The sequence below is a fragment of the Thrips palmi genome, unplaced genomic scaffold (assembly GCF_012932325.1).
Source record: "Thrips palmi isolate BJ-2018 unplaced genomic scaffold, TpBJ-2018v1 HiC_scaffold_7, whole genome shotgun sequence".
Lineage (NCBI taxonomy): Eukaryota > Metazoa > Arthropoda > Insecta > Thysanoptera > Thripidae > Thrips > Thrips palmi.
Window position 1 is genome coordinate 6,459,146 of NW_023144634.1, and position 132,272 is coordinate 6,591,417.

At 56.5% G+C, this 132,272-nt stretch overlaps 13 protein-coding genes across 21 annotated transcripts in view; 6 read left to right on the top strand and 7 right to left on the bottom strand.

The window, feature by feature from the left end:
* Positions 1-2,041: 2,041 nt before the first annotated feature.
* Positions 2,042-18,181, top strand: LOC117652251 (phosphatidate phosphatase LPIN3). Of its 5 annotated transcripts, XR_004588145.1 has the most exons (17): positions 2,042-2,723; positions 9,438-9,698; positions 9,796-10,413; positions 10,501-10,694; positions 10,806-10,943; positions 11,450-11,688; positions 12,477-12,659; positions 13,212-13,365; positions 13,448-13,676; positions 13,767-14,038; positions 14,168-14,281; positions 14,377-14,533; positions 14,617-15,005; positions 15,086-15,200; positions 15,275-15,378; positions 16,069-16,358; positions 16,971-17,108. XR_004588145.1 is itself a non-coding variant. In XM_034397007.1 (16 exons), exons 1-16 carry the CDS (start codon positions 2,535-2,537, stop codon positions 17,173-17,175), a joined length of 3,561 nt encoding a protein of 1,186 aa, XP_034252898.1. In that variant the 5' UTR covers positions 2,045-2,534; the 3' UTR covers positions 17,176-18,181. The 5 variants fall into 5 exon arrangements, 4 of the variants coding, with proteins under 4 accessions (XP_034252898.1, XP_034252899.1, XP_034252901.1 ...); XM_034397007.1 differs by lacking the exon at positions 16,069-16,358 and having other exon boundaries at positions 2,045-2,723; positions 16,971-18,181; XM_034397008.1 differs by lacking the exon at positions 16,069-16,358 and having other exon boundaries at positions 2,045-2,723; positions 10,809-10,943; positions 16,971-18,181.
* Positions 18,182-25,840: 7,659 nt separating this feature from the next.
* LOC117652595 lies at positions 25,841-31,840 on the top strand. Of its 2 annotated transcripts, none has more exons than XM_034397632.1 (3): positions 25,841-26,096; positions 30,077-30,248; positions 30,414-31,840. In XM_034397632.1, exons 2-3 carry the CDS (start codon positions 30,084-30,086, stop codon positions 30,699-30,701), a joined length of 453 nt encoding a protein of 150 aa, XP_034253523.1. In that variant the 5' UTR covers positions 25,841-26,096; positions 30,077-30,083; the 3' UTR covers positions 30,702-31,840. The 2 variants fall into 2 exon arrangements, with proteins under 2 accessions (XP_034253523.1, XP_034253522.1); XM_034397631.1 differs by having other exon boundaries at positions 25,842-26,048.
* Positions 31,841-37,386: 5,546 nt separating this feature from the next.
* On the bottom strand, positions 37,387-47,218 carry LOC117652288 (spidroin-2-like). Its single transcript, XM_034397084.1, has 5 exons — positions 47,176-47,218; positions 44,601-44,662; positions 41,044-41,072; positions 38,170-40,975; positions 37,387-38,089 (listed from the first exon to the last, which is right to left on the bottom strand). The coding sequence occupies exons 2-5, from the start codon at positions 44,620-44,622 to the stop codon at positions 37,749-37,751; spliced, it is 3,198 nt and encodes a 1,065-aa protein (XP_034252975.1). The 5' UTR covers positions 44,623-44,662; positions 47,176-47,218; the 3' UTR covers positions 37,387-37,748.
* An 18,736-nt stretch (positions 47,219-65,954) lies between these two features.
* LOC117652260 lies at positions 65,955-69,992 on the bottom strand. Of its 2 annotated transcripts, XM_034397029.1 has the most exons (6): positions 69,842-69,992; positions 68,151-68,229; positions 67,901-68,075; positions 67,393-67,673; positions 66,789-67,323; positions 65,955-66,611 (listed from the first exon to the last, which is right to left on the bottom strand). In XM_034397029.1, exons 2-6 carry the CDS (start codon positions 68,172-68,174, stop codon positions 66,313-66,315), a joined length of 1,314 nt encoding a protein of 437 aa, XP_034252920.1. In that variant the 5' UTR covers positions 68,175-68,229; positions 69,842-69,992; the 3' UTR covers positions 65,955-66,312. The 2 variants fall into 2 exon arrangements, with proteins under 2 accessions (XP_034252920.1, XP_034252919.1); XM_034397028.1 differs by having other exon boundaries at positions 67,901-68,229.
* A 922-nt stretch (positions 69,993-70,914) lies between these two features.
* Positions 70,915-75,813, bottom strand: LOC117652753 (glutenin, high molecular weight subunit DX5-like). The gene is made up of 5 exons (XM_034397845.1): positions 75,678-75,813; positions 73,619-75,141; positions 73,157-73,510; positions 72,394-72,525; positions 70,915-72,318 (listed from the first exon to the last, which is right to left on the bottom strand). The coding sequence occupies exons 1-5, from the start codon at positions 75,811-75,813 to the stop codon at positions 71,239-71,241; spliced, it is 3,225 nt and encodes a 1,074-aa protein (XP_034253736.1). The 3' UTR covers positions 70,915-71,238.
* Positions 75,814-86,795: 10,982 nt separating this feature from the next.
* On the bottom strand, positions 86,796-90,896 carry LOC117652521 (E3 UFM1-protein ligase 1 homolog). 2 transcript variants are annotated; one of them, XM_034397485.1, is made up of 13 exons: positions 90,733-90,896; positions 90,334-90,479; positions 89,844-90,085; positions 89,566-89,755; positions 89,343-89,489; positions 89,064-89,239; positions 88,787-88,978; positions 88,554-88,706; positions 88,228-88,457; positions 87,832-88,150; positions 87,573-87,745; positions 87,282-87,493; positions 86,796-87,196 (listed from the first exon to the last, which is right to left on the bottom strand). In XM_034397485.1, the coding sequence occupies exons 1-13, from the start codon at positions 90,810-90,812 to the stop codon at positions 87,057-87,059; spliced, it is 2,400 nt and encodes a 799-aa protein (XP_034253376.1). In that variant the 5' UTR covers positions 90,813-90,896; the 3' UTR covers positions 86,796-87,056. The 2 variants fall into 2 exon arrangements, with proteins under 2 accessions (XP_034253376.1, XP_034253377.1); XM_034397486.1 differs by lacking the exon at positions 90,334-90,479 and having other exon boundaries at positions 90,819-90,846.
* LOC117652522 (TOX high mobility group box family member 3-like) lies at positions 90,883-95,062 on the top strand. Its single transcript, XM_034397488.1, has 4 exons — positions 90,883-91,105; positions 92,297-92,348; positions 93,318-93,597; positions 94,667-95,062. Exons 2-4 carry the CDS (start codon positions 92,297-92,299, stop codon positions 94,764-94,766), a joined length of 432 nt encoding a protein of 143 aa, XP_034253379.1. The 5' UTR covers positions 90,883-91,105; the 3' UTR covers positions 94,767-95,062.
* A 556-nt stretch (positions 95,063-95,618) lies between these two features.
* LOC117652623 (vacuolar protein sorting-associated protein 13A-like) lies at positions 95,619-114,231 on the top strand. The gene is made up of 44 exons (XM_034397680.1): positions 95,619-95,772; positions 97,625-97,801; positions 97,879-97,986; positions 98,175-98,473; positions 98,581-98,786; positions 98,875-99,582; positions 99,660-99,878; positions 99,950-100,062; positions 100,147-100,355; positions 100,433-101,026; positions 101,119-101,254; positions 101,335-101,580; positions 101,670-101,812; positions 102,087-102,426; positions 102,496-102,856; positions 102,927-103,292; positions 103,369-103,732; positions 103,816-104,083; positions 104,167-104,451; positions 104,534-104,707; positions 104,780-104,933; positions 105,021-105,545; positions 105,622-105,721; positions 105,797-105,951; positions 106,041-106,285; positions 106,367-106,643; positions 106,713-106,864; positions 106,942-107,144; positions 107,225-107,342; positions 107,417-107,684; positions 107,757-107,920; positions 108,039-108,515; positions 108,712-108,981; positions 109,063-109,275; positions 109,358-109,708; positions 109,777-110,298; positions 110,384-110,583; positions 110,667-110,862; positions 110,944-111,105; positions 111,187-111,307; positions 111,375-111,498; positions 111,592-111,804; positions 111,881-112,007; positions 112,121-114,231. Exons 2-44 carry the CDS (start codon positions 97,661-97,663, stop codon positions 112,259-112,261), a joined length of 10,758 nt encoding a protein of 3,585 aa, XP_034253571.1. The 5' UTR covers positions 95,619-95,772; positions 97,625-97,660; the 3' UTR covers positions 112,262-114,231.
* Positions 114,232-117,393: 3,162 nt separating this feature from the next.
* LOC117652619 (hrp65 protein-like) lies at positions 117,394-123,589 on the bottom strand. Of its 2 annotated transcripts, none has more exons than XM_034397675.1 (12): positions 123,222-123,589; positions 122,724-122,906; positions 122,489-122,596; positions 122,192-122,410; positions 121,946-122,116; positions 121,716-121,846; positions 121,524-121,632; positions 121,256-121,442; positions 120,982-121,172; positions 120,790-120,871; positions 120,690-120,709; positions 117,394-118,091 (listed from the first exon to the last, which is right to left on the bottom strand). In XM_034397675.1, exons 1-12 carry the CDS (start codon positions 123,447-123,449, stop codon positions 117,918-117,920), a joined length of 1,803 nt encoding a protein of 600 aa, XP_034253566.1. In that variant the 5' UTR covers positions 123,450-123,589; the 3' UTR covers positions 117,394-117,917. The 2 variants fall into 2 exon arrangements, with proteins under 2 accessions (XP_034253566.1, XP_034253565.1); XM_034397674.1 differs by having other exon boundaries at positions 120,790-120,904.
* Positions 123,590-123,619: 30 nt separating this feature from the next.
* LOC117652621 (zinc finger protein 501-like) lies at positions 123,620-125,088 on the top strand. Its single transcript, XM_034397677.1, has one exon. The coding sequence runs from the start codon at positions 124,023-124,025 to the stop codon at positions 125,061-125,063; it is 1,041 nt and encodes a 346-aa protein (XP_034253568.1). The 5' UTR covers positions 123,620-124,022; the 3' UTR covers positions 125,064-125,088.
* A 152-nt stretch (positions 125,089-125,240) lies between these two features.
* LOC117652624 (smad nuclear-interacting protein 1) lies at positions 125,241-127,294 on the bottom strand. The gene is made up of 5 exons (XM_034397681.1): positions 127,130-127,294; positions 126,605-126,830; positions 126,372-126,569; positions 126,150-126,209; positions 125,241-126,062 (listed from the first exon to the last, which is right to left on the bottom strand). Exons 2-5 carry the CDS (start codon positions 126,817-126,819, stop codon positions 125,393-125,395), a joined length of 1,143 nt encoding a protein of 380 aa, XP_034253572.1. The 5' UTR covers positions 126,820-126,830; positions 127,130-127,294; the 3' UTR covers positions 125,241-125,392.
* Positions 127,295-127,500: 206 nt separating this feature from the next.
* LOC117652622 (17-beta-hydroxysteroid dehydrogenase 13-like) lies at positions 127,501-129,873 on the top strand. The gene is made up of 8 exons (XM_034397679.1): positions 127,501-127,654; positions 127,828-127,994; positions 128,082-128,258; positions 128,374-128,526; positions 128,600-128,728; positions 128,799-128,923; positions 129,013-129,138; positions 129,226-129,873. Exons 2-8 carry the CDS (start codon positions 127,851-127,853, stop codon positions 129,290-129,292), a joined length of 921 nt encoding a protein of 306 aa, XP_034253570.1. The 5' UTR covers positions 127,501-127,654; positions 127,828-127,850; the 3' UTR covers positions 129,293-129,873.
* LOC117652620 (melanocortin receptor 5-like) overlaps positions 129,434-132,272 on the bottom strand; it is a 3,459-nt gene continuing 620 nt past the window's right edge. The window contains exons 2-6 of the mRNA XM_034397676.1: positions 132,061-132,248; positions 131,181-131,321; positions 130,951-131,091; positions 130,658-130,862; positions 129,434-130,563 (exon numbers count right to left, since the gene is read on the bottom strand). Coding sequence (XP_034253567.1) covers positions 130,063-130,563; positions 130,658-130,862; positions 130,951-131,091; positions 131,181-131,321; positions 132,061-132,248 — 1,176 coding nt within the window. The 3' untranslated portion in view covers positions 129,434-130,062. The remainder of the gene's footprint in view (positions 130,564-130,657; positions 130,863-130,950; positions 131,092-131,180; positions 131,322-132,060; positions 132,249-132,272) is intronic.

The following is a 132,272-nucleotide window of genomic DNA, read 5'->3' on the forward strand; positions in this document are numbered from 1 at the left end:
TGGCGTGACTCCGATCGCGGCAGGTGATCGCCGTCCGCTGCCTTTCTGCAGTGCAGCTCGCGCAGCTCATGAGGCGCGGCGCGGGGGCGTGACAAGCTGTCAAGCAGCAGCCTCTCGGCTTCTTCTTCTTCGCCGCGCCGCCCCGCTGCCGCGCCGCGCGATAGCCCAGGGTTATCTCTCTCCCGCGGCTACCCGACGCACGCGCCAATCTCGGACCATCGCCGGCACGGCAGCCTGCCATCGCTCGGTCCCTCTCGCACCCCAGCACCCCATGAGTGCGAGAGAGACAGAGAGAATGAGCCTTCGACAGGACACGAGGGCCGAGCCCAAGACCCTCATGACGGCCCCGTGACGCGCGGGCCGCGCGAGCACTCGAGTGTAGTTGCGTGAAGTAGGGGCTCTAATTGGCACCTTGTCTATACCTGGTATCGCATGTCGCCGAGGGGAATCACTACAAACACACCGATACGGCCGGTGGTGCCGTGTTTGTGCCAAAAGTGAGACATTTTTCTGCCTCTGTTCTGTTCTACCACCACCCGACGCACCGCGGTGGCGCGCCACCACCACCGGCCGGCCACGCGCGTCTGAAGGCGCCGGTCAGTCACAGGACCTTGACAAGCGAGGTGTTTACGACGGTGGACCCAGCCCAGGGGCCTAAGAGCAAAACAAACCGGCCAATCGGCCCAAAACGTTTTCGGCAAAATTGGAGAGCGTGGTTGGGCTGGGGTGGTAAAGTCCAAATTCACTTGCAAGTTATAAATTCAGAAAAACTAAAGAAATAAAATTACCATTCAAAATCGAGAAAGGATTCCCGTTCCCATGGCACTGGCGTACAGTCCCTCGGTTTGTTTTCGCTCAAGGCACGGCCTCCCCCCCCCCACTCTATCTACGATCGGCTACTACGGTGGAGTGAATGGTATCTTTCCTACGGCAACTCTTCTCGCGGCAGCCAGGTGTTTTTGTTTTTTGATGCGTCCTTGTTTATTGTCCTGGGAGCGGGCTCGGCGAATTTTCGGTAAACATCTCGTGCGAGCTGCGCGTGGCGAGCTGCCTGCCTGGCGACCGCGATTTCGCACAGTGTTCCTCCACCGCTCTGTCTCTCTCACACTCGTGGGTGCGAGAGAGACAGAGCCTCCTCTTTGCATACACTCCCAATCCATCCAAATTACGCTCATCCACTTGAGGCTTCCCTGTTGCCTCGCATTGCCTTCCCCGCGCATATTTGCGTCGCCAAATCGCCTCCAGCCGACCGCGCAGCACGGCTAAGCACGGCGCAGCGACGAGTGCAAATGGGCCAATTACCTATCCAAATGGCGGCAAAGGGGACGCCCACACTGGCGAATCAAGTTGACACATTTTCTTACTATGTAATCGATCGAGGACCGTTCGAGGCAAGGGTACTCTTCCACCATGGGGTACAAAGGGTGTTCCTCATCCAAAAATAATAAATAAAATGCGGACGGTGGCGAAACAGTCTGAAAAATAATAATCCCATGTACATGGAAGGCGAAATTGTTGCTTTGGAGTTTGGCATTGGACCTCGTGGGCTGTCCCAGCACCACGCAGTAAAGCCCGATGATTTTAAAGATAAGGGATGTTGAAATGTCGAAGTGAAGCAGCGCTTCAGGGAAGTCCTCGGCGAGTTATCGCAGGAAGAAGCGCCCCGAAAAAAAAGAGTCTCGCGCCACGCCGCCGCGGTCTGACGCTGAGGTGCTCGGCTCGAGTGTTTGCGTGCGAAGACGCGAAGGTGTGGCGCTGCGAATAAATAAAATAATCACTTCGATGAAAAATAGTGCGCGGCGCGTGGCGCTGAGAGGAGCGGGGGGGGGGGGGGGCGGCTAAGGCGACACGAGCGCGTGCAGCTTCGCCCGCCGGCCGCTAGATAGCGCCACGGTCGCTGAATCAGCTGACGGCTGCTGGCTGCGCCAGGGCTGCTGCCGAAGAGGTTCCCAGGCCGGCCGCCGTCGCCGTCGGCCCGCCGCGGGGCCCCGAGTGCGAGAGAGACGGGCAGACGGGCCGGCCGACCCACACGCCGACCCCCACTCTGGCCATTGATTTGCTGGCTGCCTGCTCGCAGCGCCCCGCCGCGACGCGAGTCACAGACAAGACAGGCAGGCAGTCAGTTTGCCCGAAGCTCTTGTACCGCTCGGGCGTTCGCGTTCACGTCGGTAGCTGGACACTCAGTGTGTCTTTGTGCCTTGTCTACTCGCCCCACGCCGCAAGCTTGTCACCGTGGGTGTCGTGCTTGAACGCCAAGCTGTGCCTGTGCTCCAGACTCCGCAACGCGACGTTGCCCCTTTGTGATCCAGGCGAACCAGCTTTAAGTTTGTGATTTTTACCTTCAGTGAGGTGTGAACTGAGTGATACCGTCGACGGTGTTGTTGTCTTGGTGACGAACTCGAAGCACCGACTTGCTGAGGGCTTTGCCGTCCTCCTCCAGCGCGTTGGCTGTGCGATGGCCATTCCTAACCTCTCTGTGAGGTTGTAATTTCTTGTGAACAAGTGTACCCGGGTCTCACCCGCTCTAGCTGGCCATGTACAGCATGAACTACATCGGAAAGTTCATCAGCAACTTCCGAGACTTCTACAATGAAATCAACACAGCAACTCTTACGGGTGCCATTGATGTCATCATCGTTGAACAACCTGATGGAACCTTCACCTGCTCTCCATTCCATGTGCGCTTTGGAAAGCTTGGAGTTCTCCGCAGTCGTGAGAAAGTGGTAAGAAAGTTATATTCTGGACTGTACAACATTATCGATAAATCTTTCATGCATTTATTGTCAACTATTTTATTATTTGCATCACCCTGTAACTATTTAGTAACGAAAAATGGCATTTGATGTTACTGTGCTGGTTACAAGTTAAATTTGAGTTAGCATCTATGGGAAGCTGATTTTAATCTTCCTCTGATTTTTGTAATACTTGACGCAATGTCTCAATTAATTTGTTTGTCACACTCCAGACACCTGGATGATGTCAAAGATACGTGTCGTGCAATAAGCATTTTTAGTAGCGGATGCAAATCTAAAGCGTTCAGTCTGGTGCCCAACCAGATCCAACTAAATCCCGTTATCCCTACCTGTCTGCTGTGTGGCTTCAGCAGAAACAATTAGACGAGACTGTACACAGCCAAAATCAATTAAATGCAACTGGCACGGGAAGTCTTCCGCATGAGTTAAACTTTGGCCCAGGTTGAGCCGGCCTGTCTAGCATGGGAATGCCACACGACTCCAATGCCCTGTCATTATCTTTCTCCGAAAAGCTCCGAGACAATGTGAAGCGTTTGCACGGCAGCGCGGCACGGCGGCTACCACGTCGCGGCCACGCGATTCGCGGTCCAACTTGTCTGACAGGATGATGGCGGCCCGGACCAGCCTTCCCGTGCCAAAGTCCAAAGTCCCTGCGTTTGGCTGACTGGGACTGACGCACCGCGGGGCCGCGGGGCCGTGGACGCGGGGACGCTACGCGGATGTTGCTACCGGCCTGACGACCCGTGGGCCGGGCATGGGCCCCCCGATAGTCTGCCAGGGCTTTGACCACCTGGGCATCGTCCGCGTCCTTGCCACGCCACTTTAGATAGCGGAGGTGCTGATAGGACTGGCGGGGCGTTTGGTTGCCCCCGGCTACTGGCGGAGCCGGGGATCGAACCCTGGCCCCTGGCTGCCCCTGGCCCGCCTCGGCTCAGCTCGACTTTTGACCGAAAAGTACCCAACTCAGAACCCCTCCCCTACCGGGCCGCAGTAACCCAGAGCCAGCACCAGCCGGTTGCCGGGTGTTGCCTTGTTGCCAGCATGTCTGCCGTGTTGTACTTGTCCTCCTCCCCGCCGCCACTAACCCCCCTCCTCCCCCCCCCCTCCGCGGCGGCCCGCCTTTGTCAGGTGGAGACTGCTCTCGGTGTGGTACACTTCGGTAAAAAAGTGCGGCACGAAAAAGCGGGGCAACCAGAGCAGGCTGTGAGGTATTTTTAGTCGCTGCCTCGCTAGCTCCTCTCTTCGGTGGCTTTCCTTTCTGGGCGACGGGCCAGTGTACCCACGTATTGCCATTACCAGTGGAGGGTCGCATGAAGCCAGCAGCCAGCATACGGTGTCGCGGCAGGCTGCGGCCGGGCCGTCTTGCCGTCACTCGTCTGGTCCGTCCACCTGTCCGTCCGTTTGTCCGTTAGCGGCCGGTGGGTGACCTGTGACGCGGGGACTCAAGCGGCTCCCGCTGTGCCGCGGCTAGCCGTCGGCTGGCTGTACTGTACCACATAACACGTTGCCGCACTCACGTCACAGCCCGCCATCCCGGCCCGGCTAGGCCCGGCGTTCCCGGTAGGCTTGCTAGGCACCTGGCTGTACAAATAAGAGCCGTCTTTGTCCGCTCCGGGAGAGGGGGGCGGGGCGGGGGCAGTGTTGCAGTGCACAGGTCAGCTGCCCCCGCGGAACATGACCCGTCTCCGCACCCACACACACGACACGCGCGCAATGTAATCTCTTTTCTGCGGGGCCTGCTGCTGCATTCAGGTGGTGTCCGGTCCACAGCGGTCCGGCCGTGCTGGAGTGGGTGCATGGCAGCACGGCAGATGGCAGGCCTAGGCCACCGAGTTCTGAATGCACATGCCACCCGCCTGTGCCCCATTGTGGGTCGGGCGATAATCGCTCCAGCTCGCTCCAGTGAGGCCCGAGCACGAGGCGCCCAGGCGCCCCCATTCCAGCCGCGATCCTGGAACGCTGGAACGCCCTCTGGCAACGCGGTTTCCTTTTGCTCGTTTTTGGCGGCTAGGCGGCACGCTCGCCGCGGCTCCGCGCTCCGCGGCCTGGCCGCGATGCCGCGGGTAATACCTCTGGCGTGCGGGGGGCCTACAGCCGAGCCACTCCGAAGAGGCGGTGGTCGCTGTCTCGCTCGCACCCTTACTGGCGTCACTTGAGTGTGAGAAAGACAAGACTCGATGAGGCGGCAACTTGGTGGTGATTGCTCTTGCTTCCACCTCGCGGTGCCAATGTCGGGGAGGGCAAAGGTGTCCCGCCCCGCCCCGCCCGGCCTTGCTGTTCGTCTCCATCTGGAGCTCCACGATGACCGGTGTGGCGCGGCGGGGCGGGGCGGGGCGGCCCCTTCTCCTACTTGTGCCCCTACTCCGCGCTGCGCGCTGCCTCCTGCAGCAGCGCTGCTGCGGCCTGGCGCTGTTGTAACCCGTGATGCAATTCGTCCACGACGTGGCGGGGCGTGGAGGCGGGGTGGGGCGGGGCGGGCGGGGCGGGGCGGGCTGCATGGCGGGGTCAGGGCGACTTTTGACGGGTTTTGCACGCGATTCCGGAGATGGCGGTGCCGGGGTGGGCGGGGCGGGGCGGGGCGGGGCGGGGCAGCCAGGGGCCAAGGCTGGCGGCGCTGGCGGCGCTGGCGGGAGGGTGTGGTAGGCCGGGGGTGCGGTTTGGAGGTTCGGAACGGTGTTGCTGCTGCGTTGCTACGAGACTATCGATCCAGACGCGCCTCGCCTCGCGCCGCCTCTCCACCGCCACGGCGTGCCACGGCGCTGGCTCGCTGGCCGCGCCCCTCCCCGCCGTCGCACCCGGCCACCCGGGCCAGCGTTGCGCATGCCAGTCATTTGCGACCCCTGTCCGATGCCATTCTCCGTCTCTCTCGCACCCAGCCGCCCCGCGAGTGCGATAGAGACGGCGACGAAAGGACTCTTCGGAGTCCGTCTGCCTTGCCGAGTGGTTCCGAGGGATCATTTTGTAGCTCTGTCTCTATCGCACCCCTGAGGGACGCCTTGTGAGTGTGACAGAGACAGAAAAGGGGGGGGGGGCTTCCCGATGGCGTGCCGGTGGGGCTTACAGAGCGGCAATGCGGTGCGCGATGTTCGCACGCGAGCCCCCAATCCGCACATCCGCGTGCCGAAGCCGAGACCCAGCCCAGAGGCCCAGGGCCCGAGGGGCTCTACTGGGAGCCAGGATCCCCGTGGCGGCCGTGGCGTGGGTGGGGCAGGTCGGCGAACCCACGGGCCTTCAGCACTGCAGCATTCGTACGGCTTACAGTGGACGCCGCGCCGCGGGCAGGCCCCTGCAGGGGCAGGCTGATATGCCAAACGAGTCTGGTCCGACCTCGAGTGTGTCTGGGACTGTTTCGTCGTGGTCTGACGACCCCTGTGTGTTCCTCCACTGCTCCAGCCGCCGTCACTTTCTCTCTTTGCTGTGCCTCCCCAATTTTCTTCTTTTCTCTTTCCCTCCGCAGCCCCCCCCCCTTTCCTCCGCGATTGTTCGCTCTCGCGGTGTGGTGGCCACGCCGCGGACGGACTGTCCCCTCGTGGGCGGAAGGGCAGTCCTGCCTGCCGCGTCGCCGTCTCTCTCGCACTCGCGGGGCGAACCGTCCGGTTGCGAGGGAGACGGAGCGAGCGTTCGGCATCATAGGCGGCGGCCGCCACCTTGAGCCGCAATTATACGAACCTCTTGTGCCCTCCCTAGCGCGCTCGGATTCCGGACAGTGCTGTCTCTCTCTCTCTCGCACTCGTGGGGCGTGCCGGAGGCGTGCGAGGGAGGGAGAGCGACGAAAGCACCACGGCACCGCACAGGGCACCACGCCTTCCAAGGCCCGGCGAGATGCCCCACCAGAGCCAGGCAGCCAGGCCCACCTGGGATGGGAGGGCGCCCCGGCCTCATGGGGCCTCATGGAGTGGGCAGTGCCGTGCCAGGCAGTGCAGTGCGGCACAGCCAGGCACAGCCGTGGGGCAGCCTGCCCGTCCTTGTGCCACTTGCCATGCGGTGCTGTGCCTGCCGCCGTGTCCATGGCAGTCCATGGCGATGGCGTGCCTAGCGGATCCCTTCGCCTGCTCTGCACACTGATTCCGAGAGTCGTCTTCGTCGCTCTGTCTCTGTCGCACCCGCACGGGACGCCCCACGAGTGCGAGAGAGACAGAGCGATTGAGTCGCCGAGCCGGCGCGGCCAATGACAGCCGCCGGCCGTCCGGATGGATTGCTGTCGTCGCTCTGTCTCTCTCGCACCGCTGCGGAGCGCGCCGCGAGTGCGACAGAGACTGCCGCTGTTGGGAATGAGGCTGCCGGCGATTTGCTCCAATCGGTGGCCTTATCTAGGCGACTTTGGGGGCCGCAGTGTCATGTCTCGACGTTTCGTTTCGCAACCCGGTTTCTTCCAGCGGCATTTCGGGAGGCGACCTGGTTTTCTGGTCTTTCGCGCTGTAGTGGTTTTAATGCCGGGGTGACTCCGTTAAAACGCGATGCAAGTGTTGCAGCCGGCCTGTGCCGCTCACCGCGCCGCGCGCCCCGACGTGGACGCTCCAAGCTCGAAGCCGTCTAATTGCATTGGTCAAGGAAAACCGGTCGCGTCTAGCAGGGCGGCGGTAGGCGGCGGGTGGCAGGGCTTCTGGTCGCCCCTCTCTGCGCTCTTTCTCATTTGTTTGCTCTCCCACTCGCGATAAGCGCCTGGCCGCCGTCTGGGAACGTCGCCCACCGCGTGTCGAACAATCCCTGTTTTTCGTTAGGATTCAATAAATAATGTTTCCCAATTTTTTTGGCGCGAGGGTGCCGTACTCCGGCGGGCCCGCCCGCGGGCGGTTTGGCGCGAGTATTCCTGGACACAGTGGCTGCGGGGGACCGGCGGGCCCCGCCACGGGCACACTGTGTGGCACACTGGGGCACACTGGGCACCGCCAAGTGAGCTGAGCCGAGTCAGCTCGGCGAAAGAGGGCCGCCGGTTCGTTCAACCCGCGGGGCACGGCGTGGCGCGGCGTGGCCGCTGCCCTCTTTCGCCTCTATTGCCGATGCGTGGTGACATGCTGACAGTGACGTCACGCTGTTGTGACGGCTGACGCTTGCCGCCGGGGACTGGCGGACTGACCGACCGTCTGGACGACGCATGCCGGAAGACGACTGACTGATTCCGCGCGCAGTCTTCGCCGCTGTCTCTCTCGCACGCCTTGCGGGACGCTGCGGGAGCGCGAGCGAGATAGGCCATGAGCAGGATGGTACGTACGCCGAGTTCCCGGCGTGTGCCGCGAGCGAGTCGAGTCGAGTCGGTACTTGCAGCCGGTGAATCACTCGGCGTCGGGGTTGCCTCGCCTCGCCGCCGGGCCGTGAGTCAGCGACGCCATCTGGCGACGCCGCGGCGCGTCGGCGCCGTCCACACCCCCGTCATGTCCACCCCCGTGCTCCGCGAGTGCGAGAGGGACAGCGACGAAAACGACTCTTTGAAGTCAGTCTGCTGGTGGCGTGGCGGTCCTACCGGGACGCTTGCCGGCTTGACGCTCCCGAGTGCGCCCTTCCCTTTACAGTGTACGCGTGTACCGGCATCACGCAACGGTGGCAACCCTGGCAGGAAGAGCAGGGGCGGCGTCCATGTGTATCCGAACCGAACCCCTTCCCCGCCCCGCCCCCGGGTCAAGACGGTCGCGTGTCCTGCGGGCCTGTACATCCTCGTTCCGGGAGTCGTATGTATTAGTCGCTCTGTCTCGATCGCACCTGTAAGGGACGCCTGCGAGAGAGACAGCGAGGAAAACGACTCTGTCTGGTGGACGGGCAGGGTGGCGGTGTGGCGGCAGGTCCCCGAGGCGCGGTGCGGCGGTGCGGCGGGCGTCGCGGCGGTGACCTTGGCCCTTCCCTTCCCCGCCCGTCTGGATCGCCTGGGTGCAACTGGTGGGGTGTGGAGTGGAGTCTTGGTGGAAGGACGAGGACGAGGATGGGATGGACTTGGAGTCCCCTCCCGCCGCTTTGGCTGGCTGCCGACGCGTCCCTGCCGACGCCGCTGCAGACTGGTTCATAGAGTCGTTTTCGTCGCTCTCGTTTCCATGGTGCGTCCCGTTTGGGTGCGAGGGAGAGAGAGCGAGCGAGTCTCGGAATGAGTCTATACACTGGCGCGCGCTAACGCCGACTCATCCGGCGGGCGGGGGCGGGCCGCGGGCCGCCCTGGGTTCGACTCCCGTCCGTTCCGTTCCGCGCCGCCAGCGCGCGCCGCGTTGGACACGTTGCCAGGAGGCGGTTCGGCTAAATTGCCGGCTGCCCCCAGGACGTGTCGGTGTACTGTATGTCCGCGACCACGCCGACGAGACGTGACGTGCCCTGCCGCTCCGCATGTGCTTCTAATACCAGTCTTTTAATTTGGTTCCGCCCAGTGCAACGCCTGCAACGCCCACCGCGGCGGCGGGCGACGCGCCAAGTGCGGGAAAACGGGCAAAATAGTGGCACTGTCTTTAAATTTGACCGCTGCTCATGTTGGACTATGAACAAGTTTCGGTCACGTCATGGCCCGTCTGGAATCTCCCACAGCGTAAAACGCGAACCTGGCGAAAATAAATAATTCTAGCGTGATTACACAGAGTGAACCAATTAGGCGTGCCAGCGTTTCGCCAGCGTTGGAGTTCCACCTTGCGTGGCATTGGGTTCTCCGTCATTCACGGCATGGAGGGGAAAACTACGCTCTCTCTCACGTTGTTGTCGGTGTGCTTGCAGGTGGACATCGAGGTGAATGGCGAGCCCCTGGACATCCACATGAAGCTGGGCGACTCGGGCGAGGCCTTCTTCGTGGAGGAGGTGTCGTCGGACGAGCTGAGCGACGAGGTGCCGCCGCACCTGGCCTGCTCGCCCATCCCCACGGAGGGGGGCTTCCCCGCCCACTACCACGAAACCACCCTCGACCCGCTCGGCACTCTGGGGCCGCTGGCAGCCCAGCAGCAGACCGAGGAGTGGTCCAGGAGGAGGTGCAACTCTGAGGTAGGCTGGGCAAGCTTGACATTCTTTCGTTTCTGACTTTCTTCTTCTTTTATCAAGTTCTCAGTTTGAATGACCCCTCGCATGTTTTCTCCTGCAGGTTGTGAAGCGTACTCCAAAGGAGGCACCGATCCAGAAGTTTGCACAGGATGACATAGACGAGCACAAACCAAGCAGTGAAATTACATATGATTGGGCTCATGACTACAGCGCGACACCGGAATTTGTTAGTAATGAAGGGTTCTCGAAACTGGCTGCTCCCGCAAGCACCTCAGTAGAAACTCCCACTGCGACACCTGGTTCTGTGGCGAAAACCTTCAAGGCGGAAACTGTCAGCCCATCTGAAAATGGTGAAAGGGCTCGTAAACTCAGCACAGTATCTGCTGAGTTCAGGCCCATCTCTGACAGCTTGCCTAGCGGGTCACCCCCCAGTGGAATTAAATCACAAAGTACCAGTGTAGAAGTTGTAACCACTCCTGAAGATGGTCCTGAGGAAAGTTCCAAGTCTTCTGTTAACAAAAGAAGAAGACGGAAGAGAAGTGTGATGAAGAAGAAGGGTAATGGTGCACCCACACCGCAGCGTAAAAATAGTGAAGCAGGAGAAGCCTCTGATACGAGTGCATCAGTGGTTTGGGAGTCTGCAACTAGTATCTTGTCCTCTGGCAAGCCCAATAGTGAAGTTGCTGTGTTCACCATGGATGATGTTGATGGACTTCAGGTATCTACCATCGATGGTTTCAATTAATTTACGTTGATGCATGTGTTGTACCGGTCAGGTCTAATAACATTTTGTTTCCTGTTGCAGAGAACTTCACTTTCCCCCAGCAGTTCCACTGCTGCTGACACGATATCTATTGACTCACCAACATCTTCTTTAGATCATAACAAGGCTTCAGCAAATTTAGCTGCTGAGATTTCTAGAGACTTATCCAAAGTGCAAAATTCTGCTACAGATTTTCACTTTTTTAGTGACACTGAAACCCTACCGGGAAACAACAGGTATGTTTTCTTTACATTGGGCTTCTTTGGGGTGTGTTGGCTTAGTTTTATGTAACAGAATTTTCTTTTCAAAATCATATTTGTGAGCTGACTGGGTGTGGTGTTTGCTAGCAGGGGATCTGAAACGATTTTAAGTCGCAACCTCCGTTCTGCAAGTGATGGGATCTTGGCCTCCATTCCTGTGACTAAACCAATTAACGTTCCACTTGCTATTCCCGTCCCTGTGTCACCATCTCTACTAAAATTTTTGTAAATAACATTTAACTTATATAAGTACTTGCTTGAGTAGATTTGATTGTTTCTATCGAAACCTCTGTCTTGTTTTCCATTTTTTCCTCTGTTGAGAAGAGAGAAATATGCATTGCATTTGCTACGTGTATAAAATCCAACATATTGCATGACCTGACTTGACCTTTCATCCACTAAATTTATTCTATGATTATTTTATTGAAACAGTCCTATGCATGACTTGTAGGTATTGTTTGAGTACTATTTACCCACTCTGCCTAGGATCTCTAAAGGAATGTATATTAAAGATGTTGAAATGCAGGTGTCTGTAGTGCTTGTCCAACAGCTGTTCAGCTTGTTCAATGCCTTGGAAAATTTCCCCCTTTCTCTGTCTGCCTACCATCAGAATTGTGTGCATGAGTTCTTTGCCTGTGAAACTCCTGAACTGCTCTACAGTAATTTTGTAGTCAATTCTTGGTTTCATTATTTATTTCCATCATTTAACCTGTGCGCCTCTCCATTTGCAGCCCTGACGAAGAGGACTCGAGACCATGCTCACCCATTCAGTCAGACACTGAATTTGAAACCAACAAGAGGCCGGGAGGTGTGAATGCATCAGGTCCGTCTGCAGACTCGGCTTCTGGAGTTCCGCAGTCCTGGAGGTGGGGCGAGCTTCCTTCCCCGCCACCCAAGCAGAGTGGTGCTGGTGCCGACCGCACAGCAAACACCAGCTCCGATGATGAAGTTGCAAAGCAGCAAGATAATGGTGAGTACCTTAAGAAATGAAAATTAGGCTAAGCTACTACTTTAATTGAGAGCTTTGGGTCAGAGAGGTTTCATTTTATGAAGGAGTTGTCCATTCAATGGGTCAAGTTTTCTATGTTGGTTACTAGTGATGGTTCTATCTATTCACTTCGGGAATTGAGAAAATATACTTTTTCATCAAATATTTCATGAGGCAGTCTTAATTAAAGCATGCATTTATGTAATCTGTATGTTTCATGTAGCTGGGCTTCCTAGTTATGATTTTTTTTTAAATATTCGTGTCAATAGTGACTGCTCCTGAATGAATGACCTGTTCCTCATCTAATCATACAATCCCTGTACACAAGTTCCTCCCATCATACTCCCATGATTTTGAGCTATTTGTTCCCAGAGGGTAGTGGCATTTCCTGCTTTGAATCTTACCAAATTGTTTCTTCAAAGCATAAAAGAAATTTCCCCAAAGAATGCTATTATTGCTTTCTGCTTTCAACAACCTCTTAACAAAAATGAAGACAACAAACTGAAAATGCTACTGCCTGTCTGATGGGGAACATGTGGAACACTTTCCTTTGGTCAATTCTGGATTCTGGCTATCTTTACGCCGATTTGATAATGTTTATTTTTAAAATTGGAAACATATAGTAATCTTAAGCTAAGGCTGTTTCTTATCTGTTAAGAATAGTAATTTCTTTGGTGCATCTATGCTAGAGCTAACATTGGCATTCTCTTTCCATTTTCCTAAATTATTTCCTCGACTTGCAATCTTTGATTGTGGGTGACTGGATAAAGCTGCTGCGCAAAAGTCAATGCTGAGTGGAATGTTCAGCTTCATGAAGAAAACTAAGCGCATTCGGCACAATCCTGAGTCTGAGGGAATATATTTGTCCGAGTTGAACGTGGAGGATTTGGATCCTGAAGTGGCTGCCTTGTACTTTCCAACCTCTTATCAACGTCAGGGCTGCCCTGCCCCAGGTAACACATTTTACCTCAGCAATTACTTGGTACTGACCAGGTTGCTGTCACTGGAGTTTTTGACTCTGCTCGAGGATCCTACCTAGTTAGCACATCATTCTTTTGGTGTTGATAAGTTTTGTGTGGCTATTTTCTAGTTACATTTTCCATATTTCTTTTTTTCTGCCTTTCTTCATGCCTGCTTGCGCATGGAGGCTTTAACTTTCCTTGCCTTAGTCTTTTCCTTCCCCTTGTCCAAACCTTTATATGTGTTTAACTTTAGTTGTTTTCTTTGGGTCGATGGTGTGGGGAGGGGTAGATGTGACTTCTACTGTTTATGAAAGAAAAAAAAAACAACATGGTACTGTATTGTTACTGAGCAATTGTTCTTCCCCTTTTTTCTCTTTTGTTTTTTTATTGCTTTGTAGTGTTGTTTAATTTAATATGGTACACACATGGCTTAAAGTATTATTATTATTATTATTATTATTGGTATACAGTCTATCAAATGTAAGATTTTGGGTACCCTTCTGAAGTCTCAATTTGATTTTTATGAAATCTTCTGTCTTATAGGAGAATGTACATCATTGCAAAGGGATGAAGATGCTGAATCTGGCAATGGTCCATCTCTACCTCAATCTCCTCACAGTGTTGAAGGTGCCATTGGGGGTCCTAAGTCTGTTGACAGTGATTTTGAAGACTCCAAACATTCCTTCTTGGATAAGAAGTAAGTTGTTCATTACTCATATATTTTTCTTGCCTTTCTGATAACCTGTGATATTAATAACTGTTTTCTCCTTAATTACCAGTAACTTTGGGGATGTATCATTGTCCCTTTGTGGCAACATTAATTCTCCTAGCAGTTCGATTGCTGAGAAATTCTTGCAAAATCTTGTCACTTTCCAAGACCTCATTAATAATCCGAAAATTTTGGAAGATCCAAATCTTGTGGTGAGATATGATGGTCAATACTACAACATGAAAGCTGCTTCACCTCTAATAGTATCACTAATGGTTTTCCGTCGACCTCTTCCTCAAGTAAGAATTGTCATTCTTCGTATTTTGGCTCGTATTACTTGACATTTACCTACGTGAGTTTTGTAAGCACACTCTCTCTGAATTTTGCAGGATGTTTTAAAATCGTTGACCAATGAGTACATGCCAAACTCTCCTAATAATGTTAATGCTCAACAAGCCAAGCAACCAGAAAATGTTGCTGGAGGTAGAGGATACTCCTCATGGTTTTATTGGCGCCGTAATGAACCAAAGAAAATGGCTTCAGACTCAGCTGTTGGATCCTCATCCAGCTTTGAGAGTGAGCCAGCTAACATGACTGCATCTGCAAGCACCATTTTGGAGATGCCTGACGACACTTACCGTGTAGGAGAAGCCACTGATCGGTATGTGTCAGAAATTTTTATTGCGTAGTTGGTTTACCTTATTAATCAAGTAGCATATTGGTAGTGGTTCGTAAATTAATAAGCTTTCCATTGGGGTACCTTACTAACATTTTAATGTGTCTTGTGAAGCGATGGCCGTCCATTGACTTTGGATATCCCTTCTGCTGGCACTCAAGTTACTCTACCACATGAAGGAACCTCCGCTCAAGACCGGGGATTGCATGGTCTGCGAGATTCAAAAGAGTGAGTTCGCTTACTGTTTTATCTCATTTTCTTGCGATTTGCCTCTAACCTTCACTCAGTCTGTGCAACCTTCTAATCGCAAATAATTTTCTCAGCGCACTTCGCGAAGAAGGCTACAATGGATCAAATTCATCTGACTCAGATGATGCCCAGAGGAACAAAAGTGGAGTGAAAATACCTGTTGAAAGAAGAAGTTATTACCAAGCACCTGAAAAGTACAGGAAAACACTTAGGCTGTCCTCTGAGCAGATTGTAAGTTCTCCATTCTGTAATGTCTGTACTTAGCGAGAACTTCAACATGTTTTGAGTATAACTTCTACTTTTGTTTTCTTTAGGCTCTGCTGAACCTTCAAGAAGGTACAAATGAAGTGGTTTTCAGTGTCACCACAGCGTATCAAGGAACAACGAGATGTAAATGCAACATCTATAAATGGAGATATGATGACAAAATAGTAATTTCTGACATTGATGGCACCATCACTAAGTCTGATGTGTTGGGCCACATTCTTCCTATTGTGGGTAAAGATTGGGCTCAGAGTGGAGTTGCCCAACTGTTCACAAAAATTCAAAACAATGGCTACAGGCTCCTGTACCTGTCAGCTCGAGCTATTGGTCAGGCTCGCGTTACTCGCGAATACCTTCGCTCCATCAAGCAAGACGATCTCTCATTACCTGATGGGCCTCTTCTGCTCAACCCTACAAGCCTAATGAGTGCCCTTCACAGGTATTGTCTCTTTTTTATTTTATGTGGAACTGTTCTCATTCTTATAATCTGAAGCACAATCATATACTTTTTGCTTACAGAGAAGTCATTGAGAGAAAGCCAGAGGAATTCAAGATTTCGTGTCTCAGAGACATTCAAGCCCTATTCCCAAGTCACTGTAAACCATTCTATGCTGGTTATGGTAACAAAATAAATGTAAGTGTGGTAATCAGGTGACTACTTGTTTTTACAGACACAGAATTTTAAGAGATAAATTTTTCTTCGTACAGGATGTTTGGGCGTACAGAGCTGTTGGCATCCCAATATTCCGCATCTTTACTATCAACCACCGAGGGGAACTCAAACACGAGTTGACTCAAACCTTCCAATCATCGTAAGTAGAATCCAAGTTTCTCAATTTTTTAATCTTATTTGCAGATTTTTGTATAGTTCACTTTTTACAACTAATTTGAGGAAGCATGTGTGTGGTGTGTTTCAGTTTTGTCTGCTATTCTAAATATCTTTTACTTGTTTTAAAATTGTCATGCATGGTAGTCATGGTGGAGGAGTAGGTGTGAAGAAGACTAGCTTTGAAGTTAACGCACACAATAATCATCATATTTGATTAACTTCGCTAACTTGAAGGGAAGGAAATCTTCCTTACTGCATGACTCCTTTATAGAAAGTTTTCAATAATCATTGGCTAAATACACTTTTCTTTCTGTTAAGATAATAATACTTGATTTTCTTTTTTTGTCCTTAAATTAATTTTTAGTACATGTTTGTGCTTACATATCAAGCATCTTAATCATTTCATATCAGAGAGACACAAAACTATCACTCAAGTATTGTGCTTCTGCAATCAGTCAGTACTTACTTTTATTCCATTCTTCATTGATGTTAGATCAAATCATTTTCATGTCTTCATTGTGCTGTGCATGCTTTGTGTCAATGGTGGATGTCTTTCATTTTGCCAAGTCTGCTCTACTTTAGACTCTGTTCAGTTTGATTGTACTGTAGATTTGGTGTGTTGTTGATGCAGCTATTTTCTGTAGTCTGAAAGTCTCATTTCTTTTTATTTCAGTTATTCTGGGCAGAGTTGTATAGTCAATGACCTCTTCCCTGTTCTGACGTGTTGAGGAGGAAAAGCAACATCCATCCCAACTCACTTTAGATTAACTTAAAATAAATACAAATATGAAATATTTTTATTTAACATTCTTTGAAAACATGTCAATACTCTGAATATTTGTTCGCAAATCTCTCTTCTGTTATGCATAATGCCTTTTGAAATTGGTTTTAGCTTGTAGATAGTACTGTATTTGGTAGTTGGTATGGATGCATTGCATTACCATCGCAACTCATTTTTACATGGTAAGCACACAGGTGTTAGTGTCAAGTATAGTTTATGGTGTGGGCGGCGATGCTTTGATCAACTTCTTCTATGTTTGTGCTTCATTCTGCTTCACTCTTAACACTCAATATACCATCCTTAAAGTTTTTCCTTAGGTTATCCTGACTGCAAACAATAATTTTTGTGTTTAATCTTCCTTCTCCTCCGTCAGTCTTAATGTGATCCCATTTTTCCACAATTTTTATCACTCCCTACTCCAGCACAACTTGGTGATGTTACACCTGTGACATTTGCAGATAATTTGCTTTATGCTTGGTGGTGGCTTGATTTACTTTATCCTGCACTTTATTTATTATTATAAATTTTCACTTTTGTTTTGTAGCTTATAACCATTTTTTAGGAATGTTTTTGTTAGTGTTTTGATAAGTAATGAATTATAGAAGCTCATTGACTCAAATAAAATGGTAAATCTTATCATTGTTCACTGTTGTTTACGATTCTCTTCTTGGTGACTTGAAAACAAATTTTAGAATGACGAGTTTACGTTATTTGGGGGTACAAAATTGTCTGCCTCTTGTCTGTGTTTTCCTCTTTGTTTGTTAGCTAATTTCTATCCTCTCTTTTTTTTGTAGTTACCTGAATATGAGCTGTATTGTGGACCAGATGTTCCCAGCTCGCATTGAAGACACCTCAGAAGACTACACAAGTTTTGTGTTTTGGCGAGAACCTGTTGAAGATGTTCAAATTGACATTGATAAGACAGCAGCAACAGCTTCCAATTCACCTCCGGCCAAAACTGGGGCTGCCAGTGAGCCATCCAAAAAGGGAGTGAAATGAGCTAAGTTAGCAAAGGGAGAGTGATTTTATTATTTATTCCTTGTTCAATTTTGTCATGACTGGCAAAGTGTGACTGTTCTCTATGTACAAAGTTTTGCCCATATCACCTATACCTGAATGATAAAAGGTATTGAAAGCATTGTATCAAGCAAGGTTTACAGATAAGGGAAGAATTTGAACATGGCTCTTCCACATATTGCCTAATATGTGGTTCAGACATGTCTCTTTCTTGTACTTTATGCTAATTTTTAATTATGTACATATTTTGCATATTGTTGCTCTAAAACTCTCTTGAACCAGTTTTGAAACCATTAAGGAATCCTCACGGTTCGCTTAGGAGATTGGAGTGTTGCCTAGATTTACATTTTATTGTGTTTTAACTATTGGCAACAATATTTTATGCTTGATGAAGATAGGAATTACTTGTAGAAGAAAAGTATTAGGATTGCGAATCAATTTCTGTCAACATGTGTTGACGTGTATCTTTAATCAAATTAAGCGGATCTGTGATGACCGACAGACTGACTACAGTGTGGGAGGGGAGAATGAACGTTGTGCATAAGAGCGTGATTATCTTGTAGCTCTCTTGTAAATGTGTATTTAAGAGTAACCTGTTATTTAAGAATACTTTAGCATTTATTATATCTGTGAAATGTTACCATAGTCAAAAATGATATTGGAGATTACCCTTTACCCCTTTTTCTTTTAATTACTGTATTCCTTCATCAAACAAGGTACAATTATGTGTAAAAGAAAAAAAAATCAGTGGCCAATTACATATTATTTACAGCGTACCTCACTAGACTTTATTTTACTGTATACAAGTAAGAGCTACTCCTAGCTTTTACAATTACCAGTTTTTGAGTGATAATTTTTATTGTGATAATGGGGATTGCACGTGGACTGTGTATGCGGCCGCGCATGTTGATATTTGTAGTTATGCATACTGTAGGTAATCTTGCCTCAGTTATCTGTCCTGTATGTTCAATAAATGTCTCAAAAATTTAATTTTGTTTTCTTTTTCTCCAACAAAAATCCCAACAAAAACACTGACAAAAGTAAGAAGGAAACCGGGGGGCCCTCGCTCCCTTCCAGACGGTAGTGAAGACCGGTGAAGTGAAGACCCCCTGTGGTCGGAAAAAGATACATATGAAATGAACTGGAGTCGATTGCCAGACTCCACAGGCGTGACCTGACACCTACAAGTACGCGGCCGACACTGCTGATGCGAGCAGACGAGTAGAGGGGTTTTATACTATTGCCCAGGGAAGTCCTTGGCGAGGCGTGCGATGAGTTGCCTACCTCCTCGGCGTCGTCGCGCTCTCTGCCTCGGACTCCGTGCCGCGCTGCACGTTGACGTTGACATTGGCGGGGCAATGGCGTTGCCGTGGCAATGCCCTCAGAGGCTGCGCTGTCTCGCTATCTCGCTCGCGCCTCGTCCGCGGCCATTGGGAGCGGCAGAGACGGCCGATGCGCGGTCCAGCTCGCCTCCGCGGCAGGCCCGCGGTTCAAGTTCACCCGCCAGGCCGTCAACCAATGGGCTTGCAGCGCGTGTCGGCGACGTCGGAGAGGAGGAGGGGCGATGCGCGTGGCAGGTCGTGGCGGTGCTTCGGAACGATCCGGATTGAGTGAGTGATTGGAGTCGATCCGGACGTCCGGGTGGCCGCCGCCACGCCGCCACGCCCACCTCGCCGACGACGCCCCCTGCTGGGCCTGCCGCCGGGCCCGCCGGGCGCCGCGCGAAGGAAAACGAAAACAAAGGAACGGTCGGCAGCATTATCATTACAGCGCATTACGGACGAGGAAGGCGTAAGCGCGGCCCGAAAGCCGAACGCCGAACGCCCGGCGCGTCGACAACGACGCCCGACAGGACGCCTTCACGCCAACAAGGGCGCCAGGCTGTCCAGGAAGAAAACGGGCGTACACGCCGCGAATAGAGCCATTCCATTCCAGGGTGCGCGCCGAGGCGGCCGAGGCCGGGACTTCCCCACGCAGTGCTGTGCAGTGTGCCTCCCCCGCGGCCAAGTCGGACCGACCGACGGGCCGACAGGTGCGGCACCGGGCGGGTCCACTTACCGGGACCGATAATTTATCAATCAGGCGCCAGCAGGCCAGCGAGGAGACCTGTCTGTCTGCCTGTCTGCATGTCCGTCTGTCCGTTCGCCGCGGCCCCTACGTTTTACCAATCCTGTTCACTTTTTCGGCCAGGCCTCCCCTTGCTGGACTCGTGGAGTATCTCCAGTGGAGGAGACGCGGTGCGCGGTGCCGTGCCGGTGCCGTGCCGGTGGCTGCAGGTCCATGGAGATGGGCTGCAAACTGGTTTGTGAATGCGGCAATGCGGCCACTCCACTCGGAAGCGCCGCGCCATGCCCTGGCCGTGCCGAGCCGAGTGGCGCGCTCTAGAGACCAGTGATGTAACTACCCCTTCCCCTCCGCCCTCCAGCGATAACGCGTTAAGGCCCTCTGCTAGGGCCCTCTGCCCTCTGCGGAGGGAGTTGGCTGCGAGTTGCAGCCGCGCCGTTGTTTGCGAATAGATCGGTGCTCATTGATTGAGCCACCACCCGACTTGGAAGGAATGGTGCTGTCTCGCTCGCACTCGTGGGGCGCCTGGAAGGGGCGTGAGAGAGGCATAGCGACGAGGCGCTGCGTGGAATCGTGGAATCGCATCACACAGGCCGTCCGAAGTCGGTTTGTGTGCCGCGGAGCGCGGCGTGTGGCCCACTCGGCCACTCGGCCCGCGAACGAGGCCAAAGGCAGCCAAAGGCGACTAATCGACTAATCGAATCGACCAATCGATGTGCCAGTCGAGCAGAGCAGCGGCCACTGCTTCCAGATTCCTGCATATCTTTACAAGAAAACCTGTCGCGTTACCCGTTTCATGTTCAAACCGCACCCGAAACGAAAGCAGGCTGCAGGAAGGGAAGTTTGAGCGGAGCGCCTCGTGCAGCCGGTTATTCTGTCTCGAGGGGTACATCCTGAAGCTGCTCCGAGAACTTGGATCCCGAAAGAAATCGGTGCATGGTGAGACATGAACCCCGCGACCCGCCGCCGAGTGCCACGGCTGGCTATTCGGTCTCCGACACGGGGTACCGGGTCCGGGCCTGCCACGATCCGTGCCTGGCAGGTGATGGACCTGGCAGAAGCCCATTTTCGAAATTTCTATCTCCGTCCCGTCGACGCCGTGTAGCACCAGCACTACACCGTAGAGCAGCACGGCGGCGCCATGGCGGCGCGCGGCGCGTTGAGCCACCGGTCGACCTTGCCTCACCATCCGCCCCCTCCCCCTCCCCCTCCCGCTCTTCCTGCGTCTGGACGGTCTGGACTGCGAGACGCTCTTCCGGACCACGCCGCGCCACTGCTACGTACGTCTGCCCCGCGTTTATTGTTTAACATCCGAGCAAAGTGCTCGCCGGCGCTACCAAATAGATTACGTCGGCGGCCTTTCCATTTCGTGGTGGCGCCTGAATGGGGAGGGTGCAGGCGCAGTGCTAGGAATGAAGCGAATGTGCGAACGGCCGGGAAGAGACGCGAAACGCGCCACTGTAACCGTGGCAACGCGTCCACAGTGGCCGTACGCCCGTGCGCCAGTACCCGGTTTCAACAGAAGACCGCCGCGACTCGGTTCCAAGCGAGTGCGCAAGGCGAAGCAGGCGAAGCGGGTAGAACCGGATCGCGCCTGCAGAACGCAGTGCACTGCCGCCTCCCCCGCCAACCCCGCGACGCCCGCGACGCTGCTAGAGCTGCTGAAAATCCTGAAAAATTGCCGCGAGTCAAGAGTGTTTACGAGTCAAAGACTCGACAGCATGACGCAAACATTGTAACAGCGAATCGCACGGTGCGTTTGGCGGTGTAGTGTGCGTGCGAACGCTTTGCGAACGGCTTGCGAGGCGCTAAGCGGGCAGGCCCCACCGCCTGCCCCATTGGCCCCCTAGGCCCCGCGCGGGGTGGGCGCGTACTTAGCATGCCAATTCGACTGGCTGCGTCCGAGGTCGGTCCACGTCGAGGACCACGTCGAGGTCCACGCGGCCTCTGCGGCGACGCGGCGACACTGTCGGACTCGGCCCGCGGCAAGGACCCCTCGCGGCATTCTCGCACGCATCGGCCTCTCTCAAGGAGACCGCCAACGCCCCCAGAGGCGGCCAAACGAAATTCTCTTGACGCCCCTGCGAGTAGGCAACCGCAGGCGACTTCGACTGAGCTCGGATCCGATCCACTCCTGTCTCAGTTCCATTCATTCGCGCCAGCAGGTCAAGCGAAACTCTCGCCTGGCCGTGCGAAACTTCGACAGGGCCTCCGGCCGTTGTCGCGTGTCGCAGCCAGAGCCAGCTCTTTATGGAAATGGCGCCTCTTCTTCTGTCCTTGTCAGCGTGTTGGCGTCTTCGGCCGCCGACGATGGCGAGGAGAGACAAGGGGAGACGACGCCGCGGCTGCCGGGGCCTGCCGGGGCCTGGCGGAGCCTAGCCGGTGACACATAACAGGCGTGTCCTTCTGCTGCAGAAAACTTGCAGCCTTCCCGCATACCTTCGCCTCATTGGCGAGCCGGGGAGGGGGGGGGGGGCGAGGGGCCGAGGAAGAGCGCATCTGTCTGCGGCTAGCCTAGCCTGGAGTGGCCTGCCAAGCGACACACACACACACACACACACACACACACACACACGCCTACACACACACACACACAGACACACGCACACAGACACACACAAACACACTCACACACGATTCCAGTAGTCTTCGCACGCTGTGAATCCTGTGCCTACTCTGCCAACAGCGAAGCGCGGAGGCACTACTCGCACGGCGAGGCACCGGGCAACGCCAGCTCCTCTCTGTCTCTCTCGCACTCTGGCGGTGTCCCCCAAGGGTGCGAGAGAGACAGACACCAGCCCGCACGACACGTCCCACGTTGTGCAACTTTGTCTACGGCTGCGTCTACGTCTGCCGGAGGTGTGTTTGTGTGCGTGTGTGTGTGTGTGTGTGTGTGTGTGTGTGTGTGTGTGCGGGGGAGCTTTGGCAGCGGCACGGTCTTTGGCACGCCGCGTCGCACCACGGGCCAGGACGGACCTCGGCAACCTGCAAAAAAAAAAAACTAAAATAAAAGGGAGTTAGGTTGCTCGGCGGATCGCGGACCCTTCTAGGCTTTCCTTCTAGGGGCGGCTCACTGGGTCAACCCAGCCCAAGGCGTGCCAGCGGCAGAGCAACAGTGACACATGTTGCGTGCTCCACGACAAGTGGCGTCCAAGGCGGGGCCGGCAGGGCCGGCAGGGCTGCGTCCTAGACACCAACAGCCTCGACAAGGAGGTGCATTCCACTCACTGACTTTTCGGACGGACAATCGCCCCGAGGAAAGCCGCTCGGTCGCCAAGTTAGGTCATTATTGGCAGAGTGAAGCGGCGCTTCTTGCTGCTCGGTGCCTCTCAGTACCTCTCGGTGCTCGTCCTGGAAGGCGGTGGTCTCGTCTCGGAGGCCTCGCCGCGCCCTCCCGCCAGCAGCCCGACGGCAGGAGCCACCAGACTGATTCCGAGAGTCGTTTTCGTCGCCCTGCCTCTCTCCCGCACTCATGGGGTGTCCCGTGCCGTGCAGGTGCGAGAGGGATGGAGCCTCTCGGAATGAGGCTGCGGGCCCGCCAACGGTAGCCAGCGGCAGCCAGCGGCAGACGATGACTCGGCAACACGCTAACAGGCTAATTGCACCCAGTCGCAGGCAGGGCTGTGATCAATGGGAAGGCAGGCGGAAAAGCTGGCAGAAAAGAGCGCCGTATGATACCTACCATCCAAAACAAAAATAAATTTTAAAACAGCAACTTTGATAATTTTTTTTTAGAGGACTCTATTAGTGCCCCAGCGTTTGTCCCGTTAAATGGGCGTCCTTGTGGCGGCCCGGCGGAGTGGCTCACTGCGCGTCCAAAGCCGCAGACGACCCGGCGCGGCCCGGCGCGGCCCGCGGTGGTGCACCAGGTCCTGCACATCCCGCGGCTGGCCTGTCGCTTTCTCCTCGCCGGCGGGGACCTTGTTGTCGTCCACATGCGTATCGCCCGTCAGTCGTTTTCCCCGACCGCTGGTGCACCCGCGTCGGCGACGTCACCGGGGAAGCCCAAGGGTCACTGTGTGACGTGGAGGTGCCAGCGGATCGAGTGGAGGCGTCGACCAGGCGAGGACCACGACGAACGTCACCAGCTCTTGTTAGATATAGCTGCGGGGGCAAATGATTAAACCTTTCCTTCTTTTTGAAAAAAAAAAATAAAAGTAGGCAGTATGGGAAATTGCAGGGCGCGTGTGCAGCGGCCGTGCGTCAGTACGGCGTGACGTCACGCGGCGCGACGCACGCCGCCATGTCGACCCGGATCGCGGTCAACGGGTCAACCTGTCAACAAAGACGATGACGACGAAGACGGCCAGGACGCTTCAATCGGCCGCCTCGCCGCTTCCACAGGTCCGCCGAAACGTCAGAGAGACTTTGGCGCCGGGTCTGAAACGGCCGTCTCTGACTTGGACACTGACACGCGTGGGACTGCACGCGGCACGCAAAGCGGCAGGCTTGCTTCCAGTGTGGTGGCGTCACGCCACGGCCGGAAACGGCAGCGCTAATAAGGAGGAAGTGAACCGCGCGGCAAAATTCGAACTCGTGTTGTTGTTGTCGTCGTCGCGGAGGAGGCTGTGGTTGTTCGCCGTTGTTGTCTTCCGATACATAGGGCAATACACCGCGTCGATTGCGCGCTCGCGATAGCAGTGTGGGGCCAGGACGGGAACAGCAAGGTCGCCGGGGTGTTGACCGGGCACTGTGTTAGTGTGTGTGTGTGCGCGCATGTGCGGCTGTGCGCCTGTGTGCGTGTGTGTGCAGGACGCAGGTGGAACACTTCGCGGAGGAGGCGGCTGTTCTTTGCACCAGGAAGTCCGCAGGAAGACAGACGACGCCGATCTGGGCGCGCCAGTGGCGCGGCAGCAGCAGGAGCAGCCGAACGATGAGCTCATTTTAAAATTAGGGTCCACTGGGGAAAGGGGGAGGGGTAATGGGTCTGGAGCGGCCTGGAGGCGGAAGGGGGAGGGGGGAGGCTTCGATTCCGGGGCCGGGCCGTCCCGTGCCCCCGTCAGCGCGTTTCCGATGGCTTTGTCTCAGGAACAAGAAGCCACAGGAGACTTGAACGCGGGGGACAGGCCGCCAGCCGTCTCTCCCCCGAGGACTTCCCCGCGAGTGCGAGGGAGACAGAGCGAGTCGGCTGGGCCGAGGTGCAGGGCGATGCTGCTCCTTTTTCCAGCGGCCGGACGGGGCTCTTGGCTTGCCATGTTTACAGTGCCCAGGCAAGCCGTCATGTCCTTGCCGCGCTTTGACAGTGGAGCGGCAGAGCGAAGCAAAGCAAAGGGAATACGCAGCGAAATGCGAATGCGAATGCGCGGTGGGGCGATGGAGTGGGCGAGAAACGACTTCCTAGAAAACCGGCGGCAGTGGCCGCAAGCTTACATTTAACGACACATTTGCGGGTGTCCGTGCAGTTTGAACGGCGCCTTCGTCCCTCTCGCACTTGTGCGGAGTTCCGTAAGTGTGCGAGTGAGACAGGCAGGGCGCCGAAACGCTGCGCGGAACCAGCCTGCGTCAGGCCGGCTGGAGCTGGAACATGGACATTACCTCCACATCAACACGCCGCGGGGCGGGCTGTGGGCTGGGAGCGGGGAGGCGAGACTAACCCTTGCAGGTCCACTTTTAATGCGCTTCTTTTATGGACCCATGACATGGTCTAAACAGCGTCGATGATGATGATGGTGATGATGATGACAACGGCAGTGGCGCCACGCTGGCCGGACCGCCCCGCGGCCACGGGACGCGCCCCGACAACGCCGACCACGTGGTGGTGGAGGAGGCCGCCCCCGCCCCGCCGTCTCGCCGCGGAGGGGGGCTTCGCGGGGGGCGGGGCGGGGCGGGGGGGCGGGCGGGGCGGGCGCCGGGGCGCGCCAAGCCCAGCGACCGGCGCCGCGCAGCCCGCGCAGCCAGTCTACTCGCAAAGACGGCGAGCTGCAGCCCGGCCTGCCGCGCGCCCCGCCGGACCCGCCGGACCCGGAGGCGAGGAGGAGGTGAAGCAGGGCCCCTACCAGGCCGCCTGGGGGACGAGGAGGACGGACACGGAAGGCGACGCGACGCGACGCGGCGGTGCGCTCTGCAAGGACGCGCGTCTCGGTGTCTCGGTGCTAGTGAGTCGCAGTGTCGACGTGCAGCCGCGTGCAGCCGGCCGGCGCCGTCCTGGGCGACGCGCTGCGACGTGCGAGCGGGACGGAGAGCGCGACGCGACGCCAATTGGAGTGAGACAGCCGTTGGGGCAGGGCGTGGCGGGGCGGGGCAGGGCGTTGGCCCACGGGGGCATTGCCTCGCGCGGCCTTGACAGCGGGCAAGGCACGGCGAGGCACGCCAAGCCAGCCAAGCACAAGGCGGCGATCCCTGCACCGCCTCCGCACAAGGTCCTTCGCTTTTATTTTCGCCGGGACGACGACGCGGTGCTCCCCCGTCATTGGCCGGCAGGGGCCGGCAGGCACCCCTTCCGCCGCCACGCCCGCCCGCCCCGCCCCGCCCCGCCCTGCGCCCCGGCCGGCCGGGTTCACGACGCGTTCGTGGAAACTATCCTTCGCCCCCTCCAGCTCCCCACCCCCTCCTTCGCGGAGACGCAGACGCCGCAGCCCGGCCCGCCCGGCCCAGCCAGCCTGTATCACACGGTTGACATTGAGCGCGGGCACGGCCACGCGCCACGCGGCCCTGCATATAAAAGTGAAGCGTCCCCTCCAGACCCGCACCAGATTGAATCCCGCCGCCGAGCCGAGCCGAGCCGCGCCGCGCCGTCGAAACCGAAAGTGATCGAGGATTACTCCGCCAGTGCCCTCCGTGTTTAGTGCCCAGTAAGTGGAGGAGCAGGTCCACAGGGTAGCCCGCCCGCCTTCCAGTGTGTGAGTGTGTGTGCGTGCGGCTGTGGTGCCGACACAGTGCCAGTGTGCATCACCAGTGCAGTGAAGAGCCAGTGCAGTTCACCATCACTCATCGCCGCCAAATCTTACATCGTCACCATTGCATCATTTTCATCCCCATCACTTCACCATCATCATCACCCAGTGCAAAGTGCTTCGCGATCGTGGAAGTGATTCTCGACCCCAAAACGGGAAACCTCTGTGGACATTCTGCCGTGGACCACAGCCTTACTGTGATGAGGAAAAGATTGCGCAGTCGTTTCAAGTTTCGAGGCGTGGTGCAACTGGGATGGCTGAGAATTTCGCACCAGAGCTAACGGGCACTAAAATATTTGGAGGCATCGCCTAGTAATGAGAGGGGATTATTGTTTTTATGGTGTGCCTCAATTTCATATTCTTTTGCGTGCGGTGTGCAGTTGTGGCCATTTCCCTCGTGATTGAAACGGATCCATTTTCTGGTCATCTTAAGGCGCCGCCAAGGATTTTTGTTCGGTTTTTGAGGTTAAACAGTTGAGAGAGCACGTCTGCAAACGGCAATCCCTGCGGTTAGCCTTAACGCCACGAAAACGACGCGCGCCTTCCTGAGGATGCCCGCCAAGGACGTGCGGTGCTTAGCCGCGAGTGCCGTGTTAGTGTGAGTGCGCGCGTGCCCAGTGCGCGCCCACTGGCGAGACTGCATTTTTTGCCCAGTTCGTTTGAAAACGTTGACGAGAAAAACTACGGGATTTCAGTTTAGTTTTTTCCTTTGGCACGCTGATATCGGTGATCGCCAAGGCGAAGGATGCACCGGGAGTACGGCGAGGGGTGCATTGGAGCTGGGCTCCCCCCTCCACCCCTCCAGCCTGCAGCACCCCGCGCCCGACCCACCGACCCGCGCCGAGGACGAGTTGTTACTTAACCGGGTACCGGGTACCCGTTTCTCTGGCATCAACAAGGTAGCCGTACTACTCAACCCCCCTCCCCCTCCCGCCAAACTTCGCCTGTTTTTGCCGCTGGCTTTTCGTTAGACTGTGGCCATGAGAATCCCCATGGCCCCCCGTGGGGGTGCGGGGCTCCAGGGCCCCATGGGAGGCGCGGGAATGAGTCATCGCCAGGAAGCGGCAGATACTAATTCATTCTAAAATTTAAAAAAATTAACAATGGAAAACTGTTTTTGTTTTGTTTTAAAACTGTGTTATTGCACTTTTAAAAATGTCCTCGAGTTCTTGGCGAGCGACGCCTCGGAATCAGTCCGCCCGGTCCGCGTCAGGCACTTGTTTTGGCGCTTTGCATGTGCCATTCAGGGAGCGGCGCGGCAGCGTGGTTTCCAGCTGTTTTGTAAGTCGCTCGCGTGCCCGCCGGGCCTGACCAGCGTGGCGGGGCGGGGCGGGGCGGGGCGGGGCGGGGCGGAAGCTGCCCCCGGCCGTCGCGGCCCTCCGTCTGCAAAACGGCGGCTGCCTCGGCGGCACAATTAAGGCCGGGGTGGACAACGAGAGCGTCATCGCCGCGTCGCCAGGGCACGCCAGGGTTGCGTCGACGAGCCGCAAAACGCGGTGGCTTGCGCCGTGGCGCCGACGGCTAAACGAGGGGTGGACAGTTCGACGGCGTGCCGCGTCACGGCGGGGGGCGGGGCGGGGGGCGGGGCGAGTCAGGGCGCGGCGGGGTGGGGCGGGGCGGGGCAGGCCGCGCGGCCCTGGTCCCGGTGACCTTGGTCTCCTTTCCGTCCTTCGAAATGGCCGTGCTCGGCGGGGACGGCGCGGACGGCGGGGACGGTGGGGACACTCTTGGAGTCGCCGCGGCGGCCGCATTCTGCCTCTTGGCCCTCAAGGTTCTCAAGGTTCACCGCGGACTGGCGGAGTGTGTGAGGTGAGGCTAGAGCTTCCTGACCTGCCGTGCCGCACCGTGCCGTGCCGTGCCTCCGCGCTTTCTCTGGTTACAGCACGCCACGCCGTGCCACGCCACGCCGTGTAACGTGCCGGTTCGGCCCCGGCTCGACCAGGGCGTCCAGGGCGGCCAGGACCCCTCCACAGACTCCACGCCGGCCTGCGAGCCTGGCCGGCCCGGCCAAAACGCAGCCAAAGCACTGCTTGTCCCACTCCGTCCCACTCCCACTCACGCATCGCGTCGTGCAGCGCTAGCGGCGGCGTCTCTGTTTCTGTCTCCGTCGCTCTTTTCGTCGGGTTGCGGCGGAGCGGCGCAGCGGCTACCGACGGCACCCTGCCCGGCCGGTCGCGGTCGCCTTCGCGTCGTTCACGTTCTCGAGACTTCGGCGCCGGCGGCTTGAACCGCTCGAAACAGCGCGCCTGCTGGCAGACCTGGCAGGCTGCTTCACCGACCTGCTCGGCTCTACGGAATCGCATCGGCACCGGCTTCGGTCCCGTTTCGGGCAAAAGGACTCCCCCGATTTCCAAACTGCCCAACGCACGCAGTACGCAGGGCTAGGTGCACGGACGCGTGGCGTAACGTTCGATCAATCCATGTTCGAAAAGCCGGTCGGCCTTGACGAACGGTCTGTGTGTGTGTGGTGCGTGTGTGCACACGTGTGTGTTTGTCTGTGTTGGCGGGTCGTGTGTGAGCGTTAAGACCGTTCAAACGTAATACATTGCGTCACTGCGTCGAGCGGATGGCTCCTTAAGCGAGTAAACGTGATAATGACTCACGGACACGCACACACACACACACACACACACACACACACACGCGCGCGCGCGCGCGCGCGCATGACGCGCAACCGCGGCCCGCTGCATGTCGCCGGGTAAAGAAATTCCCCCAGGAAGAGGCTGGTTTTGCCGCTAAACAGAGACCCCCTCGATGAGACGGACTAAGTGGCTGCATTATGACCCCGCTCCAGCCCCGTCGGGCGAGCCTAAGTGTGTGTGTGTGTGTGTGATTGTGTGTGCGCGTGTGTGTGAGTGTGCAAGCGTGCGTGTGGCAAGTGTCCAAGGTGCCCCGCAGGCTGCACCTTGCCATGCCTTGCCGGCTTGCTGACTCAGCACGTTTTAGGGAGCCCCCATGACGGTGCAACGCAGTGATGCGCAGAGCAAAACAAACACACTCACACACACACCACGAGGAGTAACTAGCCACCCGTCTGTGTTTCGGCGCGTCGTCGCCCTGGCTGGCTCGTCCTGCGACCCTCTGCATCCCGACCGCCCTGCCGCCGCCCGGCCCTGAGTGCGGTTCGTCACAGAGTCACAGAGTAATGGCACTTGTCGGTTTGCTCTTTCGCTCTCTCTCTCTTTCGTGGACCCAGGCACCGTGGCGTTAAGGGCGCCGGTCGCGCCGCGTCGCGCCGCGTCGGCCTCTGACACCGACGCCAGCCGGCGGACCGAGTGCGAAGAGGCGCGCGTCTCTCTCGCACGCCTGGGCCGTCCCGTCGGGGTGCGAGAGAGACAGAGCGTTGCCGAATCTAGCTGCAGGCGGATGCGCCGCACGCAAGGCGGCACGGCGAGGCGAGGCGTTGCGGAATGCTGGAATGCAGGGGAGGGGGAGGCGGTACCGACGCGGTACCCGCCGACGCGGTGCCCGCCGACGCGCTGCCCGCCGACAGGTGTCGCAGGGAGCCAGCCGCGCATCGGGCTCGCTGACCGGGCAAAGGTTCCCGCCGGGGCACGCCGGGGCACGCCGGGGCACGCCGGGGAGAGGGGACGGCTCGCCGTCCAGTCGGGTCGCGCTCCTGCCCGACTTACACCGCGGAAAAAACCGCCAATCATGGTTGTTGACAAACAACAACGGTTTGAGGCTTCTCCGCGCGCCGCCAGGCGCATGTGGTCTAGCCCTTAATGGTAATGGTAATGGGAGGCAGACTGTGCTGTCGAGCAGCGGTGTTCGGCGGGCCTGCCTACCCCGCCTCCGTCAGGCGCCTGGGAGGTAGGCTGTGCTGTCGAGCAGCGGTGTTCGGCGGGTCTGCCTACCCCGCCGACGGCAGGCGTTTTCTAACAACTTTTTGAAATAAATGACAACTGCAACCGTGTCCTTCGCAGAGCCACCATGTCTGCCGCCCAGCTGCTCGTCGGCGCCCTCCTGCTCGGAGTGGCGCACGCCCAGTTCCTGCAGGTGTCCTCCGACCCGTCCGTGGCCCTGCAGCCGCCGCCGCTGCACCAGGGAGGCTTTGCCAGCTTCTCGGCCCAGCCCGTCGCCCCCGCCTTCGTCCAGGTAGGGCATCGAGTAAAAAACTGTGAAATGGGGGGGGGGAATAATTTTTGACAGTGTGCTTTGGTATGAGCGTCCTGCTGCTCCGAAACTACACTGTCATTTGGAGCCGTTTGCGCGGGATGGCAAAACAGTGTCGTGACTGATCCGCTTGCCTGCTCGCCGCAGGCCTTGCCGCAGGCCCAGGCGCTGCAGCCGCTGCCCATGCTCCGCCAGATGCAGCAGCAGCAGCCGCTGGCCCACCACTCCGTGGTGAGGAACGCCGAGGAGGAGGCGCGCCTGCCCGACGAGCTGCGCAACAACTTCTACAAGAACCCGCGCATCGCCGAGGGCCTGGCCAAGGAGTCCTGGTTCACGCCCGGCGAGGAGCAGGTCCTGGACCGCGAGGCCGAGAAGATCCCCAGGGAGCAGGTCTTCAAGCTGCTCAAGAACGCCGGCCTGGTGCGCCGCAGGTAGACCACACCCCCCACTTGCCGACGTCCTAGCCGAACCGAGCGAAATACTTCCTTAAAACAGTGCCCTGTTGACGTTGGGACGACCCCGTCAAGCTGGCAACGTTTTGAAAAAATATTTCGAAAGTCATTTGCTGAGATGAATACCTTTCAGTAGTGTTGATGGGAGGAGGAACTCCGCTTTTCGATGTGAACACGCCCCATTATGCTGACTGAAAAAATGCGGAGTGTGTGTGTCAAAATCTCGAGGAAGGTTTACTGACTGTGAAAATCGACTTTGCATAGTTTTAACATTTAAAAGTATGCGAGTTCAAATGCTTCTTTTAGCGTTATTTCGTAAATAATCAAAATTTAGGGCAATTCGTCTTCTTCAGTACAAAGTTTGATTTGTTTTTTAAAAAAATCTGCACTAATTATTTGCCATGTTGGCGTTTATCGATTTTGCTGTTAGTTTCTAGTGTAGAAATCAGATGAAGCCACGCGTTTGAATAGCGCTTGTTTATGAAACACGCTAGAACGACGCGAGGCTTCCCGTCTTTCATAAAGTGCCAATACCAAGTCACGTCGTTAAAGAGCACACCGCTGCTCTTTGGCTGGCCCAATATACCGTTCATGAAAGAGATTTCTAGGTCCAAAACTGCCACCCCCGCCGTGGCCTTGGTTCTCGCAAGTTTCGAGATCTGTCCTGTTTGTGAAAATTTAATGTCTTTTTGTATGTATGTTTTATAAACGTTCGTAGTCCTAAGAGAACGTAAATTTAGTTTGTATTTTTATTGTAATTTTATAAATAGGCATGTACATATAATTTTGCTCATAAATACTGTAATTGTGTACGTGTGTCTGGATGTGTCTGTGTGTGATAGGCCTGTGTGCATGTGTGTGTGCGCGCGCTTTTCGCGAATATTGTATGCCTGATTCTGAAAAATTGTTGAGTAGTGTAAGTGTGACTGATAAAGCGTGTACGTAAGTAATTGTACTTGCAGAATCCCATTGACTCTTGACTCTTTGATTACCATGTTCATACCTCGTTCGCATCAGCGCTCATTGTAAATTAACCAACACAATTCTTCACCCTGTGCCGCAACATTCGAAAAGAAAGGAGAAAGATGAAATTAAAGACTATGAATTTATGGTGTCACTGAATTCGTTTTCTGACGTTTTTTTTTTTCTGAACCCTCTCCCTCCGCAGCCACCCGCTGTAACAATCAGCGACTTGTCCACGGTCCTGGCGTCACTTGGCACACTGTCGAAATGATTTGCCTTGGTCGCGGTTTGACAGTGTTTGACTGTCTCGGCCAGTCTTCGGCCCATTCCACTAGCCTCCTGGAGGACGGCGAGCCCGCCTAGGGGCGCCAGACTGCAGCCGCTCCAGCCGCCAGCGACTAGGGCGTCCAGCCGGCGGCCCGCCGAGCGGTCGGTCTCCTTTCCCAATCGCCAAATAGGAGAAGCTGAGCAGTTATTGCTTCACAGAGGAAGACGTCCAGTAGTCGCCTCTCCCCTTCCCGTCCCCTCCTGCCCCGCGGCGTTTACCGCCGGCGTCGCAAGGCACGCCCGGATTAGCAGAACAACGCGCGGATTATTTTGGCGGAGAGTGAGGACATATTAACACTAAGTCAGTGGCCTCAAGTATTCTCTGACAAAAAGGGAATTGGCAGTCGCCGCCGCCGGGAATCGAACCCTCGTCGCGCGTTGGCGCAGCCTCGGCCAAATCGAGAATGGAGCCGAGGTGGCGCATCGGGACGTGTGTTGCGACACCTCGGCCGGCTCCTCCAATATTCGACGCGATGCGAGGAGAAGAGCTATCGGATCAGACCTCGCCTCGCCGCGCCTCGCCTCGCGGAGAAGGACTTTGACATTTTTCCTTTCACCGGCGCCATGCCTCACCGCAGCGGACTGGTTCCCAGCGGTCGCTCTGTCTCTCTCGCACCCAGACGGCACGCGGTGCGAGTGCGAGAGAGACAGAGCGCGGGTTCGGAATCAGCCATGGAAGATGGCACCGCCACAGCCTTCGGCGGGACAATGTCATTTCGCAATGTAGGCGACAGCGGCGGAGGCTCCAGCATCTCTCCCGCGACACCTTTGTTTGGAAACCTTCGCGAGTGCATGGACCGCCACGGGAATGCCCGACTGCGCGCAGTGTGCCATTCGCCGGGTGCTTTGCAACTCTTCGAGTCGACGCGGCGAATGGGTTGCCGACCTCCACGGCGAAGCAGCATGGTCGGTGGGCAGCCCAACCGACGGCGTCCTGGGGCCGCCCAAGCGAGCCCGCAAGTAAGTTGGGCTGCCTATCCCTCCGATGGCAGGCGGTTCCAAAGCGGTGCGGAACGCAAACTGTTCCCGCCTTTCAATCTCCGCATCAATTGCTTACCGACAGGCGGAAGCCTCTCAGAACTTTCGCCACATGTTTTTACATATATTTCTTTAATAAAAACTCAGGGAGTCATTTATGAAAATCGCGGAAGTCGTATAAACTCTCATTAACAATCAGGACCGAAACAGGCGAGGGGGCCACTGCATGTAAACGCGAGTTCGCTTTTCGGATGGCTATCTGCCGGCGCGGGGACTCGAACCCTCGAACCACTCTGCCGTGCGAATCCCCGCAAAACTGCGCGGTCGGATAACAATATTCCTTTCCCTTTCCGTTGTTGTTTTCTTTTTTTACGAACACTTCGAAACCGGGTGGCTTTTCGGCGCGAGAACTCCCCGACGAAATGGCCGGTCGCGAGAAGCGAGCGCTGTGCGGCAATGGCAGTGTTCACACAATAACCTCGCCGGGCCGGCCGAGCCCAGAGAGCCCTCAGTGGGCCGCTGCTAGAATTCGGGCCGCACCGCGCACCGCGCACACACCGGAGACTTCCGCATTTGGGGCGCCGCGCCGCACCGCACCGCGCAGAACGGCGTGTTTCATTCGGCGAAGCCCAAAGGATTGCGCGGCACTCATTCAAAAACGGAGCTCATTAGTCGTCCATCTGCTCACACCCAGTGGAGCGGGCAAGCGCTGCGCGGAATGTTGAAAGAGCGGGGCGAGAAGGCAGTGCCGGAGTCACCTTCTCAAGTTAGGTTAGGTAAGGTTAGGTTTGGTTACATGATGAATTTGAAAAAAAATCTCATTCAACGAACGTTAATGAAAGCAGATGATCCGTCGCGTTGCACAACTGCTGTGATAGCCGAGAGGTTAGAGACGTGGGATCAAGTTACCGCAGGCGGGGGTTCGAATACCAGCGTCACATACGTTTTTTCGTTACTATCCTAAGGGTGGTGGTTCGAGGCCATCCGAGAGGAGCCGTGTGCAACAGACCCACATGCCGGAGGTTCGACTCCTAACAAATATTTCCATTTAATTTTACTGCCTCACCCAGTGCGGTTGAAACCCGTGAACGTGAGCCCACTCCTTGCATGGGACGTGGTGGTCCAGGGAGTAGAGGCGTCGGTTCCCAATGCTAGGGTCGGCGGTTCGACTCCCCCAACTTCTTGCGAAATTTTGACCGGATCGGTCGAGTCCTGTTGCGTCAAGAACCCACCTCACGCCGGTCCCCTCATCGTGGGCTGTGGTGGCCGAGAGCGTAAAGTCGTGTGATCCCGGTGGCGGAGTCCGGGGATCGAATCCCATCATTTCATTACATTTTTCGACCGCCTTCCTCCCAGTGCAACTCAAACCCGTCGTCCAACACGCTGCCAGACGTACAAGCGTGATAGCGTAGTGGTCAGAGTCACATTCACCTGGCCACTCCGCTGTGGGTGTCTAAAAAGCAATCCGCTTCGGCGGGTTGGCCTCGGCACTGGAGCGATGGAGTATTTGATCCATCAATCCAGACCATCCGGTGTGTGGTTGCGGGTGGTGCCTCCTTGACTCGTCGGGGAGGCGATGATAAGTCCTTTGAAGCTGGCCTAAAACGCTGTATGTTCGGTACGGGAGCGCCGGACAGTGGGGGTACCATGGGGTACACAACCAACCCTACGAAAACAAGAAGCTCCCACCAAACCTCTTCTCTGTCTGAGTCTCTCTCTGTCTCTCTGTCGTCTCACTCTACGTCCCGCCCCTCAAAGAGCTTCGTACTGGGTGCTCTCACCCAGCTGCCTGAGCTTTGGGGTCCTACTGGGTCCCCCGGCGAACGCTTGGGTCGCTGACGGGATTAACCCCAGGTACCTGATAGCACCGGTTCCCATCCCGAACACCGAAGTAAAGCAGGAGGCCTCCCCATTAAGACTGGGGAGGGGGTGTAGAGTTCAAATTTTTTTCTTTTCCCTTTCAAATTTCTCAGTCAATACTCGTTCGGTTTCCTTATACGGGGTAGTATGCGGGCTCATTCCAAAGATAGTAATTAAAATTGTGTATGAAACAAGGTACTTTGGTACTAGCCGTGCCGAGCTGTGGCCTGCAGCGCCCGCCGCCGAGCCCGAGCTGGCCCGAGTGCCCCGGCCCCGGGCCGGGCCGAATCGGGAGGCATTGTTGCGCGATATTCCGCGCCGCGGCAGGCGGGGAGGGATTGTCAATGTTGCGCGCAGGCCGTGGCAGGCCGTCGCGAGCGAGGAGGGGGTGCCATTGTTTAGGCCCGGTGCCGCTGGCGCTGTACCGAGGAGGGATTGTCGAATTCCGCGCAGGATGCGCCTCATTGCCAGCCAGCCAGCCACACGCACCAGCCCGCCCCGGCAGCCAGCCCCGGCATATTGTTTAGGATACGCGCTTCGTTTCTGGACTCGAGAGTAAAAGCACGCTGACACCTTCATGTGTATAGTAGTTTTAAGTATGTTTCAAGTGTGAAGGTACCATCTGCTAAAAAAAATGAGAAAAAAGAAAAACTTTACAGAACTTATTTATCATTCCCTTAAAGGGTAAGGGGCTGACCCTTTCGACCCACCCTTACGCCACCCATCTTCCTATCAAAGTCTCCTCTACATCCTTTCTCTCGCTCTCGTCCTCAAAATTTACGATCCCTTCGGTGCGTCCCCCGTTCCAAGTAATTCTAGAGATCCTCCAACGCGGGGGAACGAAATGACGGGTCAATTCTTCTGCCTGGGACTGACATCGTTAGAAGAAAGTCCGCCTGGCGGCCCGTGGCGGCCCGTGGCCCTGGGAGGCAGGCATGCAGGTTAGGTCGCGTTGCGTTATGGCAGACCATGGCGGACGCCCTGCAGCGCCGCGGCCCGATTCCGAACCACAGGCGTCGCTCTGTCTCTCTCGCACCCGCAGGTGGCGCCGCCCTGGAGCGAGAGAGACGGAGCGAACAGCGTGGAGTCGTCCCGCCGGCGCTGGCTGCAGTGAGTGCCCACAATGCGCAGATACGGTGCCGAGCAGAGGTCAGCGACTCATCGTGGCGTTCTTTTATCTGAAATCACCCGTCATTAAGAGCAATGCTGTCATTTTCATTCGCCGGCCGGACCGCGCCGTGCCGAGCCGCGCCGCGCCCTGTCGGGTCGCGCGCTCCGCGGCCAGACTGCCTTCTTTACGGCTTGCGCTTCTCTGTAGGCCCCGTGGACCTCCCTTGTAACGAATCCCAGGCCCCGAACCATTACCGTGAACCACAATCGGGTCGATGAGAAGAGAGACGTCGGCACTGTTAAACATTGGAAGCTTCGCGAGCTTGCCGAAGAGTCTCCAGAGACTCTGCGTCTCCGTGAAGACGCCTCACTCCAGGTTAGGCTAGGCTAGGTTATGTTGTGTTAGGTTGGGCCAGGCTGGGCCCTTTGAGGCGGGCGTTGTGTCGGTGGACTCGCCGCGACTCGCCGCGATGCGACGCGGTCCACCGAAGGCACGTTTCCCTTTTCAAAGCGTGGCGCTGCACGACGCGGCCGACCCGAGGCGGCAGCACTCTGTCTCTCTCGCCCTCCGGGGGCGTTCCGCGGGGGTGCGAGAGAGACAGACGGAGTGTCTGTTCGGAATCAGCCTCTCAGAGTCAAGGTCGAGGTCGAGCTAGGGGTAACTAGAGGATGAGCTCGTGCATCGTGCGGCCGGGAACGTGTGTGTGTGTGTGTGGTGTGTGTGTGTGTGTGTGTGTGTGTGTGTGTGTGTGTGTGGCAGTGTAGTGCGCTGGAAGCTCATTGCAGTGGCGGCTCGCGCGGCACGCCTCGTGATGGCACGACAAAAACTGAGTGCGTGCGAGTGGAGTGGAGAGGATTGTAAAAGACGTCTATATGACCCTAGCCTCGCTATCGTCGCGGCTAGCCTCGCGTCGGGCCTCGCAACGAGGTGGTGCAGCACGTGGATAGGGCCGCGTTACAGCAATGTCAGTTATGCCAGCGGCAAGCCAGCAAAAAGAAAGGCCCCAGTGAGTGTGTCCCAAAGAGCAACGATAATTGTCGGAAAATGTTGGCGGTGTGGGTGTCTGGGTGTCATTATATTGGCCCGTTGCGGAGCTCGATGTTATGTGCTGGTTGACCCACTCATTGAATGTTACGGCTCGGTGTATTCGCGAAGAGCCACGTTGACCAACTTGCTAAACTAGCTTATCTTTTTATTTACCTCCTGAGTGTCCGCTCGGTACAACTAGCATGAAAAACCAATCACATCCAACTTCACCTATTCTGAAAGTTGTGGGGCACTGCAGGAAAGATCTCTGCTCGCATCAATGGCACCGCTCAGAAATTGTTGATTCTCTTTGTCAGTCGAATTTTTATGATTTGCTGATGTGATTTTCTTTGGAAGCAGGAGCAGGGAAATAAAGTGGTTTTTGAGACAAAGATTTCTCATCAATCATGTGGTATATTTCAAAGTACAGACAGAAGCATAGCACTCACGCAGCCTGATACCGAAATAAATAGTACAAAAATGAATGACAGTGATGAACGGGAGCTATGAGGACATCGTCGTCTTTGAAATTACCCACGCGACTCTCTGCGCCGCCACTTCGGGGAGTGGCTTACTTAAATAACTTATCTTACAAAATGGACTGATGGGACGTATCACAGACACGCCATGGCATGAACCACCCGCTTAAACATGAGATGAAGTGGCAGTAGAATGGTAACGATTGTTGGTGCTGCGGCTGGCGCTGGCGGTCCCAGCGCGGCGCAGCGGACCCTGTTTCTGTTCGCGGCGAACCGTGTTGTCTCCTCAGCCGGCGAGCGGCGGCAGGTACTCTCTGTTGGGCGGCGTGGGCCTGTTGAGGCTGGGCAGGCCGGGCCTGGCGGTGGAGCCGGGGAACGGCGTGGACGACACGAAGGGCGTGTCGGACTCGACGGGGCGCGCCGTGCTGGACGGGAAGCCGGTCGTGGAGCCCTGGAAGCCGAACTGGCCGGGGAAAGCGGACGTCGCCGTGCTGCCCTGCTGGCCCGGGTACGAGGACGTCGCCGTGGAGCCGCTGTAGCCCTGGCCGCCCTGGCCGCCCTGGCCGGCGAAGGCGCTGCTGGACGAGCCGGGGAAGGCGGTGGTGGACCCGAACTGGCCCTGAGATCCTGCAATGAAAAGAAAGGCCAGTGTTAGCGCTTTTCAGAGGCGCGGATTTTCCAGATGTTCACAGTGGAAGGTGCCGTACCTGGGAAGCCAGCAGTGCTAGGGCCTTGCTGACCGGGGAAGGACGAAGAGCCAGAGTAGCCGACAGTGGAGCCAGTCTGCTGTCCAGGGAAGGAGCCAGAGGGACCAGAGGGACCCTGCTGTCCGGAGAAGCTGGGGCCAGAAGGACCCTGCTGGCCAGGGTAGGAAGCGGCAGGACCAGCTGGGCCCTGCTGTCCGGGGAAGGAGGTGGATGGGCCAGACGGGCCTTGCTGGCCAGGGTAGCCGACAGAGGGGCCAGAGGGGCCCTGCTGTCCGGGGAATGAGGCAGATGGGCCAGCGGGTCCTTGCTGTCCAGGGAACGAGGCAGATGGGCCAGCGGGTCCCTGCTGCCCCGAGTAGTAGCTGACGGTAGGACCAGTGGGGCCCTGCTGTCCAGGGAATGAGGCAGATGGGCCAACGGGTCCTTGCTGTCCAGGGAATGAGGCAGATGGGCCAACGGGTCCTTGCTGTCCAGGGAATGAGGCAGATGGGCCAACGGGTCCTTGCTGTCCAGGGAATGAGGCAGATGGGCCAACGGGTCCTTGCTGTCCAGGGAATGAGGCAGATGGGCCAACAGGTCCTTGCTGCCCGGGGAATGAGGCAGAGGGGCCAACAGGTCCTTGCTGTCCGGGGAATGAGGCAGAGGGGCCAACAGGTCCTTGCTGTCCAGGGAAGGAGGCAGATGGGCCAACGGGTCCTTGCTGTCCAGAGTAGCCAACGGAGGGTCCCGAAGGGCCCTGCTGTCCGGGGAAAGAGGCAGAGGGGCCGAAAGAGCCAGGGAAGCCCTGAGGACCGGCCTGGGCCTGGGCGCACGCAGCACAGCCAACGATGTTGTTGGTGAAGACGTCCTTGTTCTTGTAGTAGAGGTCGGGAGCAGTGTTGCAGTCGAACTGGTACCACCACACGCACACCAGGTGCTCCTGGCTGAAGATGGTGCCGTTGGGGCAGAGGAAGTCGTAGGTGCGGTTGTTGTGGCACACGTGGAAGATCTGGCAGCGGGCCTCGACGTCGGCGTAGTAGCCGGGGTACTGCTGCTGGTTGCACTTGAAGCCGGTCTGGACGATCTCGGTGTAGATGGGGTAGTCCCTGTCGGGCTCGCCGGGGATGGCGGAATAGTCACCGCCGGGGTAGGAGCCGTCGTCCTCAGCGCCGCCAGCAGTGCCAGAGGGTCCGGACGAAGGTCCGCGAATGCCGACGCCGCCCTGGCCGCCGAACGCGGTGCTCGGGCCGACGCTTCCACCCTGGCCGCCGAAGGAAGAGCTGGGACCGACATTGCCGCCCTGGCCGCCGAAAGCAGAGCTCGGGCCGACGCCGCCAGCCTGGCCGCCGAACGCGGAGCTGGGACCCTGGTTGCCGCCGAATGATGCAGATGGACCCTGAGGACCCTGGGAACCACCGAAGCTAGCAGAAGGACCAACGGGACCCTGGTTGCCGCCGAAAGAAGCACTGGGACCGACGGGACCCTGGTTGCCACCGAAAGAAGCCGATGGACCCTGAGGACCCTGGGATCCTCCGAAGCTAGCGGTAGGTCCAACAGGACCCTGGTTGCCGCCGAAGGATGCAGATGGACCCTGGGGACCCTGGGAGCCGCCGAAGCTAGCAGAAGGACCAACGGGACCCTGGTTGCCGCCGAAAGAAGCCGAAGGTCCCTGAGGACCCTGAGAACCGCCGAAAGAAGCCGAAGGACCCTGGGGACCCTGGGAGCCGCCGAAGCTAGCAGAGGGACCGACGGGGCCCTGGTTGCCGCCGAACGAAGCGCTGGGTCCGCTGGGGCCCTGGTTGCCGCCGAAGGAAGCCGAGGGACCCTGCGGACCTTGAGAACCACCGAAAGAAGAAGAGGGTCCCTGGGGTCCGCCGAAGGGAGACGAGGTGCTCTGGCCGCCGGCGTAGGGGCCGACGCCACCCTGGTTGTAGCCCTGCTGGCCGGGGAAGCCGGTGGTGCTGCTGAAGCCCTGCTGCCCGGGGAAGGGGGTGGTGGAGCTGAAGCCCTGCTGGCCGGGCCGCGGGGTGGTGGGGAAGCCCACGGACGTGCCGGGGAAGCCGGGCCGCGGGGTGGTGCCGGTGGAGGAGTAGCCGGTCTGGGGGAAGGACTGAGGACTCGCCTGCGTGAAGCCGGTGGAGCCGGCGCCGCTCTGCGGGTAGCCGGACGGGCCGGACGGGCCGGAAGTCACAGGAGAAGCCTGCACGAAACCGGAAGTGCCCGGACGGTAGCCAGAGCCAGCAGGGCCGGACGGCGCCGAGGTAAAGCCGCCGAAGGGAGAGGGGCGCGCGGTGGTGGCGGTGAAGCCGCCCTGGCTGGGGTACTGGTAGCCCGTGACGCCCTGGCCGCCCTGGCCGCCCTGGTAGCCGGTGACGCCCTGGCCGCCCTGGTTGGGAGCCGAGGTCGAGGGGAACTGGTAGCCGCCCTGGCCGCCCTGGGAGCCGGAGGTGTAGCCGCCCTGGCTGGGGGTGGAGGGGAACGAAGAGAAGCCACCGGGAGCGGCGGTCGACGGGAAGCTACCCTGGCCAGAGTAGCCGGGCCCGGCGGTGCTGCCGGTCGGGAAGCCGCCGGAAGTGGACGGGAAGCTGCCACCGCCGGAAGTGGACGGGAAGCTGCCACCGCCGGAAGTGGACGGGAAGCTGCCGCCACCGGAAGTGGACGGGAAGCTGCCGCCACCGGAAGTGGACGGGAACGAGGAGAAGGGCCTGCCGGGCGAGGGCTGGTCGGCGAACGGGGTGGGCGTGGTGAGCCCTGGCCGGGCCGTGGTGGAGCTGCCGGGGCCGAAGTCGGAGCCGCCCGGCCTCGGGTAGTAGTATCCCTCCTGGCCCTGGAACAGAGGACGCCATGAGTAGGGCGAAGTGCGAGTGGGGAGCGTCGGGGTGGACCGCTACTCACCCAAGCGACCGAGCTCAGGGCGAAGAGAACTGGAACACAGAAAGCACGGCATTGGTTAGAGTGGAGAAGCACGCGGGCCTTAGCAAGTACGAAATGCCCTGGCCGGGCGGCCGGGCCGGCCGATCGCGGTGGGATAACGCACATACTTTGCGGTAACACAGCTGGGCGTGCGTTTTGCAGCGCCCGGCCCAGCTCTGCCCGGCCTGGCCCGGCCTGGCCCGGCCCCTGGCCCGCCCACAATCCCCTGGGAGCCCCAGAGTTCCCACCGCGGGCCACGCGCCAGCCGTACCCGCACACGCGTCGGAAACGACACGCGTCGCACACGTCGTGTCGCCTTGCTCGTTCCGAACTAGTCTCTCGCCCGTCCCCGCAGGGGTGCGAGAGAGACGCCTGTTTGGAATGGGACCGCTGGATGGACCGCTGCACGCATGGCGCCTGACGAAAGCCCGCTGCCCCGGGCAACACCGGGCACCGCCGGGCACCAAGGGTGAGACACGCCGCGTCGCGCCGCGTCGCAGACACGCCCCCGCGACGCGACTTGCCGCGACGCGCCGCGACGCCGCAAAGGCCCCCGTGACCCCTGTTGAGTCAGCCAGCGGCCCGCGAGGCGGCGAGGCGCGGCTACGCTAGGGATGCTCATCGTAACGAAGGATCGTGTGGCATGGCAGCCCCGTTTCGCGGCTCGGAGAGAAACAAGAACAAGAACAAAAACAACACAGTGGCGCGGCGTGCGTGCCGTATGCCAGCACGCCGAGCGTCCTTGGGCCGGCCGCCTTGACGCCCTGGACCGTGGACCGACCGTGCACTGGGCCGCGGTCCGGCGTGGGAACGACGAGATGAGTTTTAAGAAGGCTGCGGGGCGGCAGGGCTCCGGCCCCCGGGGCACAGTGGGCCAGAAGACCGTCGCCGGCGGGCAAAGCTCCAGACGCGTTTTGAACTCCAAGTCGCTAAACAGGACTCGAACCGAGCGTGTGACCCCACCGATGGATTCCTCGTTCGGAGGGCAATCCATTGGTGGGGTCACACGTTCGGTTCGAGTCCTATTTAGCGACTCTGGAGCTCAAAACGCGTCCGGGATTTGGACCGCCCTCACCGCCTTCTGGCCCACTGTGCGCCGCGCTGCCGCGCACCGGCGTCGCGCTTGGCGCTGCACCGCGGAAACGGCAGCCTCTCGGCGCCTCCGCGTTTTGCGAAGTCCCCGCCGGACTAATAAAGCCTTTTCCCGGCCACCACACTGACAAGTAAAACGCGCTGTCTGCCTCGCTTCGACGCGTCGAGGACGCGGAGTGACTGACCGCCGCGGTCGAATCCTTCTCGGTGCGAATCGCGCCCTGAATGGCGGTCTCTTCCCATTCAGGCCCGGGGCCGGGGCCCGCCTGGTCTAGTGCAGTCTGTCTTGAGTGCCGTGCGGTGCCGTGCGGCGCCTCGCACGCTGGCGCTACACCCTCGGGCTCGGGGTGCGGGGTGACACCTACACTGCGAGCTGCAGCGGCGGCCTGAAGGCGGTCCAAAGTGGCGTGGACCTTGCTCGGCGGGACGGCAAAGGTCGCGCAGCACTTACCGAAGAGAGTCGTTTTCGTCGCTCTGTCTCTGTCGCACCCAAGGGGCGTCCCTGTAGGTGCGAGCGAAACACAGCGACGAAAACGACTCTCGGAATCAGTCCGCAGGGCGCCGTCACAGTGTCGCCGTGACGAGTCGTTTCCGCGTCCGCCGTCGTCACAGTCACACTCACGTGCGACAGTCAGTCGGTTGCGTCACGCGGCGTAACGATCGTCATACAGGACCCTCAGCAGCAGCCCCCCCCCCCCCCTCGATTCGTTTTCTTCCAGCGCCCACCGCATTGCCTCAGTGACCTCTGAGAACAAGCACGTTAACAACACTTGCCGCTGAATGAGTGAATGCGTGAGCGCGCACGTGTGTGTGAGTGTGTGTGTGCGTAGGTGTGAGGTACCCGCGCCGCGGTACTCCCAGAGAGAGGGCCAGACGGACGGACGGGTGGAGTGACAGACAGACAGTCGGACGGACAGACAGACAGACAGACAGACAGACAGACAGACAGAAGGCAGCCGCTGACCCTGTCCGGCCCGCCTCGCCGCGGCAGACGCGGCGCCGGGAGGGTAGGCAGCCGCGCTAGTTTTACAGTGGGTTGTGGACAGGCAGACAGACGGACGGACAGACAGATGGGCGGAAAGTACACGACTGTCCTACTGATGGGGCGATCAAACTCGATCAATGGAAGTGATTTGATGAAAGGACTCTGATTTAGGACGGCGCTCCCGTTTCAAACACGCGCGCATTAACAACCAAGCCTTAATTAAAAGACGTTTCTGCTGATGAGGCCAACCCGGAGAACTTTATCTTCTTTCTTTCCCCATTGTGTTTTTCTCCCATTTTTTTTTTCGCGCGAAGTGCCATAAACGGCGCGGTGCCAAAGGGGCGCTTTGATGTTCCGCGGCCTCTGTAAGTGGCTCGACACACGCAGTGCAGCGCGGCGAGGTTAAGGCCGGCACTGCGAATCGACAAGAAAGGCGGCAGACTGAGAGGTGCATCGCCGAAGTTGGGTCAACGTCGAACAGTGGGCCAGAAGACTGGTGGAGGCGGACTTAAGTCGAGACGCGTTTTGAGCTCCAGAGTCGCCAAACAGGACTCGAACCGGACGTGTGACCCCACCAACGGATTGCTCTCCGAACGAGGAATCCATTGGTGGGGTCACACATTCGATTCGAGTCCCATTTAGCGACTCTGGAGCTCAAAACGCGTCTAGAGTTTTGTCCGCCTCCACTGGCCTGCTGGCCCTGTGCGTCGGCACCACTTCGGCGCGGTGTAGACTGCCCGCGCGGCGCGGCGTTGCCGAGGGCGTTGCGGGGGAGAGCTCGGCGTCGTAATTTCGAGTAATGCATAGTTTCTTTGTCTGGCGATGACGCGGCCGGCCGAACGGCGGTAATCGCCGAATAAAGTAGAACAAGCAACAAGCGCCAAGCTCCAGAGACGTCTCCGTCGAACGTCACGGTGCACGCGAAAGCGCGCCGCGGTTACACTAGCCAGGACCGCCATCGCAGTTTTTCAAAAACCCACAGGATTTTTTTTCTCAAAGCCCACAGATTTTTTTGCAAAGCCCACAGACTCTTATTTTAAGACTAATTTGCACAGACCACAGACCGGTTTGCAAAGCTCACAGACTAAACTTTTCAAAGCCCACAGACTTATTTCCAAAGCCCACGGACTTTATTTTCACAAAGCTCCAGCCTAACGCGCGAGGCGCGCGTCCTTCCGGCGGCATCACTCGTTGATTATCCTGAGCATCCTCCCGGCCATCGATCGGCCGCTGACGCGAACCGACGCGGAATGGCTAGTTTACGGTGTGGGCACGATGGAGGGCCGTGCGTGGGAGAAGGACGCCACGCAGTCCAAACCGCCAGGCTGGCCTACGCCCCCCGTGATAGAGATCGTGTGTGTGTGCGTGAGGCACGCGCTGCTCGGAGGCAGGCACTTCCAGACTTCAGACCGCGAACAAGAGGACACCAAGTCCGTGCTGCCGGAGTGATTCTTCAACTTACCGAGAGCAGATTTCAGCGCCATCTTGTCGGCGACCCCGGTGGACTTGGACCCACCGACACACCTGTGGCGGCAAAAGAGCGAAAAACACGGTTAGATTAGTCACCAGGCGAGTGCACTTGTTGAGGCCGGTCGGAGTGCGTGGCCTTCGCCGCGCCCCGCCGCACCCCACCCCGCGCCGCCCCTCCGCATCATCGGAAGGTGTGTTCCTTGAGGCGGCTCGATCGGCACGACTGCACTGGACAGCGGCAAAGGCAAAGAAATCGTGAAATTGCCTCTCCTCTTCGCAAGCCCGTTGGCTGCCTCCTGGTTGCCTTTGGCCTCCGACACAGCACGGCGCCGCGTCTCGTCATCAGTGTTACGCTTGTCCGAACAGGGCTTTCGTCGCTCTGTCTCCCTCGCACCCCTACGCAGGGTCCTTGAGTGCGAGAGGGACAGAGCGACGAGGGATCGTCACCGAGTCCACCAGGGTCACTGTCAGAGCGTTACGCCGCGATAGGAGTGCAGGCATTGCTGGCGAAAGTGGGGACTCTGGGGACTGCACTGGGAACGCCTGGCGGGCCTGGCGGGCGTGGCGGGCCGCTAACAGTGCGGGAGGCTCGAACACGCAGCCCGGCCCGTGCCGTGGGAGGGCCACCGTGGCGGCAAGTCGCTACCATTATCACCTGCGCACCGAAGCACCGATCAGCACGCCCAACGCCGCTTTCATCGCGCTGTCTCTCTCGCACTCACGCGGCGCGCCACTGGGGTGCGACAGAGACAGAGCGACGGGACCAGTCTTGGGGATCGCTCGGCCCACGACCACGATTGGAAGCAGGGCACAACGCGAAACTCGGTTTTCGGGGGCCAGTAGTCAACTGCCGGTGGGTGGTCGGGGTGGCGGCTGGAGGGTGGAGGAGGTTACTTCGAGAGGTCACCCCCCCCCCCCCCCCTGCTGTAACTGCAGCCTAATAGCCAGGCGATGGCCTGCACCGCGGCCTGCAGGCCTGCACCTCCGAGACGGACAGCCGGCCGAAGCAACACGTTGCCTCACGCGGCGCTGCTTCACGAAGCGGGGCGGGGGCGGGGCGGGGCGGGGCGGGGCGGGGCGCGCCCGTTCGAACTTTTTGAACGAGAGTGAGGCAGTCGCTCGGACAGTCGCGTCTTACTTCTGCGGTCCGGATTCCGAATCGCGTCGCTCTGTCTCTGTCACACTCGGGGGGCGTGCCCGGCGTGCCGCAGGGGTGCGAGAGAGACGCCCTGCTGGAGAGGGCGTGGCGGCGCCAATATCGGGGCCAGGCCCCGCCGGGCCCCGCCAGGCCGGCCGGCCGGCCAGGGCGCATCATGACATTTGAGACGTCTAAACACGTGGCTCGGTAAGTGGCCAGAGCGTCGCGGCGTTGTTAACGCGATGAAGAAAGGATACGAGTTACTATACAAGATTCGCGAACAAAAAAAAAAACAGGCAGTTACTTTTTGGATGATACGCCTTTCTTCAAAACAGACACAGCCTTAACTGCGAGTCGCTCATATCAGTGTCATGTTACAACGGCGCGCGTCTCGGCAAATAAAAATTTTTTCACACCGCACTAGGAATAGACCGTGCGAAGCGCTTCGGCTCTGCCCCGCGTTGGAGTCTCCGAACGGACGACGTCGGAAGCGAGGCGACGAGAGACGCCGCGGCTCGGCGCACGCCGCCACTTAATTAGTCCATGAACCAGGAAACAAAAATAGTGCGCGCTTGTTTGATTTGATTAGCGGTGGAATTTCGGGAAGCGGCAACCTCGATCCCCGTCGACGCGAGGCGAGGCGAACCGCGCAGGAATTAATTTCAATCGAGAGGTGCGGGTGAGAAAACGCGACGCCTAATCTCGGAATCGCGACAATAAATATTCATGACCCGCCGGCCGCGGGGCGCGAACCGCCGGCCTGGCCGTGCGCGTGCAGTGCGCGACCCGCGAACCTTTTCTGCGGCACGCGAACGCACGCAGCGCAACGCGCGTCGTGGTTGTCAGTTCCAGTTGTTGTCAGAAAAAAATTCTTCTCTTTTTTAGTGATTTTTTTTAGGAGGGCCAGTTTGTTACGGATGTCAGTTCAAAGTCCCGATTTGAGAGAAGCTTTTCGCGTTTTGTTTGTTGAAAGGGTCCTATTTGTATGGAAAAGTCAAGAAGTTTTGACAAGATTGAAATATTGATTATTTTATGAAAGAGCCAAAATGTTGACAAGAACGTTTTTTGAAAAATGGTATTGATCTAGAACAGAGAATTTATAATTTGAACAGTCGATAGGTCAATTTTTATAGCCTACTGACAGAAGTCAACAATTTACATTTGTGTCAAATTTACGAAAGACTAAAATTTATTTGGTATAGTGACAATTTCATTAATTTTTTTTTTGAAAAAGTGAGCGAATTTTGAAACGCAGTTCGATGAGTCATTCTGTCACCAGTGGCGGCGGCGGGGTAGCGGTATCCAAGACGTATCCTCTGGGCGTGGCACACCGTTGCACTTGCACACTTGCACACTGTGGCTGCACTTCACTGCACTTTTGCACTCGCGGCGCACTCGCTTGCACTCTCGCTTGCACTGCCCCGCTTACCTCTGCAGACGCAGACTTGAGAACAATGTTTTGGGTTGGAGCGGTCGAGTCGACTGACTTCCCACCGCGCCGCCCGGCCTTTATATACCTCGCCACGACGGGGACCCCGACGGGGACCCCGCCGCCCCCGAGGCGGCCCCGGGGGCGGCGAGCGGGGCGGCGCGAGGGCTGGCCGGGGGCGTCGCGGGGGCGGCCCGGGGGGATGGCTCCGGGATGGCTCTGGAGGGGCGGACGGAAGGCGCCGCCCCCGCCGGCCTCCGCGGCCTCCGCCGCCCCCGCCCCGCCGCGCGCCAGAAGAGGGGCGGCGGCTGTTGACGTAATAAAGATGAACTCTAGGATTTCTGATTGGTCGCAGAGCGGCGTGCGCGTACGGGGCGGGGAGGGGCGGGGAGGGGGCGGGCGGCCGGGAGGGAGAGGATCTCCATCTGATGCAAGGACGACGTCGACGACGGATGCTGGGCAGGTGGGGGCGTGCTCCGCGTGCACCGCGGCGTACGCGGGCCGGCCGGGAGGGCCGCGACGACGCCGAGCCGCGCAGGGAGGGAGAGGGTGGAGGTCGCCGTGGAGGCGCTGCCGGCTCACTGCGGGCACGCTGTCTCTGTCGCGCGCAGCGACGCGCCGTGGGTGCGAGGGGGACAGAGCGACAACAGCGCCGTTCGGAAGTGGCCGGCTGGCGCAGCGCGGCGGGCGAGGGAGGGAAGGGGGAGGTGACTCTGACTTTGGCCGCCGCCGCCGCGTCGCCGCGTTTTGGAGTTCTGGTCCTTCTGGTCCGGCAGACCTTTGGGCAGCCTGTTGGCGTTTGGCCGTGCCTGGCCGTGCCTGGCCGTGCGCACCGGACCGCTTCTGCGGCGCGGCGTCCGCGGGGCCACGGGTCGCATCTGCCGAGGTGGCCATACTCGGCCCTACTCGGCGCCCGGCCCGGCCTCGTGAACTTGACTTTGCATCGAGTTGTGTGTTTGCGGCCTGTCTGGCCACCGGAGCGCGTCCGCGGTGGACCACCGCGCCACTGCGTGGGCCGTAAGCGCAGTGCAACCTCCCCGCGGCCGTCCCGCACGCCACTGGAGTCCGTTTAGGAATGTACTTCTTCTTTGTGTTGCACCATTTTCCCGCGCTTTTTCGCGCCGTCGCGCGCCGTCGTCGGAGCGGTTCCATCCCTCTCGCACTCACGGGGTGAACCGCGCCGGTGCGAGAGAGACAGAGCGGTGGGTGTGGCGACGCGGCGAGGTGCTCGGCTTCCTCGACGAGTCGATGCCGCTTTCGGACGGTTACGCCGCCCTCGCTACATTAGAGTCCCGGACAGCCCCGGCGCAACAGCACGCCGTCTTTTGTTTGCGTCATTTGTCGATACTGTCCACACTTTGGAAGCTTTTGAATGGCACCCGCCACGCCGCCACACTGCCACGCCGCCACGCCTCGGCCGATAGCGCGGCCTGCAGAGGACCCGGAGGACACGCGCGGCACGGAGAGTCCTGCGGTGTCGTGCCATCCCGCGCCGCGACGCCTCCGAGTCGAGACTCGAAACCTGACCAGATTTCGGTGGAGGGAAAAAAAGCTGGGCTCAAGTACTTGCTGTCAATAATATATTTTGCAAGCAAACAGAAAATTCTCAAAAAACAATTTGTCTGAAAAAAAAATATTGAAATAAATATTTTGGTGTGATCCAGCTTGATCCATGTTGTCCGTGTTACGAATCTGTTCGGTAACTGATGTGCTTGTCCGGGAGTGCACTGGCTTGGGTGCGCGGAGCTGCAGACGGATTCCGAGAGGATTCCATCGCTCCGTCTCTCTCGCACTCACGGGGCGTCACGTGTAGGTGCGAGAGAGACGACTCCCCTAATTAGCGGACATGACGGTTCGGCCATTCGGCCACAGCCCGGGGCGGGATCGCTTCACAACACGTTAATCCGTTGATCCGGCGAGAGAGAGAGAGAGAGAGAGAGAGAGAGAGAGAGAGAGAGAGAGAGAGAGAGAGAGAGAGAGAGAGAGAGAGAGAGAGAGAGAGAGAGAGTTAGAGTCTTCTCCGGGATAAGGCCCTTACTGCTCCCGCAGCAGCCTGGATTCCGAATTAACTGCGCTGTCTGTCTCTCTCGCACGCATGGCGCGTCGCGTGTGGGAGCGAGAGAGACAGAGCAACGCAGGCACTTCTGTTCGGAACCATCAGTCTGTCCAGAGCGAACGGCAGTGTCATGGTGGATGCGTTCCTTTGGACGAGTACGCTGCTCCAGTTGTCGTTACGTGAGGGGCGGGCCAACAACAACAACACAACAACAACAACAGTAGTCCGGAAATGGAGCGCGGGTTGCATACCTCCGGCGCGTGATGTCCGAAGGCGCAAAGAAGCGGCCCTGGCGCAAGTGCTGCTTGATTGGAATAATTTCCGTCAGAAGGACGAACGGACAGAAGGACGCGTCCGTGGACGAACAGACAGGACAGGAGCTTCTCATAGCTGCGCATCCCCAGTCCCCACGCGATCGCGTGACCCAGGCTGTATTCCGAACAGTGCTTTCGTCGCTCTGTCTCTCTCACTCGCATGGGGCGTACCGTAGGGGTGCGAGTGTGGTGGACCTCTGTTCTGGGTGGCGATAGATTGCTCGTTTTCGGTTCGATGGTTCGATCGATGGTTCGATTAGGGTCGCACGGGGACGACCTGACGGACAGACAGCATTTCTAACAAGTGCAAGACTTACGCCTTTTTGTCGCTGCCTTGCGGCCATGCCTCCACCGTTTTGTTCGGTTTGGCCAAAGGCGGGACGCTTCACGACTTGGCCGTTCGTGCAATGCAGCAATGCGGCGAGGCGGCGAGGCGGTCCCATTGAGTGATTCATAATGACCTACTTTGAGCGGGCAGTCATCAGGGTGGTGTCCAGCGGGCTCAACGCGCTTTCTGTCTCGCTCGCACTCGTGGGGCGTGCCGTACGGGTGCGAGAGAGACAGAGCGAGATAGGCTGGGTGCAATGAATGGTGGGGCACCTTCGGGACGCCCCACGGGTGCGAGAGAGACAGAGCGCCATTCATTCCATTGGGCCAATCAGACTGCGAGGGGCCGCCAACTAACATGGGCTGCTGCTTGACCTCCGCGGGGTGCAGGCCGTGCTTGGCGTACTTACAGTGTGCCTCCCCTGCGACGCAACGCCGCGTCGTGTGTCTGCTTCCCATTCAAAGTCCAGCGGCAGGCGTCGGCCTGTCTCTCTCGCACCCATACGGGACGCCCCACGAGTGCGAGAGGATCACACTGCATGGGAGCAACGTCACCACTCCGTTGGGGCGTCCCCGGGCCCTCTTTTTGAACCGAAAGAAAGTTTTCAGTACACGCTGGAGCGTTCGAATGTGGCACAGCGATTTCATTGCAGCGATCAGCACGTGTTCGCCATCTCGTCGACTGGGCGCAGGCACCAGCACACACAGGAACACGCCAACGGAGTGGCGTTGCGTAAAGAGAAACCGTCGGAAGTGACCGAGGGTGACTTCCGACGCCGACCGCAGCATTATCCATCCCGATGATCGGGGGCAGCCGACTGATCCCGAGCAGTCGCTCTGTCTCTGTCGCTCTCGAGGGCGTCTCGCAGGGTGCGAGAGAGACGGCGCGCCACCCTCCCCGACGTCGCGGCGCCACCACACTGGCATTGCAGAGCAGACCGCGGGGTCAAACCGTGAAACCGACCCGCAAGCAGCAACGGTGTCAATGAGCCGTGCGCAGGCCGATTCTGAATACTGCTCTGTCTCTCTCGCTCTCGCACGCCCCCGCGGACCGCCCCATGAGGGCGAGAGAGACAGAGCCACTGTTCGGACGACGGCCCGGCAGATATTCCGCCGCGTTACGACGCTCTTCCACCGTATTTGGCACCACCCGCTGCCAAGGGGCTGCTTCAAAACCACTGCACTGCCAAGAGACACGCATGCAGACGCAATTCCTAAACATTTTCTTTTTGCGATTTCATTGATGGGCGCTTGGCTCAACCCCTTTCCCCGAAAAGTCCAGGGCTGCGAGTCCAGTCCGCGCCTCGCCGCGCTGTGATTGGCTGTGTCGACACGTCCGAATCCGTCACGGCGTCTCCGAGTCCCGCGCCAACAAGTGCCAGTGAGCAGTGCGGCGTCTCCGTCCGTCTCTCTCGCTCGCACGGGGCGCGCCGCGTGCGTCGCGTGGGTGCGAGAGAGACAGAGCGAAGAGGCGCCATCCGATACGGCGCACGGCCGCGAGGGTCGCGGGGTTCAGGGGCTGCCGAACCGAACAACTGGAACTCGAAAAGGATGCATGATTTGCAAAGGCGCGGACGCGCGGGGTGGGGCGGGGAGGTGGGGGAAGAGGGCACGGCATCAGGAGGACGGGCAGGCAGAGAAAAAGGCCCTGACTTGTGTGGTCCCTGCGCTGCCTTCCAGGCAGCTCCAGGCAGTTCCAGGCACAGACCGCTCATTTCGATACTAGTCCTGCAATCCGCTGGGCCGGGCCGCGCCGGGCTGGACCTGCACTGGAGGTCAGATCAGCATGAGACGGACCAGCCTCTAATGGCGCCGAGGTGAAGAAGACCGTCTCGCCGCCAGAGTGCCGCCAGCCGGCGTCCACCCACCACAAAGAGCGGCGCGCCGTCCACTGTCCCGACACCCCACAAGTGCGAGAGAGACAGACCGACGAAAGCGCGCCTAGCCGCTCGGACTCGGCCCGCGTCCAGCCAGCCGGCCCCGCGCGGGGCTCAAGGACGCCCCGGCACCCCGGCCTCGTCCTGTCTCTCTCGCACCGCCGCGGGGCGCCGCGTGAGCGCGAGAGAGACAGCGAGTGTGAGAGAGACGGGCCTGACACACTGCACGAAAGGCACGAAAGCGCGCCGGACGCGTGGACGGGGAAGTGCCTGCAGCGGACTGACTCCGCGCGAGGCCCGTCGCTCTCTCTCTCTCTCTCGCACTCACGGGGCGCCCCGGGTGGGAGCGAGAGAGAGCGACCGACCGCGCGGAACCAGTCGGCCGGCGCCTCCGGACCAAAGGATGCCAAAGGCTTCTGGTCTTCCTCGTCCTGTTCGGGCCTTCCGGGAGCTCGGCCCTCGTCTTGTCCACTGCCGCGTCCTCAGCCCCGGGACTGACACCTGCCCGTCAACGGCCGAGTCGTCGCCCTGAGGCTGCCACACTCAATGCGTTTCGCCCCCAATTTTCAAAGCGGCAACGTTTTCTTCGCCTGGTGGGATCGTAGCCGTTTTCCGCGCCGATCCACTGGGTCAGTGGAGCCGCACCGGGCGCGTTGCTGCGCAACAACACACACCTCATTGACTTGATGGCGGCTCGCCATGAACGGGCGCGAGCGCGCGGCACGCCGTGTTTGGCAGGTGACACGAGATGAGCCCATGGATGATGGCGTTGTTGTGCTGCGGTGGGGCTCTGCCCGGCCCTGCCCAGCCCAGCCCAGCCAGTGTACCCTGCGAGCCACAACCCCATCAGACGGCAGAAAAACAAAAAAAAACAGTTGGAATACGCGGTACTTTTTTCACCGTGATCAAGGAAATTGGAACGGCCTGGACGTCCCAAAGAGAAAGTGAATTTTGCCCGGTCGTCCTCCGGGCGACGACGCGATGACGTTCGCCACGCGTCTTCGGAATTCATTGACATGCAAATGAGGCGCCGAGTCAGGGGCGCGACCCTGCAGGGGCTGCCGCTCTGTCTCTGTCGCGCTCGAGGGGCGGCCGGGGCGGCCCGTCGGGTGCGAGGGAGAAAAACACTCACTTTGACAGGGACGCCGCGCAAGGGTTCGATTAATCGAACGCACGACGGAAGTTGGGCGTTATTCCATCTCGGAGCCCCGACCAGCGGGTAGTAACAATGTGGCCGTTTCGCTGGCCGTGCGAGGCGCGGTGTGCCAACTGCAGTGCCGTCGCGCTGTCGCCCAAAGGCGAGCGGGGAGCAATGAAAGGGAATGAAATGGAATGAAATTCGGCCCGCCGCGCCACTGGGGAGACGAGGTGGCTTCCGTCGGCTGGCTGCGGCAGGCGCGCAAAAAGCCAAACGATGCCAACAACCCAGCGAGCGGCAGCTTCCTGGTAGGGCTGTGCGATATCCACTTCTCGGTATCGCAATACGATATTGACCGCATATCGAACTAAGAGTCGATATACTTCGGACGGGAAAGAGCAGGTCCCGGGTTCGAAACCGCTCAAAGTATTGCCCCTAATTGGCGGCTTTTTTTTTTTTTAAATTTTTTCTTTCATTTTTTTTCACCCGGGAATGATGCATCATTGCCGTGCAGCTGTTCAGTGCTCAAGCTTCCGTCTGAGCTGGTCGTTCCTACGTAGGACGTTTGGCGTCCAGTGGAGCCGCTTCTTCCATGGGCCACGCCACTGGCTGGCCCGGGCCGCCCCCTGCCGGCCCTTTGGGCCCGTTGTCGCCGCGACCCCATCGCGCTTCGTCGCCCCGTCTCTCCCGCACCCGTGGGGCGGCGCGTCGGGGTGCGAGAGAGACACTGCCTTATCGTCGGCCCACTTGGCCCACGCGCGCAGGGCTGCGCAGGGCTCGCTTGGCTCGCTTGGCTCGCTGGTGGGTGTCGAGTGGCGGCCTGTTGCAACGGGATGTGAGATTCGCACCGCGCGGCACCGCCACACTGCAGACTCATTCCGAGAGTCGTCGCTCTGTCCCTCTCGCACTCATGGGGCGCTCCGCATACCTACGAGAGAGACAGAGCGACGAACACCCGGGCTGGACTGTACTCAGGGCAATAAATTTGCCTTACCGGCCGAGCTTCTGTCCGAAACAAGGGCGAGGACGGGGCGGCCGGGGACGGTCGAGGGGCTTAGTCCATCCGTGAAAGAAGACTAGCCATCGACGGTGGCCAGCTTGTCGCGCACGCGCACTGGAAAAACAAAACAATGGACGTTCTCGAAAGAAGCGCTGAAGAGCAATACTTTCCGCTCGCCAAGGTTTTTCGAATTGGGTTGCGCTGAATAGCCTTTTGAGCGAGGGGACCTTAATGCGTGCCGGTGCTGGACGGTGCTGGACATGCGTTGCTCCACGCCGAAAAACAATCCAGCCGCTCGGTGCGACCGGCCACAGCCGCGCGGAGGGGGAGGGGGAGGGGGCTTGTGTGTCCGCGGCGCCACAGTGCCCCAGCTCGCCTCTGGCCTTGGTCCTTGGCGGCGGCGGATTCCCACAGACGCCGCGCCGCCCTGCCCGACAAACGCTGCGGGGAGGGGGGAGGGGGGGGGAGACGACGCCTGCAAACGGTACATCTGCAACTGGGCGCACTTTGGTAAGGGCAGCAAGTTCACTCGCCCTGGGGACCGCCCGGGGCGCCCCTGTTGAAACGGCCACCGTGTCGTTTTAACGGCCAGCACTTCCCTGCCCCGGTAGGCCGTGCTGCAAGCCTGCAAGCCTGCAAGCCCGTTCCAAACGCTTTCGGCGCTCTGTCTCTCCCGCACTCGTAGATAGATGGGACGTTCCGAATGGGTGCGAGGGAGACAGAACGACAGACCTGATCGGACTAACTGGAATGAGGCATATCTCTGTCTCTCTCTCTGTCTCTCTCTCTCTCTCTCTCTCTCTCTCTCTCTCTCTCTCTCTCTCTCTCTCTCTCTCTCTCTCTCTCTCTCACCCCGCGTGACGGGGACGCCCCTCGAGTGCGAGTGAGACAGCGACAGCTGTGGCGAGGCGGGAACGACGCATTGACAAATTTTGGCATCAAGTGTTGCTGCCACTGTGTGCGCTGTGCTCTGGGGGGCTGACCCGGGGGTAGGGTGGTCCAAAAAAAAGTGAACTTGCTCGGATCGTCCAACGCCGCCCGGATTAGGATTCTACATCGAAAAGTATGAAATACGTGTTTTTTCCTTTTTCGAAAAAATGATTTTTAGGACCTCCGCAGAGCGCTTAAAGTTTTTGTCAGTGCTATAAATAGGAAAAAATCGTAACTTGGTCATTTTTTGACCGATTTTCAAAAACGAAACGGGGATTTGTTCGTTTTTGAATGCTTATTACGAAAAAAAATATGCCCAACCCTCATTTTGGTTTGCCTAACTTTCAGGGGCAAAACATGACTAAATTTCGGCCCAAATTGGCAATAGTTTCGGTTTGTAGGCCGCTTCAGCCACTCCAAGTCCACCCTGTCAGCATGGCGGGGTGCCTCCACCACAAGGCAAGCCCCATGAACAGAATTGGGATGCCGGGTGCAATTTGCCTACCTCCCAGGGGCATCAAATTGTGGATTTTTTCGAAAATCTATCAATAGTGATGTCTCTTGGGGCCTCTGGGCACTCAGATGGGCACACTTTCACACGGTTTGATACCCACAATACGTGATATGAACGTTATGGACGTTGCTGACGCGAGGGACCGCAAACCACGCAAGGCCACAAGAAAAGCCATCTAAATGAAGGAATTTTCTGAATTTTTACGTTTTTCTGGTCCTGAAAGGTAGGCATGAGGTCCTCAACAGTCCGTTCCTATTTTTTGTACTTTTTACGTAGTTTGGGTACCGAACCGTGTGAAAGGGTGCCCATGTGAGTGTCCAGAGGCCCCATGAGACATCACTATTGATAGATTTTCGAAAAAAATCCACAATTGATGCCTCTGGGAGGTAGGCAAATTGCACCCGGCATCCCAATCTGTTCATGGGGCTTGCCTTGTGGTGGAGGCACCCCGCCATGCTGACAGGGTGGACTTGGAGTGGCTGAAGCGGCCTACAAACCGAAACTATTGCCAATTTGGGCCGAAATTTAGTCATGTTTTGCCCCTGAAAGTTAGGCAAACCAAAATGAGGGTTGGGCATATTTTTTTTCGTAATAAGCATTCAAAAACGAACAAATCCCCGTTTCGTTTTTGAAAATCGGTCAAAAAATGACCAAGTTACGATTTTTTCCTAATAATAGCACTGTTAAAAACTTTGAGGGCTCTGCGGAGGTCCTAAAAATCATTTTTTCGAAAAAGGAAAAAAACAGTATTTCATATTTTCGATGTAGATTCCAAATCCGAGCGGCGTTGGACGATCCGAGCAACTTCATTTTTTTTTGGACCAACCCTACCGGGGGGCGTTACGAGTGGAGTGGCACATGGCACCCCGTCCCCGCAGCCGCAGCCTCGCAGCCGGTCTGCTTTTAGCTGCTTTTAGCACTCCACGGCAAGGACGGGGCCCGGCACTTTTCCTCTCATTGCATTTTGCCGATCGTTTCCAGATGCCTGTTCGCGTCCACTCGTCACATTTTGGGTCTTGCGTCAAGCTGAGTACGAATTAGCGGAAATAAAAATGAGATAGGACGGCGGTGAAGAGAGCGGCGGATCGGTTTTGCGCAAAACTCCCCACTTGCCCGCATTTTTCCGAGTTTGTTTCACTCCCTGGCCAGCACGAATTCCTAGCCAATCTGGTCACTCCTGTCGTGCGCCACCACTTGCCCCCCCCCCCCCCCGGCGCGTCGCCCTAACTACTCGCGGTGATAAATTGCTTCGCTCGGTGGCTCGTGGCTCGTCAACCGAAAACGCTGCCAGGCGGCAAGGCGGCACGCAGACTTGTTTCTGAGAGTCGCTCTGTCTCTCTCGCACTCAAGGGACGTCCCCAGTGGGTGCGAGAGAGACAGAGCGACGAGGGCCGAAAGGCGGCGGGTGGTTCCGCAGCCATCCTATGCACGGCACTGTTAATGCCGCAGCGCGCCGCGCCGTGCCAGTGTGCCAGTGTTTGCCCAGCAAGGCCGCCGAGGGCAGCGCGGAGCAGCGCGGGTCACTAAGATGGATCCGTCGCAAGGACGCGCGCTGTCTCTCTCGCACTCGCGGGGCGTCCCGCAAGGGGTGCGAGAGAGACGCACCGACAAGCGCGCAGTCGGCCCGCCGAAGGAGCCCGCCGCGCCGGCCGCAGGGCGTGTCCGAAGGCCCGAAGGTCCGAAGGAGCCCGACTGTAATTTTCGTGAACTTTGGCCTCTGATTTTGACGCGATGCTGGTAATGGCGGCGTCGCCCCGGGGCGCCGCGCTGTCTGTCTCTCTCGCACTCGCGCGCCGCGGCCGCTGCGGTGCGAGAGAGACAGAGCGAGCACTTCGGTTACAGTGCCGCGGAGGATCCCCGAATGATGGATCGGTGGGCGTTTTGTCGTGCTTGCAAGGTGCTCTCAGCCGCACTTTGTGTGTTTACGCTGATTAGCATGTCATTGTATTCACGTTCGCTCTCATTTATTTTCAGCCACCGTTTATTTAAACTATTCCAAAAATTTAAAAATTTTTCAATTTTTTTTTTGCTAAGGTAGTTTATAGTCTAATCTTCAGGAACCTTATACATCTTATCATTATTATATCTTTTTTAAAATATATTTCTTGAAGCGTGATCTTGTTTGTTTGTTTTGATAAGGTGAGTTTGTCACTCCTTTGACGAGTGTGCTTCTCGTTACATCAATCCCACCGTGCAGCCCATCCGCTTCGTTCTCCACCCCACCACCTTCCCACCTCCTCAGTGTCACCCCAGCCGTGAGAAAAGTCAAGCTCAAGACCGCATTTTTTTTCGACATTACTTTTACCTTTACCGCCAGATACCCCCCCAGATCCGAGTCAGCAGATAGGCTCTTAAAGTCTCGCATAATTGAATTTAAATGGATCCGTTTTGCAAGGTCCTTTTCTGTTCTTCTGCGCGGCCGCCTGCCTCGGCGCGCCTTTGCGCGCTTTGCGCCTTGATGCGTCGGGGTGCCTGATGACCCGGCCTTGCAGCGATACCCAGAACGCAGTGCCGCGACGCGGTGCGCCGCGGTGCGCGGTGCGGGGCCAAGCACGCCTCCTTGTAAGCGCGCCGCAGCCCCGCCATCCTTCAGCAGTGTAGGCGAGCCCAGCCCGCGTGACTAAACGACGTCTAATTGATAACGGATGGCTCAGGGTGACCAGTAGACTGACTACGAGAGTCGCTTTCGTCGCTCTGTCTCTCTCGCACCCGTAAGGATTGCCCCATGGGTGCGAGAGAGACAGCGACGAAAACGACTCTCGGAATCAGTCTGCAGAGAAAGGGGTTCGCCAACGACGCGCTCCTGAACCGCACCATCGCGATAAAGGTGCAAAAAAAAATTCATCTCGAAATCCAAAACCGCTTCTCGTCGGACACAAGAGTGTGCTTGCTATTCTTTTTGGGCGTGGAAATCGAAAGGAGCGACAAATCTCTGCGCGGCGACAGACGCGGGCACTGCAGTGGGAGGCAGTGGGAGGCTCGGGTCGTGCTCTGAATGTCTGAATGCCCGCGCCGACTTCCCCGGAAGGGAGAGACGTATTTTTGCAGACGCCGCTCTTCTGTCCACACAGGCCGAGCGCAAAGGGAGAGGGGGGGGGAGCGGGGAGGGCAGGTGTCGGCAGTGCAGTGAATAACGTTTCGCGGGTGACGTAAAGGTCAAGAGTACGAAGGACTGCGTCCGTCCGGGGCGCGAGAGCGCGAGCGCGCGATGAGGCGACCGCACGATTTCTCATATTTCGGAGACCGACTTTTTCACTCCGGCGAGACAGCGCGGGGGCGTGTGAAAACTGTGCTAAGAAGCGGCTTCGTTTGACCTGGCGGCTTGACCTCCGTGTCGGAATGTCCCACCCAGTCGCTGTTACTGGCGTCTCGTGAGAGAGAGGGAGGGAGAGTAAAAGTGTTTTGTATCGCGTTTTGAACCGCCGCCTCCTGTGAAGGCGAGGCTGCTCGGGACCTCCCCATCCAGCCGAGCAGACTGATTCCGAAGAGTAGTTAGCGCGTCGCTCCGTCTCTGCCGCACTCGTGGGGCGTCCCGCCGGGGCACAGTGGGCCAGAAGACCGGTGGAGGCGGCCAAAACTCTAGACGCCTTTTGAGCTCCAGAGTCGCTAAATGGGACTCGAACTGAACGTGTGACCCCACCAACGGATTCCTCGTTCGGAGAGCAATCCATTGGTGGGGTCACACGTTCGGTTCGAGTCCCATTTAGCGACTCTAGAGCTCAAAACGCGTCTCGAGTTTTGGCCGCCTCCGTCGGTCTTCTGGCCCACTGTGCGGGGTGCGAGAGAGACGCGGGAGGCCCAATCACGGCCCCGTAAAGGGGGATGGCCGCGTGGCCGCGTGGAGGATGGGGCTGAAAAAAGGCCTGCCTTGCCAAACGCGTCGCCGCGCCACGCGACTGGCGCCTCCCGGTGGGACCATGTGCGGAGGCAGTCCGTAAAGCTGAAACGTCGTTCGGTGCAACGGCGGCGCGGCAGCGCGGCGGAATGGCGCGTGCATTATTATCGGTGATTAGGGCGTTATTAGCGACCGGGCCTTGACACGCCACGCCACGCCGCGCCGCGCGTGGAGCAAGGCACGCGCGGCACGGCGCGGCACGCTGAGGGAGAAACAGTGTGTCCATGCGTCCGCCTCGCCTCTTTCGGCGGTCTGCCCAGACGGCGCCGAAAAGAGTGCCGGCATAAAATCTTTAACGGCGTGCGTGTACACGAGAGTGCGCGTACGCGGCCAGAGTCGGGGAAAAAGCGGCAACAAATGAACCGATGTCGGTCAGGGCGGAAACGCTACACCGACACGTACTGCGGCACCGCGGCACCGCGGCTGTTCTGCTCTCGTCACCTCGGCCTCTGTCTGCGTCTGCGTCGAGTGTTTGCATCCAGAGTGCACGGGGCGACCGCGGCATACCAATGTGAGTGCGTGTTGTCTGCGCGTCGTGTTTGAGGGGTGGGAAAATTTTTACTTTTTTTTTTTGCTCTTTTTGCGAGTGGCTGGGACTGCCCGTCCACCAAAACGCGGTCCAAGAGGAAGCCCTTTGGTCGCAGCCTGCGCCGGTCCAGCGCGCACGGAGGCGGCGCTCTCCAAGGCGCGCCCTGAGAACGGCGGCGGCGTGGCGGTGAACTCAGGTTCAAGGCTGCCCGTCCCGGCCGCTGGGAGGACGAGTCACTGCAGCAGAGCGCCGCCCGCATGCCGGCCCGTTTAAGTGACCTGGTTATGACTTTCGCACTTTCCTTTTCTTTTTTATTTCTTTCAGATTTTTAACTTTTTCTCTCTTTTTTTTCTCCCCCTTGCATCGTGTTTATTATTTTGTGGCGCTGCGCGTAAGGACGGCCGGCAGCAGTAGCGGCCGCGCAAATTACTTTTACGGTGGTGTCGCGTTGTTGTTGCGTTCGCGGCGTTTGTTGTTGTTGATGCGTTATGTTGTTGTTGTTGCCCCGAGTGTCATCATCGCAGGCGTCGCGACGCCGGCCGTCCTTTCGAGAAAATGACCGGGTTGAACGGGATTTGCGCGTGGTCACGCTGAACACCCGCACCGTCTCTCTCGCACTCAGAGGCGTTCCGCGGCGGAGCGAGAGAGACGGCATCGAACTGCAGCGCGGCCGAAAGACGGCGCGGCGACACGGCGGCATGTCCACTCCTTCCTCGACGCGCGGTGATGCGGACTCGGCAAAATCGTCTTCCTTTTTTATCGACGCGAGGCGCGAGGCGCAGGCAAGCAAGGCGCTAGTTTAATTTAAACACCGGCCGGAAGTCAGTGTAGGCAACGCGGCCGCGCTGCACATCCGGCCCGTAACTACATGGTGGTCCAAGGCGCTCTACCGGTTGTCTTGTCTTGGACGCCCACCTCCAGGGCCTTATGAAGCTCGCGTCAAGCACACCGCGAAGATAGTGGTGCGGCCGCCTCGCCGGTCCGCGAGTCAGCGAGTCTGCGTGACAGTGACCTTGGCCCAGACGGCAGGACCGTCTGCCCGCGCGTCGCCGTCGGCCAGTCCACGTCCGGGCATCGCGCGTCGATACTTTGTCCTGTCATCCTTTTCACCGGCCGAGTCCTTCGGAGTCCTTCGCCGCGCCGCGTGTCTAGGGAAGGCTCTGCTCTGCTCTCCAGGTTCGCGATAAGTCCGGCAGGGCACGTCCGCACGCGGGACGAGGCTTGACCTCAAACCGCGCGCCGGGCCGCCGGGACGGATGGAAGTGCGTCCCTGCGAGGTGACTCGCCGCTCGTCCCGGAACACCGCGTCATCGCCGAGCCGGTGTCATCGCCGGCAGTGCAGTGGAAGGGAGGACAGCAAGCCGCCAGTCCAGGATTTTCCGAAGGAGGGGGGGGGTCTTTCTGGGGCCATGTGGTGCTTGCTGCATTGCCAGGTGGCCTATGTAGTTCCCGCGGAGAGGGTTGGAAGGGGTCACCTCTCCCGTAGAGCCACGCGCATGCCGCCGTCAGCGCCTGTGAGGTAGGCCGGCCCGCGCGCCAGGCGTGCGTGTTGGCTCGGCTTGGTTGCCTATCCTTCGATTCGCAGGCGCTCCGCGCCGAAGTCGCCTCCTCGCCGTCGAGCGTGGCCACCACACCGCCATTCCCGACCATGTCTCCGGCTTGCCTTACTCCGTGCCAAAACGAGCCGCGGTCGCAGCCCGGCAAAGAAGATCGTCTCGTCTTCGGTTCACCTTGGGGTCCGGCACTGCACTACGATTCCAAGAGTCGTTTCGCACCTCTAAGGACCACTGTCGGAGTTCAAGAGAGACAGAGCGATAAAAACTCTGGGGATCGGTCCGCTGGGGCACTGTAGAGGAGGATATGCAGCGAGGGTGAGGTCAGAAAATCGTAAAGCCGAGTGCGCGAAGCGACAACGCTTTATTTCACGTCCTTCAGGCATTCTACACTGACGCTCATTACGGCGCCTCGCTCCTTCTCTCTCGCGCCGCGGCGGGACGCCCCGTGAGTGCGAGAGAGAGCGCCGTTTTTCGGAAGCGGCCCCCGAGAGGACCAACCTTGACTCGTCAGGAGAGCGCTCTCCCCTAACGAACTAACGGCGTTTCTACGTGCGCCAGATCGGCCGATTCTCGTCAACAAATCGACGACGGGCGCGACCTCTGTCGCATTAATCAAGCCGGCAGATTATTTTGTAGTCTTTAGGAGGAGAGAGAGAGAGAGAGAGAGAGAGAGAGAGAGAGAGAGAGAGAGAGAGAGAGAGAGAGAGAGAGAGAGAGAGAGAGAAGAGAGAGAGAGAGAGAGAGAGAGAGGCTGCACAGGCGCAGCACAAAGCGTGTCTTCAAGGAGGCAGACGCTCTCTTGGAGGAGCCCGTTGACCGCACGGGCCGGAGTCCGAGTGCTGTTGCCTCTTAGGGGCCCGACCCCACGCGATGCACGCGGGGCACCACCTGCAGTGCAGGCCGCACCAAAACCACGTGAAACAATTGTCGTTCCGTTGCGTAATCTCTCGTGGGCAGCCCGCCTTGGTCCGGCTTGGCCCGCCTTCTGGAGGTAGTTTGCTTGGCATCGTCAAAGGGAATGGATTGGGGATGGATTGTTTCTGTCAAGACGGGGACCGCTCATTTTCAGGCCCGTTCAGTAGTGACGCCGGGGAAGCCCCGTCTCGAGTGACTCAGGACGAATCGCCGCCACACGACCGAGGTGCAACGGCCGACACCAGGGCGTCACGCGCGCGTCGTGACTGGGCCGAACCTCCGAACAGAGTGCGGACGCCGCTCTGTCTCTCTCGCACTCGCAGAGCGACCGAATCAGCCTGACTAGCGTCACCAGGATCAAGGCTCCGAAGGTCCCCAAAGGCGGTGGCGGGGCGCTGCGGGCCGTCGAGTGCTGTTTCTGTTTCCCGAGCGGCTGCATCCTGTTGCTCTGACGAAACGCCATGTGGTGCACTTTGCGGGTCGATGCACTGCGAGCGGGGAAGGCACGCAGAGATCCCCCAGAACAGCGGTGACTCTGCCAGGCGAGTGGTTGTGCGTGGCTACGTACCGCTCTGAATGCAGAGTCCTCCGACGAATGTGGTGTCCAAGAGGAAATGCTCCTGGGCTCAGGAAACGCTTACAGGTGGAAATTCGGCGTCAGCAACACGCAGTGCGACGCAGTGTGTACACTGTACTCCTTGCACTTGTTGGGCGTCCTGTTTGTTCGCGATGACCCTGCCTTGTAATTGGCTGGGACCCCATTTGGGTGCCACGGACACTGCGGTGGCTCGGCTCCGTCATGTCAGTCAGGGCTGCGTTGCCGCGGCTGGCTGGCTGCCTGCCTGCCTGCCTGCCTGACGACGCACTACTCACCGCTCCGGTGGCTTCTCTTCAAGGAGCGGCCGGATGGAAATGTTCACTGCACTGTTTTTCGAGAGCCATTTTCGTCGCGCCGCCTGAAAGGTTGGTCGCAATTTGACCGGCAACCTTTGCGACGCCCCCCGGGCATCCCCTTCCGAGACCTCTCTGGACCCGCCCCTGGACGCAGAGTGCGGGACTCTGTCCGCGCGGTCGGCGAAACTCCCGCGCAATCCCAGACCGGCGGAGCGAAGTGGCTGGCACTCCGCCGAGCTCCTCTTCGGCGGGGTGTTTTGCATTGTTGCAGTTAATTGCGTGCGTCATAGGCAATTGGGTAGCGACGGTGCGTGCTGCCGACCGCTCTGTCTCTCTCGCACCCGCAGGGGCCGCCCCATGAGTGCGAGAGAGACAGAGCGACTCTCGGAATGAGTCTGCAGCGGCCGTGGCCGAGCCGTGTCCAAGCCGTGGCGATGACATGCTCATCCATGAGCAGGCGTGCCCCCACGGCGACACGGCAACCCGCGATGGCCCGGCGATAGGGTGACAGAGCGTCCCTTCCCTTCGCCGCCAAACGCGGCCGAACGCGCCAAGGCCGGCCATGCTGGAGCAAGCCGACGTTTGGCGCCACTTTTGATGCGCTGCGGCCGGCTGCGACGCCATCACCATAATGCGATGACACCCGGAGAAAATTTAGAAGGCTGGGACTAGCATCGCCACAGAACACGGCCAAGTCGATTCCCAAGTCTAGTTAAGTTGATTTTTTTGTCTAGCCAAAGTCATAACAACAAAAAAAGAACTTTTTATTATTTTAATTCGAATGAAACATTTTTTATCAGTGAATAAGAGGTTTTAGATTAGTGTCATCCAAACGTCGATCCCAGTTGTGGTGTCTGCTCCCCTCCCCCTCCTCCCCCTGAGCTCAGTGCGATTTGAGAGGTTGACCGCGACTTGGGCACGTCCTGGGCGTGCTGCCTGCCCCAGCCTGCCCCCGGTCTTGGCGCGGTCTCGGAGGCCCGGCCGAGTGGCCTTCGGTTGCCTGGGTCTGCCTTCGGGACTTCGGGCATGCATACACGCCCACGTAAGGCCGGGCCCAAAACACACGCCACTGCCTCTGTTATTTGGCGGCCTACACTTTGAGAAGGGTGTCAATGCCTAGAGGACGATTACGGAAACCGAGACGAAGGCTGTGTGGAGACGGGCCGTTGCGTTTTCGGAGGTGGACAATCGATACATCGATCCATCGATCCAGGGATGCGACGCTCTGGGGTTCGAGGTTCGAGGGCGACCGATTCCATTGACGACTCCGCGGCACTTGGGCAACATGTAAGCGTCGGTGGTCCAGTTTCGCCACAGCCGAACAATGTGTCAGCCAGCGTAAGCCGCAAAAAGCAATTTTGCCAACGCGACGAGAAAAGGAGGGTCGATGGCCCCACCATGCGGTAGAGAGATTTAAATAAGCGTGCACCCGGTATGGTCTAGTGCACCCGCAGGGTGAGTGCGGACCCTCCGGTTAATACACCCGGAACGCTGCGTATATATACCACCGCGCGAGCAAGCGAAGTCGCCACCGCGAGGGAAGCGGCACGGGGCTCGTTTCGGCTCTGGATTGGGCCTGAGCATTCACTCTTTGACTCAAGTACGTCAAGAAAGAATAAAGTAAAAGAGGTCGACAAAACCCACCGCCGATATATATACTTGCATTACAAGGTAGGTGCACGCACGAGGCCAGCACGTCAGCAGCGCGTCGTCCGGCGTGTACGCCAGCACGCAGCTTAGTCGCACGGTGAGGACGGACCCCTCGCAGGCAGATCGTTGGACACAACGTATATAACCCGCTCCGCGGCAAGCGCAGTCATCACCGCGAGCGAAGGCGGCAGTGCTCGTCGCCGTTCACGGGGGAGGTTTTGGACGCACCCGCCGCTGGGAAGTCCAGCAAGGGGTGGAAATCGGTGGGAGTTTTTTTTCTATGCAGGAACGAGAACAAGCGGGCGATTCAAGCAGAGCATCACTCTGCTGTCGAACCGCCGACCGCGGCGCCCGGCCGCAGAACGGAACGGAGTATCTGCAGCTGCAGCGGCGGCGGCGGCGGCGGACACTTTTCTGCGACTAACCAGCTAACCAGGCCCTTTCCCAGGCCTACTGCCAGCGGCCATCAAGGCCATAGTGCGAGACGGCGAGGCGCGGTGGCACTGTGCTAATTAAGATCATAATTACGATCAGTTTAGGGATCGCGGCTTCGATCTCTTCCGATGATCCTCGCAGCCGGCACTGGTAAACTACTGCAGCAGCAGCAGCCCGCAGGCGAGCGGAAGGACGCCGCTGCTGAGTGAGAGAAAAGTGATTCCGTCGAGGGAAAAAAATCGGCGGCGGATTCATTACCTTCCATTAGCGCTGCTGCGCTGCAAACCTTCGAAACTCTGTTCCCGCTCGCCACGCGGCACGCGGCGCTTCACAGTGGACCAGCGTTTTGAGCTCCAGAGTCGCTCAATGGGACTCGAACCGAACGTGTGACCCCACCAATGGATTGCTCTCCGAACGAGGAATCCATTGGTGGGGTCACACGCTCGGTTCGAGTCCTTTTTAGCGACTCTGGAGCTCAAAACGCGATAGAGTTTTGGTCGCCTGCGCCGGTCTTCTGGCCCACTGTGTGCTTGCGCGGCGCGTCTAGCTGAACAGAAAGAACTGTGTTTTGCTTTGGGGGGTTGCCGGCCTGCCTATCCGGGCCGCATCGCCGCATCGCCATCGCGAGGGGGCGGGCGAGAAAGGCGAAGGGCGAAGATCGCCTTGCATTACGGCGCGATGATTGTGCTTATTTAATGTCAAAAGAGGCCGGCCCCTCTTCGGCCGGCGTCTAAAACGAAATCAGGGGGTGTGGAAAAACCCAATTTGGCATTTATTTGGTCTAGTTTAAGCGTAGAAATGATATCATAGAAAAATATAAATTTCTAGCAAGGTACGTTGAGGTAACTTCGACGTTAACAATCTTCTATAAAGCGAAAAAGACTAAAACAACTAACTTTCATACAACAATGGACCGCCACCCCCAAAGAGAACAGGGCAGTCAACATCAAGTCATTCACAGCCACTTGGCATCAAAATGCGACGAGGCTAAAATCTCATTTTGAACTCGTGTTGACCACGAGTTGTCGTGTTTCTGGGCCACTTTGAGGTTCTTTTCGTTGACATGATGATGGCTTTTCTGTTCTCCCTGAGATGCGCACGGCCTTCTCACAGAGTGCCGTCCTCGGCGTGGTCCTCCACCAGGTGCAGCAGGCGCCGGTGGAACTCTCTGGGGAGCGCCTTGCACATGTGCGCCTGCGTCTCCTCCGAGAAGTAGTCGACGGGCGAGTCGGAGTCGGACGAGGGCACGATGTCCGGGCTGAAGAAGATGGCCGGCAGCATCCACAGGCCGATCCACAGCCCGAACGCCGCCCGCTTGCGCATCTCTTCTTTCAACTGTTCCTCGGAAAATACGTCGTCCTCGTCGTCCGCAGCGCCTCGCCTCAGCGACGGGTCCAGAGGTGCGTCTAGGATGGGTGAAACAATGTCGTAAGTTCTATGAGATGGAAAAGAACCGTGCTGTCGCTACCCCGCGCGCGAGCGGCGTTGGCTTAGCGGACAATGCTGCGCGTGGGGTATTTTCCAGCAGGGCTTTCAGGACCTTATCTCAAATCGACATAAAATGATGCAGTGCAGTCACCCACCTGCAGCGTTGGCGCGGACCAGCTCGCGGACCGTGGCCCGGAGCGTGCGCAGGTAGCGCTGCAGCAGGTCGTCGTGGTGCCGGAGGCGCACGTCCCTCTGCACGCTGGTGTACAAGAAGTGCAGCAGGTCCAGGGCCGGGGACGAGTACCGGATGCCCGCCAGGTCGACGAGCCGCGTCTGGCAGGGCGCGCCGCCCGGGCCGTACTTGAAGAGCAGGTTGTTGGCCCAGCAGTCGCCGTGCGTGAAGACGCCGGGGACGACGTCGCCGTCGGCGGGGGGCGCCACCACGGCGCACATCTCCTGGAACACGCCGGTCCGGGCCGCGCGGGCCTGCAGGCGCTGCGCCAGGTCGGCGCGCCCGGACTGCCGCAGGCTGAGCGCGGCCATGGTGGTGGAGGCCCGCAAGCTGCACGCGAACACGGCCTCTGCCGCGGGGAAAAAGATGAGCTCGCTGGTGTCGGCGCGCAGCTCCAGGAACGTGCGGGCGTCGAGGCGGCGCAGCGCCAGCGAGGCGCCGTGGAAGCGGCCCAGGGCCTGAGGCAGAGGACACGGGGAGGACATGGACGAGCCGAACACCGCGCCCGGAGGCGTCGCGACACCCACCTCCATGATGAGCAGCGCGTGCTGCAAGTCCATGCCCTGCTGCCGCGGCCGCATGGAGTAGCCCAGCGTGGTGAGGTCCTCGAGGATGATGTGGTCGGGCCGGAGGGTCCTGGAGGCGTGCAGGCACCCCGCCAGCGGCAGCGGCAGCCGCGCGCGCTCGCACAGGCTCCGCAGCGTGGGCACCAGCCCGCAGTACGCGTCCGTCTCCTTGGCGAAGGCCGCCAGGCAGCGGAACTGGTCCGTCTGCGGCGTGCGCTTCACGATCATGCTGCGCTGGAACGCTAAACACGGCACGCCGTCGGCACGCCGTCAGGGTGCTGCACGAGGGAAGCGCCCTGACGTCGCCCGGCGGCAAGCAGCAACCAGGCCGCCTCGCCGCCTGAAGGCAGGCAGCCCAACGCGCGCGCCTGGGCGGTGGGGTGCAGCCGTGGCGGCGCAGGCCGTGCTGGCAGTGGTCCAGGTGGGGGAGCTGCCGCCCTGCCGCCGCGCTCTCCGCGTGCAGACTTACCCTCCCCGCTGCCGCGCGTGCCCTGCGCCGTGGTCCTGGTCACGATGCTGGAGAAGTTGTCGCCCACGTTGCAGCCCGGCGCCACCTCGAGGTGGCTCAGCACCAGCCCCGCGTCGCCCTCCGCGGCGCGCAGGGTGGTCTCGTAGAAGGCCAGCTCGTCGTCGTACTCCGCGGCGCCGGCGGCGCGCAGCCCCTTGAGCGTGGGCAGCTGCAGGGCCTGCTTGGAGGGCACCAGCGGCGCCGTCGCGGCCTGGGTCTGCGTCTGGGTCGGCATGTCGAACGCCCGGCCGGTCACTCTGGCAGTCCTTTGGAACTAGGAAAACACGGCTCTGCAACACCCCAAACCAGTAAAGGTTCCACTAGCTTCAAAGTAGAAATTTTTGAAATTCATAAATTTAAAGAAATGTGATGTTCTAAGCGCAGGTTTGAAGCGGAGGAGAGTGGCATCTCCTTTCCTTCTATCCCCACCTCTCTCTGACCTCGGTGGTGCCGGGGGGTGGCCTATCCCCGCACGCACGAGCGCGTTATGGTCACGCCGCAATCAGCGTTAAAAGCCAACAGTCTGTCGGCCACAGTTTCTTCGTCACTCCGTCTCTCTCGCGCGCATGGTGCGGCCCATAGGGGTGCGAGAGAGACAGAGCGAGACTTGGCCACGCCAGCCGTAAAGGAAGCGATCCTTGCGGCGGTTCGCGACGCTGGACGTTGCTGTCGCTGGCCCAGTCAACTCTGCAGGCTGATTCCAAACACAGTCCTTTCATCGCTCTGTCTCTCTCCCGCTCGGGGCGCCCCGGCGGAGTGCGAGAGAGACAGAGCGACGAAATACTGTTCGGAATCTGGCTGGGGCTGCTTCAATGCCGCCACGGACCTCGGATTGCATCACATTCTCCAAATTTCACATCTGGCCGCCCGCCCCGCCCCGCCCTCGGCCGGTGGAGCGTCTTGCCCAATGTGAGCAACTCGGGAACTGGAAGAGTCACTCCGCCGCACCTGTGCAGCACCGGCGGGACGCTAAATGCTATCTGAGTGCGCACTCAAGTTTCATTAGGCAGGTCAAATTGCCGAAAATTGACAACTGGCCCGTAGTGCCGAAGTTCAGCGTTACTGTACCGTCGCAAACAATGGCCATTCAAAAGAGGCTATTGATTTTTTTGGGCTTTTTTTTTTGCTTTGTTTGGTAACGGAGCTTCTGACTTTTCTGTCAAATTTTACCTCCGCTTAATTTTCAACTTATTATCTGCTACAAGAATGCCAACGGCTTCTCCAGGCAATGGAATTTTTCAGCGTTACAGTCGTTGCTAGTTTAACTCTTCCCGGGACCAATGTAGTGTACGGAGCAGGCCCGCGCCAGTCGGTCTCGGCGTGCTTCGCCCGTGCTCTCTCTTTCTCTCTCTTTCTCTCTCACTCGCCAAGCTCAAGGCCGGCGTGCTGCGCCAAGTTGCGCCTCGCGACGCATCCATTGGATGCAGCGGCCGGCCGGCCCCTCGGTGACACAACGGCCGACGCGTTCCAACAGCCGTTTCGTCGCCCTGTCTCTCTCGGGGGCGCCCCGCGAGTGCGAGAGAGACAGGGGGTGAGTCTGCGGCGGGGGCGCGGTCGGGCCTTTGCCTTGGTGCGGCAAGGCGGGCAAGGTCAAGGCGGGCGCCGCACGGGCCGCCCCGTCCCTCTCTCGGGGTGCGCGCGGGGCGCGGCGTGTCTCTGTCTCTCTCACTCGCGGGGTGGGCACGGGGCACGGGGCGCGGGGCGCGGCACTTGGCGCTTCCCCCTGGGCTCCGCAGTCCCAGCATAGTCCTCGCGGCCGGCGGACGCGCGTTGCCAAGCGCGAGAACCACCGTCCTTTTCGGCCATTCGGCCTTTCGGCCGCCTCCTTCATGCACCTTCAGCGGCGTGCTGCGTGGACGTTGCGTCGACACCCTTTTTCGACAAAGTGCCAATAACACTTACCGGGCCGAGGGCTGCGGTGGCGGCGCGGTGGCGATGCACGCGCTGCAGTGGTGCCGACTATATATCGCAGTGGCCGTGGCGACGGCACTGCGATGGCACTGCCATGGCACTGCAGGAGGACAGGACAAGCACCTGTCTCGAGGCTAGCCCACGGGAGCCTCCGCCCCCTCCCCTCTCCTCCCTCCTCCTCCTGCTGCTCCTAGTCTTGGACCCGGGACGCCGCCCGGGACGCCGGTCCCTCTAGATTCGCGCGTCGCGTCATCCGTCATTTGAGCGGTTCGGTTCCCCTCCCGCGGTTTGAACTGGGCGCGCCGCCCAGTGCAGGCGGCCGCGCATGCGCCTACACCAGAAGTCCGCGTCGCGGCGGCCGCGGCCCGCGACTCGGCCGGTCGGCGCGTTGCTCGCTGCTCGGCGCAGAGGGGACCCAGGGGGATGACCGCGGAAGAGGCAGGACCTTGGCGATTACGCTGTGCCGGCCGCCGCGGCCAGGCTGCGCCAAAGAGCCGCGCTGACACCGCGAGTGGCGCCTGGCCATTCGTCTGCCACTCGTTCGCCAGTCTGATTGCTGGAATGCTGGGCGGGGAAATCCCCGCGCAACTGACCGTGACCTTGACTTTGGCGAATTGAGCGGGAAAATTTGAACCAGCTCGCGCGGTTTGTGGGGTGGGACGACGTGGCGCCACGCTTGGGAGTGGGGCGGCAGTGTAGGCTCGCATGAATGGAGAGGGAAACCCTCGGGCAAACCGGTCCCGTTCCCAACACAGCAGCGTCTTCATCTACGCGTTGATCCGACGCACCCATTGACTGGCGAGAAAAATAGTTTGGGGTTACATCATCGCCATCACCGCTTCGCAGGCTTCTGCGGACCTTTAGCGGTTCGATTCGAGTAACCTGGGTGAATTTTAAAATTCTTAAACTGAAAGTCTGTTGTAGTATAATACGTGCGGTTTCGGCCACATATACGCCTTATCTCTTTTTTTCGCGAGTGGCACTGGCATTAGCTAGAGTCATGTTCATGTAACACGTAGTGCCCAAGGTTTCGAAGATAAGGGTGGATTGCATTGATAACAAAGTGCAGTAAGGATCACAGCTTTATTCTAGTTTATTATGGTAACTTGCGTTTGTATGACAAATGAACGACGAATGAACCGCTCAGGCCAGGGGGCCTGACTTAAATGACTCTTGAATAAACGTGATAACGATTTTTACAAAAATATAACTCGATTCTTACGATTAAAGGAAACAACAAACAACAGGAGCCAGCCACAGTATTACTCCCTGCGTGACAACCAATCTTTAACTTAATTTTTGTAACAAAAACATATTGGCACATTTCTATATAAACATTTTCACCCACGTTCCACACTCAAACACACAATTTTGTAATCTATGACAGTCTAGTGGCGCCGCTGTCTTCTCTTGAGGTTCCTGATGCGGACCCCGAAGGGGATGGGCCTGCCGCCGTACCTCGTCAGGTTGATCTGGGCCTCCGTCGTGGACGGGGTGGCCGGGGTGGCCGTCGGGGTGGTGGTCGTCACCGACGCGGCCTGCGAGCTGCTGGGGAGGCCGCCCTGCTCCGCGACGGAGCTCTGCGCGGCCATCTCGGCGCGCACCGTGGTGTCGTACGTCTCCTTGGCGGCCTGCACGTGCGCCAGCAGGATCTCGGAGGCCTTGTTCTCGGTGACGGGGCTGTCGACGGCGTTGCCGAAGGGCGGCGGCGTGGACGGCGACGCCGTGCCGTTGGAGTACGGCCTGTTGGTGGAGATGGAAGAGTACCCGGGCGTCACGGCGTAGCCGAGTGCACCTAGACCCGGCTCCAGACTGTTGCCGCTCGGGGTGTCCAGGAAGGGCGGCAGCAGGTTCACCTCCAGGCCGCCCTCCTGCGGCCGCTGCAGGAACTCGCTCTCGCGGAGGTAGGCCCGCTCGCTGGGGGGCGCGGGGCTGGACGAGGGGCTGGACGAGGGGCTGGACGAGGGCGAGAACGCCGCGTTGAAGGCGGTCACGTCGAAGAAGGCGGGCGCGGGGGTGGCGGAGAAGGGAGTCACCTCGGGGTGGACGTCTTGGCCGAGGTTTTGTTGAGGGGACTGTAGCTGCTGGAACTGCTGCTGAGGCCCTTGCTGGTAGGGGCTGGCCAGGATGGCGACGGGCGTGACGGCGGGCAGGTCGAAGTGCGGCCGCGGCGTGGAGGCGTCGAACCAGGGCGTCGTCTGCTGCGGCAGCGTGAAGGGCCGCGGCGTGGTCAGCGCCCACTCGCTGCCCTGGGACGCCATCACCTCCAGGCTGGCCGCGTTCAGCAGTAGTCGCATGTTCTCGTACAGCGGCTCCAGGGCTTTGGCCTCGCGGGCCGTGGGTTCGATCCCCGCCCCCGGCGCCGGCGTGGAGAGCGCGAGGTTGATCTCGGCGGGGGCGATGGTGGCGAAGATGCCCCCCGGGCGGCGCTGGTACGCGCTGGCGCCCGACGACAGGTCGTTGCGGGGCTGCTGGTCGTCCGCCCGCGGGCTGGGCGTGCTGGGCGTGCTGGGCGTGGTGGCGGCGGGGGCGGGGGCGGGGGCCTCGGGGGCGTCGGGAGCGTCGCAGATGGTGTCGAACCACCAGTCGCACACCAGGAGCTGCTGGTTGAACACGCTGCCCTCCGGACACATGAACGAGCTCTTCAGCCCCGCGTGCTGGCAGATGTGGAACACCTACGCACACAAACAAAGACAGGTTTGCGGTTATTCTGTCGCTCACTCCCAACGGTGACCACGCCACGCGTGGCGGCAGTATGAAAACAGGCGAATGTCGCACACAAATCTTCCCAGCCTCCAGGCGGCGACAACAACTAGGAACAAGACGCGGTCAGGACAAAGGCCTGCCGACCGCCGCCCGCTGCCGCCGGCCGTCCAGGCGATCTGCAACCAGATGACCTTGACGCGCCTGGCGGTGCTGGCGATTCTACGCGGCACTAGACGAGGTGAATGACCAGCGACTCTGCACGCGCTGCGTCACACGAGCAAAACACGGCGCGTCATCACTCAATGCAGTGTACAGTACGACGGACATACCAAGAAAAACGAACAAAACCTCAGTTAAGTGGGCTTGCCCCCCACCCTCCTAGGTGTGAAGCGACTTTACCTGACTAACACGACTGAGATAGCAAACATAGCAGCGTTGGGACCTCTTTTACTTTTCGCCGTGCTCGAGGTGAGTGACGTCAGGGCGTTGCCTGCTGCACGTGCTCCACTTTGGCTATCGCTTCTAGCCTGACTCTACTGAGTAATGTGTGAATAGAATTTTAGAAAAAAAAAACGAAAATGAGTCGAGACGTCGGGTTACCTGGCAGCCGGTCTCCAGGTCGGCGTAGTAGCCCTGCTTCTTGCCCCTGCAGGTGAAGTTGGTCCTGGGGATGCCGCGCTGCAGCTGCGAGCGCACCGAGCTGTGGCCGCGGGGCGCCAGGTCGTTGGAGGAGCCGTCGAAGTGGAAGGCCACGTTGTAGTCGCCCACGCCGGACGGCGAGAACCAGTAGGCGCCCGCCCCGGTCGCCTCGGTCGGCGCCGAGCCAGAGGGCGCGGAGGCCGGCGCGGGGCTCCACGACGGGGAGATGGGCGCGGCGAACGGGGTGGGTGTCGCGGCAGAAGCCTGGAACGACTGCTGGGCGTCGAACCCGCTTTGCTGGAGGATGCCTTGGGGGGCCGCCTCCTGCTGGCCTCGCTGGCCCAGGTCAACTTGGTTGAACGCTGTTAGCCCACGGTTCAGAGGGGTTTGCTGATCCTGGTTGACTTGGTTGAAGGCTGTTCGCTGGACCTGGTTTATTTGATTGAATGCAGGTTGCTGTCCCTGGTTTACTTCGTTGAGTGCAGTTTGCTGCCCTTGGTTCGCACTGCTGAATGTCGTGGCTTGTTGACTTTGTTGCACTTGGTTGTACTGTGGCTGCTGGCCGTGGTTAAATGTTGATGACTGACCTTGGCTAAAAGCTGATGATTGGCCTTGGTGAAATGCTGACTGCTCTCCTTGGTTAAATGTGGGTGCCTGACCTGGGTTAAATGTAGATGATTGGCCTTGGTTAAATGTTGGCGCCTGGACTTGGTTAAATGCTGACTGCTGTCCTTGGTTAAATGTCGGCGCCTGACCTTGGTTAAATGTTGACGCCTGTCCTTGGTTAAATGTTGATGATTGACCTTGGTTAAATGCTGGCGCCTGACCCTGGTTAAAAGGCACCTGGCCCTGGTTGAATTTTGATTGCTGATCTTGGTTGAATACTGGTGCTTGCGCATTATTTTGGTGACCGTGGTCGAATCCTTGTTGCTGGCCGAGGTTGTATGCGGGTTGGTGACCTTGATTAAATGAAGTCTGCTGGCCCTGGTTGGGTCCATTCGCCTGGCCTTGGTAAAATGCTTGTTGCTGGCCTTGACTGAATGCAGGTTGCTGACCCTGGTTGAAGCTTCGCTGCTGGCCTTGACTGAATGCAGGTTGCTGACCCTGGTTGAAGCTTTGCTGCTGACCTTGACTGAATGCAGGTTGCTGACCCTGGTTGAAGCTTTGCTGCTGGCCTTGGTTGAAGGCCGCTTGCTGCTTGTTCTGGCTGAAGTCACCCTGCTTGGCCTGGCCGTTGAAGGTGGCCGCTGCTGGGGCCAGCACCTCCTGGTTGCCCTGGCCGAAACTGGCCTGGCTGGCCGGGCGTGCCGTCGGGCCGTACGCGCTCTGCTGCCGGTTGTCCGTGGCGGCGAACGTCGGGGCGAAGGTCGGGGCGAACGTGGGGCTGGCCGTGGAGGGCTGCCCCGTCTCGTTGTGCTTGCCGAGCGCCACCAAGTTGGCCGGGGTGCTGGCACTGTAAGTGGGGGACTGGCTGCTGAAGGCGCCCTGCGGTATCTGATTGGCGCTGTAGGGGGCTGCCCTCATGGCTGCCTGTCCGTCGAAGGCCTTCTGGGTGGTCTGCGTGTCGCCGCCGTAGCCGTAAGGACCCTGCTGTTGGGGTTGGTGGTGGTTCAAGTGGTAGGGCGCGGCCACCTCGCGCTGGTCGGGCAGGTTTGCCACTACAATGGGCCCGTTGAGGCCGGGCTTGGGGCCGCCGGGGCCCTGGGGCGCGTTGGCGGCCGCGTTGCTGCGGTCGTTGCTCTGGCTGGCGGTGCCGGCGGTGCCCGCCGCCCGGCCTTCACCAAGGCCTTCGGCCCCTTCGGCGCCGCCTCGAAGGCCAAGGACGCTGCCCGGCTGTGCCGTTGGCTCGGCCGCCTGCCGCGCTTGGCCCACATCGCCGAGGACGTGACCGTGGTCGCGCACCGCCTGCCGCTCGCCCGAGCCCTGCAGCTCGCCGCTCGCCGCCTCTGCAACAGTCGAAAGCGGAGTCACCCAACGGGTCAGGCTGTGGTTGTCTCTCTCGCACTCGTGGAGCGCCCCGTGCGCGCGAGAGAGACAGCGACAGCGATGTAACGCTGTCGGAAAGGTCTGCCGAGGGGGCGGATGTCCTGAGCTCAGGGGTGCCGCGGTATCGGTCACGCCGCTCGCGAGGCTGGCTTACAGCAGGAATGGTGTCAACGACCCAAAAAGGGTCCTCGATGCCGTCACCGCGGTGCACCGCCTGGCGACAAGCCGCGGTTCGACCCGAAAAGGGGTCAGTAACCTCGAATCTGCCTATCGCGTTTTGCAATCCAAGTGCGCCGATAACCGAAGACGCAATACTAGGCTGCGCCCGGCTGCGCTGTCATGGGACGATTAAACCTAAGCCGCGTCGAGGCCAAACCTCTTGTAGGTCAAGATGCGCTCGGGCGGCTCGGCCCGGCTCGGCCCGTGCGGCGCAGACAGTGTGGCAGCGCGGCGCGGCGCCGTGGAGGTAGGCCACCCATCCACCACGGCCACTCACCTGTGGTCCGGCTGGGCAGCAGGGCGTTGTTGAAGCTGGACACGGACGGGAAAGCCAGGTCGCCGTCGAGCAGCGGAGGCTGCGGCTGCTGCACCTGACGCGGCTGGTTTTCGTACTGCTGCGGCTGGCTCTTCATGTAGTTCTGCTGATAAATGTAATTTTGCTCCTGTATGGAAAGCTGCTGCTGTTGCTGCTGCTGCTGATTGTGGCCCTGCACCGCGCCGGCACTTTGCGTGGTGGAGGGCGGTGGCGGCGGCGGCGGCGGTGGGGAGGTGCCGGTCGACGGCGGCGGCGGCCGAGGGTTGTAATACAAGTCCCGCTCGCTGGCCCGGACGTCCCTCCTCGAACTGGACGAGCTGTTTGTCCTCGCCTCGGACGCCTACCGGCCGGGGGAAAGTTCGGTTACTGACAGTCGGATTCCGAACGGGCTGTCTCTCTCGCACTCGCGGGGGCGTGCGGAGGGTGCGAGAGAGACGCCGTGCGGTACTTACGGTGGTGCAGGCGCAGGCGGCGAGGAGCAGGGCGATGGCGAGTGTGGCGGGCCTGGGGGCTTCCTGCGGACAAGACAGAAGTTGGTCCTGAGTTGAACTGTTTGACTGGCGGCGGTGGCGGTCGACGGCCACCTTTGGCGGTGGCCTTAGCCGCGCTATCTGGATGCGCCGAGCGCACAGCGCCAAGCGTCAAGCGTGAGGGGTCAGGACCAGGCCAATTATCAGATCAATACCGCCGTGGGACTCACTGGCGCCGCAAAGGTCATCCCGAAGCGCTTCATATTCATCAAACTTAAACTTGGACGCCGCCCCGCTGCCCATGCCGCTGCCCGCCGTCGCGGCGCTGGCCCCGCGGGGTCACTGCCTCCAAGGCAAAGTTCGCGCGGGCCGCGCAAAAAGGCGAATAGGGGGCCGCCGGGGCAACGCCTCGTCGCCGGCCGCGCCCGCCCAGCCGCGGGTAGGCAACACGGGCACATCTACGCCGGCCAAGTCGCAGGCAACTGCAGGCAATGCCAATCTGCGGCCTGGCCATTTCAGTTATTTATCGCCTGATTCGATAACGAGAAAAGCAGAATGCCGCCGCGGGAGCCGTGAGACTGCGGGGCATCCTGCCGCGCGGTGCCGAACACCCTCTCTCTCTCTCTCTCTCGCGCCCTTGCGGGACGCTCCGGGACGCTCCGGGAGAGACAGAGAGACGCAGCGACGGTTTCTTCGGAATAGTCAGTCTGCTGGCGACGAGCGTCGGAGAATTAGCCAAAGTCCGATGGCGCTGCGTCCGGCGGCCACCGCCTGCGGGAGGCACTCCTTGACGGGGCGCGGCGAGCGCAGCGTGGGTCGTGACGCGATAATCAGATCCAGTGCACTGCTCTCCGCGTAACGCCAGTGACGTCCCCGCGGGCCGAGGGGCCTGTCTTTTCGGAGGAAGGTCGCGGCGACGTCCGCGACCCCCCCCCCCCCCCCCCACACACACACCACACACTGCGGCGCGTCTGTCCTCAGGCCACGCATGACACGCCTGGACTGCATTCGCGTCTTTAGTCGCCTTTGGCCTGCGCGATGGTTCCGAACAGTGTGCTTTCATCACTCTGTCTCTCTCACGCCCCGGAGCGTCCCGTAGGGGTGCGACAGAGACAGAGCGACCGTTCGGAATGAGTGTGGTGTGCGCTCCTGGCCTCCATCTCATCTCCATGCGGCCAGGGTCTGCTGCGCGCAGAATGGACCACGCCAGCCTCGCCAGCCTTCGCGTCTTTAAAGAAGCTCGCAGTTCGGCGGGCGTTCGTTGGGTTCGAAAGCGGGCTAAAACTGCCTATTTCGGGGACAAGAAACAAACCCCGTTTTTACAGACTCAGCACCTTAGCACCCCGACAACAAAATCGAGGGTCGTGCTTCGTCGTTCTGTCTCCCTCGCACTCATAGGGCGCCCTATAGAGGAGCGACAGAGACGAGGCCCCGTTTCGGCATCAGCCCCTAGTGCGCGGAAAATGATCCGATTGCTGCGAATCTTGGCAAAGCGCTTCGCCGCGCCGCGCCGCCGAGGCGTTTCCGCTCGTGACCCGCCAGACTCATTACGGGTCGGTCGGACCGAAGAATCCAAACGCGATAGCGACGATAGCGTATCTAGTCCATCACATTCATGCAACGCAACACGCTGCGGAGGCTGCGGCGCACCGTCTCTCTCGCACTCACTCTCGGGGGTGCGAGAGAGACAGACAGAGCGCTCTTCGGAATCAGTCTGCGCAGCCTCCGCGCCGCGCAACGCCGCTGAATACGTTTCCAGGCAACAAACGAACTTCCCCAGCGGCTCACGGAAGCGGGGTGCCCCCCGCCCCGCCCCGCGCCGCCGCGCCCTGCGCCAGATAGAATCTGGGTAAGAACGTGCGAAAAATGCGGCTTGCTTGGTAAACTGCGGCCGCGGCCTGCTGCTTGGTGTGGCTTAATCCGCCCGGCCGGCGGCCCGGTTGCCAGTGGCGTGGCATGGCGCTGCGGTCGGCCCGTTTTGGGAGCCGCGGCCCCACAGTGGAGCCGCGCGGCCTAAGTGGGCGCGGTGACACCCGCGCCGCGTCGGCCCGCTTTCGTCGCTCTGTCTCTCTCGCACCCCTACGGGACGCCCCGCGAGTGCGAGAGAGACACCACGCGTCGTACTGTTCTGAATCAGAGCCGCTGGCGGGCGTTGCCCGAGTGAGTAACCAGAAGGCGCGCGACGTGTGCAACTCGCGGGCGACCGCTCAGTGAGAAATCCCGTCTCGGCCGAAACTCCGACAACTCGTGGAGATCTGCGATACCACGGCAATATTACCGCACAAACGGACCGATTCTCCGCCTGAAACGTCTATTCTGACAAGAATCGACCCTTCCTGCTCCGATACGTGTTCTTGATTGAGCATTATGTTCAAATTATCCCAACACATAAAACGTTCCAATCACAGTTTCACGGAGGAGGTGAGAGTCTCTGGGCGGAGCCGGGAGTGCGAGCGAGAAGCATCGCTAAGGTCACGCCAGGAAAGTGGACACCGCACAGCACCGACTCTACAACACGCGCCACCGGATGGAAAAATAAAAAAGCTTCTTTCATCGCCTCGGAGCACCCCGTCAGTAACGACGGCCACTTGTGCGCGGTGCGCACGTGGGCCGACCGCCTCGCTCTGTCTCTCTCGCTCTCACGGGGCGGAGCGGGGCGTCGTGGGGGCGCGAGAGAGACGGACGCACCCGTGATCGTCACCTCCTTGGCGGGCTAATGACGCGCTAGCTGCCGGAGGGCCTCCTTCTCGTCCTCGCCGAGCGCGACGCCGCGCAGCGCGCAGCGCAGCGAGTAACGGGGAGGCGGCCGTCGCGTTGCCTGCTGCCTCTTTGCCGGTTCGTCCGGAGGTCAGTGAGGCAACGCCGAGGAAACGCGAAACGCGAGTGGAGGCGCCACGCCCCGATCCTCTTCCTCTCCTGTCCCTCGCCCTGGCATCCCGCCCTGGGGTCCCATTGGTCGCCGCCACGGCCGCGGAAGCCGATCCGGTCAACGGCAAAAAAGGGACACATTTTTAAAACAATTCACTTTGACGGACTTGTTTTACGTGCGAGCGCGTTCAGGAACCGTTTCGTCGGCGGGGCTGATAACAGAAACAGAAACAGAGCGAGGCGTTGGCGTCGGCGTTGGCGGATGAGCGATGGCTTGTCTTTCCCACGACGTCGACGTGGGGGGCTGGGACCAGACGGGCTGGGAGCACCGCAACGAGCGGTCGGTCGGCCGCCGCTTCCATCAGGAAATGAGAAAAACGCGCCCGCCGTTCCTACTGCTCAGACGGCTCAGACGGCTCAGACAGTTCGGACGGTTCAAACGCGTCAGCGGCTTTCGGCGGGGCGGGGCGCCGGCGGCGGCGAAATGCAAGCTTGACCGCCGCGCGCTGCGCGCTGCGCCGCCAGAGACCTGAACGCACGACTGGAACGAGGGCCGCCCGCGGCCGGGCTCCAGCCGACTCCAGCCACTCCAGCGCGGCTCCAGGCCCCAGCGCCGAGAGTCCTTCCATGCGAAAAACAGAAACGGACCCCCGCGAGGAGCAGGAGATGAGCAGTATCACTTCTTACGAGTGTCGAAAGGCTTGGAAGGAGGCGGCGTCGCGTGGGACCGGTGTCGCGTCGCCGCGGCAGCCCCGGGTGGGGCGCCACCTCTCTGTCTCTCTCGCTCCGACGGGGCGCCCCGCGAGTGCGACAGAGACAGAGGAGGCGCGAAAGGCCGCCGCGGTGCTAAAAAGGTTTAACCTGAGCGGATAAAAAGATTGGTACACGTACTCGCGCGGCTAGGCGGGGGCAAAATTGCTTCAATTATTTCGGTCAAGTGTCTATTTTCTTTAAAAAGTGAACCAATCTGAAGGACGCGCGGCGGCCGCGCCAGTCTCCCGTCGATTTCGTCGCGTAATTGTTGGTTTCGGACGCGGAGAGGGCAGCCCCACAGGTTTGGCCACACCGACTGCAAGGCCCGCGAGGCCCTGGATGCACCGACCTCAGCCTGGCGGTAGCGCACGGGCCTGGCTGCCTGGCTGCCTGGCTGCCTGGCTGGCTGATTGCCTGGCTGCCTGACTGCCTGGCTGGCGGCAAGCTCGGAAGCAGGCAGAACTTTAATAAGCATCATCTCCAGAGAAGAGAGAGGGAGACAGCCTCAGCCTCCTATCTCTCTCGCTCCTGGCCCGCGGTGAAGACACTGCCGTGAAACGCATTCCGCGTGCCGGCCCGTCGGCGACACGCTGCTTTTTGGGCACGCACCACGACGAGTATCGCCTCGTCGCGCGGCCTGCCTCGCACTCGCGCGCAGGCCAGTGAGGGTGCGAGAGAGACAGAGCGGCAGGCCTCTCCGCGTCATGTCATTACCGTGCGCGTATTCGACGCGCAGGTTGCCCCACCGACCGAGGCACGGTGCGGGCGGGGCGGGGCGTCGGCAGACCGACCCCAAGGGGGCGTCGCTGTCCCCCGGGTTCAGGGCGCCCCGTGTAGGTGTCCGACCGGACTCGCGTTCGCGCGCTTACTTTCCACGCGGCAACAGCCAAGTCCGGCGCGTCCTGGGCGTCGCTCCGCGGCCCGCCGCCCCGCCGTCCCGCGCGGCGTTTGGCGGTTTTACGCGCGTCATCGGAACGCTTCCGCCGTGAGGGAGATCGCCTCGGCAGGCCGCGGCCGAAGGGTCGCTCCGTCTCTCTCGCTCCCACGGGGCGTCCCTCAGGCGTGCGAGAGAGAGGGCACGAAGCCTCCACTGCAGCGCGCCGCCGGCAGCCCAAGCAGGGCACAGTGCAGGGCATAAAGGCGAGGCGGTGCGCCTCCATCGCGGGAGCGGCGATTCCGGGGAATCACTCCGCCTCTCTCGCACCCCTTCGGACATCCCTGTGAGTGCGACGGAGACAGAGCGACGAATCGGCCCGCTGCAGCGCGCTGACCCGCCGGCGAAGGGCCGCCCGGAAGACAAGACCGCCGGGCCGATGCGCCCGATGCCATCACATGATTCACATGTGGCGGTCGAATAGCGAAACCGTCTCCCTCTCTCTCGCTGTGCCGGCGTGCCGCGAGATGGGCATGTTCTAGTGTAGGTGTGTGTTCTAGGCAGAGGGCGGTCCGGGGTCGTCTTTTGTTCGGCGTCAGCGACAGCCTTGGCAGCCTCGCCGCGGGCCCACTGCGGCCCGTCATTACCTGCGCCCGATTCCCTAAACTGCGGTCCGGGCCGGCCGCCGACGCGGTGCTCGACGCGGTGCTCGACGCGGTGCTCGGCGCGCGGGGCACCGGGGTGACGGGGCCACGCCGACGTCGTCCATCGACGCGCCGCGGACGTGACCGCGTCGCACTTCTTCGCAATGATGGCGAGGCTGCGCCCGCCGCGCGCATCTCGCGAGGAGCGAGAGAGACGCCGCGCGCCTTTCTCTCGGCGGCGCGGCGAGTGCGAGCGGGACGGAGAGGGCGACACTTTTTTCCTCTCTTTCTCGCGGCCGACTACACCCAGGGCGCCAGGGCCACGGGGTTGCGGCACAGAGAGCGTCGCGTCCCGAGCGGCCCAGGCCATGCGTGCGCCGGGCGGGGGGAGGGAGAGGGACAGAAAGAGAGAGAGAGAAAGAGGGAGAAAGAAAGAGAGACATATAGAGAGCCAGAGGATGACTGTATCTCGAGGGGCGGAGCGAGCGTGCCCCGATTAATCCCATACCGTTCCACCGACACGCGTGTGTGTGCGTGTGTGTGAGGGAGACGGGGATTGTGCGACACGTGTGTCAGGTACAGGGCATTTCACAATCTAGTTGGGGTGCGCGAGAGGCCGCCATTCCTGCGTGCTCATTCCGAAAAGTCGCTGCTCGGCGAGGGACACCAAAGAGCGCCCGTAGGCAACTTCCTCGGTCGCGCGCAGGCGTGCGTTGCTGTTGCCTACGCTGCAGGCGCTCGACGAGCCAGGCAGACAGACTGACTCTCTTCTTTACAGTGTAAGAGCGCCACGGGGCGCGCCAAATGAAGAGCGGCGTCCATGTGGCCTGCCTCTTTCTCTCTTTCTCCTCGATGCTCGGCACAAGGCGCGAGGCACAAGGCGGTGAGGCGTCCCTGCCCCCACCCTCCGCCGTCTCGTTACAATGAGACCGATGCTGCCATCGAGACCAATACGGCTCCAATAGGGGCAGTGAGAGTACCGAGTCAGCGGCACCATTAACTCCAGAGAGATTTCCCGCGAGGTCTCTTTCAGCGCGGGAAATTTCCCCGACGACGGTTTCACACTTTCTTTCTGCACTCTTCTCTAGACCCCACAGCATTTTTACATCCGAAAACGCGGTGGCAGCGCTGCGAACGGTCTCGACACGCCGCCACACTGCGATAAATCAACTCGACACAAGAAGTGCTATCATTTTACTCTCGCATTCACGCTCACTCACACACTCGCGCACTCGGGGCCCGACACAAAAAACGGGCGCAGCACAGGAGGTCGTCCGCGTCGTGACGGAGGGCGCCTCGCTCCCTGCTCCACTTTTCGGACGCGCTCTCCCGGTGCGCGAGGACGCGGCCGCAGTCACAGCCACGCACCGCGTTTCGGACGCACGGGTTGGTGCGTGTCCGTGTGACAGGGCCGAGCCGCGCGGCACGACGAAAGCACCGTATCGCACGGCAAAGCTCCAAAGCGAAGCTCTCGGCGTGACACCGGGCCATCACGCATGCTAGCTACTGCGAGGGAAGTCCCACATCGCGGTCACTTTTTCCACCGTCGCGTCTCTCTCAGCCCCGATGGACGAAATCGGGACCAATTTAGTTTTCCAGACTTCCTCCAGCTGCGACGAAAGAACTCCGCTATTTTTTTTTCATCCCTTTTCGTTTTGCAGTGTAGGCGAGGCCCGCGTAACCGACCACTGGGCCACGTGCATCCCGAAATTATTAATCGACTGCGCCGCGCCACGCCACGCCGCGCAATGGGCGTCCTGAATGGAGCCGGCCACGCCGCGAACGCCGCGAACGCCGCGAACAACGACGCGTCCTCCCCTTTTTTCCCGTTTTGCTCCGGCAACGAAACGAAACGAAACAAAACACCATTGAGGCCGGCCGGGCTGGCGGGGTGCCTGCCCCTTCCGCGCTTCCGGGAGGCAACATTTTCAAACCATCCGTCGCGCTTCACTTCGGTGTTCTGTTCTCAAGAGCGACGTGAGCGCCGCTCAAAGCTCAATCGCGCACATTTTCGCGGTGGTGTAGCAGCACGCGTTTGCAACATTGTCCGTGTGTGTGTGCGTGTGTGTGAGCGAGGACGGAACCAGTTGCGTCGCGGGGGGAAGGCGCACGGCCATTGTGCGGGGCAGTCTGCCTCGCAGTCCGCTGCCTCGTCACCCCGTCTCTCTCGCACCCGCACGGACCGCCCCACGAAGGGCACGAGTGCGAGAGAGACGGAGCGACGACAGAGCACTGTTCGGAGCCGGCGTGCTGCAGGCAGGGACGCCATGGCATCGCGCTGCTCAAAGGCGGTGACTTTAACCCGCTTCGATTTACGGCCGGAGAGAGAGAGAGACAGGCACACAACCCGGACACGCTGCGGGCCTGCAGGTCTCAGACAGGGGAAGCCCCAGATTCGCCCGGCCGTTAACACAGCACACTCCGGGACGATTATCGGCTCGTCGGTTCGTCAAATTGCCGCTACGATTGTTGCCGCCAATCAACTACTTTTACGTTGTTGTTGTTGTTTTTTTCACTTCGCGAACGGAGCAGGCTGATCCCGAGCAGTGCTTTCGTCGGTCCCGTTTCTTTCGCACTCACGAGGGGGTTCCGCAGCAGTGCGAGAGAGACAGAGCGTTGCAATAAAGAGGCCGCGGTATGAGGAGCGCCCCGAACGGGCGGCCGAATGGAGGATGTTATAACGACGCAGCTTCTCTGCGGCTAGGCAGACCCGCAGCACTCCGAGGTGGGGCGAAGACAAAGGCAGCGGCCAGCCCATTTACGGGAGGGATCACCACGCACGTCGTGACTGACATGTCTTTTAGGCGATTTTTTTTACGCTGCCTCTGCAGTTACATGTTTCGAAAAAAAAATCAGAGAACTCTGCACTTGCGTCTAAACGGCGTGTCGCGAGTCGTGTGGACGTGACAGCGAGAGTGTCCTGCGTCCCACAACAATACGTTACAGGTCGGAGAGCAACGGGGATTGGCAAGGGGCGGGGGGACGCGTCGAGAAGTCGATGTTCGCGATCGAGTCTTGCGGTGGCGCGGCTAGGCGCGGCGTGGTCTGCATGCGTCGCCGCGCCGTCACCGCGCGTCCCCGACAAAGCGGAGCAAGCGGGGCAAGCGGTGCACTCTCCACGGCCCGTGCAGGCCATTCAGGCCCTCACCTCGGAGTCTCCGGGTCGGCCGAGTCGCGGCCACGCGGCCACGCGCGGCCCGGAAGCGATAAAGGACAAGAAGAAGAAGAAGGAGGAGGGCAAAAGGCATGCCGTGCCTTCCATCGCGGTCATCTGTCCCTGGGCTGCCCGTCGTCCTGCATGTCCTGGCACACGGCCTCGTTGGCTGCCGCGCTGCTGTCAGCACGCCGGCGTCCTCATCGATGCCCCGATGCACACGCACACGCACACACACACACCGGTGCCCCCACACACACATACACACACACGACAATACTCGTCTCGAAACTTCCGTCGTCTGGTGATTTCAAAGTCACCGCGGCCACCCTTTTCTACAAATAAAAGTGCCAAGGCGAAAGAAACGGAGCGTTATTTTTGGATGCAGCACGTTGTGTTCCTCAAAACTGTCGATTTTTTTTATGTCGGTAGATGGCAGTAAGACTCTTAAAAAATAATGGAAAACTAAAAAAAAAAAACGCGTGTGGAAAATGAAAATTAAATTGACTGTTACTTTTATTTCCAGGGCGAGATTGGCATCTTCTCGTTGGAGAAAGCCATTTTTTTTCCTATTCGTCCAGTGTAGGAAATTAGCGCGATTTGGTCCCATCCAATCCCCGCGGGGCACTGCGAGGCGCTGCCAGGCGCTGCATGTGGGTGATGTGGGTGCGCACACGAGGCGGCGGCCCCGCGGCCCCGCGGCCTGCGAACTCCACCTCGTCGCTCCGTCTCTCTCGCACCCTTGAGGCGCGGCCCGCGAGTGCGAGAGAGAAGGGAGGCGGCGCGGTGGGACCGCTCCCATCATTCCGCGGTGCGGTGCGGCCCCGCCAGTGGCGGAACTCGCTCCAGCAGCTCCAGGCAGCTCCAGGTAGGCGGGGCGGGAATATGCAACGTAATTTGAATGTTTTCGACTCGTACATGACGTACTCGTGGCTCCACTTCCCGACGTTCCCGACGGCCACACAACAATGCGGCACTGGAGCGGCCCCTGCCGCCGCCCTGCCGCCGGGGCCGCGCCGCGCACGCCGCGCAAGCCGAGTCGCTCTACGGCAATGCATTGATTTTTCGACGGAAGAGAAGACTGAAAGAGAACACAGCGCATTGGCCAACCTCTGCCCTCCACCAGGCCGGCTGGACTAGTTCACGGGGCTGGACTTCCAGAACGAGATCTCCTCGCCCGCGAATCGCGCCACAACGACGAGGACTGTCCCGCGTGCACGCACACTGTCGCGGTGACAGCGTCACTCCAGTCTCCACCCTCTCGCACACGACAGACGCGAATCAGACAGAGAGAGGACACTCTAGGGCGACATCGCGACATGCAAACGAGCGACAGATTCGGAGCACCGCACTTTCCACTTGACAGAGCACCTCGCCTTCAGAGTGTGCTTCGGGCTGAGTGGCAATGTGGCGCACCGAGGGGCGCACCGAGGGGCGTACCGTGGGGCGTACCATGGTGGAGGAGGTCGCTGCACGCGCCGCACCGCGCCGCTGCTGCTCCGGGGATGGCGAGACGTACAGTGGAGGCGCGCGGCGAGCGGCGGCGGCTTTATAGCATTCGGCGAGCCTGCAGGGACGCAAAGGGCGGGCGGGGCGCACCGGGCACCGCACCGGGCACCGCACCAAGACGGGGGAGAGGAAGGAGGGGGCACGCCGACCTCGACCTCACGCTGCCTGGTGCGGCCCTAGAGGACCCGAGGGCCCGCAGGACTACGCGGGACTCGGACCGGCTCGGACACTGCTCCAGGACTACTCAGGGCCGAGCGACGTCCCCGGAGAGGGACTTCCCTCTGTCGCATGCTTCCCCCCTCTCTCTTCCACAGAGCTGGGTCCAGCCACAATCTCCAGTTTCCGTGGCAGTGTTTTGCAAGTGTTTTTAATTATTTTCGTTCGTGTTTGTCTTCCTATTTGCCTGCAGGACGGCGGCGGCGCGGCGCTCCTCGGCTTCTGGTTCCGGCCGGGATGTGGTTCATGATGTCCACTCACTCCCTTCCCCGCAAGTCCGACCGCGGCCGACACTCAGGGCGTGCGCCATGCAGTGGAGGTGTGAGTGGCGCTGAGTTAATCCGAAACAGCCGTTCCGTCTCTCTCGCACCGGCTGGGCGTTCCGTGGGGGTGCGAGAGAGACGGAGCGACGAGGCTTCGTGACGAATTACCGCGGCCAACGAGCCGACCATCGCCACGTCGCCACGCAGGGCCGCAAGCAGGAAGCCGCCGCCGCGGTCATTTGTTTAGAAAAATTTGAAGCTGAGTTGTAGGGGTAGTGTATGTACTGCGAGGTTTTGGATGAGGTGACTTACAGAAAAATATGGAGTATTAAACATTACTTAGTAAGTTTTTTTTTTTTTTTTTTTTAAAGAAAACATTCCCAAGGTTTAACAGGATTTTTTTACCAGAACTTATAACAATAAAACAAAGGTGAAAAATAACAGCCACAAGTTTACACAATATTGGCAGTCTGTTTCACTTGAGAAACAGGGGGGAAAAACCATCAACTGTTGTTGATTTTAGTTTGAATTACCATAACAGAATTAAGTATAAAAGCACAAATGTCTCCACTTAATGAGTTGGCCAAGATTATTCCTTATTTTCCCCCACCTTTTTAAATGAATTCGCTATCTCTTTAATAACAGACATCTTTTCTTGTAGCTGGAATGTAACAGTTTCTTTTGCACTTTCATCAGAATCATCTGTTGACAGAAGTTTCAAAACAAGATCTGTAAAAGAGAGCAAAAACACAATTCAACCAAATTGTAAACAAGGCGAAACAATCAAAGGATGTAGTAGAGTGAGTTTGCTCACCATAATATTCTTGTAAGGTTTTGAAGGTAGGCACTGGCAAATGAGGCTGAAGGAAAGCTAGCAGAATGTTGACATAACGACCAGATGCATGTAACATGTTTTGCGTTACACCTTGACACAGAATTAATGCAGCGATGTGCAATACTTGAGCTGGTTCTTGGGATGTATTCATTTGCTCAAGCAAAGCTTGCCGGTGCCCAAACACCATAACTCTAAATGTGTGAGAACATAAAAACATTAAAAAGGATGCTACAACCTGAATTTACTCTACCATGTGAATTTTGAATTTACCTTTCTTTTTTCTTGTCCGGCTTGCGAACAACAACATCACAAACTTCAGGGCCAAGAGCATAGTCCAATGCGGTGAAAAAGTCATCAAGTGATGAACCAGTTAAAGATTTGTTTAGTTTTTGAATAGCTTCTTTTTCAGATCCTCCAGATTCCTGAGCTACTTTTTGACGAGTCTGAAAGAAAAAGTGTCAGTGTATTCATAGCGGCAAAAAAATTTATTCCACTACAAAGAAATAAAATTGAAAAAGAGTTATCTTACCTCTTGTAGCATTTCTTTTCTGGAGTCCCACTGGAGCATGCGTTCCTGGGCAATGAAGCCAACTATCTCATTGGCAATGTCTGTACCAAATGTTTTTAGAAGATATTTGGAGAGTTGATCATGAGCAGATTCTTTGGCTGGTGGCACCACATCAGTAGAAAATCCTTTAAGACCTCTTTCAAACAATCGGATGTTGGTGATGAGGTTGTTAAGCTTCTCCTGCAGGTCATGGTGTGTCTTTCTGCGGGTGCCAACTTGATTTGACATAGTGCTATCCAACACAGCTTGAGCCACGTCAAGGGCTGTTTTGTTTACGGACCTAGAAAATGGAGAAAGTGTTAAAAGTATACATTCATATGTTTTAAAAAAAAACATCTGATGTGGAATACCACTTACAGGTGCAAATGTTTGGCAATCTCTTCTAACAAAGACACCTTGTCATCTTCATCCAAGCCACGAAAACTCTCTTCCTTTGAAATCACACTGATGATATCATGAATGGTTATAATTTCTAGGTTGGTGGGCTTGCGGCTAGAAATCACTGGAGCTTCATCATCAGAATCTCCACCTCCACGCCCACCACGACCACCCTTCTTCTTAGTTGATTTGGTCTTTGTTTCACGGCCCTGAAAGAGCAATCATGGAAATGCATATCAATAACTTTTATGATTCCTGTGCGGTCTGGCATCATCGTGCCATGACATTAAGAAATTTTACTGTACCTGAGTCCCGCCTCCAACTTTACCTCCTGCAGCCTTCTTCCTTCTCTCATCCCGCTTGTCAACCTTATCTTCTTTTATGTCGTCTTTCTTATTATCCTCTGGGGTTTGGTTTCGATCAATTTGCCATTGTTGGAAGGCTCCAGAAGATACACACTGAAAAATATCACTAAGAATCAGAGAAAACAAGGATAATTATCTCAAAATAAAAAAAATTGCATAGTGCTTGAACTTACTTTTTCTGCTTTTTGTTGCACAATGTCCTTGAGAGGAACCACCAGTTTGTTAAGAAAACTCTCAGTTACTACAACAGTGCTATTGAAGACTTTCACAGACGGCACACTACCGCCAGGTGTTTTAACCGTTTTGAGCACTTCTACTAAGATTTGCTCAGCACATGTGGTATCCAGAGCAGATGGTAAAGTAGGCTGCAATAAATAATTAATGTACACCTGAAATATTGTTCAAAACTAGCAGATTTTCAGCAAGTTTGGCAGGGTTGATGAGACATACCAATATATCAACCCATGTTCCGGTGCTGACAGCCTCTTCAATCGCACCTTTAATTTGCTCTAAAACGGATGGCCCAATAGCAGCACTGTCAAGAAATAAAAGATTCTCACCTGCCAAGTGCTTTTTGACATATGCCTGTCCATCAGATATACCAACCCGCGACATGGCATCATATTCTACAAATGAAGTGGGAATCAGATGTGTGGATTAGAGAATAATTCTAACAACATAAAGAAATTGATCATATGTTCACTAAATGTTACAATGTTTGAGAATTACCTAGGAACCCATTTTGTCTGTAGAATTGGTCAACCCAATCACTTTGGGATTTTGAGTACACTGAGGGCACATACATACTATTGGAGACTTGTTTGCCCGATAATGTTCCTGGCACTTGCTTTGCTTTTGCAAGTTCCTCAAACAGAGCTAAATGGGACACAAAGATAGTTAAGACAAGATAACTACATTAATGTTACGTTGATTACAGTTAGAGAACACTAACAGTAAAACAGTCGGTCTTGCACTCCGCACAGGTTCAGTAATGTGCTCACAGCTGTGGGTTTCATTATTCCAATGATAGCACCACGAATAGTGGCCATGTTCCTGGCAACAAAGGCCTCAGTGAAGAACACATTAGGGTCTCGAGGGTCTTGCTTGGCACGAATAATCTTCCCAAGATTTTCCTGCACCACCTGTCAAATAACCGTCATTTTAAAAAGGGATATCACAAATTAGAAGACTATGCAAGTACAAAGGTGAAAAAACACTTAGTGAAAATACCTTCTGAAGAAACTCATTTGGCAAGTCATACTGTTGTGTTAGGCTATTTGTTGAGACAAATCCTCGCTGAACAAGCAAATCGTTGATTTCTTCAGCTAGCTGAGTGATATATGTTCCATTAATAAGCTGACCAAGAACTACTGTTATATTACGACTCTTCGACTGCAGCTGAGCAGCTTTTTGTGTAATGTGGCTGAGATCAACATTTAGTATCTCGGCCAGGTCAACCAAACTGACCCGACCTGTGAAACACAAGAGACGTTGAATAAATACTTAAGAATTTTAAACAGTCCATCACTTAAAAAACATCACCGTGGACCACCCCTGAAATTCTTCCAAATGATTGGTTCGAGCCAAGGTAATTAGAAGTTCGGATGCTAGAAAACCGAAACGTTTTTCGATGCCACAGGAATCACCGATTACCGATCATAGAAAAGAGTTTGAGGAGTGGTTCATATTACCCGCTTTCACGGTACTAAGAAATCAGTACCTCCATGCACCTCCAGTTCATCTTTTAATTCTGTCAAGAGCTGTTGTGGTGTGACATACTCTTTTCCATCATTTGTGAAAATAATGTCTATTAATTTCATATCCACCAATTTGGTCATTAGTTCGACACAGTTTCGTTCTGACAGTCTGAAATTTGCAAATCAAATCAATTACAGTTCATGTGGCAGCTGAAGTTGTGTAGAAAAGAGAAAAATTACTTTGACATTCAGAACATTATCCTTTCATTTCTAAGTAATCCGCTTCAACTATGGTTTTATGTATTCAAATCAATAGAAGCAGAAAGTTAGAAAAGAGAGGTTATGTAACCTTAAGTCTTAAGTCGTAACTTTCTACGAAGGGAATACTTGTCATATGTCAAAAAATGATAAAATGAAATTACCGTTGAGTTGTGGAGATGAGCTGGGCTCGCTGGAAGCCAGCGGCCAGCCTTTTCACTTCTTCCCATTCAACAGCTGTCATGTTTACCAGGCAAAAGCATACGACGGCAACCAGACGGCAACATCCGCTGAGGGAGATGGAGGGGGGATGGGGGGGATGGGAGGTGCCCCCACCTGCAGCTACCGGCAGCCACCGGCAGCGACAGCAGGCGACAGCTAGAGCGACAGCCAGCGACCGCGAGAGAAAAGTGGGGCTGCCAGTCAGAGAGGCGTTGTTTTACTCTGGTGTTTTACTCTGTTTTACTCTGGTGTTTTACTCTGGTCTTTTACTCTGGTCTTTTACTCTGGTGTTTGCTTGCTGTTTATTCTTGCAAGGTGAGTGTTTCGGTGGCTGTGTTTTGATAGCTGTCGTAGTGGTTTCTGCGTGCGGGGGGTAAGTGGGACTCGAACCGAACGTGTGACCGACCCCATGCTAATAGATTCCTTGCGCGATGACCCTACCGGTTGGGTCATGTTGTGCGGCAGCAGCTCGGGCAGCAGGGCGGGTTTCGAGGGGTTCGTCGCGGCTGGATGTCCGCTGTCCATAGGACGCGCCTGTAGTTGTAGTTGCATTGTAGTGTAGTTGCAGCTGACCATCGATGCGTTTAGCAGTCTTGCGCCTGAGTCCTAGTGCACGGCGGACATGCGGTGTCGAGGGTGATGATGTGCAAGCGAGCAGCCAGCGCGCGGTTGGCTTGTTGACGGGTCATCCGTGGCGCTGGGGCCGGGGTGGGGCCCGCGAGCTTAGCTTCCTAACGGGTGTAGCGTTTCAGTGGCGGCGGGTCTCTGCCGAAAGGAGGGTCTCGAGGAAGGTGGCTGGAAGGAAAGTTTATTGGGTTCAGAGCAAGTATACGTCCGCACGGCTCGAGGGCGGCCTGTCTAGTGGTCTAAGAGAGGGGTCATGACCCCCCCCCTGACCCCTCCCCCTGCGCGTGCCACTGCTTGAGCCCCGCGCGGGCCGCGGGGCTCTGCAATGCCAGTGTGGTGACGCCGCGACGTCGGGGAGGGTGGCGCGCCGTCTCTCTCGCACCCTGCGAGACGCCCTCGAGAGCGACAGAGACAGAGCGACTGCTCGGGATCAGTCGGCTGCCCCCGATCATCGGGATGGATAATGCTGCGGTCGGCGTCGGAAGTCACCCTCGGTCACTTCCGACGGTTTCTCTTTACGCAATGCCACTCCGCTGGCGTGTGCCTGTGTGTGCGGTGTGCCTGCGCCCAGTGGCCCCTGCGCACGCCACTGGGTCAGGTAGGGGTACCATGCGGGACGCCCCATGAGTGCGAGAGAGACAGAGCGACAGCCTGCTATGGGTGCCGCGGTTGACTTGACGACGCCGGGCTGACGGCGTGGTGCCGCGCCGTGGAGATGAAGGGGTTCTGGGGCCTTCATAAGATGGCACCTCCTTTTTAAAATTCCAAATTTGTTTCCTTTGCAGTCGAACTTTATTGATGAACACCCACTATTCTCATTAGTATCATCTGCTTTCGAGTTATAGCGCTAACTTTTTTACGTTTTCATTGTGTTTTCAGATGGAGAGAGAATTATCTTTTTGCGACCACCACCCTCCTTCCGCCCGTGGGCGTAAGTATTATTTTTATTTATTTGCCTATCTATGTGACGGGATATCTCAGGGGCGTGATGGAATCTATGAGAATTTGCAGGTAAGTCAGTAACTGTAATTGTAACTGTAAGTGTAATAGCTATCGTTGCCTCTTCTCCTCCCCCCCCCCCCCCCCCCCCCGGACCGGGGGAGGGGCAACGCGGCACCTCGCCTCTGGAGCTGAGCTCCGATGAGCAGCCGAGCCGAGCAGTTTTGCTTGTTGGGTCTATCGGCTGCAATTTTTGAAAGTCCGTGTTCATGGTGAAATGACAATTTTTACAACACCACGGAACGGCAAACATTTCGGTGTAGGTGTAAAATGCAGTTTTTCCTGCTTCGTAAAAATAATCGCTTAAATTAAAATTTTACATGAATGGATCCAAAATTTTGTCCCGCGTGCATTGGTCATCGTTGCAAACATGTCAAACGACGCGTTGGAAATTTGACTCTCTAGACTAGGCCCAGTGCTATTGCCAGCTATTGCTCTTAGCGACTCGACCTCAATTAATTGGTCTCCTTTGTGTTTCGGACCCCGCGCGATGTGAATGCCGAGCGCCATGTTGGTTCTGCACGCGTTCTTGCAGGTGGCGCCTTGGTTTTCCATTGGTGGGGGTGGGCCATGCGCAGACAGTAGCTCCTGTGGCAGTGCAGCCCTTACACTCTAAATGTTGTACAGTGAAGATTCTCCATATTATGGTGAAAATGTTCCATATTATGGTGGTGCAGCTGACTTCATAATATACCTTTGAGAATTCACTATACCTTATAGATATTTTGACAAATTTCGTTGGTGAAAATCTGCACCATAATATGTTGGTGCAGCCTTTCACCGAAAGACATTTACAGTGTAGTGGCCCCGAAGCGCAATTTTTTTTTCAAGCCGAATGCCTCGGCGGGGCTTACAGCGGTCTGTTCATCGGTCTTTAATTTTTTTTTTTCTGCTTGTTTAGTGCCAGACGCGCCCCCCTCGCCGCCCGCGCAGGTTCTTGAACTGCAGGGGGAGCAAATGCTGCGGCGCCAGCAACTGCAGGGGGAGCAAATGCTGCGGCGCCAGCTACTGCAGGGGGAGCAAATGCTGCGGCGCCAGCAACTGCAGGAGCAACATATGCTGGAGCTCAAGCAACTTCAGGTGCAACATCAGATAGAAGAACACCGGACTCAGTTGAACCTCCTGCACCTGCAACTGCAGCTGCAGGAGCAACAGCTGCAGGAGCAACAGCAGCAATTATGGTAAGTTAGAACTCCTCCACCTCTCTCGGCCATGCGAGACGCCCCGCGAGTGCGACCAGGACGAAAAATGACTCTTCGTCTTCCACTGACTCGCGCAACGCCGCGGACGCGCTCTTTCAACTCGTGGACGCGTTGCTGCGTGCCCCTGCCGCAGGCTGATTCGCTGTCTCTCTCGCACTAATGGAGCGCCTCGTTGGGTTGCGAGAGAGACAAAGCGACGAAACGACTCCGCTGCCGCATGGGCATGTTTCTACGTCTCAGCCTGCAGTGCCTTGATGACTAAGCCAAGTGCAGCAAGCAGCACGTGCTGCGCGTTGTCGTTGTCACTCTGAAGCCGGTCAGCCTCTCTCGCGCTGTCCGAAAGGCTGCTCTCACTGCGAACTGGTGCGGTGCGTCCTAGTGCCTCGGCCGCCGAGAAATGGTTCTACTCTATGCACGGACGGTCTGTCGCGTTGTGCAGTGGTCCAGCAAGTTCAAGACCAGGCGGCGATGCCGTTCCGCACAACGCCAGAGCGCCGCGGGTTGCCTATCCTTCGGTTCGCAGGCGCTTCTGTGCCTGGGCCGCCGCCGCCGAGCCCGGCTGGGCCGTGCTGCGCCGTGTCCGGCCCGGCCGGGGTCCCGCGCGTGCTCTGTGCTCGGTACCGTATGGAAGCAGTTGGCTGTAAATGGTCGTTTTTCGGTAGGAAAGTGGTCTTTGGTCGGAGACAAGTCCGATTTTCAGACGACTTTACTTTGCGACAGCCTACCAGACGGCAGCCGCGCGGGATTCGTCGTCGGATTCGCGTAGCAAAATGCTCTAAAGACGACATCGGGACGAAAGACGAGAGGTGGCCCGCAGCCAGTTCGGCTATGCCCACTACTTGAAAGCTTCAACTCAATTTTAATAGCCTTTTTGTGGATCTTTACACCATCCATTTCTATTGTTAACTTTTACCTGTCTGTTGATCATTATTGTCTAACCAATTTCTAACCAATGTGTTAGGAACAATGTCTTCACTTCCTGTCAGTTCTTTGTTTACTTCTTCCCTGTTCAAAAAGTGCACTTATTAATTTTATTTGTTACTTTTAGGAATGAAAGCACCAGTACCAGCGCCAGCTCCTCATCCTCCACCAGCTCTTCTTCATTAAGTCCAATTGGTCATCAAATCTGTAAGCCAGAAGAGCTGTGAATCTGTGAAACTTAAAATTGTACTGAATGAAAGACCTTTTGTTCCACGCCAGGGGCATGTGCGGTGTGTTGTGTATGTTGGTGTGAAGCGGTCTGTTGGAAAATGCCTGTCTTGGACAGTTAAATATTTTTAAAGTGTGTGTCGCACCTGTACGGATGTTTCTTTCCCTTTGTGTGTGCTCTCATATGGTAACCTTTTACTAAAACATTGAACAATGTCAAAGGCTAACGGTACCCAATATGTAATAGACTTAACTCCCTCATTAAAATGATCTTCTTTCATATTTCGCGACAGCAGTTCCAACTCCCTTATTTTTCCATCTCTCCCCATCGTTCCACGTTCCCACGCGACACCACTCGGCTCTCGACTCCACTCTCAGCTGGCAACTTGTCTCCTCCCAGGACAGAGGTACAGCTGTCATCATGAGTTGAGCGCGAAACCGGAGCCAATAGGGGGCCGTCAGTGCTGAACGGTTGGCTTCACAAGCGGACTCGCAGATTTCATTTCAAAAGGCCAGCCGTCTATCTCGGCGTTTACGCCACACACAGCCAAAAGCCGCCTTTCACCGCCAAAACCTGTCGAAGTTCGTTGTCTAGAACGCCTGGTTGGCCTGAGAAGTGCCAGACGGGTGCACCATGGTGCAGGGGCTCGGTGTGGCGGGCTGTGATGGGCAGGACAGTCGTCACGCGAGGGGTGGCCGCGGAGGGGTGGCCGGGGGTGGGCCGCCCCTCTCGCGCTTGCCGAGCCCGCCGCCAGAGGGCAGGGGCGTAGCAGCGCAGGCTAGAAGGCGGTGCCGCCCGCCCTGCCGCGCTGCTGGGGCTGCTTTGCAGTGTGGCCTACCCCATGCACGGGACGGGATCTGGAACCGCGCAGCGCTGAGTGCGTCCGTATCTGCAGGGGCTTCAGGGGCCATGGGGGCCATGGAGGCCTCGACGACGTTGACGGGGAGCTGCGGGCAGCGCAGCAGCACGCCGCAGCGCACGGGCTCGGCCCTGTCGTGAGATCGGTGAGTAACGATCTCAGGGAACATATGGTCGCGGCAACCCGCCCACCGCTTCGCCCACCCCGCCCAACCCGCGCCGCCCCGCCCCGCCCCGCCCCGCGGGGGCCGTCGCCCGTCACCTGACGTCAGAGACAGCCCGGCAGGACCGGGACAGCCTGTGCACGCCGACACACTCATTGACACACACGAGCGCACACACGCGCGACGGCCTGCGCGGCCAGGGCGACCACAACCCCTTCGCCATCAGCTGATTGCCGGGAGGTTAGGCCGACGGAGTGGCGGTGTGTTGCCTCCACTGTGTCACCGCGCGCGTTCGACGCCGAGGCCAAAGAGGACGCCGTTAAGGTCGGGCAGGACGTGCCCAGGGAGGGTGCCGGCTGTCAGCCTGGCCACACGTTGGCAGTGACAACGCTCGGCATTGACAGGTCAACGTGTTTGCAGGCCGTCCTCCCTTGGACGATCCGCGGGGGCTGCGGAACGGGACGCTGCGGGAGCAGAGATATTTTATGTCCCCAGCGCGCCGTCCGGAGTACACTGATTTTCAGCGCACTGCGCTTTGCACAGCCTAACACTCCGAGCCGTACCGCGACAGCAGTCAGGAGGGTCAAACTTTTGAAGTCTCACGGCTTGGTCGTGCCCGCCGACCCCATCCCGCTGTGTGTCGTCCCGGGAATTCACTTTGACGTGGCGGTGGAGGACGAGAGTCTGGAGGCGGGACACCGCGGCAGGTGGTCCCGTTCCAGTCCCAGGTCCCGGAGCGCGATTGGCTTGACGTTGCGCTGATCTTCCTTCCGGACATTTCGGCTGCGTTACCTCTGCGCGCCTCCCCGCTCCCTACGCCCCCCGCCCCGCTGGGTGCTGCGCCGCTGCGCCGCCGCCGCCGCTGCCGAGGCACGAAGTTTCCCGAACGCATCGATCCACCCTCGGCCGGCGTTCGGCCGTTCGGCCCCGCAGCGCCCCGCCCACGCCGCGCCACGCGCTTCCCCCACCCCCGCCCTGCCTCCGCGCCGCCCGCGCCGCCCGGGCGGAGTGGACTAGGACGGGGTGTTCGTCCGGAGCCCCGTGGGCCACCCCGTGGCTAGCGGCCCGGGCCAGCTGTTCTCAGAGCTCCCCCGTGGCCGATGAGTGGGAGCGGACCCATGGCTGCTCGGGTCGCTGGCCGCCCCAGCCCAGCCCCAGCTCCAGCCCCAGCTCCAGCTCCAGCCCAGCCCCAGCCCAGCCCCAGCTCCAGCCCCAGCTCCAGCCCCGCCCCCGCGCGGCCCGGGCGGTCCAGGGAGACGGCCGCTCGCCCAGTGCTCCCAGCCGACGGTGATGACGTCAACCCCTCCCCCCTTTCCCCCTCCCTCGGTCTCGCTGGAAAATGCGTTGCCAATTGCCCCTCCCCTCTCGCTCTCCAGACTATTGAACGCCCGTTGAACGCGCGAGGCCCGCGCACACTTTTCGAAGCAGATGTTGAACCAACGGGCCTCTCTCTTGCTTTGGACAGCAACAGGTGTCCTTGACAGTGTAGCACAGAGGGCATCGCACCTCGTTGCAGAACAAGAATTATGATCGCTCGGAAACATTTGACTGTTTCCGTACGCACCTCCACTCGCTGAAAGAAAGCGAAAGCGAACTCACAGTGTGATCGCGTATCGCACGCAAAGTAATTGCCATTTCTGGCAGCAATGACATCGTCTTATTCACCAATTAAATTGGCTCCGCGCGTTCCAATTTTCCACGGTGTTTTAACAGTGTAGGGGTCGGGAACGGCCGCGGTCTATGATCCTCGTGACCCCGTGGGGCGGGAAGCCACCACTGGGTCAGGCGGTGCGCAGCGAACATATGTTGTTGGAAGTGCTCTCTCTTGGCGCAGACTTGGGCGCGGGCCAGCCCGTGACACGCCGCCGCCATGTTCGAAGGCGTGGTCGCCGCCGTGCTCAACAGGTTCCTGGGCAAGTACGTCCAGGACCTGGACACCGAGAACCTCAACGTAGGCATCTTCGGCGGCGATGTGCAGCTCCACAACCTGCGCATTCGACCCGAGGCCCTTGTGAGTAAAACACTGAAAAAAGAGCAAAGAAAAAGTGCTTTGGCAGTCTGACGCCATGGAATCCTTGTCTGCCGCAGTACGAGCTCGACCTGCCGATCGAGGTGAAGCAGGGCACCATCGGCAGGGTGGCCCTCAACATCCCCTGGAGCGGACTCTACACTGAATCAGTCATCGTCACCATCGAGGTAGGCGACTGCAGTGGTCTAGCCCGTAATGGTAATGGTACGGCGGGTAGGCAACTGAGGCGTCACGCAGCGCGGGCGGGAGTTCGGGTTGCCTACCCGGTGCATCACAGGCGCTCCACCTCGAGCGCGCTTTTTCTTCGCCCGACTGGCGGGTGTTTGAACCTCGGTCCTTGTTCCTCGTCTCGCAGGATGTGTACGTGGTGGCCGGCCCCGTGCTGCAGGGGCCGTACAGCGCGGAGCGAGACAAGCGGCTGCGCCGCGCCGCCAAGAAGAAGCACCTGGACGCGGTGGACTCGAGCGACTGGCTGGGCATGCCCGACACGGGCTCCTTCCTCGAGAACCTCATCACCACCGTCATGAACAACCTGCAGGTGTTCATCCGCCACGTGCACATCCGCTACGAGGACACCATGATGCACCCCGACCCGGACGTCACCCTCACGTGCGGCATCTGCCTCTTCAACCTGTCCGTCGAGTTCACCAACAAGTAAGCCGTCAAACAAAGTCAATCATTAGAGTGTTGTCGGTAGCTTGAAGGTGGAGATATGCAACATGCAACTCGTCAAAGGTTGAAATAGCATGCTTTCTTTGCAGCAAGTGGAAGCCGTGCCCCAGCAGCCCGGGCGCCACGTCGGTGTACCAGCTGATCCGCATCGAGTCGTTCTCGGTGTACGTGAACAAGGACGGGCGGCCCATCGTGGGCGATTGCGACCCGGACCAGGTGCCCTTCAACGTGTGGCGCGAGGCCATGGAGCGCGGGCTCAAGACCTTCAACACGGGCGCCGACCCCCTCAAGTTCAGTGAGTGCTGATGGGGACTGCCTACACCATTTTTTATGCAGAAAAATGGGCTGCGTGTTACACTTGTTTTTGTTCTGTTTTTCCGCAGTCGTGCAGCCGGTGTCGGCCAAGGTGAAGGTGATCGTGAATCGCTCCAACGAGGTCCGCGTCCCCAAGCTGCTGGTGGACTTCGTGGTGGAGGACGTGTCCCTGCGGCTGAACCGCGACCAGTTCGTGTCGCTGCGCGGCCTGTGGGAGTCCCTGCAGCGCCAGCGCGTGGCGTGGCGCTTCCACGCGTCGCGGCCCGCGGGGCGCGTGCTGCCGGCCGGCACGCGGGGCACGCGCGCGTGGTGGCGGTACGCGTGCGAGGCCGTGCTGGAGCAGCGCGTGAGGCCCTACACCTGGAGCCGGGTGCGGCGCCACCGCGAGGCTTACGCGCGGTACCGCGACGCCTACGCCAAGGCCCTGCTGCAGCCCAACGACACGGAGCTGCGCCTCGACCTGCAGCAGCTGGAGGACCAGCTCGACGTGGTGGACATCCTGATCGCGCGCGAGCACGCCAAGCTGCTGCTGCACAAGGAGAACCCCGAGCGCGTGGCCGTGGGGCCGCGGCCGCCGTCGCGGTGGTCCAAGTGGTTCGCGGCGAGCGGCGGCGTCGGCGACGGCAGCCGCAGCCCGTCCCCGGAGCTGCAGGTCCGCGCCGAGCGCGCGCGGGGCCTCTGGGCGCAGCTCTCCGGCAGCGAGCGCGACCGCCTGTTCGAGGCCATCGGCTACGCGGAGGGATCCCAGCACCCAGACAAGCCCAGGCAGTACATTGGTGCGACACCATCAAATACAAACCAACATTTTAAAAAAAATGTTTTCAAAAATTGTAATAATACGTCCCCTTTGTAGAACACAAACTGAACGTGACGCTGGTTAACTGCTCCGTGAGCCTGCTCTCGGACACGGGCGAGGTGCTGGCCAGCCACCTGACGCACCTCCTCGTCAGTCTGGAGACGCGGCCCGCCGCCAACGCCTACAAGCTGTCCATGCGCGTGGAGAGCGCCGTCGTGGAGGGCGCCAGCCTGGAGCACCACCTCGTGCCGCTCGTCACCGCCAACGTTAACTCAGGTGCCAACTCGAGTCATGTTGAGGTTGTTGTTGGATCGTGTCCCAGTACTAACTGAGTGTTGGTGCGCCAGGTAACAACTACTCCAACTTCCTTGCCATCGACATCGAGAAGAACCCCTCCAAGACGGATGCCGACTTCGGGGTGTCCATCACCATGGAGCCCATGGAGATCGTCTACCATGAAGTGCGTTTCAGAATTTTTCACTCGCATGCACGAAGAAGTTCAAAACTCGAGAGAAACCCCAATGGTAACCATTTCCGTTTCCAGCATGCCGTGTCCGAGCTGCTCAGCTTCTGCTGCTCCAAGCCGAGGCCCCTCAGAGAGCTGTGCTCCGCGGCGGGGGCCTGGGCCAAGAAGGGCTTCGACACCGCGGCCGTCGTGTGCCGGCGCGCGCTCTCCCGGCGCAACACCTACTGCGTCAGCGTGGACGTCAGGGGGCCCTACATCGTGATCCCCGAGTCCGGCTCCATGCAGAAGTAAGTCTCGGGGCGACGCGGACACGCGCCATCAAGTTGCTGCAGTGTATTAAACGACTTGGCCCGGGTTGGCGCAGGGGTGGGCAGGTGCTGGTGCTGGACGCGGGCAGGGTGGTGGTGCGCACGGAGCTGCAGCCGCCCGGCGTCAGCCTGGAGGACGCCACGCAGATGGAGATGGAGGAGCGCCTGTACGACCGGCTGCACGTCGAGTGCTCCGAGACGCAGGTGCTGTTCTGCGACTCCGGCGACGAGTGGTGGGAGTCGCGCAAGATGCAGGACTCGGAGCTCCACCTGGTGCCCAAGGTGCGCGGCCAGGTCGTCTTCTCCAACAGCGTGCGCCCCGAGTACCGCCAGCTGGCGCGCCACAAGCTCACCGTGTCCGTGGCCAGCCTCAAGCTCAACCTGTCGGACCGGCGCATCGGGATGGCGCTCGACTTCCTGGAGAACCTCCCCGCGCCCACCTACCGCACCAGCGACCCGCCAGAGGCCGACCCGTTCGCCGCAGCGGACGGCGGCCAGGCCTTCCCGGACGACCGCGTGGCGCCCAGCCTCACCGGCAAGCAGCTCGCCCGCGTCAGGAGCGTGGTCACGCAGGCCGCCGTCAGGGCCGTGCGCGGCGTGGTCGCCGAGGACGCCGTCACGCCCAAGGTGGCCGCCCTCGAGGTGGACAAGTGAGTGTGTTGAGACCGAGAGGCGTGGCGAGGAGCAGGCAGTAAATAGAGGAACCCTGTACGCTGTGACGCTGTGCCATGTTCTTGCGCAGGAGCTTCGCGTCATCGGATCACAGTGACAGTGAGGAGATGGAGCTCTGGGCGCGGACCGTGGACCTGCCAGGATTCGACGACAACGTCTCGCCCCACAACGCCATCACCATGTTGTTGCGCTTTGCCATCGGGGAGGTGTGCATCCACTACGCGCTCATCACAGTAAAGTGACAATACAAAACAAAATTGTTTTAAATATTTTTTTTGTGACGCAGGTGGTGGTGAACCTGGCTCGGTCCAGCAACCGCGTGGACAAGCCATACCTCCTCCTGCGGCTGGGCAAGCTGTGCTGGGACTCGGCCCTCATGGAGTACGGCCCGGCCGTGCAGGCCAGCGTGGGGTCAGTGCAGCTGGTGGATCGTCTGCACGCCGCGCCGGCCGGCACCGGCCAGTACCTGGAGATGGTGTCCACGGCCTGCTCCAGCACCGACGACGACGCCTTCAACCTGCTGTACCGCAAGGTGCGCGGAGCGTCGAGTGCCACTTCCTGCCAGCCTCGGTGGCCTTGTCGGCGGACTCCCTCCACTCACCAACTCTGGCCTTCTTCTAGGTGCGCTCCAACTGCCCGGACTTCAAGTCGCACTTCCACAGCGTCGAGCAGTCCCTGGTCGTGGACGTGGCCACCGTCAACCTGGTCTTCCACCAAGAGGCCTTCATCACGCTCAACAAGTACCTGCAGTACATCGTCCACAAGTGAGTGTGGACGCGCCCGCCCATAAACTACGTGACCCGGCACTTTGCGAAAGGATGGGGCAGAAGAGACCGCCAGTGGGAGTCGAACCCACCCGGCCAGAGTCTTGTCAGACCTGGCCGTCGCCGGACACAGTTTACCCAACAACCGCAACCCGTAGCGCCTGATGGCCAGGTCACGTAGTTTACGAACAACCCCCAAACCGTCCAGCCATTCGCAATGACAGACCGATACAGTATAAATGATCTGAAAGTTTAATTTTTCATTTTGTCCCAGAGTACAAAGCCGAGACGCGCTGCTGGCGCGCGCGACGGCGGCGCTGGGCGACCTGAGACCGACCGTCTCCGCGGCGAGGGCCTACGTGAAGGCGCTGTGGAACAGCTCGGACGACCCGCCCATCCCGCAGGGCGCCACCAAGTTCAGCTACTCCACGAGGCTGGGCGAGGTGCACCTGCGGCTGTGCGACACGGACCTCGACTTCCTGGACTTGCGCGTCGCAGGCCTCGAGAGCGACTGCCTGTTCAAGGCCAACGAGCGCATGATTCTGCGGGTCAACCTCACCAGCATCACCTGCGAGGACCTGTCGGACATGACGCTGTACCACCGCGTCCTGCAGGTCAGCAAAGGACTTGACTGTTAGCATTGCAAACTCGAAAAGAATACTGACGCCGGTTCGAACGGCCAGGTGGACGACGACCGCGTGCTGGACCTCAAGTACGTCCGGCACGCCCCGCGGCTCTACCAGCACTCGGGGCTGGCGGACCGGGACGACGTCAAGTCGGACGGCAGCCTCAAGGTGAAGCTGGGCCGGCTGAGCGTGGTGCTGCTCTACAAGCTGGCCGTGGACCTGCAGCACTTCATCGAGCCGCTGATGCGGCCAGGGCTGGTGCCGCAGTGGCTGGCGCTGGCCGGCAGGCTGGCGGAGCGCGCGCTGGGCCGTCTGCGCACCTGGCCCACGCGCCTCCACGTGTCGCTGGACCTGCACATGCCCGCCCTGCTGCTGCCGCAGAAGTCCGCCTCGCCCAACCTCATCGTCGCCAACCTCGGTGAGCCCCTAGCACCGACCCAAGAGGGAAGTGTTCACGTCGGCTGGAATAACCGCTCTTTGTCGCGCAGGCGACCTCACGGTCGAGAACTTCTTCAAGGAGGTGGTGACGTCGAGCCCCGACGGCGGGCCCGCGGGCGGCGTCGTCATCGACAACGTGCTGGTGCGCCTGGACGCAGTGCAGCTCTCGCGTGCCGTAATGACCCTGGCCGGCGCGCTGCACATCCAGGAGCCCATCCTGGAACCGCTGTCGCTGCGCCTGGACATCAAGCGCTGCGTGGCCTCCACCGCCGCCATCGGCGTGTTCGGCGCGCACCCCGTGCTGCTGTACGACGTGAGCGGCGGCATGGACATGGTGCACGTCAACCTGGGCCAGCGCGACCTGGCCACGCTGCTGGCGGTGTGGGCCGACAACCTGGCCGAGGGGCGGATCTTCGGTGAGTAGACAAGGCGGGAAGATGTAAAGTGCAATGCGCGCTGAACTGGCCTTAACATCTGATGCCATTTGCGCAGATATGTACGATTCGTCGGCGTCGCCGCTGGACGCCTTGTCGCCGAGCCACCAGCACGCCGACAAGGACCAGAGCGACCACGCGGTGCGCAAGCTGCAGCAGTTCTTCGCGCAGAACGAGCAGGGCCGGCGCGAGTCCAGCGTGCGCCTCACCCTGGACGGCGTGCAGCTCGCCCTCTTCAGCGACGTGGACGAGGTGCTCAGCTCGCCCGTGCGCGACCTCAACCACGGCCTGTGCCGCCTGGAGCTGGGCGAGGCCTCCATCACGCTGGACACGTACACGGACCGCAGCCTGGAGCTGCGGACGTCCATGCTCACCTGCGTGCTGGAGGACATCCGTCCCGAGCGGCGGCCTGGCTTCACCAAGTACGTGCCGCGCTGGGAAACAAAATGAGGAAAACGGAATTAGTTGTGGAGTCACAAGTTTGGTAACTCGTCCTCAATCGCAGGATCTTCCACTCGCACGCGGGCTCGACGCAGCGTGACTGCGTGTCCATCTCGGTGTCGCAGCCCCCCATCGTGGACCTCACGTTTCGCCAGTCGCAGTCCGGCGACCGCAGCGTCGACATCCTGGTGGAGCAGACGCGGCTCAACCTCACCGTCAGCTTCCTGGCCTCCATGGCGCGCTTCCTGCTGGACGCCCTGCCCGGCGATGGCGAGCACCCCGCCGACGGCGGCTTCATCAACCAGGGCTACGTCGGTGACCTCAACGTGCACGTGAGTGTGCTCGACAGTGCCACATGGTGCCACACTGTAACCGCGGTAAAGTGCCCGCCTCCTCCAACCACGTCGTGTTGCAGCACAAGGGCGGCCAAGGCGGCCAGGGCGGCCAGGGTCAGGCCGCACAGAGGCCACCCAGCTCGGAGGACAGCACGAGCGGCTGCTTCTCGTCCAGGGCGTCGTGCGCCGGCGACCAGGCGGGGCTGGTGGTGTCGCTGCAGCTGCGCCGGCCCGAGGTGCTGCTGGCGTCAGAGGCCCACGAGCAGGGCCTCGGCCACGGCCTGCTGCTGCGCACCGAGATCACGCTGGACTACAACCGCCACGCCTACCGCGAGACGCTCAACTGCTCGCTGGCGAGCTTGCGCGTGAGTTTAGACACGACGGACCCATGATAAAAGACAACACAAAAATACTTTCAGAAAATACTGACTTGACTTGAATGGGCAGGTGCTCTCCCTTCCAAGTGGCGCCGGGCGGCGGCCGTGCCACCAGGTCCTGTTCCCGTGCGACATCGAGTTCACGAAGAGCTTCAAGACGGTGGAGGAGGGAGTCAAGGTGATCGCCGGCGTGAGCCCGGTCGACATACACTTGTGCGCCAGCTCCGTGCGGACAATCATGGAGGTCGGTCACAAACGGGAAAAATAATTAAATTTAACAAGTGGCAATGTGTGTCTGAACCGAGTCCTCGTGCAGGTGGTGGACGACGTGCACGCGGCGCTGCAGCCCGACGAGCCCGACCCCGCGCTGGCGGCCACCGCGGCCACCGCGGCCACGCAGAATGCCAGCGAGGCGGAGGACCTCTGGAGCGCCAAAAAGCTGCAGCCCTACGTCTTCCCGGACCCGTGCGGTGAGTGGCGGAGCGGCAAGCGGAGTGGCGCCACGGAGGGACCCGCAGCCTTGAGCGACCACACTCTCAACCCGAATGTCGTTGCAGACGGGCTGCTCTACACGGGGACGGGCGTGCAGGAGTACGTGCCCGAGTCCATGACGGTGACCGTGCCCAAGGTGCGCGTCGTGCTGGAGCTGGAGGCGGACATGAAGTGCACGCCGCTGGTGCTGGTGCGCGCGGCGGCCGAGACGCACGTCAAGGACTGGTCCACGCAGCTGCACCTGCGCACCGAGCTGCAGCTGCAGGCGTCCTACTTCAACGGCGACCTGGGCGCGTGGGAGCCGCTCGTGGAGCCCGTCGTCGAGGCCGAGAACGTGTTCCGGCCGTGGGAGCTGCAGGTGCGGCTGTTCCGCGCCAAGGCCTTCCCGATCAGCAGCCGCCTGGACTCGGTGACCGAGGGGGAGGGCGACGGCCCGCGCAGGGCCAGCAGCCGCAAGCGCAGCAACGCCAGCCAGCACCCGCAGCAGCCCGAGGACTCGCAGACCTCCGGCGAGGAGACCGAGCCGGAGCACAGCATGACCTTCATCAGGAGGCCGCGCTCCGACTGCGGCCAGGAGGGCCAGATCAAGGGTACGGACCAAAACCTTTTTTAAAGAAACGAATCGGAAATGAGCAGATACGCGATGACGGACCTGTGTGCTTGCAGAAACTATGAGCATGGCGAGCCACCCTGACGACTCGGACTCGGAAGACGAGGACGGCGTCATGGAAAAGCTGGCAGGGGCCATCGGCTACCTCTTCTCAGGGTAAGAAGCTTGCCTCAAAGCCGTCGACGAAAGGCAACGACGGAATGAGTATAAAATGTGCGGTGCAACCTCCAGGGACAGCAGCGAGGGCGAGGCGAGCGAGTCGGACGAGTCCAGCATCGCGGAGCCCTCCGGCGCCACGGAGGAGGCCTCCGAGATGGAGACGCCCAGCGCGGGCGGCAGCACCGTCATCGGCAACCAGGAGAGAGCCGTGTTCCTCACCAAGCACAGTGAGTGGGCCTTTGCCGCACGTCAGAAAGATAACCGCCTTGGAGACAACTGCCCTTGCAACTGCCTTAAATATTGCTCGGTTTTGCAGGTGACTCTGTGGACTCGGGCCTGGAGGCCGAGCCGGTCGAGCGGCACTCCAACTACCTGCTGGTGCAGGCCAAGGACCACTTGGAGCTGACCGCCACCCCGGCGGCGCTGCGGGTGCTGGACCGGCTGCGTGCCTCCTTCAACGTGGACCCCGTCAACAACAACCTGGGCTCGCCCTACCCGCCGCTCAGCCTCAACAACAACCTGGGGCTCGGCAGCACGGCCGTGCTCACCACCAAAGCTGAGGTACGCAGCGCGGCAGCGCGCCGACGGCACGGCGCCGACATGCAGGCGGGACTGTTCTAAAGGCCACCTTTCCGTCAACAGAAGGGCCCGGACGGCGCCGACAAGGTGCTGGCCAAGGCCCCCGACGATGAGTCCGACTCCCTCCCCGGCAGCCCCCACGCGTCGCCGCACCACCACAAGTACCTGGACTACGACATCAACCTGTACTCGGGTGACGGCGCCGAGGCCGACGTGTTCTACTGCGACGCGTCCCACCAGGACCAGGACCTGTTCTCCCCCGTCATGAAATTTCCGCCCGACACCATCAGCGACCTCTACAAGAAGATCACCGACCTACGCCTCACCGTCAATGTGGAAGGTCCGTGGGGGGCGCGGCGCCACAGCGAAGCCAGAGCTCGGTCCTTTACTTATCAGTATGTTTGTGCAGGGCTCGACCCCATCCAAGTGCTGTGCCCGCGACGGAGCTGCAGCAAGCTCCACGCGCTGCTGCCCGCGCGCAACAACATCCGCTACCACATCATGATGGACGTGGAGTCCACCAGCCAGTACCACAGAGTCACTCTCCGCTCGCCGCTGCAGGTCAGTCGGTTCGATTCCCGCCACCGGCGTCGCCCGTTTTCCTGACGTCATCATCACCGTTGATGCATTGCCGCCAGATCCGAAACGAGACCACGTTCTCCATCGGGCTCTACTACAAGAAGTCCGTGTTCGACGGGCTGGGCCTGTCGCACATCGGCGAGTCCACCAATCCGTTCGACGACTCCATCCTGTTCGTCAACCTGGAGCCGGACAAGGTGTGCGACGTGCCTCTGCACGTGGCCTACAACTGCAAAGTGCACTTCCACCCAGCCTACTACCCGTAAGTGCTCATCTTCAATTTAAAGAAAATCATGGGAGATGATTGAGGGATATTACTGCATAAAACGAATGTGCCGCCAGGTTCTCGGTGAGCGAGAGCGGCCTGTGGTGGAAGGACCTCGCTGCCGACATGAACACCGCCAAGGACTTCTTCTGTCCGCCCAAGGACGAGAAGGACCCGCAGGCGTTCTCCTGCAGGGTAAGTAGAGCACTCAGGACGGGGTAGTTGGTTGGTTCCCCCGCCTCACCGCCGAGTTGCCTTGCCTCCGCCAGGTGGTGTGCTCCGAAGGCGTGCACGTCAAGCAGACGTACCGCTCCATCCCCAACTACATGCTGCGCCTGCTGCCGCCGCTGCAGTTCTACAACGGGCTGCCCTTCGCCGTCGAGCTCAAGATCCCCGCCATCAGCTGGGAGCAGAGGGTGGAGGCTGGCGACCGCGTGTCGCAGTACTTCCTCAACCTGCAGAAGATGCACCGCGTCACCGTGGAGGTCCCCGCCTACCTGGGCCTGGCCTGGTCCGGCTCCTTCAACCTCACGCCAGGTACGCGGGCTGCACATCCCTCGGCTCCCTGACGACCCCGGATACTGCCTGACACTGACCTTGTCGTTGCAGACCTGGAGGAGAAGACCATCACCATGACCACAGAGCAGGACACGGAGGGCGGCAACAAGCAGCTGGGCCTGACGGTGCGGGTGGACCGGTCCGGCACCTGCGTGGCGTACCTGCACGCCCCCTTCTGGATCATCAACAAGACCGGCCTGCCCCTGCAGCTCAGAGTGAGTCAACAGCGACAGCCTTGGCGACAGCCACGGCCGAGCGTTCAAAGCTTCAGCCTCAGAGTGCAGCTTGGAAAGGAATTGGCCAAGTTGAAGAGACGCGCATGTTTGCTTGCAGGGCTCCCTGTCCGACGTGGTGTACGACGTGACCGGCGAGGAGGCCTTGCTGTTCAGCTTCAGGAAGATCCGGCGGCGCTGCGTGCGGCTGCGCGCCTACCACTCCTCCTGGTCCTCGGCCTTCTCGCTGGACACGGTGGACACCAACGGGCTGGTGGTGTGCCGGGACCGCGAGCGGCGGCGCCACTACCGCATCCTTCTGTCGGTGCAGCTGTCGTCGGCGTGCCCGCAGCTCACCAAGATCGTCACGCTGCTGCCCAACCTCATCGTGTACAACCGCTGCAAGAGGCCGCTGCGCTTCATGGAGGAGAACGAGCGCGCCGACCTGTGGATCGACCTGGCGCCCGACAAGTGCCAGCCCTTCTGGCCCGTCACCGACTCCATGCGCATGTTCGTCAAGTTCCGCGACAGCAAGCTCGTGTCGCAGCACTTCCCCGTCACGCAGACGCACACCACCGTACTGCGCATGGACCGCGGGGTGAGTGGCAGAGTGTGGGTTGAAACGTTGAAACGTTGCGAACGCACCCCGCGGAGCGCCTGCGGTGGCGAGGGTAGGCCGCCGGCCCGCACGTCTGTTGCGCGGGCCGGCGGCCTACCCTCGCTGCCACAGGCGCTCCCGCCCGGCCCGGCGCGGCCCGGCGGCGACCTTGACTTGACCTTGCTCCCTGCCGCAGACGGGGCTGGTGGTGGACGTGTCCGGTGGCGGGGACATGCCGTTCGCCGTGGTGTTCCGCGGCTACGCCGAGGGCGACGCGCCGCTGCGCGTCGACAACCTGTGCGAGGACCTGTTCCTCAAGGTGCACCAGCAGGACCTGGGCCAGGTGGCGCTGCTCAGCCCCTACCAGTCCATGCTGTACACGTGGGACGACCCGTCCAAGGAGCGCTGCCTGCTTTGGAACGTGTACAACAAGAAGAGCAAGGGCTTCGTCGCCGACTTCTGGAAGGTGAGGCGCGGCTGCCGAGGCCGAAGGGGGCCGAACCGCGTACCACCCCGACAGCTTCCTAACGGCCTACTCGTGTCGCAGGACGGCTACGGCCAGGAACGCGTGTGCTTCCACTCGGTGCGGCAGCCGCCCGGGGCGGGCACCGCGACGAGCGCCACGGCCGCCAGCGCCGCGCCCACCGTCACGTCCAAGCTGTCGGCGGGGCTCAAGCTGCTGGCCCCCAAGGCCCCCAAGCAGGACGGCGGCTCCTCCAGCAGCGACGACACGGAGTCCGACGACCTGCTGCGGTCGCAGGTAAGTCTGCTTGCGCGCCTTCCTCGTCCCGGCTGGCGAGGCTGCCGTGCCGGTCTAACGCTCTGCCTTCCTGAACCCGCAGCAGCTGAAGCGCACGCGACGCGACAAGGTGGTGGTGTACTGGGTGAGCTACCTGGAGGGCCACCAGCGGGTGCTGCTCTTCACGCAGGACGAGCGCGTGTCGCTCAACGCCAGGCGCCGCATCCAGTCCGAGCGGTCGCACCTCGAGGCCTTCGTGTCCTTGGCCGGGGTGGGCCTGTCGCTCACCACGACCGGCGGCGAGCTCGCGTACCTCAGCCTGGCCGACTCGGCCGCCGTGTGGGAGGTGTGCGTGGCGCACCGCTGGAAGCCGCTGAGCGTCGAGCTGGCGTCCTGGATCGAGGACAAGTGGCGCCACGACCACAAGCGTGCCCAGATGAAGGACTTCGTGCACGTAAGTAGGTCCCTAGGCCCCGCCTCGCGTAGCCCCATGTCGACTTCACCGCGCGTTTCCGTGTCCAGGTCGACTTCGAGAAGATGTACATGACCAAGCCGTTCTACGGCGAGCTGCGGCGGCGGTACAACCCGGCGCTGTGGCTGCAGGTGCGGCGTTCGGAACACCTCACGTACTGCCGCGCCAGCGTGCACCGACTGCAGCTCGACAACCAACTGCCGCGTGCACACTTCCCCACCGTGTTGTGCCCCGCGCCGGCGGCGGGCTCGGGCTCGGCCGGCCCCGGCAGCAACCCCCACGCCGCGCGCCACGCCGCGCGCCGCGGCCTGCTCAAGCCCTGCCTGGACCTGCTAGTGCTCAAGCGCGCGCGCCCCGCCTTCAACCAGGACGTGTACAAGTACGTCAAGGTGCTAGTGCAGGAGTTCTGCATCAACCTGGAGCGCGACTTCCTGGACGCGCTGCTGGAGCTGCCGTCGTGCACGTCCGAGGGCGCCAGCGCCACCACCACCTACGATGAGCAACACCGCCTGCTGGAGGGGCTGCGGCAGGACGTCGCGCTCAGCTACCTCCCCGTGCACTTCGTCGGGCTGGTGAGTTTCCACCGACCTGCGCTGGTCGCGTGTAGTGTAGTGACGCCCTGCTGACGCGCCTCCCCTTTCCGCCTTCCCGTTGCAGAAGCTCAAGGAAGACATGCCCAAGCCCGTCATCGAGTGCGTGCACTTGTCCCCCATCCGCCTCCGCCTCAGCATGTTCCACCGCGGCTCGGCGCGCCCCGCGCCGTGCACCAAGACCCTGCTGGGCAAGCGGCCCACCCTGGACTACGTGTTCAACGCCCTGGTGCCCTCCATGACCGAGATCAAGAACGTCCGGCTCAAGTAAGTGATCTGGCCGCCGACCCGGCGCCGTGCCTTGGTGTCTCGGCCACCACCTTGACGGATGGATGGCCTGCTCTGTGCAGGATGCCGTACTTCGAGCGCAAGGGGCTGCAGTCGACGCGCAAGGACCTGGAGTGGGACGTGCGGCGCCACTACTACACGCAGCTCATCCAGCAGGTGCACGTCATGGTGCTGGGGCTGGACGTGCTGGGCAACCCATACGGCCTCGTCAGCGACTTCACCGACGGCTTCGGCGAGTTCTTCTACGAGCCTTGCACGGTGAGTCAGTCGGTTCTCCTTGCAGTGCCCCAGTGCGTGTTGCCGGCTTGGCGTCGTCCTCATGGCCTTCTACTCTGGCAGGGCACCATCGAGTCTCCCGACGAGTTCGCCGAGGACCTGGCCCGGGCGGCGCAGGCGCTGCTGGGCAACCTGACCGGCGCGGAGGCCAGCGGGCTGTCCATGCTCGCGCCCTCCCTCGGCGCCGTGCTCTCCAGCCTCACCTTCGAGGACGAGTACAAGAAGGTAAGGGTCGTGGGTTCACGCTTTCGACCCGAAAACCGACCCCAAATCCGACCCTTTCCCACACACGGCCTCTCGTTGCAGAAGCGGCGGCTGTGCCTGCAGCAGTCGACGGACCTGCCCGAGCTGGCCAGGACCGCCAGCAAGACGTTCTCCATGGGAGTCCTTATGGGGATGTCCGGCGTCGTCCTGAAGCCCTCTCTCGGTAAGCAAGAAGCCATTTCTCAAGCTACTCTGCTTCTACAAGGTACTGCAACCAAGCTCTGTTCCAGGCGTGCCCCAGGAGGGCGTGGAAGGGTTCTTCCGCGGCACGGGCAAAGGCTTCATGGGACTTATGAGCAAGCCGGGCGGCGGAGTGGTGGACTGCATCGCCATGGCGCACGACGGCATAAGGAGGTACAGTGTACATTCGCCGACCAAAGTAGCTTTTAGAGAGGATGGAGAGGAAAGATGTGAACTGTCCGGCCTGCGCCGCCTGCGCATCCGCAGGGCCGCCGAGCTGGGCGAGGACATCGTGATGCGCGCCAGGCTGCCCCGCCACCTCAACCCTTTCCAAGGCCTGCGACCCTTCTCCGTGTACGAGGCCACCGGGCAGCAGGTCCTCCACACTCTGAGCCGCGGCCACTACGTGGACTCAGACCTGTACTGGGCTCACACGGCACTGAGCGCCGACGGCAAGGCCATCCTGCTCGTCACCCTTCAGTACGTACAATCTCATGGATTCACTTCCGATGTCCTTTCCAGACTTTCCCTCTTAATGCCGGGGTTTCATCCACAGGCATGTTTTCCTGCTGGAGCGATGCCGGCAGTGGGGACCTAACGAGGTAGAGTGGTCTGTGAGAGTCGATGACGTCATGGAAGTGCCCAAGCTTGAAGGGAACAAACTCATCTTCAAAGTGCGGCAGGTGAGATGGGAACAAGTTGAAAATTCGTCCTACAGGACAGTCAGTCTAAATTTAATGTCGGTCAAAAACGCTCGAGGACTTGCTCGAGGATTTAAAATGGTTTCTCGTTACAGGACGATACGTTCTCTGCATTCTCTGGAGAAGAGCGGAGTATAACCAGTGAAGATTCGACTACCTTGGCTTGGGTCAGAGATAAAGTTGAAGCAGTTCTTGTATTAAATATGGAAGACAAACCGGTGCCTGCCAACTCCTAAATGTATATTCGTGTGCTACAATCAGTGCTTTAGGTTTTTTAAAAGGGTAGAATGAAATAAGCTGAAAATATCACAAGAAAGTGTAATTTTAATTGTACAATTGAATTATCATCAATTTTCCTTCCTTTCCCCCAATTTGATGCTTGTAAATATGTGTATTTATTACTAATCCCTTTTCAAATTTGAAAAAAAAATAATTGTAACTGGCTTAAAAATGCAGCACAGTACACTTTTGACTTTTCTTGATCTTGGCCTAAATCATCAATCTACCTTCATAGGTGTTTTATTTTTCTTTTAAAAAGAAAAAGACATATGACATTAGCTTAACATTGCTCTGAAAATCCAACATGATTACTATGTAATTAGTTGGTTTTTCTATCATATCATGCCCTGATTGTCTTTCAGTCCTGGGTTCTTGGATTGAAACACTTAGAAAAGGGCTCAACATTAAAACTGAGCCACAAATTTTTAGTTTGATTTCTTTCAATGTTTCTAGTGGTTTCTACGCAGCTAATGAATGTTTTAGGTCTTCGAGTGCGATACATCTGCATGTTTCTGTCTTTTCAATGCAACAGCTTCAGAAAAATGTGTACGCAAGAGCCAAGCGAGCGAATAAGAACTTGCTCTGGTTGGCAATCAACCTTAAGTATGGTAGACAATACTTGGTGGTAAAGAATGAAGGTCTTTGAACAGAAGTATGCCATATAATATTAATACAAATTTAAAATAATCAGTTAATTTTATTACATTGGGAATGGATTGGGAAATTGGAGAAGTGTAGACTGGGATTTGGTGGAAAAGTTGCACGCAAGAAGATCATTGTTTCAACTGAGTCAGCACCTTATAAAAGAACAATTGTTTTTATTTTTTTAATGATTACCCTGTAAATGCACACTGATGATTTGTGAAGATATCTGAGTGTTCATCTATTTTCAAAGTGAAGATATGCGAATGACCAAGAGCCAGAAGCTTGTTTCTTTTAAAAAATAATAGTTAAATGGTTTTTTAAGTTATCCATGAACAAAGGAAATTTGTGCAGTTTCAAATGCAGTGACAGTTGTCATGAAAAAAGTTGTGATAATATTTGTAAGGCTGAGAGACTATTTTCCAGCACATTCAAATTCTACAACTTGGTCTTACATTAAGTCACTCAAGTTGATGGATCAAAATACCCTTTTAGTCTCTTTAAAAAATTAAAAGACTCTTATATATAAATAGCTTTAATAATCATGAGGAAGGCAGTGCTTCAAGAACAGAGACAGCTTAACAATAGTCAATTGCATTATTATTACTCAAGTGGCCAATCAGGTCCACCTCATAATTCCAAAAGATTGGATTACATCAGATTCAGAATGAGCATAGCAGCACTGCAACATGAATTGATGGCAATGGTTCTTCTCAGTCCAAGCAGAAGTTACAGATAAAAGCAACCGATTCCCAATATGTAGTCAGCAGAATAATTTAAGCATGAACTGAAGTGCATTGCCTCTCGGGCAGTGCTTCACATTATTACTTAAGGCTGTTATTTGTGGAGGAGTCCATGAGTCAATTGAATAAGCAGGCATCCCTCTCCACAAGTTGGATAGATGAGCTAGCATTCACCATTGAATGCCATATTTCAAAAAGATTACTATTTCAAATGTAACTTCTTTGTTGGAATATATAAGGTGATTGATTACATAAAAAGTGGAGATGTGGATAGGCAACTTGAATATTTGTGACTTTAAGTTGATGCCTCAATCGATGTAATGAATTCAAAATAAGAATTGCTTACTTGAAGTATGCTGGTATAGGATGTGTAAAGATATGTCTGTATTTTTGTGCTTCAATGAAAATAACAATGTGCTTTCAAGGGACTTTTTGGCTTATGGATTGTTAAAGATAAATAAGTGTAAATTCATATATGTGTATACTTTATTCTTTAAATGAACAGAGCTGTGCTGCTGACTTAGAACAAAGAAATACATTTTGAAAAGAAAACTGATTGGATTTGTTTCTTAAGCCACAAGGCCTATAAAGAAATCAAATAACACATGTACATGAAAACAGTTGAATGCATTCACAACTGCCACCTACAGATAGCATACCATTTATGCAAACCATAGATTGGCTCACAGAAAACATTTATTGGGTATAAATGGTTTTATATATTTTCTCCCACCTGACAGCAATTGCTGTAGTAGGTACATAAACATCTTCTAGAGAGTCGAAAGAAAGGCTTTAAAGGCACACAAAAATGTTCCCTTGTAGGATCACTCATAATCACAACCAGATACAAGTTTAACTCAGCGTTGGGCATTCTACAACTCACAAGGGTTCTGATCTGCCATTTTGACAAATAAAAGCTCAAGCTTTGGTACACTTGACCTAAAAGTTCTTCTTAGATATGAACCCATCGGACCTGCCGAAGAAGAAACCAGCTAACATCAGCATCCTTATCTCTCTACATATAAGACCAACAAGTCACAAAGAGTTTTAGTATACCTTGAAGGTGGCTCCACTTCACCTCTTCACTTTGACAGAAGTCCTCCAGGATGTGAACAAGACCCCTTGGGGCCAATGATGTTTGGAAGGTTGAGCCAGCACTAGTGGAACAAAATGTAGCTTCAAAATTGGGTGTTACCAGTTTCACAAACTGATTGACAACTTCCAAGCAAATACAAAATTGATCCTACCTCTGATCAGCAGCGTAAGGATCAACCACAACCAAATCGGAGTAGCCCCTGCAAGTCAAACATTGATTAAGAATCCCATCACACTAGATTTTCCTGCTGCAATAAAAACATTTTTAAGTCATAATCTAGTGATATTAAAGACAAAAAGTCAAGTAAAATTGTGAAGTAAATTATTGAGTGTCTGAATGAAGACTTGAAGTTCAAGCATATCCATGTATGTGTTGTGGCTAACTTAAGACTAAGTTTGGGTAAGATAGCTGAAAAAAAGGCCTACTCAATAGTCTTGTAGACAGATTTAAAACTAAATAAATAAAAATGAAATAACACCAGGAATATAGAGAACAAACATGTGTTTTCCATGCTTCATAGGAAGTTGCACAGAATGTCCTAGCAAGTCAAATAAGGGGGAAACAAAGAACGCACAGTGGATACAATAACCGAACTTGGAATAACTTAAAACTAAAAGGAAAACACAATTGCTTTAGCCTTCAAGCTGCATACAGCAGAGAAGATGATCATGCAGCCATCATTAGGAAAAGGAAAGTCTTTTTGCCTTTCAGTAAGTCAGCATGTGTTTTCATTCCTTGCAATTCAACAAGAAGTTGTTTTTTAACTGTAATATGCCCACAAGTGATGACTGGATGATCAACACACCACCAACCCATTTCCATATTGAGTTGAGACTTTCCATTAACTCTTTGTCTTATTTTGTATTGAAAACAGACGACAATAGACGAAACAGACGGAAATAGACGACCGTTTTGAGACATGTTAGGTATGAAACAGCTTGTAAGTTGGGTAGGTGTGAGAAAAGTCTTATGGTGGACTCAAGGTGAATGTAAGGAACTAGAAAGGAGGGTGAAATGTGGTGATGTCTTGGTTCATGAAAGCAAACAGACGAGGAAAAAGGATTCCTGTAAGCTTAGTTGTTGTTGGCGGGTTAAAAGAGCAACTAATGTCCAATCTGAAAAACGTTTGCAAATAATTGAAGTCATCAATGATCTTGACAGATTCAATAGACCCCGATGGAGGTGAAAACAACTGGTAAAACCAAAGAAACAAGTTCAATCCAACACTATCTAAAATCGTTCCAATGGAAACATAACACGTCTCTCCCATTTCCCCTTCCTTTATAATAGGTAAATAATTTAGGATTTTCTTTAAATGTACTCACCATGAATGACGCATCATCCACAACCCACCACTGCTGAAAATTGGACTGGTTTCGCTCGATCAGCAAAGTAAAATGATCTCGTATCATGAAGGGCTAAAATGTATAGGAAAGAAGATGTGCCTTGTCTATTTCCAAATTAATGAAAATTCAAAGCTGCTCACACATTGATTTACAATACTGATCTGAATCATGTAAAAGGACCACCACAAAGAACTAGATGGTCAGAAAGTGAGATCAGCTGGAGAATCACTTTCATTGATATCACAAAGTTATGAAGTTAGTATTGTAGTTTGATGTGTGGCAAGACAGAGAAAAGGCACTATCTTCAAGACAAATAAATGTGTTTAGACACTTTTAGACTTCATTGCACGCTGCAGTTTTTGAAATTCAGAGTTCTGCGGAGTAAACAGTGCATACAGCCGAAGCACTCCACAGAACTATCACCATAGTTTGCTGCAGCGTTGCATACTTTTCAAGGATCCTAAGTTTACACATTAGCAATGGGTTGGCAGCTTTTGAGAAGTGGGCAGTGTTGAGCCAATGTCACAATGTGAAATACATGCACTTGACTTGCATTTAAGTGCCAGCAGAAGGGATTCATAGATAAAAGGAAAGAGGAAGGAAGAGGGAGGAGGTCAAAGCTGTTCACAAGGAAAATGCAGTCAAGATTATGCAGATAGGTTTGTACCACACACTAAAGTTGACTGCAACAATAATGATGGGACCAGACCATCTGGCATCATTTGCTAAAATTAGAATGTGCCAGACAGCCAAACCGCTGCTCTCCTCACTCAAACGAGCAGTAATACTAAGATATTCTCAAAGAACACAGCATTGGTGAGAATTTCTTTTCACACTTGAACTGTTCTCTTCTTAGGAAAAATGGAGTAGTGGAGAAGGTAAAAGATAATTTCCAATTCTTTGCAAGCGCTCCAACACCACAACTTGTCACATCCTGAAACAGCCCAGTTGACCATGAAGCCATGAGCTAGATACTGTACTTCAGTTGCTGAAAACTGAAATTCGGGTTGATGACAGGAGTAATCAAGATGTAAGCCTTGGCACGCCTTTAAAGACTTCCCCACAAACACTCTTTTCCAACGTCAACTGTCTCAACAGCATGTACGCAAGTGTTACTGGAAACGCACCAAACATGGAGAGTACCATGTACCACCAAACCATTGGTAAGTGATAATAACAAATGATCCTAGAGAAGCTCTTCTTCCACAAATGGATAGGAATATAAGTCCAGTTTGGAGTTATAAATGTTTTGTATTCTTATGAGAGCATCCATTAATTATATATTTGTATACATCTCTATTTATTTGAAATGCAGATAAATTATATCTTATACAATGAATAAGTTTAGTAATAAAAATAAAACAATGATAAACTTGGTTGATTTTAAGAATTAGAATTTTCATTTTCATGAACAAATAAACAAGGTAATGAAATTACTGATGGTAACAACACAAAAGAGCAGCCAATGAATGTAAAATCAAATTAATACTGCTACTTTAACTCATAATTGCTTCAATGATCAAATGATGATAAATGTATTACCATAAAACTGCATACCACATCATATATTCTAGGAGAAGCTGTAAAACAGCTCTGGCTAAGTAAATCCATGACTCAAAAGTCATGTCGTTAAAAACTATTCGAAGTAGGATATTACTCCATATGATCAATCCAATCCAATTAGCCTAATGCAAGAGCAACATAAATACATTGACAATTTTGTTTGTTCAACTTCATGCTCAGCAGGTAAATATCTGCACATCATAAGGGTGAATATTTAATGTCATCAGAAGCGCCTCCTCTTCGCCTGGTAGTCATCAACCCTTGCTCTTTCGGGAGCCCCCCAGCGAGATCGGGGGTTGCCTCGTTGGCCTCCATTGGCCATTTCGTCCATCATGTCTCCTCGTGGGCTGTCGTAGCGGGCTCCCCGCTCATAAGCATCCATGAATGCCTTAGAGTCCTAGTATGTCACACCCAACCAGCATCGCAAGTCAACAAATGACATAAAAACAAAAGAAAAGGGAAAAAATTCGCAGTTAGACAGGGGCATTTTTCTTGGTATCCAAAATGGGAATGATAGTGGAAATGCTAAACAAAGAAATGTTCCAGTGGGAAAGGTAAATATGTTTCAGATGTTTCAAGTTTGCTGGACACTCTACAACACACAAACAAACAGAATACTGTTCTCTATGTATCAATCATCATATACTTTAACTTCACTCACTCCAAAGTCATTATGCAAAAATAAAATATCAGTCAAGATATTGATGTGCAGATTGACTACACAGATATCACTGACAAAAAACAGAAACATATAACAACCAAGTAGGGGAAGCAGCACTGACAGGACGGACGCTTAACTCAAAAGTGCCCCCCTACTCAATTAACTTCATACACCAACAACCAAGATTCATTTTACAAGATAAAAGGAAACAAAAAAATTGAAAAAAGTGTGTTTGTGGAGTGACGAGCAGAGACTCTGAAACAAATAACGGGCTGCCACATAGGATTCTCAGCCCAACGCATTGAAAATCTTTCCTCAAAAATAGGTGGGAGATAGGAGTACCAGGATGAAATGCCTAAGAAGGCTACGAAAAACGGAGCGCCAGTAGGGGAGTTAAGGTAGGTTGTACCTTGAACCACATTCACGTCAATATTTGAAGCAACCATAACGGTGAGAACATCCAGGATAATGAGTGTAGGTATTGTCAGCACGCCTCAATAAGAAAATAGTCATTACCACACCACAACTAAATATAGATCCGATCCAAACAATCAGAGCAATATTTAGGTCCCCCCAGCAGTGACTGGATGGGCGCTAAACTCAAAAGTGCCCCCTTCTTCAATTCAGTTCATACACCAACAATCAAAAACCTTTCCCAAGGTCAACACATCATATAAGTTCAGCATTTCCAGTACCATTAAATGTCGTCTGGCAGAACAATCATAATAATTCAGAGATAAAATCTCTAAGCTTGCATTATGTTCCATCGACAACAGGTGGGATTAACAAGTCAACCTTTCAAATAGTAAGCTCTTCCATGTTATCTACACTGAGAATCCATCATCAATTAAGCAACATCAGAGAAGAGAACAGAACCAATCATGAAAATGAAAGTTCTGAGTCAACACACATCCAGTTGTGACGCTCAAGTGCCAAGGGCAGTAGCACATGCTTGAGGCAAACAGGCATTTTAAATGCTGACTCGGTCCTCTTACAATGAGGAAAAGTTCCATGTGCAACAACAACCAGCATGAATCAGACTAGACTTGCAGTGTCATAGCAACATATGATTTGCTCAGGTCTTGGCAAGTTAAAGTTACTGAGACAGAAACAGTCAAGACAACTCTCTACAATAGAGGTCAAATTGACTACTTTCCAAATATTCAATAACTAGCTCCGAGAATGGAACAGTATATATTCATATATTTGCAGGCATATGTGACTCACTCTCTTGCAATGGCACAAGATTCTATGCGGCGATCGAACGTTCAATAGATCTTGGATTACAAGATGAGTGCACAGTTCGTCTTCATTTTTTAATTCAAGTTCAAATCAGTCAGGTTTGTAGACTGACTATGGTATCGCATGAGAGAGTACTATTCCACTAGAGGCAGAAACGCCAGGTGTAAGAATTCCACGCCATTCTTTCACAATGAAATTAGCTCTCACGTGCATGACACATGCATGAAAACACGCCGTAGCTGCGACAAGGAGAATCAACTCAGCTTCAGTCAGCTCATATTGTAAACATAGCAATTCATCGTTTGCAACATGCAGGGCTCTGAACTGGAGTAGAGACCACTTTATGTACACATTAATGTGTTCATTAACACTTTTGAGTTCGGCTTGCGGTTACCTAGGCTGGTAAGGCAAGATAACAGGATTGCTTTAATCCGTCAGGAACCAACATTCTGTTTAAGTTCAAGAACACTTCCAGAAGGTAGTCCAGTGACCCTTGGAAAGAGTACCTAAATACAACAAGTAATATTCAAGGATATTCATCCTCCCTCAAATAATTTAATTAATGGCAGCCTTCCCCAATACCTGGGTTTCCTCATCTCTTGAACCAGGGACATGGGTACGAGACAAGCAAGGTTAAGAAGAAATATTCTCTTCTTATCCTTCAGCGGAAAACCCACGTTAAAGTATGTTTAAATTCTGCCATAAAAACAGAACCCAGCACCTCAACACAACAATGTCAGATGGTTTTTTCTTAATACTTCAAAACCATGCATTTTCCCGCTCACTAGAAAAGTCATGATGGAATGGAAAATCAGCATTAGCGCCGCATTGAGCTCAGATAACATGGAAGAGGTACTCGAGTGGTTTAAGAGAAGGGCAGCAGCAGCAGCAACGGCATTCTGCATCAACCAATCCCAATAAATTCCAATTAGTGTGGCTTCAAAGATATCAGCTACCACAGCTTTCTGAAATATCAAAAGTGTGTTTGTTTTAAGGTAAAACCTCCCATGAAAAGGTATGTGTGGTCTGTGTAAGGACACCTTCCAAAAACTACTTAACCTATCTCCATACTAATGAAGTTGAAAACTTTACCGGAGGTATGTTTCCTGGTCCTGAAAACAAAAGGACGTATGAGCAAAATGAGGAATAAATTAAAGGAAAGAATAGCCTTAAGACTAACTTGATAAGCTACCTTGGGCTGCTTCGTATTCACGCATAGGTGCATCACCACCTTGAGCTGCCTCATAGTTTCCTCGCTGTCCCAAAGCCTGCTCCTGTTGATCCAAAAGACTACTTAGTTTGTGGGCCTGGAAGATGACCAAATATACTTTCATTCTAACTATACCAAAACTACTGGTCGATAATAACATAGTTTCCTACAGACCTGCATGAAAAGAGAATTTTCTTGTTGTCGTCGACGAAGTTCCTCTTCCTGATGATGCATGCGTAAGGACATATCTTCTTGTTGGCGACGCATAATCTCTTCATCTTGGCGTCGTTGCTCTTCAGCTTGACGCTCCTTTAGTTCCCAGTCGCGTTTTTGACGTTCTCTGTCTAATTCCCTCTGACGTAGCTCTGGAGAATGCACAAACATTAGTTAGAAGCTAACATTGACAATATGATACTTAAAAAAGTATTGTTTCCAAAGAATCACTTACGTTCACGAAGCATCTCAGTTTCATGCTCATATTTAGCATATTCCATTTGAGCTTCAAGCTTTTCTTCCTCCATTTTCATCTCACGCTGCAAGGCTTCCTCCTTCTGCTTGCGGCGCTCGTACATTTGCTTCCAGCGGGTACCATATTCATATTCAAAGCTTCCGGGGGCTGCAAAGCGTGGTCCAACCTAAACAAAAATGGTACATATAATATAAGATAGAATTGGCATGATCTATTTTTCATTAAAAAGTAATATTGCAGTACATACATCTCTTGCTTTATGATAATCTGAATTCTTCTTAGGAACAACCTTTTCGCTGTAGCCATCAATTTCATCTAAGAGCTCCATTGGTTCCAGAATGACGGGGCGAAGAGAACTACACAAACAACAAACAAAAATGAAAGAAAAAGGAAAAGAAACATGTGTACCGAAATAAACAGCCTTTAAAAAGACACTTACGCAGTGAGGAAAAAGCAACCTTCAGAGCATCTACGAAGGGCCATTTGGGCACCAGGTTTTCGAGCAAACTCAATTATGCCTTCACCAGTGGATTTTCCTCTTTCATCACTTATGATAACAGCACGTTCAATCTGGTAAGGTAGAGATTTTTTAAAAAAAAGTTCAGGTAAAAAACCTTTCTATGAAAATCTAGACGGTAATAAGCAAAACATTTGAACAAAACAACTCACATCTCCAAAGATGCTAAATGCCTTCTCTAGAAGCTCATTTGTAACATACTGAGTAAGATTCTTGACCTTAACAGCGGTACTGTTGGGAGCAAATCTGACTTTGAGGGGACGCCCCCTACGCATTGATCCATCTAATTCTTTCTTAGCTTTCTCGGCATTGGCATGGAAGTCCTGGAATAGATTTTAATTAACTACTGAAGAACATGAGCAAGACAAACAATATCAGATCACTCTTCAAGTGCTCACCATTCTTATGAAAGCAAAGTTCTTTTCTTTGTTAACAAAGAGCTCAGCTGTTTCACCAAACTTCTGGAAAAGACTAGAAATTTCCTCTTCAGTAACGTCATTTGTGAGATTGCCAATGTAAAGCCTGTTCCTCCCAGAAAACTTCTTTTCAGACACGTCGAGGGGAGGAAGGTCATGAGTAGGGCCAGCCAGAGTGGCCAGCTTCTCATTAAAACGATCCTGAAAAGATAAATCAAAAATGAAACTAAGAATGGAACTTTTGACAAGAAAGCTTTTTGAATAATGATGGACACTAACCTCTTGACCTCGTGGTCTGTCATCACGACCAGGACCACTCCTGAAAGCACCCCGAGGCCGTTGGCCCATGAGACTACGAGGACCATTGTCATCACCCTCACTCTTCACCTGAAAAAGATTCAACGGTCAAAACCAATTATTAATTAATTTAATAATCTGAGATAGCGTTAAACTTTGAGTGCAACAAGAATCTTCCTTATGAGAATTGATATTTAAAAAAGAAAGTTGAACCCACCTTTGGTGCGTTAGCTACACCTCCTCCCATCTTGTTCATGGGTCCACCACGGTTGTTAGGAGAATTTACTGCCCCACCACGGTTATTAGGAGAATTTACTGCCCCACCACGGTTGTTAGGGGAATTTACAGCTCCACCACGGTTGTTAGGAGAGTTCACAGGTCCACCACGGGCGGCGTTCATCTAAATGGTAGAAACAAAGTTATCAGTTAAGCGTAAAGCAAACATCAAATTTAAAAGATAAAAGAAGGAATTTTTTAAAATTATTCAAAATAGGAAACCCGAGCTAGAAAAAGAGGAATACATTCCTAGAATACGGGCCTCAATCGTGCTAAGCCTATTTTGGAAATAAAAAGCAAAAAAGACGGGAAAACCCAGTATTGATTGAAGGGGGCAACAACCTCTGCTGTCCAGGGAGTGCAGCAAAGTCATGGGGTATTCAGACAATAAAACAGAGGCTGGCGAGAAATAGGAGCTAAGAAAAGCATGAATACATACGTCTCGTCCTCCCGAACTGTTTCTGGGGCCGCGGTTGTCCCTGCCAGGACCACTAAATCGCCTGCCGCCACCGCGTCCGCCTCTACCACCGTGGAAATTGCCAGGACCGTCAGGCTTGGTTTGTTGCTGGTGCTGCTGCTGCTGCTGGTGTTGTTGCTGCTGCTGCTGCTGGATAAGAGGGCCAGGACCCCCAGCATCTTGTTTAACTTCTGCGTTCGGAGCAGCCATCGCACAAGTTCTAAATACCAAGACGCCTCAAATAGAAAACTAGAGCTTGCAGCCGGATCACAGAACAGCGATGGCGTCTTCTTGTGTGGTGTCGTCAAGCGTCGGCCGTCTGCGCCTGCGCGTACGAGCCGTCGTCCAAAATGAACCGGAAATGCTTATTTACAGAGCAAAGCCTAAAACAACGAAACAACCAAGTGTGTACAAAATTTCACTTTGGGTCTTCTCAAATCGTTATTTGGAAACAGTTTGGAAACAAGTAAATTATAACGGTCTTTCAAATTTATATAAGAACTTCAAACCATTCATTCAACAAAATCTACACTCTGACCACGTTGACCAAGAGACAACCTTATAGTTTGTTTTGTTTGTTGTTGTCGTCTGTAGTCGTCTGGAGAAAAACAGCCTCCTGTGGTAGTTGTCATCATTCTGCGTTTTATAGTTATGTTTCCTTGCTGTAGCTCTTGAAGTTCAGTGATAGTTGCTTCAAGCTTGTTGAGGATTTGCCTTTCAAGCGTAGTTAAGATTGAGAAAGAGAAACCTTCATTCTCTGAGGTTTAGTCAAGAGTTCTGAACATGGACCGGACTTCAGAAAGTGAAGCAGTCGACGACGGCTCTGACGACTCCAGCTGCGATGGTGAAAATTTAAACATTGATTGCGACAGTGATTCAAACATTACTGGCGGTGATATAAACTCAGAAGATGCAGTTACGGACCCTCTTGCAGTTTGTTCCAACCCCGCTGCTGGCAATTTGGATGTTGATTCAAAATCAGGAAACTCTGGAAGGTTTCCTTGTGACGTATGCGAGAAATCTTACTCAAGTAACCGAAATCTGTTGCGTCACCAATTAATTCATATAGGTGAAAAGGCATTTAAATGTGAGATATGCGGCAGTGCTTTTACAGAAAGTGGCAGCTTGAAAAGTCACATGCGAATGCATACAGGTGAAAGGCCTTATGAATGCAATCAGTGTGACAAGAAATTTACTAAAAGTGGCCATTTGACTGCACACCTGAGAACACATACATCAGAGAGACCCTATACTTGTGATGTTTGTAAAAAGTCATTTGCAGAAAGATGTACGCTCAAAGCACACATTCGCACTCACACAGGAGAAAAACCATACAGTTGCACTTTATGTCCAAAACAGTTTGCCCAAAATGCAACACTGAGAGCTCACATCCGTAGGCATGTTAAAAAGAAACAACCAAAGCCCAAGGGGCCTCCTTTGGATGAAGGCTCCTTTGAATGTCCCAACTGTGACAGGGTGTTTGAAACCAAAGTTCAGTTACGGTCTCACAGTCGAACTCATGTGCCAAGCATTCAAAAATATGAATGTGCTGAGTGTTTAAAAAAATTTACAGCTGGTGGTACTCTAAAAGATCATATGAGGATCCATGCAGGTGAAAAGCCATTTAAATGTGAAATTTGCCAAAAGAAGTTTACAAAAAATAGCAATCTTATGGCTCACTACCGTATTCATACAGGGGAAAAGAAATTTGAATGTATTTTGTGTGATAAAAAGTTTTCTAAAAGAATTTCATTAGATTCACATGTTTGTACAAGAAGTGGTGCCACTGAGGTAGGCTCATTTGTAAAACATTTTATGGCTTGAAATTAGGGGGGGAAAGACATATTTAAAAATCAATTCATGTAATTTCATTTAGTTCAAATGGTGATAATAAAATTTGACTTCATGACCCAACATATGTGCATTTTCATTACAAACAGGTCAAAGTTATCTTACAACCCCCTTCCCTTTTCATTTTTCACAGAAATAATATAAGCTAAACAGCTCAATTCTGATAGTTTAATTCAAAATTAAATATACAGTTTCTTTCCTTGCTTCATATTTACAAGGAAAAAGATAACTTCTAAGAAAAATAAAGGGACATAGCAATACACTAAGGATAGCTCTGCAAACTTAAACACACATTATTATTATTATTCCATGTTGTCATCTTCATCTTCATCCTTACTTTGTTCATGCAACAAAACATATTCCCTTGAACTGTAGCCAAACTTAAGGACATCTCTCTCTAATAGTTCCACATATTTTCTGGGATCAATTTTGTTATTGTTGACAAAAGTGCCATTGGCTGAGTCTAGATCTATGATATAAGGCCTTATTCTTTTGCCTACAGTTCCATTATCTCTATCAAATTGTACAAGACGAAATTGTAAAGCTGCATGCTGCTTAGAACAAGATGGATGATCCAACGGAATATCGACAACCTTTCGTTCCCGACCCAAAAGGAATGCACTAGCCCTATGAATATAAAGAACTTTTAAAGCCTCCTCACCTTTGAAAGGGTACAGACGCCAGCGTCTTTTAGGAACTCTGGCTTCAGGAGGTTCACTGTACTTAATAACAACACCCTTATAAGTATTTGTGTCTTCTGTGAGTTTTCCTGATAGACCAAAATTGGGTTTATCTCTCTCTTCAGGTGGCAGCGGCTTGTTTCCTCCATCCTCTGTCTTCTTGCCCCACTCATAATTACTTGTGTCTTCTTCTGACTTCGGGAATCTTGAATGGCCACCTCGGCCTCCTCTTCCACCTCTACCTCTACCCCTGCCCCGGCCTCCTCTATTCTCATGAAAGTCTGGCCTAAACCTGCACACAAAAATACAGAGTGTAAACAATTATTATAAAACAAAACATATGTATTGTCAAGAAGATAAGAAACAGAAAGAATCTTACCCCCGGGTACCTCTAGAATCTCGTTCCTCAGAATTTCTGCCACTACCCCTTCCAAGGCCCCTAAAACACCGACACACAAAAAATTGTTTGTATCTTAAAAATGCATTTACGAGATTGTAATTTCAGGCTCAGCAACAGAAGTTAGGGTTTAAAATAAATGCATATGATCATCAAATATAGTACTTGATAATCTATTGGATATTAAAAATTTTTGGAACTGACCTGTTGCGGTTTCTCTCCTCTTCATCATCCCATTTAGACCTAGATGGCCCTTCTCGTCCTTGTGCATCATCACTGTCTAACGGTTCATCTTTGATTTTAACATTTCCTTCATGTTTCCGGTCTCTATGACGGTCTCTATCTCTATTGTGATCTCTGTCTCTTGTGTGATCTCTGTCTCTATTGTTGTCTCTGTCCCTGGTGTGATCTCTATCACTGTGTCTTTTCGTTCACGTTCCCGATCGTCTCTGTTCCTTGATGACTTATTTGGATCCTCCATGGAATGACGATGTCTATCATGATGGTCGGGTTTTCTTCGATGTCGGTCTTGATCTTCCCTTAATTCAGAAGGAGATCCCGGTTCTCTTTTGGGAACTTTAGATGGTACATCATCTTCAATGTATCTGTCACGAGAGCCTCGCCTATGTTTCTTGTGCCCATGTTCTTTCATCTCAGGTATTTCTAAAAAAACAAAAGAACAGACATCATGTAAGAACTGCGCAATGTAACTGAAAATGAGCAATGACAATTGTAGGTTAAGATTAACATATTTATGGAAAATATGCACGAATATGTACGGGCAGTGAGACACTGATTTCAAAGAATAACTGTTCTTAAAAATCCTAGGGAAAAAGAAGCAAATGATGAAATAAATAAGAAGCGGGCATTACGACTGTCAGCAAGTAAAATTGTAGCTAATGTGTTTGCAGAATGAATGAATCCAATATTCCCAACAAACCAGCGTAATATTCCTGCCTTACCAAAAAAAAAAAAAACTCCTTCGTTGAATGAAACAAGAGGGTAATTCTCTTCAACGAATTCAGTTGCAGACAACACGATAGATTAAAGAAATTCGTTTTCAATGCCAATTTCTTTAAACAAAAACTACATGCGAAAGAGAAACACCGCAACAACAAAAACAAAACGCCTGTGTAGAGGCTTAGCCAACATCTGAGCACATATTGGCTGGTACGATAGGTGTGATTATATGTTCATCCTGAATGCAGGTGGAAAAGAAAATAATTATAAACGGCTTTGTTTAAAATATTTAGTAAGTGACAAGTTGTTTTGTCAAAACTTTCCAAAGAACACTTTTGCTTAAATATTAGCAGTTGGCTAATTAAAAGGTAACACTGGTTGCTGTTCAAAGTGCGAATAATGCGTCTTCCTTGTATCCGCACGCTCCAACATGGTTTGCACCCGTTCTGTTCTGTTTACCAACATGCGCTGTCCTCCCGGTAAAAGACTTTGAACTTCGACATTCGTCTTCAGGGCCGGGAATCAAGGTGAGTTTTCGCTCATGAAGTTTTGTGGTACTGTGCTTGGTGAACAAGGGCATTGACAACCTGTCTCTGTGGCTTACAGCCTGATTGACACCTCTTCCACTGAGCTAGGTCACAGATTAATCAGTCGGTTTCTAAGCTTCGATCTGACTAACATGGCTTTTCTCTGTGAACAGGTGTTTCGGAAACTACTTACACAATGCTCCTACAAGTGTATGCACTTGTTGTCCTTTCTTGGGATGCTTTGTGCCTTGTCCTGCAAGTTTACATTGCCTTCCTTGAGGCGTGCTGGCACCTGATATGCCCTCCAAGACAGAGATCGGTCAAGAATGAGATAGTTCTGGTAATACTGCATATCGAGAACTACATACATGTCAATTTAATATTTGAATAATATGTTTTACTGTTTCTCCTTAATTGCTTCTTGCAGGTTGTTGGAGCATCTCGGGGTGTAGGAAGAGAGCTTGCTCTACAGCTTGCAAATCTTGGTGCTTATATTGTTTGTTGTGACATTGACAGCGCTGGAAATAGGAAGACCTATGTTGACATCTGCCAAAGTGGTGGCCATGCAATTGCGTACCATGTTGATGTCACAAATAGAGACCAGGTAAGACAGTTACCTAGTCACTTCTACATCTTATTTATTATTTTAATAAAGTATTTTGTTAATGTCCCTTGTATGTTTAGGCCCCTTAATCAACTTAAGTAACCATTAATTACAGGTTTTCAAAATTGCGGACAATGTGAAGAAGGACGTAGGATTTGTGAGCATGATAATACATTGTTGTGGCATGCCTAGTCCTAATTCTCTTGTTGCCCAGCCACCACCAGAAATCCAAACCACTATGGATCGCAGTGTTATGTCTCACTTCTGGGTATGCCTCATTGTTTTTCATCTTACTTCTCTCCAAGATTAGTGCTGGCTTAATTTTCACTGTTTCCATGCAGATTCTTCAAGCATTTTTACCGCAAATGCAAGAGCAGCGTCGGGGACATATAGTTGCTTTGAGTTCTGTTGCTGGCCTGACTGGCATAAAAGACCAAGTGCCCCTGAGTGTATCTCAATTTGCTGTCAAAGTAAGTCTTGGGGGACTCTGATGTTTTGACATCCCTTTCCATTATTAATACATTAATGTGTTCATTGCAGGGTTTAACTGAATCACTTCGCCAGGAGTTGAGAACATCCCAAAGACATGCTAAAATTCAAGTGACTCTAGTGCACATTTATCCATTTCTAGTCAGTCCTGAATATTCTCGAGATATAAGACTTAGGTAAATGACATTACCATTTATATCGCGTCTTGTTGTACTGCTTGCTTTTTCATGAGAGTGATAAAACAAAACTGTGATTCCTGGAACAGGATTCCAAGCTACTTTGGAACGTTGGACCCCAGAGAAGCTGCTAGACAAATCATTGTTGGAATTCGTCAAGGATATTCAGAAATGAGTGTACCTGGTTATTTACTCTTCATGGGAAACTTGCTACGGTAAAATATGTCTAATATGAAATTCAAGTTGTTCTGTCACACGATTTTTCCTATTAATGTATCTTGATTCTTTTTTAATTTATTCAGGTTGTTGCCAAGAGAAGTGTCTGTCAGGTTGAGGGAGTTGTTAGACACAGGTGTTGATTTTGGTTAGAGCACTTTCCAGTTGTCAGGCATAGTTCAAGTAAACTAATGTGTTAAAGAGGACCAAATACTGTTAATACTAAATGTTTCAATGAGGTTTTGAGTGATAATTCTTATATTATTAGGGAGAATAACTTGAAAAAGCTGTTTATCTGTTTTTGACTGTTTTTTCTTTCAATGTCATAAATTAATAGGTTTAGGTACTCTCATAATTCACTAAATTTGTGTTAGTCAGTTTCACTATTCACTTCATCACATACCTCCAACATAACGTGTTCATAACTATCTAGTCTTCAGGGCCTTTAAGCCAACCTTTTTGCCACCTCGAGCTTAAGAAGTACTACATGATGAGAAGTGACTAAAATCTTGGGAAAACAAATTTTTTAAATAATTAACAAGATTAATGTGATTTATGAATTCATAATTTTATGAATTTTACAATGTTCTTCAGAAATGGGACAGAAGGTTTTATCTAGCAACAGTTTCTGTTAATACCTACATATCATTATTCAGTCTTGAAATTTCATATTTTCTTACACAGGTTTGTAACATAATATTTTTAAAGACAATAAATATTAGACATACTCAGTTCGCTTAGTCTCTTCATTGTCATGGGACCCAATGAATAGGACTCAAACGTCATACTGGTTCAGGTTCTTCCACCGCTCTGGGGAGGAGGGCCGCCTGCAAGACGGCGGTGAGCTACGGGCGCGTCTGGGCAGCGGGCAGGCTCGCTCCTGAGCCCGCGGTGGCTTGGCCAGGCTTGGCCAACCCAGGCCTTCAAGGGCTCGTCGCCGAGGAGAGAGACGACTGCACTGTCTGGGCGGAGGAGCTCGTGCCGCACGAGGAGTGCGACACGGACGTGACGGAGGAGGTGTTCCTCGTGATGGCGAACACCCCCGCGCGCCTCAGCGCCCCGGGCGGCCCGCCGGCGAGCACCGCGTCCACGCCGGGCCGCGGCAGCAGCCGCAGCGACTGCAGGGCGGCCACGATGGGCCGGTGCATGGCCTCTGTCTTCCAGGCGTACACCAGCGGGTTGAGCAGGAACGAGGTCATGGACAGCGCGAAGGCGGCCTCGAACGCCACGAGCAGCACCGGGTGCGGCCCGATGACGACGAACGCGACCAGCATCAGGTCGAGCGGCGTCCAGCACAGGATGAAGGTGCCCGTGACGCGCAGCAGCACCCTGGCGGACTTGTGGCAGCTGAGCTGGGAGCGGCGCGCCGCCGTGGACGACGCCACGAACAGGGGGTCGTTGCAGCGCTTCGTGAACGCCTGGATCTGGAGGACAGGCAGGGGGAATGAGCGGTCGTTGCTCTGCCTCTCTGCGGCGTCAGACGCGAGAGAGGCAGAGCGCCGCGCTCCGCTCGCTTACCTCTCTGTGGACGCGCCAGTGCGCGAAGGAAATGGCGGCCAGGACGAACACGTTGGAGGGCAGGGCGAACATGATGAGGAAGTGCGGCACGATGAAGTGCTCGTCGCAGCTCGGCACGCCGGGGTGCCACTCGTTGAAGAAGAAGATGGACGACGAGCCCGCGATGGGGACCAGCCAGCCGACGAGGATGAGGCACCAGCTCGTCCTGGGGCGCAAAAACCCAAGGGTCGCATGTTATTCCCTCTTACGATTCACTTGAGGACAAAACTGAAAGAACCGAAGGTGAGTGTAACCTCGTGGTCATGAAGTCCTTGTAGTGCAGCGTGTGCACGATGGCGGCGTAGCGGTCCATGGCCACCACCAGCAGCGCGCAGTGCGACCCGAACATGGTGAGGAAGCAGATGGAAAACCGGAGGACGCACGGGAGGTAGTATCTACAGTGGGAAATGGAGACACACCGTCAGCTTTTGCCACCCCGCTTTCATCTCAACAATACCCGCATTTGGCGAGTGTGTTCGCATACCTGGCGAGCATGGTGGCCACCTGCGGCCAGAACTTGGGCATGGAGAAGTAGACGAGCCCCAGCCCCACCAGGATGTCGGCCACGGCCAGGTTGAGGACTAGGCGCCCGGCCGGCGACAGGCGGAGGCTGTTCTTCCTGGCCCTGTGGAAAAGAGAGGTGTCAGCAAAGCGCACATCTCTTTCTCTCTCTCACTCACTCGCTCTCCTTTAATTGGCCGTTCCGTGCTTAGCCGGTGCATTACGCGAACGGCTCCGACCGCTTAACGATGGACAGCTAGACCATTAGACACACATGGACCCCACGGTGGGCCGGGGATTCCCCCTTGCTCAGCTCAGCGCGCGCAGCGGGTCACGCTAGCTGACGCTCGCCGCGCCGCACCAAGTCCCAAGTCCGGCTAGGCGTCGTGACGCGCGTGCCGGGGCGGCGCCGTTTGCAGCCGTTTCTCTAGGTAAATAAATAAAGTCCGCGCCGCGGTCTCATGCTGAGCCGCCTTGACCCGCCGCAGCGCGACAGCGCCACCCCTTCCTGCTGCGACGCCGTGGACGCCGCGGTGCTCTGTGTGGCCACTGGCCCGGCCACGCACGCCAGTGTGGCTCGCTGGCATGCACGCTAAGAATGCACTATGGCCGCGCATCGAGGAGTCGCGACGGAAAACTCCACTGGCGGTTTCGACAATCATCCGCGGTTGACTAGGAGCAACTAGGAAGGAGCACCATCAGAGACGCCATACGGCGACGCCTTGCGGTTGCTGTCTGAGGGACGGCGACGCTCGATGCGCGGGCTTTACTGCACGCGGCTGCAGTGCAGGCTCCGCGTGTTTACATTGTCCGAGCCTTCCTGTTTACTGTTACGTAAGTGCCAAATTTCACAATGGACTTACGAGGTGAACCTGCTGCAGGCGTACGCGGCGACCACGAATATGTTGCACACCAGCATCAGGAACATGAGGACGTACTCGAGGCCGGCGAACGCGACCATGATGTGGGGGAGGTAGTCCTCGAAGCGGGGGCCGCCGACGGTCAGGGTGACGACGCCAGCGGTGGGCCGCGAGGCGTTGTAGTGCAGCAGCTGGAACACGAACAAGATGGGGTC

What these genes read in the sequence shown, in the direction of transcription:
- LOC117652251 (XM_034397007.1), top strand. Translation starts at nt 2,535, where the DNA reads ATGTACAGCATGAACTACATCGGAAAGTTCATCAGCAACTTCCGAGAC. An exon ending in CATTCCTTCTTGGATAAGAA is followed by an intron (nt 13,366 to 13,447) that starts GTAAGTTGTTCA and finishes CTTAATTACCAG; the next exon opens with TAACTTTGGGGATGTATCAT. An exon ending in ACTCAAACCTTCCAATCATC is followed by an intron (nt 15,379 to 16,970) that starts GTAAGTAGAATC and finishes TTTTTTTTGTAG; the next exon opens with TTACCTGAATATGAGCTGTA.
- LOC117652595 (XM_034397632.1), top strand. Translation starts at nt 30,084, where the DNA reads ATGTCTGCCGCCCAGCTGCTCGTCGGCGCCCTCCTGCTCGGAGTGGCG. An exon ending in TCGCCCCCGCCTTCGTCCAG is followed by an intron (nt 30,249 to 30,413) that starts GTAGGGCATCGA and finishes TGCTCGCCGCAG; the next exon opens with GCCTTGCCGCAGGCCCAGGC.
- LOC117652288 (XM_034397084.1), bottom strand. Translation starts at nt 44,622, where the DNA reads ATGGCGCTGAAATCTGCTCTCG. An exon ending in CCCTGAGCTCGGTCGCTTGG is followed by an intron (nt 40,976 to 41,043) that starts GTGAGTAGCGGT and finishes CCTCTGTTCCAG; the next exon opens with GGCCAGGAGGGATACTACTA. An exon ending in TAGCACTGCTGGCTTCCCAG is followed by an intron (nt 38,090 to 38,169) that starts GTACGGCACCTT and finishes TTTTCATTGCAG; the next exon opens with GATCTCAGGGCCAGTTCGGG.
- LOC117652260 (XM_034397028.1), bottom strand. Translation starts at nt 68,174, where the DNA reads ATGCCGACCCAGACGCAGACCCAGGCCGCGACGGCGCCGCTGGTGCCC. An exon ending in CACGCGCGGCAGCGGGGAGG is followed by an intron (nt 67,674 to 67,900) that starts GTAAGTCTGCAC and finishes TGCCGTGTTTAG; the next exon opens with CGTTCCAGCGCAGCATGATC. An exon ending in GGTCCGCGCCAACGCTGCAG is followed by an intron (nt 66,612 to 66,788) that starts GTGGGTGACTGC and finishes CACCCATCCTAG; the next exon opens with ACGCACCTCTGGACCCGTCG.
- LOC117652753 (XM_034397845.1), bottom strand. Translation starts at nt 75,813, where the DNA reads ATGAAGAGCCAGCCGCAGCAGTACGAAAACCAGCCGCGTCAGGTGCAG. An exon ending in GCTGCCCAGCCGGACCACAG is followed by an intron (nt 75,142 to 75,677) that starts GTGAGTGGCCGT and finishes CGACTGTTGCAG; the next exon opens with AGGCGGCGAGCGGCGAGCTG. An exon ending in ACGCTCCCGACGCCCCCGAG is followed by an intron (nt 72,319 to 72,393) that starts GCCCCCGCCCCC and finishes GACGACCAGCAG; the next exon opens with CCCCGCAACGACCTGTCGTC.
- LOC117652521 (XM_034397485.1), bottom strand. Translation starts at nt 90,812, where the DNA reads ATGACAGCTGTTGAATGGGAAGAAGTGAAAAGGCTGGCCGCTGGCTTC. An exon ending in TGAACTGGAGGTGCATGGAG is followed by an intron (nt 90,086 to 90,333) that starts GTACTGATTTCT and finishes TGTGTTTCACAG; the next exon opens with GTCGGGTCAGTTTGGTTGAC. An exon ending in CAGACAAAATGGGTTCCTAG is followed by an intron (nt 89,240 to 89,342) that starts GTAATTCTCAAA and finishes CTTCATTTGTAG; the next exon opens with AATATGATGCCATGTCGCGG.
- LOC117652522 (XM_034397488.1), top strand. Translation starts at nt 92,297, where the DNA reads ATGGAGAGAGAATTATCTTTTTGCGACCACCACCCTCCTTCCGCCCGT. An exon ending in CCCTCCTTCCGCCCGTGGGC is followed by an intron (nt 92,349 to 93,317) that starts GTAAGTATTATT and finishes CTGCTTGTTTAG; the next exon opens with TGCCAGACGCGCCCCCCTCG. An exon ending in GAGCAACAGCAGCAATTATG is followed by an intron (nt 93,598 to 94,666) that starts GTAAGTTAGAAC and finishes TGTTACTTTTAG; the next exon opens with GAATGAAAGCACCAGTACCA.
- LOC117652623 (XM_034397680.1), top strand. Translation starts at nt 97,661, where the DNA reads ATGTTCGAAGGCGTGGTCGCCGCCGTGCTCAACAGGTTCCTGGGCAAG. An exon ending in GCTCGCTGGCGAGCTTGCGC is followed by an intron (nt 104,452 to 104,533) that starts GTGAGTTTAGAC and finishes TTGAATGGGCAG; the next exon opens with GTGCTCTCCCTTCCAAGTGG. An exon ending in ATCAAGAACGTCCGGCTCAA is followed by an intron (nt 110,584 to 110,666) that starts GTAAGTGATCTG and finishes TGCTCTGTGCAG; the next exon opens with GATGCCGTACTTCGAGCGCA.
- LOC117652619 (XM_034397674.1), bottom strand. Translation starts at nt 123,449, where the DNA reads ATGGCTGCTCCGAACGCAGAAGTTAAACAAGATGCTGGGGGTCCTGGC. An exon ending in AACTGAGATGCTTCGTGAAC is followed by an intron (nt 121,173 to 121,255) that starts GTAAGTGATTCT and finishes TGCATTCTCCAG; the next exon opens with AGCTACGTCAGAGGGAATTA. An exon ending in GACCAGGAAACATACCTCCG is followed by an intron (nt 118,092 to 120,689) that starts GTAAAGTTTTCA and finishes GTGACATACTAG; the next exon opens with GACTCTAAGGCATTCATGGA.
- LOC117652621 (XM_034397677.1), top strand. Translation starts at nt 124,023, where the DNA reads ATGGACCGGACTTCAGAAAGTGAAGCAGTCGACGACGGCTCTGACGAC.
- LOC117652624 (XM_034397681.1), bottom strand. Translation starts at nt 126,819, where the DNA reads ATGAAAGAACATGGGCACAAGAAACATAGGCGAGGCTCTCGTGACAGA. An exon ending in GAGGAGAGAAACCGCAACAG is followed by an intron (nt 126,210 to 126,371) that starts GTCAGTTCCAAA and finishes TCGGTGTTTTAG; the next exon opens with GGGCCTTGGAAGGGGTAGTG. An exon ending in GATTCTAGAGGTACCCGGGG is followed by an intron (nt 126,063 to 126,149) that starts GTAAGATTCTTT and finishes TTTTGTGTGCAG; the next exon opens with GTTTAGGCCAGACTTTCATG.
- LOC117652622 (XM_034397679.1), top strand. Translation starts at nt 127,851, where the DNA reads ATGCTCCTACAAGTGTATGCACTTGTTGTCCTTTCTTGGGATGCTTTG. An exon ending in ATGTCACAAATAGAGACCAG is followed by an intron (nt 128,259 to 128,373) that starts GTAAGACAGTTA and finishes CATTAATTACAG; the next exon opens with GTTTTCAAAATTGCGGACAA. An exon ending in TTCATGGGAAACTTGCTACG is followed by an intron (nt 129,139 to 129,225) that starts GTAAAATATGTC and finishes TAATTTATTCAG; the next exon opens with GTTGTTGCCAAGAGAAGTGT.